At 41.0% G+C, this 144179-nt stretch overlaps 1 protein-coding gene across 9 annotated transcripts; it reads right to left on the bottom strand.

The window, feature by feature from the left end:
• Window positions 1-25583: 25583 nt before the first annotated feature.
• dyrk1aa (dual-specificity tyrosine-(Y)-phosphorylation regulated kinase 1A, a) lies at window positions 25584-140369 on the bottom strand. Of its 9 annotated transcripts, XM_078232725.1 has the most exons (13): window positions 140047-140369; window positions 131085-131228; window positions 101350-101423; window positions 67063-67262; window positions 63228-63347; window positions 54256-54444; window positions 51058-51205; window positions 48550-48836; window positions 41570-41716; window positions 40064-40243; window positions 32207-32513; window positions 30344-30468; window positions 25584-29493 (listed from the first exon to the last, which is right to left on the bottom strand). In XM_078232725.1, the coding sequence occupies exons 3-13, from the start codon at window positions 101357-101359 to the stop codon at window positions 28882-28884; spliced, it is 2325 nt and encodes a 774-aa protein (XP_078088851.1). In that variant the 5' UTR covers window positions 101360-101423; window positions 131085-131228; window positions 140047-140369; the 3' UTR covers window positions 25584-28881. The 9 variants fall into 9 exon arrangements, with proteins under 9 accessions (XP_078088851.1, XP_078088846.1, XP_078088847.1 ...); XM_078232720.1 differs by lacking the exon at window positions 131085-131228 and having other exon boundaries at window positions 139698-140369; XM_078232721.1 differs by lacking the exon at window positions 131085-131228.
• Window positions 140370-144179: the final 3810 nt, after the last annotated feature.

The following is a 144179-nucleotide window of genomic DNA, read 5'->3' as shown; positions in this document are numbered from 1 at the left end:
CTCCGCCCAAGTCTCCAACCGATCTATATCCTGCTGTATCCTCTGATGGTTCTCATCGCTGTCCGCAAATCCACCAACCTTTGTGTCGTCCGCAAACTTACTAATCAATCCAGTTACATTTTCCTCCAAATCATTTACATATATTACAAACAGCACTGATCCCTGAGGAACACCACTTGTCACAGCCCTCCATTCAGAAACACACCCTTCCACTGTCTTCTTTGACCGAGCCAGTTTTGTATCCACCTTGCCAGCTCACCTCTGATCCCATGCGATTTCACCTTCTGCACCAGTCTGCCATGAGGGACCTTGTCAAAGGCCTTACTGAAGTCCACGTAGACAAGATCCACTGCCCTACCCTCATCAATCATCTTCGTCACTTCCTCGAAAAACTCGATCAAGTTTGTGAGACACGACCTCCCCTTCACAAAACCATGTTGCCTCTCACTAATACGTCCACTTATTTCCAAGTGGGAATATAGCCTGTCTCGAAGAATCCTCTCCAACCATTTCCCTACCACTGATGTAAGGCTCACCGGCCTGTAATTACCTGGATTATTCTTGCTACCTTTCTTAAACAAAGGAACAACATTGGCTATTCTCCAATCCTCTGGGACCTCCCCTGTGATGTGGAGATGCCGGCGTTGGACTGGGGTAATCACAGTAAGAAGTCTCACAACACCAGGTTAAAGTCCAACAGGTTTATTTGGCAGCAAAAATCAATAGTTTTCGGAGCGCTGCTCCTTCGTCAGATAAGTGGGAGTTCTGTTCACAAACAAGGCATATAAAGACACAAACTCAATTTACAAAATAATGGTTGGAAATAGTTGGATAATGGTTGGAAATGGTTGAATAATGGTTGTTTACCCCAGTCTAATGCCGGCATCTCCACTCCTTTGACCGAGCCAGTTTTGTATCCACCTTGCTAGCTCACCTCTGATCCCATGCGACTTCACCTTCTGCACCAGTCTGCCATGAGGGACCTTGTCAAAGGCCTTACTGAAATCCATGTAGACAACATCTACTGCCCTACCCTCATCAATCATCTTCGTCAATTCCTCGAAAAACTCGATCAAGTTCGTGAGACACGACCTCCCCTTCACAAAACCATGTTGCCTCTCACTAATACGTCCACTTATTTCCAAGTGGGAATACATCACTGTCACAATAATGTTGTAGGTAAGCGTGGGTTTAAGTTTCATATGCAAACTGATGAGGCCCAGCTGTACCTCTCCATTACTATCCTGACATCAGGTTCTGAATGAGCCAGTGTTTTTGTTGTTATTGGAACTAAACAGCTGAGGGCATTTGGACACTCCAGCTCAATGAATGACACACACAGTAAGACAAAAATAAAATGTGGAAATCCAATTCCCACTGGCTATGAATTTACCAAGTGATTAGTTTTAATTTGCATAGACCATTTGATAAAACATTTTTTCCTTTTATACTTAAAAAAGTCATACATCAAACATATCTTTATGAAATCCAGAACATGTATTTAATATATAACTACAGAATTATATTGGCTTGATTTAATTTACATATAAATAGAACTCAAACTGGAGGTTTTATTTATGCAGCTATTAAAGGACGTAATAACGATTTGTGCTAATTAGCCCAATTTACATAATCATGTCTAAAGGCTTGGCATACAGGCAAACTCCCAAGGTGGAACAATGTCTTAGAGAATTTATCTTAAGGATGCTTACTAATAATTGGACATGTGTCTGTCAGAAAAATCTGTTATGAACTCACTAAATGGTAAATGTTATGAATGTTTATTCCTCATATGTAATCATGGGGCCACTATCTATCCCAGTAAAATGTGGTGATTATTCAACATGAATATACCAGGACCATGTATTCAAGAAATTTATTCTTATTACAGGATCTCTTAAAAGTGATGTTTGGAATCTTGATAAGAACTTCTTTATATTTGAGATGAACCTTTGTATCCACAATCAATCAGCTGCTCGTAAAACTGAAGATTAGGCACAGATCGCCAGCGTTCCCGCTATCCATGCCTTGAGTCACAGTTGGATCGTCTGATTACCTTTATAGTTACAGGGGGGGGGCAGCAGCACAGTAGAATTATCACTGGACTAGCAATTCAGAGACCCAGTTAATGCTCTGGGGACTCGGGTTCAAATCCCACCATTGGAGGTGGTGAAATTTGAATTCAATAAATTCAATAAAAATCAGGAATTGAAAATGTAACGATGATCATGAAACCGTTGTCGATTGTCGTAAAAATCCATCTGGTTCACTAATGCTCTTTAGGGAAGGAAATCTGCCATCCTTACCTGGTCTGGCCTACATGTGAGTCCAGACCCACAGCAATGTGGTTGACTCTCAACTGCCCTCTGAAATGGAAGGCAGTTAGGGAGGGTAAATAAATGTTGGCCTAGCCAGTGACACCCACATCCCATGAATTAAAAGAGAAACATTTCCTTCATTGGCTGTTAGTGGCATTAGGTCTCAACTTGTTTTATGTTATCAATGACAGTCCAAAAGTACATCCGCTGGATCTGCAAGGATTGGTGACTGGGAAAAGCTGGCAACATAATAAAGGTCTTGGCCCTGACACTAGACCAGTAGGTTTACCTTGGAACTTGCTGCCATCTACTCAAGTGTTGATGTGATGATACACTGCCAATCATATATAAAAATAGCTTTACATGCCCAGGACGTGCGGGCGGCACGGTAGCACAGTGGTTAGCACTGCTGCTTCACAGCTCCAGGGTCCCGGGTTCGATTCCCGGCTCGGGTCACTGTCTGTGTGGAGTTTGCACATTCTCCTCGTGTCTGCGTGGGTTTCCTCCGGGTGCTCCGGTTTCCTCCCACAGTCCAAAGATGTGCGGGTTAGGTTGATTGGCCAGGTTAAAAATTGCCCCTTAGAGTCCTGAGATGAGTAGGTTAGAGGGATTAGCGGGTAAAATATGTGGGGGTAGGGCCTGGGTGGGATTGTGGTTGGTGCAGACTCGATGGGCCGAATGGCCTCCTTCTGCACTGTAGGGTTTCTAATATCAAATGCCTTACTGGGGCTTAAGTGTGCACGATCTACAGGACGCATTGCAACAGTTAACAAATCTTATTCAACAAGTACGTTCCTGCTCTATGACCTCCAGCACCTAGATCAGGCACGACAATATCAGGACGCCACCATCAATTTCTCCTCCAGGCAACACACCATCGTGACTTGACGTCTGAATCCTTTATTCGAAACTGGGCCAAAATCATGAAGTTCCCTATCGAACACAATCGTGGGAGTGTCATCGATTGGACGATGGCAGTAGTTTATGGAAAAGGTCCACTCCCTTTTTCTAGGGAAACAAGTAGCGGGCAATAAAGGAAGTGGTTTCCACTTCCCAAGGGCAAATAAAAAAATACCATTTGGTGACAAAAACAGAAAAAGTTGGAAGATCTCAGCAGGTCTGACAACATCTGTGGAGAAAGAATAGAGTCAACGCTTGAAGTCAGAATGACTCTTCATCAGATTCCAGCATCCACAGTGTTTTGCTTTGATCTTAATCTCATTTTGCGATTATGTTGTGTGCATAACTGATCTCTACAGAATTCATTCGAGACACTAACTCAGCTTTGTAAACAAAAAAACAGCCAGTGCATCCAGAACCACTGCAAATGGCCATTTGCATTTGTTAGCACCACTCCAATGATGTACGGGCTAGGTTGATTTGCCATGCTAAATTGACCCTAGTGTCAGGGGGATTAGCAGGGTAAATGTATGGAGTTACGGGAATAGGGCCTGGGTGGGATTGTGGTTGGTACAGACTCAATGGGCCAAATAGCCTCCTTCTGTTTTGTAGGGATTCTATGATTCTATATTTAGTCTCCACAGACTATGGAATAATACAAAGAACAACAAAGAACAAAGAATAGTACAGCCCAGGAACAGGCCCTTCAGCCCTGCAAGCTACGCAGATCACATTTACCGATCTAACCAATCGCTTATATCCCTCTATTCCCCGTTTATTCATATGCCTATCAAGATAAGCCTTAAATGTGGCTAACTTAACTGCCTCAACCACCTCACTTGGCAGTGCATTCCAGGCCTCCACCACCCTCTGTGTAAAAAACCTTCCCTGCACATCTCCACTGAACCTTTCCCTCCTTATCTTGAACTTGTGCCCCTTGTAATTGTCATTTCTGTCCTAGGAAAAAGCTTCCAACTGTTCACTCTACCTATACCTCTCATAATTTTATAAACGTCTATCAGGTCGCCCTTCAGCCTTCGTCTTTCCAGGGAGAACAATCCCAGTTTATACAATCTCTCCTCATAGCTAATACCAGGCAACATTCTGGTAAATCTTTTCTGCACTCTCTCCAAAGCTTCCATGTCCTTCTGGTAGTGTGGTGACCAGAATTGGACACAGTATTCCAAATGTGGCCTAACCAACATTTTATACAACTGTAACATAATTTGCCAACATTTGTACTCGATGCCACATCCGATGAAGGCAAGCATGCCATATGCTTTCTTAACCACCTTTTCCACCTGTGCTGCCACTTTTAAGGATCTGTGGACCCGTACTCCCAGATCTCTCTGTGTGTCTATGCTCCTGATTGTTCTGCCATTTATTTTATAGCTCCCACCTGAACTGGATCTACCAAAATGCATCACCTCACATTTGTCCAGATTAAATTCCATCTGCCATTTCTCTGCCCAAATTTCCAGTCTATCTATATCCTGCTGTATTCTCTGACAATCTTCATCACTATCCGCAACTCTGCCAATCTTAGTATCATCCGCAAACTTGTTAATCAGACCAGCTACATTTTCTTCCAAGTCATTTATATACATTACAAACAGCAGAGGTCCCAGCACTGATCGCTGTGGAACACCACTAGTTACAGACCTCCATTCAGAAAAACTGGATGTTTTAATTCTTTTTTGTTTATTTATTAGTGTCACAAGTAGGCTTACATTAACATTGCAATGAAGTTACTGTGAAAATCCCCTAGTCGCACACTCTGGCGCCTGTTCAGGTACCCTGAGGGAAAGTTTAACATGGCCAATGCCCCTGACCAGCACGTCTTTCAGACTATGGGAGGAAACCGGAGCACCCGAAGGAAACGGGGAGAACGTGCAGACTCCGCAGTGACCCAAGCCGGGAATCGAACCCGGGTCCCTGGCCTTGACGGGCAGCAATGCTAACCACTGTGCCACCCAGCGATACTACTTCCAAAGGCAGGGCGGTAATATAAATGGAAAGGGCTGCTAAAAGGAAAATTCTGTGATAGGATTAGTTCTTATTGTTAGAATATAAACCTAACATGATGTCCATTGATGATAAGGCCACAGAACAACATGATTTCACTAGAGAGACAGTTACTGTAGTATTTACAGCAGAGAAACAGGTCATTTAACTTAACTGTGCCATTTTTTATGCCCCACACAACCCTCCTCTCTCATTTAATCTTACCCTAGCAGTACAGCCTGATTTTCTTTCTCCTTCACATTATATATCACTCTCCGGGCAAAGAGATTTTTCAACAAATTCCTCACTGAACTTACCAGTAATTATCCCATATATTTGATTTAATTTGATTCATTATCGTCACATGACTTGGGATACATTGAAAAGTATTGTTTCTTGTGTGCTGGACAGACAAAACATACCATTCATAGAGCACATAGGGAAGAAGGAAAGGAGGGGGTGCAGAATATAGTGTTAAAGTCATAGCTAGGGTGTGGAGAAAGATCAATTTAATATAAGGTAGGTCCATTCAAAAGTCTGATGGCAGCAGGGCAGAAGCTGTTCTTGAGTCAGTTGGTACGTGACCTTAGACCTTTGTATCTTTTTCCCAACGGAAGGAGGTGGAAGAGAGTATGTCCGGGATGCGCGTGGTCCTTAATTATGCTGGCTGCTTTTCCGAGGCAGCAGGAAGTGTAGACAGAATCAATGGATGGGAGGTTGGTTTGCGTGATGGACTGGGCTATCTTCACCACCCTTTGTAGTTTCTGTGGTCTTGGACGGAATTTAACACCCGTGGCTTTGAATTCTCCATTCCCCCCAGAAACATTTTCTCTACAAAAATCTCACTAAGCCTCCTTCATAATTTCAAATACTTCAATGAGACCGCCCCTTCCTCTGCAAAAGCTGAAATTTTATCATCTTGTCTGCAGGTACGCCAGGGGGAATCTTGCAAGGTCGAGCTCAAAACAGGAAGATAAGCCACTTTATTGCACAAAATAATCACTGCAAAAAGGGACATTGATTCTCTCCTATATACTCATGTGGAAATAGCTCCTAAAAGGCAAGTTAATCAAAGAATATTTGCAAAATGAAGAAGTCAGGGGAATTTTGGTCTATATGAATATTGGATGGCAAACAATTGATGAATTAATCAATAGCATTAAATAAGAGTACGATTGATTGTTCACCAACATGGAGCAGATATGATCATATTGTATACCTCATTGTAAGTCAGAACAGTGCATTATATCTCCAGAAAAAAATGTAGGTATCATTGGGGGCGACTCTCCAACCCCTCTCTTGCAGGCACTAATCCTGTCATGGCCGGAGACTCTCAGGACAGGGGGTGGGGAGGGTGGAGCGGAGAGTGGGGGGATACGGGGGAGGTCATAACACGATTTGCGCCAGGGAGAACTCATTTTGAGGTTCTCCCTGTCCCTGGTCAGTGACATAATTACCATACTTAAATCTTCATTGGAGCCCCAGGTGATCAGGGTCATTGGCACCCTGGCCGTGCCAAGCAGGTTGGCGTGTGCCGATGCCAAAGGGCAGTGCCAGGTTGGCACTGTCAAGTGGTGGGGCCTGAAGTGGGAGGGGGGGACAGAGCCTGAGGGGGCCTGAGAGAGGTCTTTGATGCTCACTCGAAGGGGGGATTGGTACCGACAATTGGGAGTAGCCTGAAGCTGGCGATGGGGGGAGGGGAGGGCATATTTGCCAGCGAGTGGGAGGGGGGGTCTGTCGGGTCATTTTGAGAACAGTGCACCCTTTTAAAAAGGTGCCCCGATTTCTGCGAAGCCAGCCTTGCCAGTGTCTTTAGATCCCACATAACGTTTACTGCACCAAGCACCCCAACCTCCAACCAAATGTCTAAATGTGGGTGGATCGCGGTCAGAATCACGCCGGCCCACACTTAGAGAATTGCGTCCATTTTGTTGGGTGAAGAGGTTTACATAACATACCCACTATGAAGGTCACTTTTGAAAATGTTAGCAGGATGTTGTTCCTTATGCATTTATTCTTAAAGCAAGGTAGCAGTAAGTTACTCAGTCCACAGCAGCGAGCTTCCTCACTGTATGAGTTCAGACTCTAATACCAAAGCTCCACGTCTGAAATAAGCACTTTTTGATCAGCTTACCAAATAAATATCCAGCTACGTTCCGAAAAGTATCCTGAACACGCTCCCAATGAACATCATTGCGTGCTGTCCACCATTTTAACTTGCTGAATTCTTATGCATCAACTCAGGAAATTCACAACACAAAATCAATAACTTAATCAAAAACGCCCCGGAAAAGCTGACAGCTCAAAAATGCCCCTATGACATTAAGAACAAGTAGCTACATGAGCTTTGTAACTTAAGTTGCAAATACTTTCAACATCCTTTCATTTGCATTGATGTGGGTGAGGTGATTGCAGTTATGTAAAAGTCTGAAGAGGGAAACACAGAGACTGAAGCAATAACATTGGCGACACATTGGGTTTTAACTGGAATCGCACTTTTGTTTATGTTTGGTGGACTTTTAATGTAAAATGAGGAGGAACAGCAACTTGATGTTTGGACCAAAATCCATCACTTCCATAAAAATTGCCTTAACAACCTCTTACCTACATCCCAACCACCAACCCAAGTCCTTGCTGGACCCAGAGTTTATACCCAATCCAAATCTCTTTCATAGAGACGCACTCATCTCCTCCATTCCCCCAATTCATACTAACATTTTTCACTTTATCCTCCCTCAACTCAACCCAACAGCCAGCAACCCCATTCAAACTGGCACTCTTACCACACACCCCAGTTCTTGCTGTCTCACCTCAAGTGGATACTCTACTCCCCGAGTGTATTTAATCACACTTTCCTTCCTCAGCCGAGCTTCTTTTTCCACCTCAGTGTCTGTGCCCTCTTTCACCCTCCCTTTTCCCCTTCACCACCATCCATTTCACCCCTATCCTTCCCTCCAGACTTGCTTGAGTCTAGCTCTGAAGGTGAAGAATTCTAGCTCGTACAAGCTGCAGGCAAGAGATCTTGTTCTTGCAGGAATCCCAGCTTGTAGTAGAGAGTCCTAGAATCCCTATAGTGCAGAAAGAGGCCATTCGGCCCATTGAGTCTGCACTGTCACCACGTCCCACCTCGGCCCTATCCCCGTAACCCCAAGTATTTACCCTGCTAATCTCCCTGACATTACCGGGCAATTTAACATGGCCAATTCACCTAACCTGCACATCTTTGGAGTGTGGGAGGAAACCAGAGCACCTGGAGGAAACCCAAGCAGACACAGGGAGAATGTGCAAACTCCACATTCAGTCACCCAAGGCCGGAATCAAACTTGGGTCCCTGGAGCTGTGAATCATGTCCACAATACTCGTAAAAATACTTCTTAGTGGAGGGAGGAGAGAGAACCAAAAATGCTTTTGTCAGCCAACTCCAGGCATACTGGCCAGGCTCACAAAGTGATGACTAAGTGTATGAGCTATATCATAATATGTACACATTAATTAATAAGTGTTTACTCTGCACTTGTATTAAATGTGAACTACAAATGGGAAACACCACTGTTGTGTGCATCACTTCAGAGCAATTAGATTTCCCACTGAGGATCGCTGTCTGTTGACAATAAAGATCAAACACAATGACAAATACATTTTCACAAGGCAGCTACTCATTCAGTATTTCTGTGCCAGGGCTATCGTGGAAGCATCATTTAACTTCATAATAAAATGACGCCTGCTATTTTTAATCTCCATATCCTAACATACTAATGACTTATGAAGACACCAGAAAAGTCAGGCTAAAAATACCAGCTGCTCCATCGAGTCTGTCCCAGTAAATTCTGATGCAATGAGGAAGTATGAGGATCCCAGGTATTCCCTACCCACCGACAGTCATGTAATAACCTCCTTGGAGAGGGATAACATGTTCAAAAGAAAAAATTCTTTCAGCCAATATAAAAGTATTTTGGGAAATTTATTTCTGATCCTTCAAAGCAATTAAAATCAGGTTCTAGTTACCATGAGCCACATCACTCAATGTCCCAGTTATAGCAACCACCTTCAGCAACTTCCACCACTCTCCAAGACAGTGAGTTCCAGGTCATCACATCTACCAATCCCCCTGCCCTTGCATCTCTTTCCGACAACCTTAAATCCTTGTCCCCTTGTCTTTGTAACAGCAGCTAATCAGAACAATTTCACTTTGTCTACCTTGTCTATGGTATAATTCTGTACACCTCTACTAGATCTCCACTCAACCGCCTCTGCTTCAAGGAGAACAAATCCAGCTTCTCCAACCTAACCTTATAGATAAACTCCCTCATCCTTGGCCATTCCTCGAACCATTCTGACACATAGAAATCATAGAAACCCTACAGTACAGAAAGAGGCCATTCGGCCCATCGAGTCTGCACCGACCACAATCCCACCCAGGCCCTACCCCCACATCCCTACATATTTACCCACTAATCCCTCGAACCTACGCATCTCAGGACACTAAGGGCAATTTTTAGCATGACCAATCAACCTAACCCGCACATCTTTGGACTGTGGGAGGAAACTGGAGCACCCGGAGGAAACCCACGCAGACACGAGGAGAATGTGCAGACTCCACACAGACAGTGACCCAAGCCAGGAATCGAACCCAGGTCCCTGGAGCTGTGAAACAGTAGTGCTAGCCACTGTGCTACCGTGCCACCCGTACATCTTCTCTGTACTCTCTCAAGGACTTTCGCATCCTTCCTAAAATGTGCTAACCAGAACTGGATGCACTACTTTAGAAGTGGCCTAACCAGAACCTTATACAAGTTCAGTATAGCGTGTCTGGTTTTATACTCTTTTATACTGCAAATTACTCTCTCAATATGTTCTGCCACCTTCAAAGTTCTGTATATAACAATCTCTAGGTCCCTCTGCATGTTCTTTAGAGCTTTGCCGCTAAGTCTGTTTAGCCTCTCTTTCTCTTATACCCAAATGTATCATGTCACAATTGTCTGTCCATTCCACTAGCTTACATCTTGGCATATGACATATGTGAATCTATATTACAGTCAATTGGCAAGTATCCCACTTTCCGCCACACCTCTCCCCCCCCACCCCACCCCCAGTTTGGTATTATTGACAAACATTGTAATGTTACTTTCTGAAAAGAGAGAGACATATTGTGGAAGCTTTCTGTCGTGCTCACATCAGGACAAACAAAAATGCCAAATTACAAAGGTTCACAACAATTTATACTACAGGAGAGAAGGATGCTGACTAGCTGGCAAGTCAATTCTGATTGGCCAAAGTGTTGCCATGGGAAACCATAGTCTCTTTAAACTCCTGTGTAATTCAGAAAAAGATGCAAGACCTGTACAAGTTCCTTTTGTGTGCAGAGCACGGGGCCCTGTGTATGAATGTATGTCACTTTGAATAAGAGTAAATGAGCCACTTTGTGAGTGACTTTTAAATGTGTGGTTAGTGTAGCCAATAGTGCATTTTGGGCAGCACTTGCTGAACAATCCTATCATGGAATTACCTCTAACAGTGGGCATTTTGTTTGAGGTTTTGTCAGTGGGAGTACAGTGTGTTATTACAGACAAAACAATCACTGTTAGATGTGATTCAGGAGGCCCCAGCCAATGACAGAGGGAAATGATGATGTCGCCTGTGAGCCAGCCTGCATCACCATAACAACCAGTGGCTACAGCAGCATGGCAACAGGTGCCAACACCGGAAATAACTTCTTATGCAGCACCTCTTGCAGAGCCTACAGATTGGTCTCTTCAGCCATCAGCAGAAGTAGGACATAGGAAGCTACCCCATCCCTAAAGGATTTGATAAGCTGCATGTCTACCATCTTATGTGGAAAGAAGGATGCTGATGACAGCAATACTGGCTCTCCTTAATTAACACAAAGCTCTCCAAAATGCCAGTTATCCCTGACTACTGGAAATTCTTCCGAGTTGATTTTCAGCCCCCGATTACTGTTTTGAAAACCTTACCTAGCACTGTGTTAAGATGTTTGTGTGGATGGAATTTACACATTCCTGCCCATCCTTACCCTTCCTCTAACATTAATCATCTAATTATCGATTGGGATAATGTCTCCGATTTGCTTCTGTATCTTGTTCTGTCTATTTGGAGGTCAATAGAATCACCTTTTTTCTTAGGCAGCCCCTCAGAATTGAGGATGATTTGTTTCCATCAGTTCAATGAGTTCCGAGACAACTGATGAAGATGCAGGGCTGGTGGACCTGGAAGAATTGCAGAGATAGATTGTTTGGAAGTTTGTGTGCTCTCTCTGATGCCTTGACTTTACCTCTGCATGTTCCCAATGAACATGTTCAGTGCCTTCCTGAATAAGCCTTCTCTATTTTGGTCAGTCACAAGCCAGGGATTTGATTTATTATTGTCACATGTATTAGCATACAATGAAAAGTATTGTTTCTTGCATGCTATACAAAACAAACCATTCTTAGTGAAGGAAAGAAGATTGCAGAATGCAGTGTTACAGTCATAAGTAGGATGTAGAGAAAGATCAACTTAGTGAGCATCGTTAGAGAGTTCAAAAGAGTTAGAATGAAGTTTTAGAAGCATAGATCAAGAGTAAAAGATAGAATTAGAAGGTATGCTGGGCACAGCTTGCAAGAAGTCACCTCACTCTGGCACCATTTTGAGACTTCGATGAATTGAGGTTTGACCTTTGAGGAGATCCCTAGGGTGTTACCACTGTCCTCCTGAGAGTCGCCTGTCATGACCAAGTTCCAAGTGGAGCAATTGCTTCAAGAGTCTGGTGTCAGGCATACCAACAGCATGTCTCACAATGGTTGAGTGATCGATCAGTGTCTTGATGCTCAGCACATTGGTTTGGGAGAGGGCACTGCTGTTGGACTGCTTTTCTTGCTAATGGATTTAAAAGATCTTGTGAAGACACCAGTAGTGGTACTTCTCTAGTGCTTTGAAGTGCCCGTTGGTTGTCCAACTTGGTTGTCCAAGTCCCCAAAATATATAGGAGTATGGGGATCACTGCTGCCGAATAAACCATGACCTTAGTCCCAGATTTGAAACCATGGTTCTCAAAGACTCTTTTCCTCAGTCAGCCAAATGTTGAGCTGACATACTGGAGTCAATGATGAATTTAATTGCCTATGTCTGCCTTATTGAGAAGAAGCTCCATGTATACCCCCAGTGGTGCAAGTGTACCTTTTTTGCTTCACAGCTCTAACCAAATGAACTGTCTTTCTTCCCTCAAGGAGATCCTCTCTTACCAATATTACAATGATTCCTGTAATCAGTACTGCCACCCCACTTTCCTTTTCCTTCCCCATCTTTTCTAAACACATGGCACTTAAACATTAAGTGCCGAATCCGCACCATTTATAAATTATGTTTTCGTTATTACCATAAGCATTGAATTCCCACATGGTTATTTGCGCTTATTCTAATTTCCTTATGTAACTCAGTAGCAAATTTTGTTCCATAATGTTACTGTAACGCATTTTGGGATGTTTTATTAAAGGTGCTATATAAATGCGGGATGATTTGATTGTTGGTGTCCTGGCCAATATTTATCCTTCAACAACCATCACCAAAACAGGTAATCTGGTTATTTTCACGTTGTGGGAGTTAACAGTGTGCAAATTGACTGGTGTTTCCTACACAACAACAGTAACTATACTTCAAAAGTCATTAATAAACTGTAAATTGCTTTGGGTGCCATGTGGCCATGCAAGGTGCTATATACGGGCAAGTCTTTCTGTCCTTTGAATATTTGCAGTAAATTTGCACCCTTGGGTCATATTACTTGATGATTCTGTTTGTTTTCCAATCACTTTAATGTTCTATAATTGTATAGCTGCAGGACATAGCTTCCCACATGCTGACAGCAAATGCAATTAAGAGTATGAGGCATGTAAAAGATAACACTGAGATATGAAAATGACCCTCAGCATCTGGACTTTGTTATCAAGGGAGCTGGTGAATAATAAGGAACATAGTTGAGAAGAAATACCCTGACAGAAGTTTGGAATAAAAGACACATTTCACTTGAATTCCTTCCATTGTCTCGTTTTCTGATCTGAAACAGGATAACAGTGAGATAGTGCTTACTAACTGCACTCGCAATCTTGGATGAAAGAGATCAGCCAGCTCATTCATTGGTCTCTAATGGTCTTTGCTGGAAAGTGAAATTGACCAAACAGGTCTCTGTGGATAGGTTCTAGTTTCCAGTGCAGTCTCTCAAACAAAGAACAGTACAGCACAGGAACAGGCCCTTCGGCCCACCAAGTCTGTGCCGACAAAGATGCCTCTCTAATCTAACATTTTCTTGCCCCTATATGGTCTATATCCCTTTATTCACTGCCTATTCGTGTATCTATCCAGATGCCTCTTGAACGTTGTAATAGAATCTGCTTCCACCACCTCCTCTTGGACAGCGTGTTCCGGGCATTCACCATTTTCTGTGTGAAAAACCTGCCCCTTACATCTCTTTTAAACTTTCCCCCTCTCACTTTCAAAAATAGGTTTATTGGGAAGGTAGAGTTGAGATTACAATCAGATCAGCCACTACTGAAAGGCAGAGCAATCTCGAGGGGCTAAGTGGTCTACTCCTGCTCATAATGTTTGCATGTATGAATATAATTCAGTATCAGCAATCAGAGGAGAGCAAACTGGCCAACAATGAATCATAGAATCACAGAATTCCTACAGGGCAGGAGGAGGCCATTCAGCCCATCATGTCTGCACCAACTCTCCAAAAGAGCATCTTATAGGCCTACCCCACAGCCCATAAACCTGCCCATTTATCATGGCTATTCCACCTCCCTACGTACATTTGGACACTAAGGGGCAATTTAGCACAGCCAATCCACCTAACCCGCACACCTTTGGACTGTGGGAGGAAAACCACACAGACATGGAGAGATGATGCAAATTCCACACAGTCACCCGAGCTGGAATCAAACCTGGGTCTCTGGCACTATGAGGCAGTTGTGCTAATCACCGTGCCACCGGCCAAGAGAAGACATAAAAACAAAATGCTATGAACGTTGGGAGATCTGAAACTTGAAACAGAAAAGTACTGGGAAAACTCGGCAAGTGCGGCAGCATCTGGGGCAAGAGGAACCAAGTTAATGTTTTTTAAAATTAAGCCAGCATTTATTGCCCATCCCTGATTGTCCTTGAGGTGGTGATGGTGAGCTGCTTCTTGAATCACTGCTGTACATGTGGTGCAGGTACACCCACATGCTGTACACGTGGTGTAGATAGATCCCTGGGAGGGAGTTCCAGGAATTTGACCCAGCAAGTCAGGATGGTGAGTGACTTAGAGGGCAACATCCAGGTGGTGGTGTTCCCAGATGCCAGCTGCTCTTGACCTTCTAGATGGTAGTGTCCCTGGTTTTGGAAGGTGCTGTCTAAGGAACTTTGGTGAGGTCCTGCAGTGCACTTTGTAGATGGTAGGCAGTGGTGAAAGGACTGGATATTTGTGGATGTGCCAATCAAGCGGGGCTTCTTAGATGATGTTGAGCTTCTTGAGCGTTATTGGAGCTGCACCCATCCAGACATGGAGAATATTTCATCACACTCGTGACTTGTGCCTTGTAGATGGTGGATAGGCTACGGGGAGTCAGGAGGTGAGTTACTCACTGCAGGAGCCCTAGCCTCTGACCTGCTTTTGTAACACAGTAAGTTTTAACAACACCAGATTAAAGTCCAACAGGTTTATTTGGTAGCAAATACCATAGCTTTCGGAGCGCTGCTCCTTCGTCAGATGGAGTGGAAATGTGCTCTCAAACAGTGCACAGAGACACAAAATCAAGTTACAGAATACTGATTAGAATGCGAATCCCTACAGCCAGCCAGGTCTTAAAGATACAATGTGGGTGGAGGGAACATTAAGCACATGTTAAAGAGATGTGTATTGTCTCCAGACAGGACAGCCTGCAAGTCCAGGAGGCAAGCTGTGGGGGTTACTGATAATGTGACATAAATCCAACATCCCGGTTTAGGCCGTCCTCATGTGTGCGGAACTTGGCTATCAGTTTCTGCTCAGTGACTCTGCGCTGTCGTGTGTCGTGAAGGCCGCCTTGGAGAACGCTTACCTGAAGATCAGAGGCCGAATGCCCGTGACTGCTGAAGTGCTCCCCCACAGGAAGAGAACAGTCTTGCCTGGTGATTGTCGAGCGGTGTTCATTCATCCGTTGTCGTAGCGTCTGCATGGTTTCCCCAATGTACCATGCCTCGGGACATCCTTTCCTGCAGCGTATCAGGTAGACAACGTTGGCCGAGTGGCAAGAGTAGGTACCGTGTACCTGGTAGATGGTGTTCTCACGTGAGATGATGGCATCCGTGTCGATGATCCGCACGTCTTGCAGAGGTTGCTGTGGCAGGGTTGTGTGGTGTCATGGTCACTGTTCTACGCTGCAGGAAAGGATGTCCCGAGGTATGGTACATTGGGGAAACCATGCAGACGCTACGACAACGGATGAATGAACACCACTCGACAATCACCAGGCAAGATTGCTCTCTTCCTGTGGGGGAGCACTTCAGCAGTCACGGGCATTCAGCCTCTGATCTTCAGGTAAGCATTCTCCAAGGTGGCCTTCACGACACACGACAGCGCAGAGTCACTGAGCAGAAACTGATAGCCAAGTTCCGCATACATGAGGACGGCCTAAACCGGGATGTTGGATTTATGTCACATTATCAGTAACCCCCACAGCTTGCCTCCTGGACTTGCAGGCTGTCCTGTCTGGAGACAATACACATCTCTTTAACCTGTGCTTAATACTCCCTCCACCCACATTGTCTTAATCTTTAAGACCTGGCTGGCTGTAGGGATTCACATTCTAATCAGTATTCTGTAACTTGATTTTGTGTCTCTGTGCACTGTTTGAGAGCACATTTCCACTCCATCTGACGAAGGAGCAGCGCTCCGAAAGGTTATGGTATTTGCTACCAAATAAACCTGTTGGACTTTAACCTGGTGTTGTTAAAACTCTTACTGTGTTCACCCCAGTCCAACGCCGGCATCTCCACATCATGACTGCTTTTGTAACGATGTGGAGATGCTGGCGTTGGACTGGGGTAAACACAGTAAGTAGTTTAACACCACCAGGTTAAAGTCCAACAGGTTTATTTGGTAGCAAAAGCCACACAAGCTTTCGGAGCTCCAAGCCCCTTCTTCAGGTGAGTGGGAATTCTGTTCACAAACAGGGCATATAAAGACACAGACTCAATTTACATGAATAATGGTTGGAATGCGAATACTTACAGCTAATCAAGTTTGTTGTTTCTAATTTTAGTTCGTTGTTTGTATCTTAAAGACTTGATTAGCTGTAAGTATTCGCATTCCAACCATTATTCATGTAAATTGAGTCTGTGTCTTTATATGCCCTGTTTGTGAACAGAATTCCCACTCACCTGAAGAAGGGGCTTGGAGCTCCGAAAGCTTGTGTGGCTTTTGCTACCAAATAAAACTGTTGGACTTTAACCTGGTGTTGTTAAACTTCTTACTGTGCTTTTGTAACCACAGAGCTATGTGGCTAGTCAAGTTCAGTTTCTAGTCAATGGTTAAAGTTAAGTTAAAGTTTATTTGTCACAAGGCTTACATTAACACTGCAATGAAGCTACTGTGAAATTCCCCAAGTAAATTCCCCTCGTAATAATAAAATTCCCCCGGTAAGCCCCAGAATGTTGATTGTGGGGGATTTAGTGACAGTAATGTCATTTGAATGTTAAGGGGTGAATGTTTTAAGCCCAATATCATCGGAACTGAGATGAAGACATATCTTACCTGATTTTTAAAAAAGTAAATGAATAAAATTAGAAACAATTGCAGAATATTCACTATTCAAGCAGACTGAAACTTTTAAACATACTATTGGGAAACTCTACCCTCTGCTAGCTCATGTTATACATCACCTTGGACAATGTCACTCTCACCAAACACAAAAAAGTATTTTAATTTCCAGCATCACTTTCCTCAATGAGAACAAGGACAGTGGCAAAAATACACAATGTAAAAAAACTGCAGGAACAGATTAAAATATATCTGGATTTTAGTAATATACAATAAACAGGCCACTGAGAACTTTGCTGGTCTTTATAGTCCACTTCACTCTCCTCCTAATCTTTCTGCCTAATCTCAGCCATTCCATTTTTCTAACCCCCTTTCTCTCATGTACTTGTCTAATTTTCTTTTGAATATATTTAAGCTATTTGCCTGAACCAGAAACTGTGGTAGTAAATTTTACATCCTAACCACTCTGAGTGAAGAAATTTCTCCTCCCTTCCTATTCAGATTTGATAGTAACTATCTTTGAACAGAACAGTGGCACAGCGGTTAGCCCTGCTACCTCACAGCGCCAGGGACCCAGGTTCAATTCTGGCCTCGGGTCACTGCCTGTGTGGAGTTTGCACATTCGCCCCGTGTCTGCATGGGTTTCCTCCCACAGTCCAAAGATGTGGGGGTTAGGTTGATTGGCTATGCTAAATTGAACCAAGTGTAAGGGGGATTAGCAGGTAAATATGTGGGGTTACAGGAATAGGGCCTGGGTGGGATTGCGGTTGGGTGCAGACTTGATGGGCCAATTGGCTTCCTTCTGCACTGTAGGGATTCTATGATCTCCTTTCTATGGCCTCTAGCTTTGAATTTTCCAGCAAGTGGAAATATTCTCTCCACATCCCCCTTGTTCAAGCCATTCAAAATTTCGAAGACCTCCATCAGATCCGTTCTCAATCTTGTTGCTTCTAAAGAAAAAAAAGCCCCATCTTTGCTGAAATCTGTCAGTTGAGTACCAATCTTCCAAACCTGTTTTGCACTTTATTCAGTGTTTCTATGTCTTCTTTACAGTCTCAAGGATGGTGCACACAACTGTGTGGCCTGATCAAATCCTATGAGTTTAATATCGCTTTGCAAGTTTTGAATTCTGTACCCTGAGAAATAAATCCAAGTATTTTTAATTACTTTTCTGCGCTGTGATGTTAGTTTTTAATGATTTGTTCACCTGTATTTCAATATCCCTTTGCTCATTTACATACTCTATTCAATTTTCCCCTAGCTGGGGACTGTTGTGAGCACTGCTGCCTCACAGTACCAGGGACCCGGGTTCAATTCTGGTCTTGGGTGACTGTGGAATTTGCACATTCTCCCCATGGCTGAGAAGCTTGTTTGGATGAGAATGGATGAGCTGACTGATCCTGACACTGTGGTACAGGATACCATTCAAGTTAGGGAAGCATAAAAGAACGTAGTGTTAGTAAGGACAGTTAAAATGAGGGATTGACGCTATTCTGTGTAGCAAGAGTGAGAATCCAGACAGCTATGTTACCTACCAGAGTTCAGAACACCTGCTCAGGGCTGGAGAGGAACTGGCTATGGTTAGGGGAGGATCCAGTGGTTCTGGTCCACATCAGTACCAATACATAGGCAGGAACTAGGCACCAAATTAAGCAGAGCCTCAAAAAGGTAATAATTTCTGGATTATTACCTGAGCCACATGCAAATTGACACAAGGCAAATAAGATTAGATAAATGAAATGCATGGTGCAAAGACCGGTGTGGGAGGAGTTAGTTCTGGTTTGTGAAGCACTGGCACCAGTACTGGGGAAAGTGCAACCTGTACCGTTGAGCTGGTCTACACCTCAACTATGCTAGTGCTGATGTTCTAGCATAACTGGGGAAGTGGAGTTTTAAACTAAGTATTGGGAGCAAGGGATCAAATTTGGAAAGATGTGGTAAACCAAAATGTAGAGTCATGGCAAGAAAGATGGGAAATGATAAACAGACCCTGACAGGAAGAGACAGAGGGTACAAATCTAAGAGTAAATCAGCAGATAAGGCTGGGTGCTACAAAAACGTTAAAAGGCCAAAACTTAAGGCTATTTATCTGAATGCATGTAGCATTCAAAACGAAACAGATGAACTGCTAGCGCAAAGAGAACATTTTTAAAAAGTAAAGTTTACAAGTAGGCTTACATTAACACCACAATGAACTTACTGTGAAAATCCCCTAGTCGTCGCACTCCGACGCCTATTCGGCTACACCAAGGGAGAATTTAACACGGCCAATGCACCGAACCAGCACAACTTTTGGACTGTAGGAGGAAACTGGAGCACCCGGGAGGAAACCCATGCAGCCACGGGGAGAACGTGCAGACTCCGCACAAACAGTGACCCAAGCGGGAATCAAACCCAGGTCCCTAGTGCTGTCAGGCAGCAGTGCTAACCACTGTGCCACCGTGCTGCCCAAATGCAAGTATGGTCTGATAGCTATTAAAGAGGCATGGCTACAGGATGACATATGCTTCACTATTCAGGTCCCAATGTATGTGACATTTAGGAAGGATACGAAGTTAAGAACAGGGGAAGGGGTGGCTCTGTTAATGATGGTGTTAGTACATTAGAGAAGGATGACCCAAGTTCAGGAAACCAGGATGTAGTAGTAGGTTGGGTTGAGATGAGAAATTATAAAGGCAAGAAAGTCACTGGGAATTGTGTACATGCCCCCCTAATCATAACTGGTACGACAGAGTACAAAAGACATAACAGGAGCTTGTCATAGGGGATTTTAATCTACATGTAGATTGGAATAATCAGATGGACAAACGTAACATGGATGAAAACAGCACACTGGAGCCAACCAGAGGGCAAGCTATACTAGACATGGTATTGTGCAACAGGATAGGATTAATGATAACCCCATAGTGAATTTTTTTTTGTCACATGTATTAGCATACAGTGAAAAGCATTGTTTCTTGTGCACTATACACAGAGCATACCATTCGTAGATAAGAAAACGAGGGAATGCAGAATGTGTTACAGTCATAGCTCGGGTGTAGAGATCAACTTAATGCAAGGTAAGTTCATTCAATAGTCTGACATCAGCAGGGAAGAAGCTGTTCTTGAGTCGGTTGATAAGTGACCTCAGACTACCATATCTTTTGTACCCCTAGGTAGCAGCGATCATATGATTGAAATTTACACTCAGTTTGAGGGGGAGAAGAGTTAACGGAAGGTTCATACTTTAAACTTAAATAAGGGCTATTTTGAGGGCATGAAAGCAAGCTAGCTAAAGTGAACTGGCAAAAATGTATAAGGGATAGATCAATAGATGTTCAGTGGCAGACATTTAAAGGGGTATTTTAGAAAACGCAGAATAGACACATTCCAATGAGAAAGAAAAATTCCAAGTGGATGGCCCATCGTCTGTAGTTGATCAAAAAGTTAGACAGCATTAATCTTAAACAAAAAGCATATATTTGCACAAGTGGCAGGTCAGAAGATTGAAAATAATATAAACAAAGAATAACCAGATTGATAAGGAGAAAACTAGTGTGTAAAAGAGAAAGCTAGCCAGTAATATAAAGGCGGACAGATATTTAAATAATAGTTAGCAAAGTGAGCATTGGCCCTGTAGAAAATGTGCCTGGGGAATTAGTCATTGAAAGTAGGAATATGGCAGATGAAATAAACAGGTATTTTACATCCGTCTTTACTATAGAGGACAAATAACATCCCAAAAGTAACTGTTAATCAGGAAACAGAAAGACGAACTCAGGAAAATTATAACCGGCATGGCGGCATAATGGTTAGCACTTCTGCACCACACCAGGGAGCTGGATTTATTTCTGGCCTTGGATGACTGTCAAGTTTGCATGTTCTCCCCATATCTGCGTGGGTTTCCTCCGGGTGCTCCTGTTTCTCCCCTCAGTCCAAAGATGTGCAGGTTAGGTTGATTGGCTATGCTAAATTGCCCCTTAGTCGGGGGGTTTAGCAGGATAAATACATGGGGTTACAGGGATAGGGCCTGGGTGGGAGTCGGTGTAGGCTTGATGGGCCAAATGGTCTCCTTCTGCACTGTAGGGATTCTATGAATAATCACCAGGGAAGTGGCACTGGGCAAATTGTTGGGTCTGCAAGCTGACAAATCCCCTGGTGCAGATGGACTTCACACAAAGGTCTTGAAAGAAGTGGCTAGGGTGATTGTTGATGCATTGATTCTAATTTCCAAACTTCCTAGATTCAGGGAAGGTTCCATTAGATTGGAAGGTGGCAAATGTAATTTCTTTATTCAAAAAGGGAGACAAACAGCAGGAAACTATAGGCCAATTAGCCTAACATGTGTCGTAGGGAGAATGTTAGAAGCTATTATTAAAAACGTTACAGCAGGACAACTGGAAAAATTCAAAACAACCAGGCAGAGTCAATATGGTTTTGTGAAAAGGAAATCATGTTTAACCAATTTATTGATTCTTTGAAGGAATCACGTGCTGAGGATAAAGGGGAAACCAATGGATGTACTATACTTAGATTTCCAGAAGGTATTTAATAAGTTGCCACAACAAAGGTTATTGCATAAAATAAAAGTTATGGTGTCATTTCGAGACAGTGTGAAGATTGGCTAGCCAACAGGAAACAGAGTTAGCATAAATGAGCATTTTTCTGGTTGACAGGATGGGATGAGTGGTGTGCCACAGGGATCAGTATCTGGGCATCAACTTTTTATAAAAAAATAACGAGCAACATGGATAAAGGGTAACTTGTAGATGTGGTGCACTTGGATTTCCTAAAGATATTTGACAAATTGCCATATCAAAGGCTGCTTCCGAAATAAGAGCTCAGTGTAGGAGGGTAACATGGAATGAGGATTTCTTAACCAATAGGAAACAGAATAGGCAGAAATGGGTCATTTGCGGGTTGGCCATGGACTTAAATCGGGGTAGGAGCTAGAAGTCCGGGCGGTCCCTCCAGAGCATCTTTGTTGCTAATTAATTGTCCTCCCATCACCAGGCTGTGGGGAGTGAAGTGCTACAGGGATCCGTGCTGAGACACCAGCTATTTAAAATTTATATCAATGACTCGGATGACATGACTAAAGTATGGTTGTTAAATTTGCTGATGACACGAAGGTTGGTAAGAAAGTAAATTGTGAAGAGGATATAAGGCTACAAAGGGACATAGGTAGGCTAAGTGAATGGGCAAAAATCTGGAAAATGGAATATAATGTTGGCAAATGTGAAATTGTCCATTTTGGCAGGAAGAATAAAAAAGCTTTTTATCCAAAAGGAGAGCGCTTGCGGAGTTCTGAAGGTCTTGGTCTCCTGATGCATGGATCACAAAAGACTCGTATACCAGTACAGCAAGTAATTAGGAAAGCTAATAAAATGTTTTCATTTATTATGAGGGGAATTGATGACGGAAGTGGAGAGGTTATTCTTCAGTTGGAGAGTATTAGTGAGATCATACGTGGAACATTGTTTACAGTATTAATCTCCTTATTTAAGATGTGAATGTGTTAGAAACAGTTCAGGGACAGTTTACTGGACTAATATCAGGGATGGGGGAGTTGTCTCATGAGGAAAGATTGGAAAGGTTAGGTTTGTGTTCACTAGTTTATAAAAGTAAAAGGAAACTTAATCAAAACCTTTAGGACCCAGAGGGGTATTGATGGTGAATGTGGGGAGAATCATAGAATGCCTACAATGCAGAAAGAGGCCATTCTGCCCATCAACACTACACCAACAACAATCCCACCCAGGGCCTATGCCTGTAACCCCATGTATTCACACTGCTAAATCTCCTTGAATACTAAGGAGCAATTCAGCATTGCCAATCAACCTAACCCACACATCTTTGGACTGGGAGGAAACCGGAGCAGACACGGGGAGAATGGTGGAATTTGCAGTCACCCGAAGCCAGGAATCGAACCTGGGTCCCTGGTGCTGTGAGGCAGCAGTGCTAACCACGGTGCCACCATGCTGCCCTAGAATGTTTCCTCCTGTTGGAGAATCTGGAACTAGAGATCGCTGCTTAAAAATAAGGGGTCGCTAATTTAAGATGGAGATGTGGAGAAATTTTTTCTGAGGGTCACAAGTCTCCGGAACGGTCTTCCTCAAAAGGCAGTGGCAGGAAAGGTTTTGAATACATTTAAGGCAGAGTTGATTAACAAGGGGCTGAAAGGTTATTGGTGGTAGGCAGGAATGTGGCGTTGAGATTACAATCAGATCAGCCATTATCTTACTGAATGGTGGAACAAACTCGAGGGACCAAGAAGCTTACTCCTAATTCATCTGTCTATCCGGGCTGTGATTGGGTATATATAATAAACCCAGAATGCTACATATAAAATGCAACCCACCTGCCACTCAGTGGGTTACATATAACCACCTCAACAAGATATTACAAATCATTTCAGCCTGTAATGCAGGGAAGATTCAGAGATTGCCATGGCAACCTGAAGTGAAATCCTGAAATTTTGTTTGAGAAAAGCAGGCAGAAATCTCTCTCCCTTTATTCAATTGAGAATCAGAAACATCAATGGTAAACACGATACAAGTGCATTATTCCTGTGTCATTTAACTAGTGAAGCTGACTACTTTTTGAATTCTGACACAAGCAGGCAGAGGAGTCAAGTTATAGCTCTCTCCTGGATGCAACCGATGGCACTTTGCGATCTGGGCTGAAGCTCACTCACATAGGCTCTTGAACACTTTTAAGGTACTTTCACAGAAGATTCCCAAGGTAATTGGACAAGTCATACGCTAATGCACATCTTAAGTAAAATTCCAAAGTGAGGTCAGTAAATTAACAGAGGTGGACTGATCTAATCTTACTCTGCGCCTATGACATATTTCCTTTTCTCAACCAAAGACCTTCCTCAACAGTATCTTTACGCTGTTTCCTTAGATTTCCTTTTATTAAACTTCACAGAAAAAAATGTATGCAAATAGGAAGATCTGTATTAAAAGTTTCCCTGGGATGATAAATGAAATGGTCTGTAAACTGATGACAATATATGTTTACCAGTGAGAATGCAAAAAGTACCATCTAGTTGTATAGCCAATTTTGAGTCAGGTCACTGGTGGGAAAAGTTAGCTCCATCCTCAATTTACTAAGCAGCATTGGCAGAGGACTGCAGTAGGGCTCAGCAAGGGAATGGGGTACAGCACCATGAGTAGACACTTGTTTTGATAAATAACGGTTTAATTTTAACGTTAACTTTTTTTTCGTCAACCAGTAGCTACTATTAATTTATCGTAATTACACAAGCAAAAATATAAACTATTTCACTTTTTAATAATAAATAGCATTTGAAAAGGTTGTAAAATCCAAAAGGGTTATAAACTTGAGGCCTTAAATCAGGAATTGTAAACCTGTAAACATTAAGAAACCATATACAACTCTGCATGGAATTTGCTTTAAAAAAAACCAAGATCAACTATTGTGAAAATGCAAAATATGCTTCAGTGTCACCGAGATGGAGTATCCATGAAAGATAAGTCCTTCGCTGTCATTTTTAATTTGCTGATAACCTCATTTCATCTCAAATGAATGAAAATCACCACCTTACTTCAAGCAACCATGAACTCAAAAGTCATTACTTATCAGTAAAAACCCTTGATATATTTGGTATTTTTTACATAATTACTGAATTTATGCATTAAGACCACTGGCCAAGCAGCAATGAAACAGCAATAAGATGAAAGCTATGGCACAAGCACTGATACCGGGTCTAAATTGTAGGTTTCCGAGACATTTACTTGAGCTTTGAATGGATTAGCTAATATAAGTAAAACGAGTGACTTGAGAACCAAATGAAAACACTCCATGATGTATTGATCCTCAAGGAAAACCTTTGCAATGGTCATAAAACTTTTGAAGGAAGAATCAACCATACAAGAGTATTAACAACCAATCTCTTCGTGGTGGAACAGTGACAAATAAATTGAGTTGCACTATTTTTAAGCAATAAATAATCAAAACATTTTGTGAATAACATGCAATTTTGTTCTGATTTATGAAAGGGGATTTAGTAGCTTTTTCTTCTAGTGCTTACTCCAGTGTGAAATAAACACTTGCTTTGATTTATTATTGGGAAAATGAGTGACGTTTCAGTGACTAGTGAAAGTCACTAATTAAATCTGTATAATGTATTTGTTATGATGCACCACTTTTACAAAAGGGAATGCAAAGCTGGATGCTTTATTATACATTCTCAGTTTTTTGGACCATCTGGTAGAAATAATGGCAAACAGAAGACACATAAACTAGAGGGATCTATCCATTCCATCTTCAACAGCTATCTTTAAGGTACCACTTGGGACCAAGAGGAGAAAATGGCTGTTAATCCAAGGAGATAAAGGAAGCAAAATCAAGAAAAAAAAGATTTCACATCAAGGATGAATCATTTGTGCATTCTCTTTCTGCTAATTTAACAATACACTGTCCCGATATCAACTTTAATGGATCCTTACCATGTTTTGTTTGTTAAGTGTGTTTTTGGTAGTGTTTTAATCAAAGAAATTAGGTTGAAACATTTGTTTTGTGAGCTCTCCAGACTTTTGAAATCTTAGAAATAAAACACACACAAAAAGGACAGTATGAGGACCAATTGTTCAATTATTTATCATACATAAGACTGCATGACTATAATACAAAGGGCTTGTCTTTTGTCATTTAACATATTACAATATACACAGCAAGTCTTGACTAGGTCTTACAATCTCTGGACACAGGTACTTAACCTTTTTCCATGCTGTTTATGGTTTACAATGCACAGTCAGAAGTCCTGTAACCAAACTGTGTAGTCAAGCAAACAAAACTGGACTGTAAATTGAGGCGAAACAGGGGAGAAAAGGAGAGACGCGAGCAAGAGCACATGCTGAGATGAGAGTGCCTAGAGCAAGGCAGTGCCAAGACACGAATGAAACATACGCAGACACAAGACAAGAGGCACACACACAAGGAAAAGAAGTGTGTATATTAAGTGACTGGTTGTAATACAGATGTTAACTGTTAAGATTCAGATACAAATCTGACTAGTTTTCATTTAGAAACAAATCTCACATAATAGCTATTTGTATTTGGCATTTATTAGATTAATAGCTGATGATACTGTGTTAAGCACTCATCCTAACTTAGGTATAGAGTGTGTCAGTATTGATCATTGCTATTTAACATCCTGGATCCTAACTAAGATCCAACATTGCATCCACGACAGTACTTCTCTGGCCTTGGTGTTCAAATATAGAGAGACTTTGATCTCTGGGGTTTGTGCCAATGGAGATTCAAGCATCTTAACAGGCCAGCAGCAAGTATTTGCCATCAACACTCCCTCCAAAAAATTAAATAGCAGCCCTGTTGAAGGCTGAATTCAACGTCCCATCACTCTGGACTCCACTTCCCAACATTCAAAGGATAGATCGACAACCACAGCAGTGAGTGAATAAGAATTGTGCTACATCACTTAGATTCTTACACCATGCTGCAGTTTTATAATATCTGGAATAAAATGCTGTACCATTAAAGTTGATTTGAGTGAAATCATACCATATATGGACATCCAGAAAAATATCTACAGTCAATGATCAACTGACACTGAAGTCAAAGCCACTGACTGGGTTCCTCTGAACGACAATCACTGGGCACAGGCCAGCTATTAGTGCTTGGCAATTGGTGAAAATGGATTCAAATTTCATAGCCTACCAACGCTACTGCAGACTGAAAGTGGACTGCTTTTCCCCATCTGGTACTGATCCAGTTGATTCAGATTGTATGGCCATTGATCCATTTATTAATTACAGAGATCCATTTCAGATTACAGACCAACAGGAAAGTTATCAGCTTATAAGGACCAGTTGCAGAGACCAATAATCAATCTGTTAAATTCTGATGGCAGGTCTTATAATCACTGCTTATATACATTAAAACAAACCCCAAGTTAGGCTAGCCTTATTAATAACATTGTGTCTTCAAGTTTTATTAAGAGGTTGCATTTATCAGAGTTGCAATTGTTGTACTGCAATTTCTGTCCACAGATTTATGTGCCCTTTTAAATTAAAAAATGGCTTATTTTGGCTCAGGTGAGTTTGTACCATCTACACGTTTTTTACAGATGAGTCTCTTATTTAGCATGCGCAATACACAGAATGGTCCATTAAAATATATGGGTATTAGCACAAAACTAGATTGATCGTTCTGCACCAACTGCATTGTGAATGGTTGGTCCTTCCCACCTATGTACGTGAAATAGACCTCATCTAATGAGCTGGTCTGCATCGATGGATACTTGAGGTCTCAAGACCTGCCAAACAAACATCTAATAACTGGACTTGCATAAAATCAGAAACTATTCCTCAGGTTTAAAAGAATCCCTTTTGGGGTAAAAAAGACAGTAAAATGAGATTACAACATATTTAGATTGTGAAAGTACTGCATAAAGCTATCAGTTCCAGTTTTGTTAAGCAATAGGTATAGCCATAATTATAATTAACATTTAAAAAGAAAAAATGATCTAAATATACCTTGTCAAAAGTGCAGAACTGCTACATTATTGGTTACAGACATCTATGTGCTATAAAAACAGCTTTGGTACAATAAATTATCAAAAAAGGAAAATAAATTCTTGTAAAATTCACAGCATAATCGTGAGGCGAGAGCAGTCACATAAAATTCTGCATTTTAAAAATGTTCACAATGAACAGGAGTTGTCTTTGCGCAGAAGTAGTTGTCGTGCTGAAGGAAAAGCAATTTTAGGGTGGGGTGGGTGAGGGAGGGAAAAAAAAAGTCCAAGAAAGGACAGTTAATAGTTATTCCAGCAAATTGAGATTGCTACTTCTGTGACCTATAACAGAGGAAGTAACCTTTATGACACACATGACCTCTTCAATCCCTGCAACTGGTGGGGTGGGGAGGGGAAGAAGAGCGAAGAGAGAAAAGGTGGGACAGGGTCAGTTTTATTCTCCAACAAAGGCCTCATCAATTACCCATGCTTGCTTTTTCAAAAATTAAGGACTATCTGAAAGTTCAATGACCTCTGCACAATGGCATGTTAAATGATAAGCCTCTTTTAAAACGATTTTTCAGTCAATGTCCAAAATCGAAAGGCCAAGGATATCCGACGGCCACTCAGAAAAATGTAAGCAGTAGGCCAAGAATGACCAGATGATTGCCACTTACTGCATCTCAATGACTGGACCAAAATGAACATTCAATCACTACTCAGAGCCTTTGAATGATTCAACCGATGAGGGCCAAAAAAAAACTCCAAAGTTCCTGTTTGATTAGAACAAGGTTGTTTTACTAACCACCACTCAGCATGCCAGATGTGCTTTTGAAATTTCATTTACAGTGTCCTCTCAGTTCATACACTGCTCTGATGGCAGCAAGCTCCACTTCATCAAGCTCTCCTGTTCTGCAGCACATCACAGGACTGTGTTAGGATGTTCCGGTACTTGGGGACTTTTTTTTTTAAGAAAGCTGACACAAAATAGGTCAGAAAAGACTGAAGAGTGTTGATCATTCATAAAAACAATCTGCAGTTCCATTTCTTTTTTTTCCCAGGTGGCTTTAGAACTAACGCTGCTACTTCACCCATGCCAAGGTGTGCTAACACAGGTGGCAGGATGCTGTGAAAGAGAATTGGAGCATAAGGTGAGGCTACACTTCAGAGTGACCCATAACAAGAAGTGTAAGGTGGTTTCTGGGCATGAATCCAGTCTTAAGCACTTTCACTCCACAGTCCATTAGCAAATTCCTTTTCAATTTAAAAATATAATTAGCTCTGCGCTCTTGACCTGTCCATCCTGTTTCCTTTGTTCCAAAGCAGCACTGTTCTCAATGCACTTTTTTTGTTAAAACCCCCACCTTGAAGACACACAAACAAAAACAAACCCCATCTCAATGTAGTCACGAGCTTGCGACGGGACTCTGCTGAACGCAAACACCTACCATCGGAGACTCCTCCCTATCCATTCCTTGCCGCGTTGACAAATGCCCTTCTGTCATGTAATGGGGAGGACCTGCTGTTGCTGAGAATTGGTACACTTGTGGGCCGGACACTCCCGTCTCTTGGCGGGGATTGGTGTACGTACCCAAATTAATGTCCACGGTGCCATTCTGAGCAAAGTCCAAAGTATTGGCAACAACAGGCCGGTTGTGATAAGCTTGAGAGCCAGAAACAGATGAAGAAGAGGTGGATGAAGAGGAGTTTGAGGAAGACAAGGACGTCATGGAGTGGTGGCTATGTCCCACTTCCATCGAGTCCTGGGCAGCAGAGCCATTTGTTGGGGAGTTATAAGCTCGTGGCCTGTTCCGGGTGCTCATGGTCTGTCCATGGTGATGGTGGTGATGATGATGGAGGTGGTGATGGGAGCTGTTAGAGTGGTGGTGGTGTAATGCACTCTGCTGTTGGGGAACAATGTGGAACGTTGTTTCTTGAACTGGATGAGTTTCAACCGAGATCTGTGTTGTGGCATCACCAGGTGTCCATCCCAAGGCCACAGGATACTGCTGTCGAACCTATTTTAAAAATGCATAGGAAGAAGTTAATTATTTCACATTATATCAAAATTATATACGAACAATTACAACCAGTAGGTACCTCAAACATAAACAAGTTTTAAATAAAGTTAGCATTTCATTCTGAAACTAATGCTACTATTAGTACCCATGTGATAACAGTACAATACATACCTGTAAAACTATAAACCTCAATATGGATTTGACAAAATCAGATTTTAAAAACAAAGTATTTACCAGCCACAGAAATACAAACAACATGGACAGGTTGCTGTTAATTGCAAAATTAAATAGTATTTCGTGTAATGATGTATTGCAGAGTAGCTTAAGAAAACTTTGGAGTAAGAATATATAACTGTAAAAAAAAAGCATGCACAAATGGGTAAAATGTCTTTGAAACAGTAAGGAAAAAGCCAAAAGTTCAAAATCACATTCCTTTACACACAAGAATAAATGAAATGAGAGACTGCAGACAATTTCCCCCAAAGTGTTTCCACCCCTATACAATGCCACCATACCCCACCCACCTCACTTGAAGTCTACTTGCTTCTACAAATACTTCTTTGGTTTAGAAGCTGTGGTTGCAAGCTTTTCCAAGGCCACTTTTGCTAATGTCACTGCGCAAGTTGATGGAAGGCACATTTACTCCGGATGAAGCAGATATTAATTTTATTTCTCATTGAAATTTAGAATGTTGCTGGTCTGGAAAATTCCCAAACAACATGTAAGGACTGATAATCCAATCACATATGTGGCTGACAGAATTAAGTGTCAGACATTGTTGAACTCAAAGCTGCAACCACAGGGATGTGAAGGGAGCACTGGAGACTTTTTCAAACACAGAGCTCACCTGTGGGCTGTGTGTCTCGCAGTCCATGGCCTGGACAGCTCCGCTGTAATGCCCACCACTATGCCGATGCTGATGCGTTGGGTCTGACCTTGCCCTTCCACTATTACTTGTCCCAGAGGAGCCACCTGTTAAATATGAGCATTAGTATGTGTTTCATAAAAAATAGAACACAAAAACAAAGTATCACTTGTGTGGTGTGTGGGATAGGGTTGAAGGGCAGGACTGGAGAAGAGTGGAGGAGGACAGGGAGATAGCAGGAAATAAAAGGGGGAAATCATGTCAGTGTATTGGAATGTCAAATCAACTGAAATTGTGTATATCCTTGAAACATACAGCAACATTAGGCAAAACAATGCAAGCTTTCCATTAAAGTACTGTTAATATATTAGCTTTAGAGTTGCATCCAGAAGTGTCTAGTGCCAGACAAAATGCTGAGTCAGCAGAAGCATTTATTATTTTAGCATGTCACGTGTTCACAGATTAAACACAGGACAATGCACAATTTGCAATGAGTTACAAAGCAGTAACACTGAAAGAGACATACTTTACGTCATTAACCAAAAGAATGATGCTCAGTTTGTTCATTCTCATCTCTACACCAAAATATGTCACTGGTTTGGAATAGATTCAAGAGAGTGCATGACCATGTTTAATATACAAACAAGTTTAAAGGCGAATGCAAGTCCCTGTGGAAGTTAGACTACTCCAAACATTCTCCCATATGGAGAACACTGAGACCAGGTTTATAAGATTTCCTGTAGATCAGAAAACTTGTGTTTAGAGAACAAAAATGAAAACTCAAAATGTATCCATATGCATTTGATACAGTGTGAAGGAACATCAAACAAAGCAGCACTCGCGCTTTTCCAGATTTGCATTCTGAGGATTTCTTTTTGCCTCCTTCCATCTGGGTATGGTATGGTTTAGTGACAGAGATGGATTAAAGTAGTAATACTGGAAATTTAAATTTAGTAATGATGGAGAATATTGTAGCTTATACTTCTTGGAATATTTCCATTAGAGCAGAGATCCTGTCATTTCTCAGTCTTGAAACATAGACAATTTCGAAACGGCACTAGCAAATTAATGTTTTTGCTCTTTGGAAAAATATTTTCTGATAAAATTCATATCATGATATTGTCTTCATACATCTGAAAAATTTCCCATTCGTATTACAGAGGTAATACTGTGTTTTGGGCTATTTACCCCCATTTGTTGAAATTTGGCATTGTGAACTGGTGCACGTGGAAAATGAAACTTCATACATGTACCTTCATACATAATCTTACCAATTAGGCTGGAATTAGGTTTAATCTTGGATTTGTCATCTGCGCAAGTTGTATGCATTTGTTCTCATCATCTTTTACAAAATGTCAAGTAACCATACAGAACCCATTTCTTGAATTAGAAAAACAGTCCACATTCATTTTGGAAACAGGGTACAATGCTATACAAACTTGAAACATTTCCTCTTTCTGCATTAGGATTAGCAGATCAAAGCTCAAAGGTGGCTTGTGCAACCTGTACAAAAAGTCTCCATCTAACAAACTGACAAGTTCACTGAAAAGATGGTCTGGGAATTGCACACAAGATTTAATCTAAAAAAATTCCACACTGTTTAGGCAACATTAAAAAAATTGTTATATGGATAATCTTCTGAACTGAGCAATCTACACTTTATATCGGACTGCTTCCACATTCAATAGCGGATCCCAAAAAATGAGACGAAAGTATCCATTCTTCAGCACAAATGGTCCTCACCTTAAAAATTCACATATGATCTTTCTTTCAAGCAATTTAGATTGTCTGTAACGAAAACACTGAAGTATTTTGGAGTTTATAATATTTTTTGTAGACGTATACCTGAGCTCGAAGATGTGCTAGAAGAGGTGCCTGTAGACTGTGACTGTTCCATGGCAGGACTTGTTGATACACTATTACTTGTGTTTGTCCCTTCATCTGCTGTCTTTTTGAAAAAGCTGTGTTGCAGTGCATAATAGGGAGCTATCCGTGTCTTAGGATCATAGTCCAGCATCCTCAGAATCAGATCCTTAAACTTCAGATAATCCGCTACAGTGTGGCCAGATTCTCCAGCTCGGCGTCCCCCAGGACCACCGGTTTCTACTCCGAGGATGTTGTGAAGTTTCCGGCTTCCAGGAGGTTTATATTCCTATAAAAGGTATTGAATGTGATAAATACTTCTTCACTAATTGAAATGTTGCATTCAGACAGATACTTTATCATTCACACCTGTATAATCAATAGAAGCTGAATTCTGAAAGGTTTCAGCAAGTCATCAGCACCTCAATCAGGATTAAACTTAATTATGGACCATACAACAAACTTGGTGCTCCAAATTTGAAGGATGAACTTATCTATAACTATGCACGTGACTAAGATTTGTACCATGTTTTTAGCAGGGAAGCAACAAACAAACATTAAAGAATTGTCAATAGAGGAAGGAGGATTTTTAAAAAGTCTTAATCTGCTTGTCAAGCTGAATCTCTATACAGTCGTACTGGCCCTCGTGGATTGGGCAGGAAGGCTAAAAGTAGGACAGTTGATAAGCTGTGATAGTTCTTTCAGGAGATATTCAATTCTTCACAACTAAAATATATTCCAGAGAGGAAGAAAGATTGTAAGGAGGAAAAAACATCTATGGCTAAGCAAGGAAGTTAAAGACAACATAAAGACAAAAACTAAGGCATACCATATTGCAAAGACCAGTGACAGGCTGGAAGATTGGGAAACTTTTAAAGATAACAGGGTTACTAAAAACGTAATAAAAAGAGCAACTGTAAATTATGAAAGAAAACTATCATAAAAAGATAGCAAAAGCTACTATAAGTACATAAAGGGAAATGAGTAGCCAAAGTGAATGTTGGTCGCTTGGAGGATGAGACTGGGAAATTAATAGTGGGAACACAGAAATGAGAGAGAGATGCTAAATCAATACTTTTCCTCAGTTTTCAGAGTGGAGGACATTAGTACCATCCCAATAGTAACAGGTAATGCAGAGGTAATAGAAAGGGAGAAACTGAGATCATCATCATTAGGGAAATAGTACACAAACTACTGGGACTGACCATAAGTCATAGGAGTAGAATTAGGCCACTCGGCCCATCAAGTCTGCTCCGCCATTCAATCATAGCTGATTTTTTTTCTCATCCCCATTCTCCTGCCTTTTCCCCATAACTCCTGATCCCCTTATTAATCAAGAACTTATCTCTGTCTTAAAGACCTGGCCTCCACAGCCTTCTGTGGCAAAGAGTTCCAGATTTACCACTCTCTGGCTGAAGAAATTCCTCCTTATCTCTGTTTTAAAGAGTTGTCCCTTTAGCCTGAGGTTGTGCCCTCTGGTTCTAGTTTTCCCTACTAGTGAAAACATCCTCTCCACGTCCACTCTATCCAGCCTCGCAGTATCCTGTAACTTTCAATAAGATCCTCCCTCATCCTTCTAAACTCCAACGAATACAGACCCAGAGTCCTCAACCATTCCTCATACAACAAGCTCTTCATTCCAGGGATCATTCTTGTGAACCTCCTCTGGACCCTTTCCAAGGCCTGCACATCCTTCCTTAGATATGGGGCCCAAATCTGCTCACAGTACTCCAAATGGGGTCTGACCAGAGCCTTATACAGCCTCAGAAGTACATCCCTGCTCTTGTATTCTAGCCCTCTCAACATGAATGCTAACATTGCATTTGCCTTCCTAACTGCCCACTGAACCTGCACGTTAACCTTAAGGGAATCTTGAACAATGACTCCCAAGTCCCTTTGAGTTTCTGATTTCCTAAGCATTTTCCTATTTAGAGAATAGTCTATGCCTTTATTCCTCCTTCCAAAGTACATAACCTCACACTTTTCCACGTTGTATTCCATCTGCCACTTCTTTGCCCACTCTCCTAACCTGTCCAAGTCCTTCTGCAGCCCCCCTGCTTCCTCAATACTACCTGTCCCTCTACATATCTTTGTATCATCTGCAAACTTAGCAACAGTGCCTTCAGTTCCTTCCTCCAAATCTTTAATGTATATTGTGAAAAGTTGTGGTCCCAGCACTGACCCCTGAGACACACCACTAGTCACTGGCTGCCATTCCTGAGAAAGATCCTTTTACCCCCACTCTCTGCCTTCTCCCAGTCAGCAAATCCTCTATCCATGCCAGGATCTTACCCTGAACACCATGGGCACTTAACTTATTTAACAGTCTCCTATCTCCCATTACAGAAACGTGGCTGAAAGGTGACCAGGACTGGGAGATGAATATCCAGGGGTATCAGGCGTTTAGGAAGAATAGACAGGAAGGAAAAGGTGGTGGGGTCGCGCTATTAATAAGAGATAATATCAGGGTAGTACTGAGGGATGACATAGGCTCTGAGGAACAAAACGTGGAATCATTATGGGTAGAGATGAGGAATAGTAGAGGGAGAAAGACACTAGTAGGTGTGGTATATAGGCCCCCAAATAATAATGTTGAGGTAGGGAGGGCTATAAACAAGCAGATAAGGGATGCGTGTAAAAACGGAACGGCAATAATCATGGGGGACTTCAACATGCACATTGACTGGCAGACTCAAGTCGGTAAGGGTGGAATGGAGGAAGAGTTCTTAGAATGCTGTCGGGATAGTTTCCTTGAACAGCATGTTACGGAACCGACGAGGGAACAAGCTATTTTGGATCTGGTATTGTGTAACGAGGTAGGTAGAATTAAGGATCTTATTGTGAAGGACCCTCTTGGGTCTAGTGACCACAATATGGTCGAATTTCTGATTCAGATGGAAGAGGAGAAAGTTTGGTCCCAAACCAGTGTCCTCTGTTTGAACAGAGGGAAATATGATAGGATGAGGGATGAATTGGCTAAGGTAGGCTGGGAGAGCAGGCTGGCAGGTAGGATAGCTGAGGAACAGTGGAGGATTTTTAAGGAGATCCTTTTCAGTTCTCAGCAAAAATATATTCCAGCAAAAAACAAGGATTGTAAGAAAAGAGAGAACCAGCCGTGGATAACGAAGGAAATAAAGGAGAGTATTAAAATAAAAACAGCTGCGTACAGAGTGGCCAAAAATAGTGGAGAAACAAGTGATTGGGAAAAATTTAAGAAACAACAAAGAGAGACTAAGAAAGCGATAAAGAAAGGAAGGATAGACTATGAAGCTAGGCTAGCAATTAATATAAAAAATGATAGTAAAAGTTTTTATAAATATATAAAAAGGAATAGAGTGGCTAGAGTGAATGTTGGACCCTTGGAGGACGAGAGGGGGGAGTTAATAGTGGGAAATGAGGATATGGCTGAGTCTTTAAATAAGTTTTTTGTGTCGGTCTTCACAGTGGAGGACACAAATAGTTTGCCAAATATTAACGATAGAGGGTTGGCAGCAGGAGAAATACTTAATACAATTAATGTTACCAGAGAGGCAGTGCTGGGTAGACTAATGGGACTGAAGGTGGATAAGTCCCCGGGTCCGGATGGAATGCATCCCAGGGTATTGAAAGAAATGTCAGAGGTAATAGTGGATGTGTTAGTGATTATTTATCAAAACTCGTTGCATTCTGGGGTAGTGCCGGTTGATTGGAAAACGGCTAATGTTACGCCGCTGTTTAAAAAAGGAAGGAGACAAAAGGCGGGTAACTATAGGCCGGTCAGCTTAACGTCTGTAGTAGGGAAAATGCTGGAATCCATTATTAAAGAGGAGATAGCAGGGCATCTGGATAGAAATGGTTCGATCAATCAGACGCAGCATGGATTCATGAGGGGAAAGTCGTGCTTGACGAACATGTTGGATTTTTATGAAGATGTGACTAGGGCGGTTGATGGAGGAGAACCGGTGGATGCGGTGTTTTTGGATTTCCAAAAGGCGTTTGATAAGGTGCCCCATAAAAGGCTACTGAAGAAGATTAGGGCACACGGAGTTGGGGGTAGTGTGTTAAAGTGGATTGGGGACTGGCTATCCGACAGGAAGCAAAGAGTCGGAATAAATGGGTGTTTTTCCGGTTGGAGGAAGGTAACTAGTGGCGTGCCGCAGGGATCGGTACTCGGGCCGCAACTATTTACCATTTATATAGATGATCTGGAGGAGGGGACGGAGTGTAGGGTAACGAAGTTTGCAGACGACACAAAGATAAGTGGAAAAGTGAATCGTGTGGAGGACGGAGAAGATCTGCAGAGAGATTTGGACAGGCTGAGTGAGTGGGCGAGGATATGGCAAATGGAGTATAACGTTGAGAAATGCGAGGTTATACACTTTGGAGGAAATAATAACAAATGGGATTATTATCTCAATGGAAACAAATTAAAACATGCTACCGTGCAAAGGGACCTGGGGGTCCTTGTGCATGAGACGCAAAAGCCCAGTCTGCAGGTACAACAGGTGATCAAGAAGGCAAATGGGATGTTGGCCTATATTGCGAAGGGGATAGAATATAAAAGCAGGGATGTCTTGATGCACCTGTACAGGGCATTGGTGAGGCCGCAGCTGGAATACTGTGTGCAGTATTGGTCCCCTTATATGAGGAAGGATATATTGGCATTGGAGGGAATGCAGAGAAGGTTCACCAGGATGATACCTGAGATGAGGGGTTTGGATTATGAGGAGAGGCTGAGGAGATTGGGTTTGTACTCGTTGGAGTTTAGAAGGATGAGGGGGGATCTTATGGAGACTTATAAGATAATGCGGGGGCTGGATAGGGTGGAGGCGGAGAGATTCTTTCCACTTAGTAAGGAAGTTAAAACTAGAGGACACAGCCTCAAAATAAAGGGGGGTCGGTTTAAGACAGAGTTGAGGAGGAACTTCTTCTCCCAGAGGGTGGTGAATCTCTGGAATTCTCTGCCCACTGAGGTGGTGGAGGCTACCTCGCTGAATATGTTTAAAGCGCGGATGGATGGATTCCTGATCGGTAAGGGAATTAAGGGTTATGGGGATCAGGCGGGTAAGTGGTACTGATCCACGTCAGATCAGCCATGATCTTATTGAATGGCGGGGCAGGCTCGAGGGGCTAGATGGCCTACTCCTGCTCCTATTTCTTATGTTCTTATGTTCTTATGTGGCACCTTGTCAAAGGCCTTCTGGAAATCTAAATAAATCACATCCACTGGGTTCTCCTTTATCTAACTTCCTTGTTACCTCCTCAAAGAATTCTAACAGATTTGTCAGACATGACCTCCCCTTGACAAAGCCGTGCTGACTCAGTCCTACTTTATCATGCACTTCCAAGTATTCTGCAATCTCATCTTTAATATAATGGACTCTAAAATCTTGCCAATGACCAAAGTCAGCCTAACCGGCCTATAATTTACCGTCTGCTGCCTCCCTCCCTTCTTAAACATTCACTACTTTCCAGTCCTCTGGTACCCTCCCTGCCTCCAGTGATTCCTGAAAGATCACCACCAATGCCTCCACAATTTCCTCAGCTATCGCTTTTAGAACCCTGGGGTGTAGTCCATCCAGTCCAGGTGATTTATCCACCTTCAGACCTTTCAGTTTCCCTAGAACCTTCTCCTTAGTGATGGCCACTATACTCACCTGTGCCCCCTGACTCTCCTGGAGCTCCGGCATCCCACTAGTGTCTTCCACCGTGAAGACTGATGCAAAGTAACTATTTAGTTCCTCTGCCATTGCTTTGTTTCCTATTAGTACTTCTCCAGCCTCATTTCCCAGTGGTCCAATGGTTATTTTTGCCTCTCTCTTACCTTTTATATATTGAAAAAAACTCTTCCTGCCTTCTTTTATATTACTAGCTAGCTTACACTCAGTTATGAGTGTAAGGGCAGACAAGTCCCCATAGCCTGATGGCCTACATCCGAGGGTATTAGAGGAAGTGGCACCTTTATTCAAAAAGGCGAGGCAAAAAGTAGGGAACTACGCACCAGTTAGTTTAACATCTATTGTTGGGAAATTGTTAAAATCCATTAAGGAAGTAATAATAGGACATTTGGAAAATCAAAACGTAATCCATCAGGGTCAGCATGGTTTTATGAAGGGTAAATCATGTTTGATGAATTTGCTAGAGCTCTTTGAAGATGTAATAAGCCAAGTAGAAATTGGGGATCCTATAGATGTAGTATATCTGGACTTCAGGAAGGTGTTTGATAAGGTGCCCCACAGAAGGTTAATACACAAGTTATAGGGTGATTTATTACCTTGGATAGAAGACTGACTAACTGACAGAAGGCAGAGTGTCAGGATAAATGGGTCTTTTTCTGGTTGGCAATAGGTAACTAGTGGGGTGCCACAGAGTTCGGTCCTTGGACCCAAACTATTTACAATCCAAATTAATGGCTTGGAAACAGGAATGTAAGGCACTATAGCCAAATTTGCAGATGACACTAAAATAGGCGGGATACTAAGTTATAATGAGAAATAAGAAATTTACAAAAGGATATAGATAGGTTAGGTGAGTGGGCTAAAAAGTCGCAGATGGAGTTTAACATGGATAAAATGTGAGGTTATCCATTTTGGTTGGAAAAATGGAAAGGCAATTATCTAAATGGAGAGAGACTTCATAGTGCTTCAGTGCAGAGGGATTTGGTATGCAGGTACAGCAGGTAAAAAGGAAAGCAAATGGCATTTTGGCATTTGTGGCCAAAGGAATGTGAGTATAAAAGTAAGGAAGTGTTGCTACAACTATACAAGGCATTGGTGAGACGACACCTGGAGTACTGTGTACAGTTTCCGTCCCCTTATTTGAGGAAGAATGCAGAGCATTAGAGGCAGTTCAAAGGAGGTTCACTGGATTGATTCCAGAGATGAGGGGTTTGTCTTATGAAGAGAGATTGGAGTAGTTTAGGCTTCTGGTCTCTGGAATTTAGAAGAATGAGAGGAGATCTAATTGAGGTATATAAAATGATGAAAGGTATTGACAAAGTAGACGTAGAGCAGATACTTCCTCTTGTCGGGCAATCTAGAATAAAAGGTCATAGTTTTAGGATAAGGGGTAGCAGATTTGAAACAGAGATTAGGAGAAACTACTTCTCTCAAAGGGTCGTGAATCTGTGGAATTCACTACCCCAGAGTGCGGTGGATGCTGGGACATTGAATTACATTTCAGGAAATAGACAGATTGTTAATTAGTAATGGGTTGAAGGATTGTGGAGAATGAGCTGGAAAGTGGAGTTGAGGCTGAAACTAGACCAGCCATGATCATATTGAATGGCGGAGAAGGCCCGAGGGGCTGAATTGCTTACTGCTGCCCCTAGTTCTTCTTTTAAAAGTGAGAAAAATTAGACATACAATTTTTAATAGATCTCTAAAATTTTGCAACAAAAACATGCATTTTAATCTACTGCCAGAATAATACCTAATTCCATCAGGAATGTAATCTTTAGTATACAGTTCAACATCTAATATTAAAAAAAACTGTGGTTGTGGCTGAAGCTGGGGGTTAGTTAATTAGTGTTGAAGTATTATATAAAATATCTTTGCTGCTAATCAATTTCACCATCAGTGTGCAAGTTAGCAAACCTGCCAGGAAACAAGAATGCTCATTTTGCTGTAATATATTTAGAAACCACTAGTTAAATACTAACATGCACATAACTTGCGTGATAAATTTTTGAATCTTTTGTTAAACCAGTTCTGGAAGTGTGAATGGTGATCAAGATAACAATTCAGATTACTATACTCTCCTCTTGCAAGGATACAGGCATCATATAGAAAAAAATAAAAACTCCAGTAATTACTGCATATGACTATAAATTGTATTTCAAAGAAGTTCAAGTCTCCTTACTGTGTTTCCAATTTTTTTTATGTTACTCTTGATATTCACCCTCTTGCCATCTTTGGTCTTCTTCACTGTCCATGAGGCATCAGGCAACTTCTCAAAGAATTTCCTTGCTTTAGGAGCCTGATCTAAAATGTGAGATGGGGGGATTCCCAGAACTTCTACAATTTTATTCATCTGGTCCACCTAAGGAATAATTGTCAAAAATAAGGATGGCAAATCAAGAAAAACAAATCAAGTCAAATATGGATAAGCAACCAAGATCTTCTAATCACAAACTTAACTTTTCTTTAGTGGATTTAGTCAAGACAACGTGTCTTCACTTGACCAGGAGAAGATAAATTATGATCCTCGGTGGAAAGTGCATAATGCTGTGTGAACACGGCAGTGCTAATGCTAAATTAATCTCTGGGACCTTGTCTTCAGTTCTAAATATTAAGCTGAAGTGGAATTACAAAAGTGTAATCCAGTCAACATTTTGCCAAAACAAACTAAATACACATTTATCAAGTCCCCAACAGTGAGCATATATATTCACAACCTTTTAACTAGATATTGAGCTTTCTCTCAAAGGTTTATTTGTAAAGGAATGCCTGGGCAAACCTTTCAATGTATACTGAGGTAAAGTCATAAATGAAAAAAACTAAAATCCTACAAAATGAGGATAAAAGGTCTATATTGCCTATTTACAATAATAATCAGGTATACCAAAGCAAGAAATGTAATTTCAACCCCACCCAATGTCCAATTCTCCAACACTTTAACAACTATAGTGAACAAATATTTTAAGTCCCACTAAAAAATTAAGGGCAATTTATTGACAGTTCATAATATTTTCTTTTGTATTTGCACAAAATTACTATATATATTTGGGGGGTTTTGTCCTTCCAGTCACAATTACCAAAGAACTCATTCATCATGAAAAGTCAGGTTTCCAAAACACATCAAGAGTGACAGTGATTACCTACTATTTCAGCATTCCAAGTCAAGGGTTTTGACTTTCAAGTACTTATGAAATACCCAAGATGAAAAGTACTCTAAGTAAATCTTTTAGCAATGGGATGAATTATTTCAAAAGGAAATTGGATGGGCACTCAAGGGAAATAAACTTGCAAGGTTTCACGGACAGAGCAAGGGAACGGGATTGACTGGATTGCTCTACAGAAAGCCTGCATGGACTCTATGAGTCAACGCCCTTCTTTTATGCCGTTATGACTTTATGGGTCTTATCACCTCTACTGACCATGCCTCAGCAATCATGTAGGTTTATGGTAGATTGGAAGATCACTATACAGCTCATTAGCAGAAAGGAAGGAACAGTCTTTTGTGCAACTATCAAAGAATTATACTTATAAGCAAAATCCATTGCATTTTACAGATATCGATTGAAAAGCAAACAGTGAAAATGGATTTTCTGAACATTTCACACCACAGAACACACGGTATCTGCATTTCCAGCAGGACTATTTGTTCCAAACAACAGTCCAAACTTGTTCTAAAACATTCACCTACCTCATTAGCTCCACTGAAGAGTGGCTCTCCAGTGTGCATCTCCACCAAAATACAACCTAGTGACCACATGTCAATAGCCAGGTCATAGGGCATTCCCAGCAGCACCTCTGGTGAGCGATAAAAACGACTCTGAATGTACTGGTATATCTATAATATAAATGTACCAGTTAATACTGGAGCTACTGAAAGTCATTACCTGTTACCTGTCAAAACTGTGTACAGTGTCTAGTTCAAAATTGAGCATCATTTAAAATTAAGTCATCTTTATTTCACTGATCACAAAATTAGTTCTTTATATCTATTCAAAAGGTGAATGAGGGGAAAATTGGCAGAACAAAGGGTTTAATTTTGCAAAAGTTAAAAACAAATTCATAATTTGCAGTGTTAAATTTTGTTAGTGATTTGCGTTCAAAATTGAACCTAAAAGCAAAATTAAGTTTCATTTTATGCAATAAACTTCAATAAATGCAAGGTTCTTAGAGACATTTAAACTGACATTTCAACCTTCTTCGCTGTACAAAATCATTCCAAGTCTCTCTACATGGACTGATGTGTCAACAACATTTGCTCTAATACTTCTGAACATTTAAGACAACAATACAGCAGGGTGGCTAGGAAATAAGTATTTCCTCAGACTTGAAGATTTTTATAGAGGAAATATCTCTTACTGACTAAAATACAAATACAGGACAGGTATCTTTTTCAATTGTTTGTCCTGATCATGACATAAAATTTATATTCCTAGCGAAGGATATAATTTATAGTCAATAATCAAGGCCATCCAGTAACAACTACCATCCAATTGCACCCATATCCCCAGCTATATTAAACTAAATATATCTCCTCACAGCATTATTCGCTCCCATCTTCTAAGCTCACCAAGTTCCGTCACTCACACAATACATATCTGATGTCAGGTTTTGACCAAGCAACCACGGCCATCTCCGACCTAGCATTTCCACTGGCCACTGCCATTAATCCGCTTGAAACCTATTTTAAACTCTCCTGATCATTGCTGCATAGCAAACATTTCCTTCTTCTCCAGTCATTTAACATATTCCTTGTAATTAAGCCTGTACCTGTTCCTCTGCTCCCGAGTCTTACCCTTTCAATTTGCCCGTTGTACCCACAGGGTTATGACTGCTCTAGTAATAATCACAAACATCTCATGACTCGAACCATGACTCCCTGTCTCATTGGATCCTCGTGGATCTCTGATCACATTCGACAGCTGACCACCCTTACCCTCCTTCAATGTTGATCTGCTAAAAGCCAGTCCAGGGCACTGCTCTTGTTCGTGGTTTCATTTACAACTGAATCAAAGCAGATACTATTTTGATGGCTTCTCTTCTGATAATGCTGGACACTACTGATCCATCGCTGGCTCCTATACTTTTCATTGTCCACATGATTTTAAGACCATAAGACCATAAGACATAGGAGCGGAAGTAAGGCCATTCGGCCCATCGAGTCCACTCCACCATTCAATCATGGTTGATTTCAACTCCATTTACCCGCTCTCTCCCCATAGCCCTTAATTCCTCGAGAAATCAAGAATTTATCAATTTCTGTCTTGAAGACGCTCAACGTCTCGGCCTCCACAGCCCTCTGTGGCAATGAATTCCACAGACCCACCACTCTCTGGCTGAAGAAATTTCTCCTCATCTCTGTTCTAAAGTGACTCCCTTTTATTCTAAGGCTGTGCCCCCGCGTCCTAGTCTCCCCTGTTAATGGAAACAACTTCCCTACGTCCATCCTATCTAAGCCGTTCATTATCTTGTAAGTTTCTATCAGATCTCCCCTCAACCTCCTAAACTCCAATGAATATAATCCCACGATCCTCAGACGTTCATCGTATGTCAGGCCTACCATTCCTGGGATCATCCGTGTGAATCTCCGCTGGACCCGCTCCAGTGCCAGTATGTCCTTCCTGAGGTGTGGGGCCCAAAATTGCTCACAGTACTCCAAATGGCGCCTAACCAGTGCTTTATAAAGCCTCAGAAGTACATCCCTGCTTTTGTATTCCAAGCCTCTTGAGATAAATGACAACATTACATTTGCTTTCCTAATTACGGACTCAACCTGCAAGTTTACCTTTAGAGAATCCTGGACTAGGACTCCCAAGTCCCTTTGCACTTTAGCATTATGAATTTTGTCACCGTTTAGAAAATAGTCCATGTCTCTATTCTTTTTTCCAAAGTGTACGACCTCGCACTTGCCCACGTTGAATTTCATCAGCCACTTCTTGGACCACTCTCCTAAACTGTCTAAATCTTTCTGCAGCCTCCCCACCTCCTCAATACTACCTGCCCCTCCACCTATCTTTGTATCATCGGCAAACTTGGCCAGAATGCTCCCAGTCCCGTCATCTAGATCGTTAATATATAAAGAGAACAGCTGTGGCCCCAACACTGAACCCTGCGGGACACCACTTGTCACCGGTTGCCATTCTGAGAAAGAACCTTTTATCCCAACTCTCTGCCTTCTGACAGCCAATCGTCAATCCATGTTAGTACCTTGCCTCGAATACCATGGGCCCTTATTTTACTCAGCAGTCTCCCGTGAGGCACCTTGTCAAAGGCCTTTTGGAAGTCAAGATAGATAACATCCATTGGCTCTCCTTGGTCTAACCTATTTGTTATCTCTTCAAAGAACTCTAACAGGTTTGTCAGGCACGACCTCCCCTTACTAAATCCATGCTGACTTGTCTTAATCCGACCCTGCACTTCCAAGAATTTAGAAATCTCATCCTTAACGATGGATTCTAGAATTTTGCCAACAACTGAGGTTAGGCTAATTGGCCTATAATTTTCCATCTTTTTTCTTGTTCCCTTCTTGAACAGTGGGGTTACAACAGCGATTTTCCAATCCTCTGGGACTTTCCCTGACTCCAGTGACTTTTGAAAGATCATAACTAACGCCTCCACTATTTCTTCAGCTATCTCCTTTAGAACTCTAGGATGTAGCCCATCTGGGCCCGGAGATTTATCAATTTTCAGACCTTTTAGTTTCTCTAGCACTTTCTCCTTTGTGATGGCAACCATATTCAACTCTGCCCCCTGACTTTCCTGAATTGTTGGGATATTACTCATGTCTTCTACTGTGAAGACTGACGCAAAGTACTTATTAAGTTCCTCAGCTATTTCCTTGTCTCCCATCACTAGATTACCAGCGTCATTTTGGAGCGGCCCAATGTCTACTTTTGCCTCCCGTTTGTTTTTAATGTATTTAAAGAAACTTTTACTATCATTCCTAATGTTACTGGCTAGCCTACCTTCATATTTGATCCTCTCCTTCCTTATTTCTCTCTTTGTTATCCTCTGTTTGTTTTTATAGCCTTCCCAATCTTCTGACTTCCCACTACTCTTTGCCACATTATAGGCTCTCTCTTTTGCCTTGATGCATTCCCTGACTTCCTTTGTCAGCCATGGCTGCCTAATCCCCCCTCTGATAACCTTTCTTTTGTTTGGGATGAACCTCTGCACTGTGTCCTCAATTACTCCCAGAAACTCCTGCCATTGCTGTTCTACTGTCTTTCCCACTAGGCTCTGCTTCCAGTCGATTTTTGTCAGTTCCTCCCTCATGCGCCTGTAATTACCTTTATTTAACTGTAGAACCTTCACATCTGATTCTGCCTTCCTTCTTTCAAATTGCAGACTGAATTCTACCATATTATGATCACTGCTTCCTAAGTGTTCCCTTACTTTAAGATCTTTTATCACGTCTGGCTCATTACATAACACTAAGTCCAGAATAGCCTGTTCCCTCGTGGGCTCCATCACAAGCTGTTCCAAAAAGCCGTCCTGTAAACATTCAATGAATTCCCTTTCTTTGGGTCCACTGGCAACATTATTTACCCAGTCCACCTGCATATTGAAATCCCCCATGATCACTGTGACCTTGCCTTTCTGACATGCCCTTTCTATTTCGTGGTGCATTTTGTGCCCCTGGTCCTGACCACTGTCAGGAGGCCTGTACATAACTCCCATTATGGTTTTTTTGCCTTTGTGGTTCCTCAACTCTACCCACACAGACTCCACATCGTCTGACCCTATGTCGTTTAGTGCTATTGATTTAATTTCATTTCTAATTAACAAGGCAACCCCGCCCCCTCTACCCACCCCTCTGTCTTTTCGATAGGTTGTGAATCCCTGGATGTTTAACTGCCAGTCCTGAACCCCCTGCAACCACGTCTCTGTGATGCCTACCACATCATACCTGCCAGTCACAATCTGGGCCACAAGCTCATCTATCTTGTTCCGGACACTGCGGGCATTTAAATATAGCACCTTTAATTCCCTATTGACCGTCCCTTTTTGTTTTCGTAGTGTGGTGGACCTTGGTTTACTGAGCCTTTCCAGACACTGTGTCATATTTTGTGAGATGGGGACTATCGTAACCTCTCCTGAGTGCTGTCTTTTCGTGATTTTTTGTAATCCTAAGCAGCTACGCTTCCCACTGATTCCTTCACCTCTTGGTTCCCTGACTTTCCCTTCCCCCCCAATCTCTAGTTTAAAGTCCTATTGACCACCCCATTTACTCTCTTCGCCAGAACACTGATCCCAGCTCGGTCCAGGTGGAGACCATCCCAACGGTATAGGTCCCCCCTGCCCCAAAACTGATGCCAGTGTCCCATGAAAAAGAACCCTTCTTTCCCACACCACTCTTTCAGCCACGTGTTAACTTCCCTTATTCTTGCCTCCCTATGCCAATTTGCACGTGGCTCGGGCAGTAATCCGGAGATTATGACCCTTGAGGACCTGTTTTTTAATTTGAATCCTAGCTCTTTATAATCTCTAAACAGGTCCTCTTTCCTAGACTTGCCTATGTTGTTGGTACCAACATGGACCACAACAACTGGATCCTCCCCCTCCCTCTCCAGTATCCTTTCAAGCCGGTCAGAGATGTCCCGCACCCTAGCACCGGGCAGGCAACATACCATGCGGGACACTCTATCCTGCTCACAAAGGATCCTATCTATCCCCCTGATAATAGAATCCCCTACAACTACAACTTGCCTATTTACTTCCTCCCCTTGAATGGCCTGCTGAACCATGGTGCCTTGGTCAGCTGACTCATCCTTCCTGCAGCCCTGTTTGCCATCCACACAGGGAGCAAGTGCCTCGTACCTGTTGGACAGGGTCAAGGGCTGAGGCTCCTGAGTTCCTGACTGCTGGTTCCCTTTACCTGCCTGACTTGCAGTCACACCCTGCTGTCCCTGGCCACTGGCAGGATTTAAACTATTTACTCTGACAGGTGTGACTGCCTCCTGAAACACAGTGTCCAGGTAAGTCTCCCCCTCCCGGATGTGCCTCAGTGTTTGAAGCTCAGACTCCAGCTCATCAACTCTGAGCCGGAGTTTTTCAAGCAGCCAACACTTACTGCAGATGTGGTCGCTGTAGCTCGCAATGGGATCTGCCAGCTCCCACATCAAGCAGCTCAAGCACATCACCTGACCAGCCATATTTTCCTATGACAATATCACCTGGAAGTAAAGCCAGTTCCCACATTTATGAGGACCACTTCTAATTCTATTTTTCTTCCTCCCCCATTGATACAAATTGCCTCACTGATATCAAGACATGGGTGAACCAGAATTTCCTCCAGCTGAAAAGCAGAAAATGTGAAACCATGTTCTATGGTCTCGAGGTGCTGAGATACTGACATGAGCCATCAACCACTCCAGCTGCCACCTCAAACAGTTAGGAAGCACAGTACCATGACATCCTGCACAAAGTTTAGCTTCCTCCCCTACACTTGTACTATAAAAATTATTTTCACCTCCATAACCTCATTTCATCTCTGTTCCATCTCTTCTGCTTTATCATTAAAAGCAGTCACATCAAGGCTCAACTTCTACATCCTTCTACTTCCATAAGCTTTCACTGATCCAACAGACAAGCTAACATATTCATCCACAATAACTGCACTTTATATCCATTCTTTCCAAGTTAGACTCCCTTTCAGCAATTCACCTTCCTTTTTTAAAACTACTCGTAGCCTTTCACCTTGCCTTTACATACTTGTGCGTGCTTCAATCCTCTATCAGACTAAGTTCACTTTTTCAGCTCCATAAATGGCAGCCACCATGTACTTGCCCTCCGCCCTCACTTTCAAAAACTTCCTCAACATTCCTGACCATAGCCTTGGTTTCCAGTCATAAGTTCTCTGTCCCTATGTTGGTGACAACTATCTCCTTTCCAGCAACTGTTAAGTAAAGGGGCTCGAGATTTATAAATTCATAAAATCCCTAGAGTGCAGAAGGAGGCCGTTCGGCCCATCGAATCTGCACCGACAACAATCCCACCCAGGTCCTATCCCTGTAAGCCCACATATTTACTCTGCTAATCCCTCTAACCTATGCAACCCGGGACACCAAGGGGCAATTTCACTCGGCAAATTTACTTAACCTGCACATTTTGGACTGTGGGAGGAAATCGGAGCACCTGGAGGAAACCCACACAGACACGGAACGAACATGCCACGCAGACAGTGGCCCAAGCCAGGAACCAAACCCAGGTCCCCGGAGCTGTGGGGCAATGGTGCTAACCACTGTGCCACCATGCTACTCCCTCATACATGATGTGCACAAGTGTTTGACTTTGAAGATTGTAAAAACATCATTTTTATATCTAGTGTTTCAAATAAAATGAAATCACATTCTTTGGCCCAAAGGAACACTGAACTATTACCTTACACAACTTATGTAAGAGCACAAAATAGTAATGGCAACTCGCACAAATATACAATTACTTCCAAAAAAAGCAAGTTATGTCTTAACATATTTTCCAAGCTTTTTTGGAAATAAAAGCAGCATCATCTGAAAAGAGATCAAATCTCGATTAGGGTCCAAATAAATCAGTTTCCTCAGAGTACTATGATATTTATATATACTTTTCAAATTCTGACAACGCTCATTTCTATAAAATGCAAGCTTCCTAAAATTTAACGGCCATACAAAACTCCATGGTAATACATACCCTCTGTCCAAGTTGGCAGGAGCTGCCGAAGTCAACTATTTTGATAGCACTCCTTTTGGGATTACACAGCAATATATTTTCAGGTTTCAGGTCACAATGGATAATGCTGAGCTCGGGTGTAGCAAGGAAGAGCAGAGCAGTGCACATCTGCTGTGCAAATTTCCGTGTGAGGTTCAAGGACACGCCACGAAAGTTGGTGTTGCGCAGCAAGTCATACAGGTTGTAGGACAGCATCTCAAAGACAAGGCAGAGGTGGTTTCGAAACATAAAGTGTCGCTTCAGATGAACTGTAGAGGAGAAAATAAAGTGTCTATTTAAGTGTATTGCTGATGTAACCATTCCAAAACAATGTATTCGCCAATTATTGACCATCTGTAGTTATTACATGCATATTTAATACACTTGTGCATTTGGGAGAATTTATACAATACTTTATTCAAGTTAACAAATGAACTATTTCTCCTAATGAAAGGTCACTGTTTCCATCTCAACAGATGCTGAGCACTTCTAATATTTTCTACTCTTAATCTCATTAACTCCCCATGTTTCCAATGAAGTAATGCAATGAGTTACTGTGAAGATCAAAAACTTTACATTTGATAATAGTGTTTAAAGTTTTATTTTCAATTTTGCCCCTATATGCAGAAAAGTTAATTATCTAGACAAGTTCATTATAAAGTTATACGCAACAACAAAGTTAGAAAAAGCAGTCACAAAATATTTTCTAGAAGAAAGCATGCCAACTCAGACAGCTTTGAAAGGCATTAAAAAGTCACAAATGCAATGTGTGGATTGAACATTTAATTACATTTCACTAAAATTAAAAAGAAACGTTACCAAAATATCCAGGTTCAAAGCACTAGTCAGAACAATTGTGTGCAAGTTCAATGAAACCCTGCATTTGCCAACCTTCAAAAGGTACACTATGCAAAGATCAGGTTTGAAAAGAGACTTCAAAAAAATGATTTCTATTACCCTGAGGGGAGGGTTTCTCCACACATTCAGATCAAAAATGTGTTTTTGTGCAATATATTTTCATGGAGACATGATTTGTTTTGAGGAAATATTTCCTAACATGCCTTTTTTCAACATGTCAGTCTAATGAAACAAGGTCACCAATTAAATTTGGTAGAAAAGGTTAAGCTCTGGCATCTTATTTCTAAAAGGTTGGGTTTGAGAAACTGTTTTCCTGACAGTATGCCAAGGCTACACAAACAGATATCTCGATATAAATTCAGTTTTAATCCAACACAGTTGCAGGTCAACCATTAAAAAAAATGTTCTCACACTGAAGTAAATAATATTGTAATAAAATTACTGATACAGTTTAATATATTGCCACAAACTTACACAAAATATTTCTCCTCTGCCCAATTATTCCTTTAACCCTAATTTTTTCGTAGCTTATCTCAATTATTTGCATCTTACTCAATTTAACTAAATCTACCAAAGTCTGCCAAAATGGACACATTCGCTTATTTCCTCTGACTCCTGCCATAAATCTTAGGTGGAAGCAGCATCCAAAAAGTTGTTTCCAAATGGCTGATGTCTTTGAAGCGGTTTCTAGCTTGTCAAATGCCAAAAGTGAAAACAATTGTGACCATGTAAAGAATGGCCGCAAAAGCAACTCAGAATGGAAAGGGATTGTCGTTTTAGAGGAACATCCAAAAGGGGAAGCTATTAACTTTGCATTTGTTAAAATGGAGTAATTTGTTCAAATTTGCCTTTAGAATTTGTATTGGCTTTTGACTACTGGCAAAATTGGGAGTAAGAGACCGGTCAGACAAACTTCCAGAAAGCTACATGATTGAAGTCTGAATCTGAAATTTGGAAAGATTAAGCTAGGGATTTATTGGAAACTAAAGCTTGAGCCATTTTAATCTGTATTCGATAAACCAGTCTTATTATTCTCATTCTAGTAAGTGCAAGATTTCTTCACATTAATTGGAAAGTAGATCAGGATGAGCCAAGTAAAAAGGCACTAACTCTAAAACGGACGATTAAATCCAGGCAGCACAGTGGTTAGCTCTGCTGCCTCACAGCGCCAGGGACCCGGGTTCGATTCCCAGCTTGGGTCACTGTGTGTGTGGAGTTTGCACATTCCCCCGTGTCTGCGTGGGTTTCCTCCAGGTGCTCCGGTTTCCTCCCACAGTCTGAAAGACGTGGTTAGTTGCATTAATCCGAACAGGCGCCGGAGTGTGGCGACTAGGGGAATTTCACAGTAACTTCATTGCAGTGTTAATGTAAACCAACTTGTGATTAATAAATGAACTTTAAACAAAATGGAATACAGATTTAAAAAACATGCTATAATATCAAGGCAACTAAATCTAGAAATCATTTTAAAATTTAACTTTCAACTGACTCTGGGATTCATAATTGAACTCAGAGTTGCTGCAAACGCTGCAGAGTAACACAAGCAGAGTGAATTAAAATTTTGAATTGCAGTTATCCATGCAGTATACAACAGAATAACTGCCAATAAATTTAAAGCAAAACAGTTAATACCTATATAGTACTTCATCTCAGTATCATGTTTGTTCATCAGCTCAAGCAGTCGAACCTCAATCTGTGCCTGATTTAGGAACGCCTTCTTGTTTTTAATAATCTTTATTGCTACCCACTCCTGTTCCACACGATCATATGCTTTGACAACCTATAAGCAAGAGAGAAGGGTTAACAAACTTTCTAGAGAGGTATGTTTGTAGACAATATTGGTTTCACATTAATGATCTGACTAAACACAAGACAATTCCAAATGAAACAAAACTCAATCTATCTAATACCTGCCTCATTGACAAGACTCGGTCTTGCACATAACATTTGACTTCATATTGCAGTGGATTATTTCTGAAATATGCTTTCCTCCCTACAACTTTTCTTGGCCATAAAAATTAAGAATAATCTGTTATTTTCCAAACAGTGATGCTGGTTGCAGCAATCCCAGATAAGTTGTATTCATTTTGGAAATTTGCAGATACCTACCAAATGACTACTATCTGAAGAATATTCAAATAGGTATTATTGACTTGCCACCTCAAACATATTTGTTCAAATAAGAGCCTGTAGTTTCAAAGTTATTGTAACACTGCAAAGTAGTGAAAAAGGGAGCTCCTCATAATTTGCCAAAATATGTAATCAAAATCTGTTGATAGTCACAAAGCAGTCAAATTTATAACTCAAAAGAGCTAACAGAATTTCATTCAGAAGCGTAACAGAGAATAGAGCTGATGATATGGTGAACTTGCAAAACCTACATAACTCAGCTGTCAACAATTGTCTGAAGAAATTTGTCCTAATTCCTGCTCTATTATTTGCTAATTATTTCAAATCTATAACCGACCCAATTACCAGTGGAAACAGTTTCTCCCCATTTGCACTATTGAAATTCTGCATTATTTTGAATAGTTCAATTAATTTCCCTTAACTTACTCTGCTCCAAGAACATATCCAGTTTTTCTAATTTCGTCATTTTCAAAATCCTGGATATAAAACTGGTAAAATAAATCCTTTGTACCCTCACCAGGGCCATGGCATCCTTTCTAAAACACTGTGCTCATAACTGTAGACAATACTTCAATTGAGGCCTATTCCGAGATGTGCAAATATTCAATATGATTTAATTTTGTATCATTGCCCCAACTACAAAGGCAAGGACCTCACATACTTTAACTGCCCTATCAACTTACTACCTTCAAGGATTTATGCATGCGCACCTTGTGAAGTGTGTTCACTCAAGTGATACCTTGATGTGAACAAATAACTAAATTTAACAAGGTCTGATTGACAAGAAGTGTTCAACATCCAACAAAATCTTGATATGAGGGAAATCAGATCCAGGTGGGAAAGCTCAACCCTCTTCCTCACGCCTGTGGGTGCATGCTGGATGTTGAATTGGAAGTAAAAAAATAGGGTGGAAAAAGGCACCCACGTTCAGGTCGAGTTTGCCCCCTTTCCTTGTGGTTCGTGACCCACATTTGAAATAGCATTTGTCTAAAGCACACAGATCACCAAAGAGTAACTGAATCCACACTAATGATGAGTTTGAATTGTTAACCTTAATGGTATGAAAACATTTTATATTTACCATACTAAGGGGAGAAGAGTGTATCACAATCAATTTTAAACTGGGATCCAGACTTAAAGGACCACAGGCCACTGGCATAGGAAGCTTCCAGTGGAGGATTAAGATGATTTTTTTTTCCAACTTATTTTCAGTTACTTAGTTTTCAATCTTCATTGTAGAGAGTGTTGCAACAGCCTGATGCAATAACAGATATCGCATGTAGAAATTATGTACAAAGTTTGCAATCTGATTGGGGTCATTACCATTTCAACTAATATTCCTACATTTTCATTTCAGATGCCACATGAGCAACAAGGAACAATGGGAGTTCAGACATAGCCTAATCACCATTGTGACTTAAATAGGAGACTGGTGAGATGGAAAATTATTCCCACTAGTAATCTTGACAAAGATTAGTACAAAAAATTGCACCCATCAGGAACAGGACAATTAACTGTGTGAAGAGGTTAACGTATGCCTCGTGGATCCAATTTATAACCTTCTAGTTAGTTGAACATGGCATCAAGTGTCTCGAGCAAAACTGAAATCAATGGGAATCGGAAGGGAAACGCTCCAATTGCTGGAGTCACAAAGGAAAGTCAGTTGTGGGTTGTTGAAGGTCCATCATCTGAGTCCCAATACAACGCTGTAGGAGTTCCGCAGGCTCTAGGCTATTTCATCAATGACCCTTCCTCATCATTAGGTTAGAAGCGGCAATGTTCGTAGATTATTGCACTACGTTCAGCATCATTCATAACTCCTTGGATACTGAAGCAGTATGCAGCGAGACCTGGACAATATTGAAGTTTGGGCTGATAAGTGCCAAGTAACATTGGTGCTATGCAAATAGCAGGCAATGCCCATCTCCAACAAGAGAGAACTTACCCACTGAAACCCCCATAATCAACATTGTGGCAGGGGAGGGGGTTTACCATTGGCCAGAAACTGAATTGGATCGGCCATATAAGCAATGGCTACAAGAGCAGGTCAGAGGCTGGGAATTCTGCAGAAAGTAACTCACCTCCTGACTCTCCAAAGCCTGTCCATCTACAAGGCACAAATCAGGAGCATGGTGGAATATTCTCCACTTGCCTGGATGGGTGCAGCCCCAGCAACAGCCGAGAAGCTCGACACAATCCAAGAAAAAGCAGCCGACTTGATTGGCACCTCATCCCCCACCTTAAACATTTACTCCCTTCACCACCAACACAGTGACAGCAGAATGTACCATCTACAAGTTGCACTGCAGCAATTCACCAAGGATCTTAGATGGCACCTTCCAAACCTGCAATCTGTATCACTTAAAAGAACAAGGACAGTGGATGCATGGGAACATCACCTGCAAGTTCCCATTCAAGACTCACACCTTCCAGTCTTGAAACTACACTGATATTCCTTCACTATCACTGGGTCAAAATCCTGGAACTGCCTCCTAACAGCACTGTGGGTGTTCCTATAACACAGATACAGCAGATTAAGACGGCAGCATACCACCACCTCTCAAAGTCAACTAGGAATGGGCACTAAATTAAATGTCAATGATACTCAAATCCTATGACTGAATGTAAATAAAACATGTAAAACTATTTTCTTGCTATGGAAACTCGAACTGAACAGCAACCGAGAAAAAAAATGCTCACCTGTCCAAAGGATCCTTTTCCAATTAAAGAGTCAATTTCATAACGGTCCATCCACTTCTCTCCATTTTTTACAATGTAGTCATAGTTGTCATCATCATAACCATCATTATACACTTTTCTTTCCTTCTTATGACTTGAATCATCTCCTTGGCCTTGTTGGTGCCGCCTTTTCTTTTTTGCATAGTACACCTGAAATACACAAAATAAAGATTACTTGATAGAATAGCATTTAGAGCATTGGTATCCAAATCTGACTAATTGGTTCAATGAACAGAAACATCCAACAATGACCAACAGCAAGCTGGGTAGACGTTGCTAACATATTTGATACACTGGTCAATTATTTTGAGACAAAACTGTCAGCAATATAATTTGTGTCAAGTCACTGAGCAAACAAATTGTGGGATTAATTTCAAGAAAATATTGAATTCAAAGTGTTCAGGTGAAATTATAAACTGATGACATCTGAACGATCAGATGTTCATCGTACAACAGAAATGAGGATCTGTGCCATTTCCAATTATAAAATATTTGTTATGCTTTTACAGTTTTACAGGCAGCACGGTGGCACAGTGGTTAGCACTGCTGCTTCACAGCTCCAGGGACCTGGGTTCAATTCCCGGCTTGGGTCACTGTCTGTGTGGAGTTTGCACGTTCTCCTCATGTCTGCGTGGGTTTCCTCCGGGTGCTCTGGTTTCCTCCCACAGTCCAAAGATGTGCGGGTTAGGTTGATTGGCCATGCTAAAATTGCCCCTTAGTGTCCTGCGATGTGTAGGTTAAAGGGATTAGTGGGTAAAATATGTAGGGATATGGGGGTAGGGCCTGGGTGGGATTGTGGTCGGTGCAGACTCGATGGGCCGAATGGCCTCCTTCTGCACTGTAGGGTTTAAGACCATAAGACATAGGAGCGGAAGTAAGGCCATTCGGCCCATCGAGTCCACTCCACCATTCAATCATGGTTGATTTCAACTCCATTTACCCGCTCTCTCCCCATAGCCCTTAATTCCTCGAGAAATCAAGAATTTATCAATTTCTGTCTTGAAGACGCTCAACGTCTCGGCCTCCACAGCCCTCTGTGGCAATGAATTCCACAGACCCACCACTCTCTGGCTGAAGAAATTTCTATGATTTCTATGAAATTCAGAGGTGATCGGGGATTTTTAAAATGTAAATTCTGCCTGGTATTTCTGTTTTTAGGTTCAAACCGCTGCGAAGATGTCACATGTTGACAAATTTAAGCTGGTGTCTGTTAACTGCTTTCTGAAGGGGTTTTATTGTCTTCGAGTTTTGTGCATGCATGGATGAACATACAGAAATTGTCAGAAGCATGGATCAAAGTTACAAAGGATGGATACGCTCTACGATATCAAGGGCCAAATGCTGACAAACTCGGATCAGGACAAAATTAGCTTGATTCCTCAGACAGTGTATGCAAGTTTGCATTATGAGATGGGAACAAGAAATTTTCTGAAAGGCATCCCATTGTGATATCACATTGTCTCAAATGAAACACCAAATATGAACAGTAGTTCCTTTGTGTATTTCTAGAAGATGCCGCCACATAAAAAGGTTACTGCACAAGAAAAGAGGTCATCATACTGTGGGTAATGTATTAGGATTGGCTAACTAGCAGGAAGCAGAATTGGAATAAATGGGTCATTTTTTAGATTAGCAAACTGTCACTAGCAGGATGCCAAAGGGATTAATACCGGGGGCTCAACTACTTACAATCTATATCAATGACTTGGATAAAGGGACTGAGTACATTGGTTGCCAAATTTGCTGATGATACAAAGATGGGTAGGAAAGCGCAATGTGAGGAGGATACAAAGAGTTTGCAGATGTTAAGTGAATGGGCAGAAATTTGCTCGTTGGATGGGGTATAATGTGAGAAAAGTGAACTTGTTCACTTTAACCGAAAGAACAGAAAAGCAGAATTAAATGGAGAGACACAACAGAAATCTGTGGTACAGAGGTATCTGGGTGTCCTCATGCATGAATCTTTAAATGTTAGCATGCAGATATGACAAATAATTAGGAAAGCATGTGGAATATTAGCCTTTATTGCAAGGAGGATGGAATATAAAAGTAAAGAAGTCTTGCTACAATTGTGCAGGTATTAGTGAGACCACACCTGTTGTGCTGTGTACAGTTTTGACCCTCCTTTACTTAAAAATAATCAGATCAGCCAGGATCTTATCAAATAGTACAGCAGGCTCAAGAGGCTGAATGGTGACTCCTGTTCCTATTTCTTATGTTAGGAATAACCCCAACTCCTACTTGTCATAATTGACATTAGTGTTTAAGCAATTCCATCGGGCGGCACGGTAGCACAGTGGTTAGCACTGCTGCTTCACAGCTCCAGGGTCCCAGGTTCGATTCCCGGCTTGGGTCACTGTCTGTGTGGAGTTTGTACATTCTCCTCGTGTCTGCGTGGGTTTCCTCCGGGTGCTCCGGTTTCCTCCCACAGTCCAAAGATGTGCGGGTTAGGTTGATTGGCCAGGTTAAAAATTGCCCCTTAGAGTCCTGGGATGCATAGGTTAGAGGTATTAGTGGGGGTAGGGCCTGGGTGGGATTGTGGTCGGTGCAGACTCGATGGGCCGAATGGCCTCCTTCTGCACTGTAGGGTTTCTATGTTTCATCATGAAAGAACAATTTATCTCCTAATAAACTGAAAACACATGCTTATAACCTTTTTATGTTAGACCAAACACATTTTCATAGAACTGTACGACTATTGTAACATGCCAAAGTTTTTTTCACTCTCAAACTAACGTATTCCTCTTTCCAGACTTTGCGTCGTCCTCACAACTTGTTTCCCATCTATTTTTATATCAGCAGCAAAATTGGCTACGGTACACAGCTATGTGTTCCTTCATCCAATTAATAAGGGTTCTAAATAGCTGAAGCTCTAGCATTGATCTTTGTGACAGTCTACTAGCTAGTTTGCTAATGTTGTCATTTATGCAATCAACTTTATTTTTTAAAAATGTGGTCTCTGAAATATTTTCAGAGCCAAAAACAAACTATTTCTCCTGGTCACTGAGGAATGATCAAAGCCACACAATGAACATGTGGCTGTGCAGCATTAAAGATCAAATAAAATATTAACAGCACAAAGGTTTACTACTGAAGCAAAATTTACTTTATTCTTATGACTGATAGAATGCAACACAGCTTTGTGACCAGATTACAGGACATAGAAATTGATTTTTTTTAAGTAAATCAAATCAGCATCAATTTGGCCATTTGAAAGAAAAGGTTCTGAGATGTTCAAATAATCAACTTAATGTTGAATACACTGAAACAACAGTCGTCCATTTAGCCCCCTTCCAGCCTGTTCCGACATTCAATTAGATCATGGCTGATTTTTGGCCTAACTCCAGACACCTGGCTTTGCACCATATCCCCTAACATCTTTAATTTTAAAAACCTATCAATATCGGATTTAAAAATAATTGACTCAATTTCACAAAAGACAGAAACGCTCCAAAGTTCTACCACCTCTTGCACGTTGAAGCATTTTCTAGCTTCACTCTTCAAAAGCCTGGCTCTAATTTTTTGGCTATGTCCCCCTTGTCCTAGATTCCCCAACCAGAGTTTCTCCCTTCAGTATCTTGAAACTTCTATCAAATCACCTCAATCTTCAAAATTACAGGGAATACACCACCAGTTTGTGTAATCACTCCTCAATTGAACATTTAAGAATGTCAATTATCAATTGAGTAAATATAAGGTATATATCATTCCCAAGGTGTGGTGAGCAGAACCATAGAAAATTACAGCTCAGAAACAGGCCTTTTGGCCCTTCTTGTCTGTGCCGAACCATTTTATGCCTAGTCCCACTGACCTGCACTTGGACCATATCCCTCCACACCCCTCTCATCCATGAACCCGTCCAAGTTTTTCTTAAATGTTAAAAGTGACCCTGCATTTACCACTTTATCCGGCAGCTCATTCCACACTCCCACCACTCTCTGTGTGAAGAAGCCCCCCCTAATATTCCCTTTAAACTTTTCTCCTTTCACCCTTAATCCATGCCCTCCGGTTTTTTTCTCCCCTAGCCTCAGCGGAAAAAGCCTGCTTGCATTCACTCTATCTATACCCATCAAAATCTTATACACCTCTATCAAATCTCCCCTCAATCTTCTACGCTCCAGGGAATAAAGTCCCAACCTATTCAATCTCTCTCTGTAACTCAGCTTCTCAAGTCCCTGCAACATCCTTGTGAACCTTCTCTGCACTCTTTCAATCTTATTTACATCCCTCCTGTAACTAGGTGACCAAAACTGTACACAATACTCCAAATTCGGCCTCACCAATGCCTTATATAACCTTACCATAACACTCCAACTTTTATACTCGATACTCCGATTTATAAAGGCCAATGTACCAAAGGCACTCTTTACGACCCTATCCACCTGTGACGTCACTTTTAGGGAACTCTGTACCTGTATTCCCAGATCCCTCTGTTCAACTGCACTCTTCAGAGTCCTACCATTTACCCTGTACGTTCTTCTTTGGTTTGTCCTTCCAAAGTGCAATATCTCACACTTGTCCGTTAAATTCCATTTGCCATTTTTCAGCCCATTTTTCTAGTTGGTCCAAATCCCTCTGCAAGCTTTGAAAACCTTCCTCACTGTCCACTACACCTCCAATCTTTGTATCATCAGCAAACTTGCTGATCCAATTTACCACATTATCATCCAGATCATTGATATAGATGACAAACAACAATGGACCCAACACCGATCCCTGCGGCACACCACTAGTCACAGGCCTCCACTCAGAGAAGCAATCCTCCACAACCACTCTCTGGCTTCTTCCATTGAGCCAGTGTCTTATCCAATTTACTACCTCCCCATGTATACCCAGCGACCGAACCTTCCTAACTAACCTCCCATGAGGGACCTTGTCAAAGGCCTTGCTGAAATCCAGGTAGACAACATCCACCGCCTTCCCTTCATCCACTTTCCTGGTAACCTCCTCGAAAAACTCTAATAGATTGGTCAAACATGACCTACCACGCACAAAGCCATGTTGACTCTCCCTAATAAGTCCCTGTCTATCCAAATATTTGTAGATCCTATCCCTTATCACACCTTCCAATAACTTGCCCACCACCGACGTCAAACTTACTGGCCTATAATTTCCCGGATTTCTTTTGGAACCTTTTTTAAACAACGGAACAACATGAGCCACCCTCCAATCATCCGGCACCTCCCCCGTGAATACTGACATTTTAAATATGCCTGCCAGGGCCCCTGCAAGTTCAACACTAGCTTCCCTCAAGGTCTGTGGGAATACCCTGTCCAGTCCTGGGGATTTATCCACTCTGATTTGCCTCAAGACAGCGAGCACCTCCTCCCCTTTAATCTGTAAAGGTTCCATGGCCTCCCTACCAGTTTGCCCTATTTCCGTAGACTCCATGCCCGTTTCCTCAGTAAATACGGATGCAAAAAAACCATTTAGTATCTCCCCCATCTCTTTTGGTTCCATACACAGTGTACCACTCTGGTCTTCAAGAGGACCAATTTTATCCCTCACTATCCTTTTGCTCCTAACATACCTATAGAAGCTCTTTGGATTTTCCTTCACTCTGTCTGCCAAAGCAACCTCATGTCTTCTTTTAGCCCTCCTGATTTCCCTCTTAAGTAGCTTCTTGCACTTTTTATACTCCTCGAGCATCTGATGTGTTCCTTGCTGCCTGTACATTTCATACAACTCTCTCTTCCTCTTAATCAGTGTGACAATCTCCCTCGAGAACCAAGGTTCCTTATTCCTATTTACTTTGCCTTTAATCCTGACAGGAACATACAAACTCTGCACTCTCAAAATTTCTCCTTTGAAGGCCTCTCACTTTCCATTTACATCCTTACCAGAGAACAGCCTGTGCCAATCCACACTTCCCAGATCCCTTTTCATTTCATCAAATTTGGCCTTTTTCCAGTTCAGAACTTCAACCCAAGGACCAGATCTATCCTTATCCACGATCAGGTTGAAACTAATGGCATTATGATCACTGGATCCAAAGTGTTCCCTCACACTCACATCCATCACCTGTCCTAACTCTATTCCCAATAGGAGATCCAATATCGCATCCTCTCTAGTTGGCACCTCTATATACTGATGTAGAAAATTCTCCTGAACACATTTTACAAACTCTACCCCGTCTAAACCTTTAACAGTATGCGAGTCCCAATCTATATGTGGAAAATTAAAATCCCCTACTATCACAACTTTGTGTTTCTTGCAGTTGTCAGCTATCTCTCCGCTGATTTGCTCCTCCAGTTCTCGCTGACTATTGGGTGGTCTATAATACAAGCCCATTAACGTGGTCATACCTTTCCTGTTTCTCAGCTCCACCCATAGGGCCTCTGTAGACAAGCTCCCTAATCTATCCTGCCTGAGTACCGCTGTAACATTTTCCCTGACCAACAATGCCACCCCCCCCACCTTTTATCCCTCTGCCTCTATCCCGCCTGAAACATTGGAACCCTGGAACATTGAGCTGCCAGTCATAGAACATAGAACATAGAACATTACAGCGCAGAACAGGCCCTTCGGCCCACGATGTTGCACCGACCAGTTAAAAAAAAAACTGTGACCCTCCAACCTAAACCAATTTCTTTTCGTCCATGAACCTATCTACGGATCTCTTAAACGCCCCCAAACTAGGCGCATTTACAACTGATGCTGGCAGGGCATTCCAATCCCTCACCACCCTCTGGGTAAAGAACCTACCCCTGACATCGGTTCTATAACTACCCCCCCTCAATTTAAAGCCATGCCCCCTCGTGCTGGATTTCTCCATCAGAGGAAAAAGGCTATCACTATCCACCCTATCTAAACCTCTAATCATCTTATATGTTTCAATAAGATCCCCTCTTAGCCGCCGCCTTTCCAGCGAAAACAATCCCAAATCCCTCAGCCTCTCCTCATAGGATCTCCCCTCCATACCAGGCAACATCCTGGTAAACCTCCTCTGCACCCTCTCCAAAGCCTCCACATCCTTCCTGTAATGTGGGGACCAGAACTGCACACAGTACTCCAAGTGCGGCCGCACCAGAGTTGTGTACAGTTGCAACATAACGCTACGACTCCTAAATTCAATCCCCCTACCAATAAACGCCAAGACACCATAGTCCTGCCCCTCCTGTAGCCAAGTTTCACTAATGGCTATAATGTCATATTTCCACGTGTCTATCCACGCCTTCAGCTCATCTGCCTTCCCTACAATACTCCTGGCATTGAAATAGACACACCTCAAAAAATTATTTCCACCACACTCTACCCTTCCATTTGTGATTTTGCTTGAACTAACCTGTCTTTTTACCCCTGCTCCACTATCTGCTCTGGCACTCTGGTTCCCACCCCCCTGCAAATCTAGTTTAAACACTCCCCAATAAGACTAGCAAATCTCCCTGCAAGTATATTGGTCCCCTTGTAGTTTAGGTGTAACCCGTCTCTCTTGTACAGGTCCCACCTGCAGAAGAAAGACAGTAGTCCAGGAATGGTTTCATCAGGGCTTTGTATAGCTGCAGCATAACTTGTTCTAAGCTTTTATATTCAGGTCCTCTCCATATAAAGACCAGTACAATATTTCATTGGCCTTTTTGATCATTTTCTGTATTTGTCCAAGATGAGCTAATGATCTAAACGGATCCTCACTGCTTCGAGCTTTGCACTATTTATAGATGACTCTGATCTCTCCTTTGTAGCTTCACAATAATGATCTCTCACTTAAATATATAGAAATCCATTTGCCATAGTTTGTACATTCACTTAAGTAATTGATACCTCTCTAATATTATGCTTAAATCTATACTAGGCATTTTCAACCTTTTTGCTTCTGTGGACCTCTCCTGTGTCCCAAAAACTCCACAGAATCCCATAACAAATTTTTGTATAAAAATTCTCCCATTGCTACCCCACTCACCGTGTTACTGCTGCTGCTTTCCTGGTACTGCAGAAAATACTAGTCCCCACACCCAGTCCATTTACTGTTTCCCTCTTCATAAGCCTGACCCCAAAGAAGTCTCCTTTTCTCTTCAATCCCTAGACTACCTCACCCAATTTGCTCCTCTGTTTGATTGTCAAACAGTGCTTTCCACTCATCTCTGGTACTTTTATAACTAAAATAAGGAAGCGTACAAATAAAAGAAAGGTTTGCAAGGCATATATGATTCCTCCCTCCACACCGCCCCCCTCCCCCCCCCTCCTCCCCCGAATTGCTCTCAGCAATGTCCAGGAAGAACTAGGAGGCAAACTACGGATCATAATATTTCAATAAGATTGGGGATTGTTTCAGTTTTGCTGAAGTGTCAATCTTTGCAGTTTAATGCAGACATATATTGCTCTTCAACCTCCACAAAGACTGCAATTCACCTCATATGATCCTAACAGTGACATTACTCCTTTCAACCTCCATCTGTTTTCTTGCTCCTGGATTGACAATCTTGATTGTGCAAACAAAATCAGACAAAAACTGAAATCTGAAATAGAGCTACAAACACAGCACGTGGAACCACCTTTAGCCAGTTTCAATTGGTCAGGAATTGCCTGTGATGCTGTACAGCAGAGTGAGAATTCAAAGAGCGAGGGGTGAAAGTAAATGCATCACTGGTCCAGTTAGACCAAAGAAGAAACAATAAACCACAGAACATGTATTAGGATAAATGAGGGGGATAATGTGGAAAGAAATATACAGTGGGGCCCAGCAAAAAGAGGCCGCAAGATGTTGAGCTCAAACTGCGAGATCTGCACACAGCGATCACCATCTTGCTCCCTTCTTAGCTAGCAATGGATGAAAATAAACTTGTAAATCCCTTCAAAATTTGAAAATTGTTATTTATGGATAGCTTGAAATCACAGGAGAAATTACCTCAAACAAATCACTGAAAATTGCAAAATCTTCCAGCAATTATAGAAAATTGATCAAATCATTCAAAAGTAGAACTCATTAAAATTACCTCATTAATGTGTTTGTACGTTTTGATCAAATCTACAGAGAGTTTCCTCAGCGGAGCAGTGACAGGATCGCGGAACGTTTGGGGCATTCGCCGCTGCAACATGACAACATCAGGCATTACCTGAAATAAAGAGGGCAGTTTTATTATTTCAAGAAACATTTGTTCAGAGGACACAAGACATGATGCATATTGACAAACCTGGTTGGAAAACCAATGCATCATAACCATGAAAAGATATTTACCACACTTGACATACTAATAAATCAGCATTTCTGTGTGTGTGTGTGTGTGTATGTGTGTGTTTCCCTTAGATGCATTTCACTGTTACACGGTTTGTGATGGGTCTGAACTATATACACATTTGAACAATCAAATAAAATAAACTAAAATTCCAAACTATTTTGTGAAACAGAAATTTCTCTTGAAAGCTTAGATTAAAAAGTGCATCAATGGCAATGAGCACGGTAGCACAGTGGTTAGCACTGCTGCTTCACAGCTCCAGGGTCCCGGGTTCGATTCCCGGCTCGGGTCACTGTCTGTGTGGAGTTTGCACATTCTCCTCGTGTCTGCGTGGGTTTCCTCCGGGTGCTCCGGTTTCCTCCCACAGTCCAAAGATGTGCGGGTTAGGTTGATTGGCCATGCTAAAAATTGTCCCTTAGAGTCCTGGGATGCATAGGTTAGAGGGATTAGCGGGTAAAATATGTGGGGGTAGGGCCTGGGTGGGATTGTGGTCGGTGCAGACTCGATGGGCCGAATGGCCTCCTTCTGCACTGTAGGGTTTCTATGATTCTATGATTCTATGATTCAATACTTATAATAGCCAGAGCCAACTCCAAATATTCCTGGATCATAAGAGATGACAAAGGGAGAGTGCAAAAATCGCATGAACTATCTGACAGTCTTCTTCATTCCTTTAATTGAAGCATATCTGAAACAGTGCGGGTCTAAACCTGATCATAGCTAAGATCAAGCTGGAAAACATGGGACACCTTTAGCCCATGTTAGTCTAGCTTTTAAATAGCATAGCAAATGTTAAGAATAGCCTCCACTCTGTTTGGAGTAGAAGAAAGATGGCCAGAAAATACAACATTCCAAGTGTAGCTTCGAATGTAGACAATCTTTCTGATGGGAAGAATGAACATACACAGCAGGTAATTTTTTCTCTCATTCTATGCATCCTCCACATACCACAGGTTCACTTGTTGGAAGTAGTAACTTTGCTCTAGTCTAGGGATTGAAGAGAAAAGGAGACTTCTTTGGGGTCAGGCTTATGAAGAGGGAAACAGTAAATGGACTGGGTGTGGGGACTAGTATTTTCTGCAGTACCAGGAAAGCAGCAGCAGTAACACGGTGAGTGGGGTAGCAATGGGAGAATTTTTATACAAAAATTTGTTACGGGATTCTGTGGAGTTTTTGGGACACAGGAGAGGTCCACAGAAGCAAAAAGGTTGAAAATGCCTAGTATAGATTTAAGCATAATATTAGAGAGGTATCAATTACTTAAGTGAATGCACAAAACTATGGCAAATGGATTTCTATATATTTAAGTGAGAGATCATTACACTACAAATCACAAACTCTAAATTAGCTTCTCCACAAATGCATGAGACGAAACCATCTTCCCAGTTTCACCCAAACAGCTAAAGAACTAATGCAATAACCAGAATATAAAACAACAAAGAATGCATCCTAAAGCCCACTGAGTCATTATGGTATGACCTACCCCAAGTGCCTAGGTCACAGTCTAAAAATAACTCTGATTCTTATAAAACAATTTGGAGTGATATATATAAAAAATTAAACTAAAAGAGAAATTATGAATTCCTGTTTGAAATGGAACAGTGGTACCACGAAAAATTAGTGCAAGGCAACTGAGGAGCACATACAGAATGGCTTGACAGCCTGTGTCTGCACATCACTAGTTGAGATACATGAAAGGGCAGTGTCACGAATCGGAGGTTCCATGAACTGAGAGAAATGGCTCGACTCAAACATTCTCAATTTAAGCAAAAGGATAATCCTGCAAAGTATGTTCGATAAGGTCATAAACTTTAAAATTTTTAATTCAAAACCAGAATTTGATATTTCAAATATTTATGACAAAAAGATGAATAGCATCTTATCTTAAAGTTTATTCATTTTTGTCACAAGTAGGCTTACATTAAATCTGCAATGAAGTTACTGTGAAAATCCCCTATCTTCATAACTAAATAACTTCTGTACACACTCGTGTCCAAAGCTAGCACAAAAATCTGAATTCTGTGGAATTCAACATCAGTCCAGTGATGTCCAAGCTAAAGCCTAGCCCATTCAACCCTGAGCATTACTGCACATAAAATCCAAAATCATGAATGCCACAACCCTTGCAGTGAAATCTGTCTGCATGCAAAGCTCAAAAGCATACATCATGAATTGAGGGCAACATTTTTCACCCTAATTTCCTTCTTCCTGGCCGATTGTCTCTCGCCCTCCTGATTGCTGAAGTCCTTCTTGCTCATTGAGGAGGTGTCTTTGCTCATTCAGCATTAGTGTAAGTGTCTTCCCTTTGCTCAATGATCAGCAACAATGAGAAAATAACCAGCCTCAAACTGCTGCACAACACCACTCTTCGAAAATCACCTACACCATCTCATTCAAGTGAAATATACAAATATAGAAGTCATAGTAATGCACTCAGCCGCTGTGTATATATCCCTTAAATTAAATTTTCTATTTTACAATGACAATGAAATATAACCAACTCATCCTCTAATTAAATGACAGACCTCCCTGGGAATTTATAATCAACTTCAAACAACCATTTTTGTTAAGACAACCTGCATCAGCCTTATACAATAGTAATATTCACCAAATATTCAAAGCTGAAAATTTGAGATCAATTTTTAGACTTAATATTTCTAAAAGGACAATGCCAACCCACTCAAAAAACTAGAGTATCTGTCACCTTTAATAGCCTATGGAAAAGTCATGTGTCTAACTTTAACCACAAAAAAGGCAGGAGAACCCTTCATACATTCTACTTTTCTCTGCCTGATTTTTAAAATAAACCTGAAAATGTTAGTTCATTAGTAAATCTCAAGGATTGTGATTATGCAATACTACAAAAAATGGTATTGTCAACATCAACGGGGATGAAGTAGAAAGGGTTGAGAGCTTCAGGTTTTCAGGTGTCCAGATCACCAACAACCTGTCCTGGTCCCCCCCATGCCGACTCTTTGGTTAAGAAAGCCCACCAACGCCTGCCTCTACTTTCTCAGAAGACTAAGGAAATTTGGCAAGTCAGCTATAATTCTCACCAACTTTTACAGATGCACCATAGAAAGCATTCTTTTTGGCTGTATCACAGCTTGGTCTGGCTCCTGCTCTGCTCAAGACCACAAGAAACTACAAAAGATCATGAATGTAGCCCAATCCATCACGCAAACCAGCCTCCCATCCATTGACTCTGTCTACACTTCCTGCTGCCTCGGCAAAGCAACCAGCATAATTAAGGGCCCCACGCACCCTGGACATTCTCTCTTCCACCTTCTTCTGTCGGGAAAAAGACACACAAGTCTGAGGCCACGTACCAACCGACTCAAGAACAGCTTCTTCCCTGCTGCCATCAAACTTTTGAATGGACCTACCTTGCATTAAGTTGATCTTCCTCCACACCCTAGCTATAACTGTAACACTACATTCGGCACTCTCTCGTTTCCTTCTCTATGAATGGTATGCTTTATCGGTATAGCATGCAAGAAACAATACTTTTCACTGTATGCCAATACATGTGACAATAATAAGCCAAATCAAATAATCAGATCTGTTGCGCATGATCTCAAACTGGGATCCATACCTGATTAGTTACAGTTGGCTGAAGCTGGTCAGTGTAGGATAATGCGGGTACCTGCTGGTCATTTATAGTTTGTTGGTGACGGTCACTGTATTGCTGGTGAGAATGAGGCACCTGCGTAGCCATTTGAAGGCCAGCAGCATGAAATGAAAATGAAGGTGCAAGCCGAACGGTCGAAGGTTTGCATGCTGAGGTCTCTCCGCCTGAAGGGAAAAAATGAAAAGCCATGAGATTAATCAGAAAATCATTCCGTTTCTCAGTCTTAGTTTCAATAGCTAAGTTTCCCCCCCCCCCCCAGTCTCCAGTGTGGCAGCCAAAACAATGAAGCCCAATACAATTTTCATCCAACCATCTGCACAAATTAACTTTCACAGGAATCACAACCCTGACCAATTACTCCTTGCCCTCTCCCTGGTCCAGAAATGCCAAGGCTATTTATTGAGTTGCTGCTCCTGAGATTATTCGGCTAATACAGTAGATAACAGGAACCTTCAGATTCGTACAGCTATAGGGCAGTGCCTTTACTTACGAGGTAAACTGTGGAAAAACCAATGACCACATTTTCAAAAAGCTTCCCTGAAATAAAAGAAATGAAAACCTTGACATTAAAAAGTAATTTTCATGGAAGACTTTAAGACTAAGCTGTGGGTGAAAAATGTTGTCCTCAATTCATGATGTATGCTTTTGAGCTTTGCATGCAGACAGATTTCACTGCAAGGGTTGTGGCATTCATGATTTTGGATTTTATGTGCAGTAATGCTCAGGGTTGAATGGACTAGGCTTTAGCTTGGACATCACTGGACTGATGTTGAATTCCACAGAATTCAGATTTTTGTGCTAGCTTTGGACACTGGTATCATTTAGGTGAATATTGATACACATACCATAGAGTTACAACAATTGCCATCTTCTTTGCTTGGACCCGGAGAACAAAATTAATAAGTGGTGGGAGATTTCATAAAGTCAGAGTTTTACAGCATGGAAAGAGGCCCATGTCCACACTGGCCATCAAGTACCTATCTAATCCCATTTTCCTGCATTTGGCCCATCATCTTGTATGCTATGGCATTTCAAGTGCTCATCTAAATAATTTTTAGATGTTGTGAGGGTTCCCCTCACCACCCTCTAGTGAAGAAGCTTTTCCTCACATCTCCTGTAAACCTCCTGCCCCTTATTTTAAATTTACGCCCACTGGTTATTAACCCCTCTGCTGAGGGGAAGTTCCTTCCTATCCACTCAATCTATGCCCCTCATGATTTTATACACCTCAATCAGGTGTCCCCTCAGCTATCATAGAATCATAGAAACCCTACAGTGCAGAAGGAGGCCATTCGGCCCATCGAGTCTGCACCGACCACAATCCCACCCAGGTCCCACCCCCACACACCAATCCCACTAACCTACGCATCACAGGACTCTAAGGGGCAATTTTTAATCTGGCCAATCAACCTAACCCGCACATCTTTGGACTGTGGGAGGAAACCGGAGCACCCGGAGGAAACCCACGCAGACACGAGGAGAATGTGCAAACTCCACACAGACAGTGACCCGAGCCGGGAATCGAACCCAGGACCCTGGAGCTGTGAAGCAGCAGTGCTAACCACTGTGCTACCGTGCCGCCCCTATCTCAGCTATCTCTGCTCCAAAGGAAAATAAGCACAGCCTATTCAGTCTCTCTCGAAAGCTGAAGTGCTCCAGCCCAGGCAGCATCTGGTGAATTTCCTCTACACGCCCTCCAGTGCAATCACTTCCTTCCAAAAGTGTGGCGACCAGAATTGCACACAGTACTCTAGCTCTGGCCTAGCCAGTGTTTTATACAGCTCTGTCATAACCTCCCTGCTCTTATGTTCAGTGCTTTGGTTAATAAGGGCAAGTATCCCATATGTCGACTTAACTACCTTATCTACCTGTCCTGCTGTCTCCAAATATCTATAGACATGCACACCAAGGTTCCTCTGATCATCTGTATTTTCTGAGGTCCAACCATTCACTGTACATCGCCTTGCCTTGTAAATCCTCCCAAAATGCATCACCTCACACTTTTCAGGGTTAGATTCCATTTGCCACTGTTCTGCCCATCTAACTAGCCCGCCGATATTGTCCTGTTATCTAGGACTTTGCTCCTCACTGTTTACCACACCACCAATTTTGATTTGATGTATTATTGGCACATGTACTGGTATACAGTAAAAAGTATTGTTTCTTGCGCACTATACAAAGTATACTGTACATAGTGAAGAAAAGGAGAGAGTGCAAAATGGAGTGTTATGGTCATAGCTAGGGTATTAGAGAGAGATCAACTTAATGCGAGATAGGTCCACTCAAAAGTCTGATAGCAGCAAGGAATCTGTTCTTGAATCAGTTAGTACATGTCCTCAGACTTTTGTATCTTTTTCCCGACAGAAGCTGCTGGAAGAGAGAATGTCCAGGGTGCGTGGGGTCCTTAATTATGCTGGCTGCTTTGCCAAGGCAGCGGGAAGTGTGGACAGAGTCAATGGATGGGACCGTTTGTAGTTTCTTGCGGTGTTGGGCAAAGCAGGAGCCATACCAAGCTGATACAACCAGAAAGAATGCTTTCTAAGGTGCATCTGTAAAAGTTGGAGAGTGTTGTAGCAGACATGCCAAATTTCCTTAGTCTTCTGAGAAAGTAGAGGCGATGGTGGGCTTTCTTAACTATAGCGCAGTATGGAGGGACCACAGGTGCAAAGTACTCATTTAAAACCACCCAAGTCTTTGGGCTCCACACAGAAAAGTACCACATTAGTCCCTAATGGACCCTACTCTTTTCCTGGTCATCCTCCTGCCCTTGACACACTTATTTGGATTTTCCTTTATTTTACCCATCAGTGTTTTTTCATGTCTCCTCTTCGCTTCCCTAATTTCTTCTTTAAGCCCCTGCACTTTCTATACAGGTATAGAACTTAGAGATTTATTCTATTGAAACAAATACTCAAATGTCTGACTGCCAGATCAATTTGTCAAGTGCTTTGAATGGCACTTCAGGTAAAGTTACCTGACTTAACTAGCTAATGCAACGCAAGTAGCAATTATCAAGTAATTAACCCATTGTTCCATGCATTTATTTTGGAGCAAACCTATTACAAAACTGACTAATTCAGTTTTATCTAAACTCAAAATGACACACTGAATATACCAATATTGTCGTGGACTTGCTGAATACATTGATGCTAATATATTGTATATTTTTAAAAATTAAGCCAATGCGGTGCTGCCTGTGATACTCTTCGGTTAACCCCTCAAATCACTGCTATCACCATAATTGATGCATCTTGACCATCACATTTAGCTCAAAATGTTCTGTCCAGGCTTTTTAATGTGTGGGAATAAAATCTCTACCTGTACGATTGGATGATCAGAGTTTAAGTGAGCACTATACAAGAATTGCGCAAGCTTACCATTACACTTCACCGGGATTCCAGTGACAATACTTCAAAACCAATTAACCTACACGAGATGGGTTGTATTTTACATTTCCATGCACTACCTGATAGACTGTTTCCTTAACATTCAAAGATGCCTGAGGAGATACGCTGAGCCAGTGGTTCCCAAATGCTGTTCCGCAGCACACTTGCAAGTGTGTGTCGCGGCCTGGAGCAGATGGTGCAACACAGGAGCCTGAGAAAGATCAAGAAAAAACCCAGGACTGGGACCAATTTCCTCCACACAAACCAGCAATACCATGTTTAGAGTCATTTAAAAAAGATATGGTTGTGAGACTGTTGACTTCACTCCTTGAACAGGAGCTTAATAAAGAGCCTGCAGCCAGGGCGGATTTCTGCCTGTGTCAGGGCTGCCTCCAGTATTTCTAAGGACGTGCTGCCAGATCCATATCCCAGAACGTCAGAATGCAGCAGCAAAAAAAAAAAGAGGGTGGAAGATTATGAGCCATATCTTGACAAACCAGTTACAGCAAGAATAAGATCTGTGGTACACCTGGGTGAGCCTGAGCAGCAATGAAACTGGGGTGAACTGATACAATGGGATTTTTGGTATTGGTAAAAGTCCTGCTGGGCTGTTGGTCACGGAGATGTAAAATTGTAAACATTACGAAATGAATTTGAGATGAATTCCTTGGATGTGCTGATCGTGCCAATTGCTGCAAGAGGGAAACCATGTGTGAGGTTGATCATATGAATGAAGTGACAGAACATGAACAGTCCTCACAGTTTACCCAGAGGTGAGGTTGGCCTGATGAACAGGTGGTGATTTCAAGGCAATGTTTAAAAGTGGACTCCTGTTCACTGAAAAATGGTCATTTGACATACGCATTAGAAATTGTGCGGCACTGAACTCTACATTTCCTTATGTGGCTTAAAATCATGTTTTGACTGCTAACACTTTTATCAATCTCCTTGGGACCTAGTTAAATTAAAGATGTTACATAAATTTAATTTATTTCATTAGTCAATAGATCTGGGATTAAGTAATTACCCCCAAACTCCTTTCAACAGCAGCCCGCCCCCCGCCCCCCCCGCTGAAATTCTCCAATCCTGCACCCCTTCCTCCTCATCTCACCCACTCCCCCTCCACAATCTCTCCCTCCACTCTCGCAAAACCCAACAAAAAAATGTAGCAGGCACCATTGTTCCATCACCATGAAGACGGGACACTGGGTGGCCCCATCCCTTCTATGTGGTTGGCCAGCGTCGGTTCACTATTACAGACCACAATCAGCAAGGATAGGCAGCAACACTACCTCCACAATCATCCTCAACACCAGTGTCCCGCAAGGCTGAGTCCTCAGCCCCTTACTATACGCCCTATACACCAATAGATAACTGTGGGGCCAAATTCTGCTCCAACTCCATTTTCAAGTTTGCTGATGACACCACCGTAGTGGGACAGGTCTCAAACAATGATGAGTTGGAATACAGGAAACTTCAAGTTTCTAGGTGTCCAAATCACCAACAACCCGCCCTGGTCCCTCCATGCTGACGCTATAGTTAAGAAAGCCCACTAATGCCTCTACTTTCTCAGGAGGCTAAAGAAATCTGGCATGTCCACTACGGCTCTCACCAATTTTTACAGACACACCATAGAAAGCATCCTTTCTGCATGTATCACAGTTTGGTATGGCTCCTGCTCTGACCAAGACCGCAAGAAACTACAAAGGGTTGTGAATGGAGCTCTGTACATCATGCAAACCAGCCTCCCATCCATTGACTCCGTCTACACTTCCCACTGCTTCAAAAAAGCAGCCAACATAATTAAAGACTCCATACACCCCGAACATGCTCTCCTCCACCTTCTTCCATCGGGAAAAAGATGCAAAAGTCTGAGAACACGTACCAACCGGCTCAAGAACAGCTTCTTCCCTGCTGCCATCAGACTTTTGAATGGACCCACCATATATTAAGCTGATCTTTATCGACATTATCTGTAACTGAAACACGATATTCTGCACCCGCTCTTGCCATCCCATGTACTCTATGAACAGTATGTTTTGTCTGCATAGCACGCAAGAAACAATACATTTTACTGTATATTAATACATGTGACAATAAATCAAATCAAAACATTGTGGGGCATTTGAGCAGATGGTTCAGCTGGATAACAATGGGTGTGCTGTGGACTTTTTTGCCTAATTTGAAGCATGCCAGGTTACTGAAAATGTTAGGAACCACTGCTCCAAGCAACTTGGTTATAGGTCTCTAATGCCACTATATGAAAGTTAAAAATTCAGAAATCATCCTTACTGTCTGTTTTTTGTCTTAGCGAACTTAGGCCACTCCCACGCCCTTCAGTTGTCCAACTCTGGCCACTCTCAAAACCAATTATAACCATCTTTTTCCAAAGTTCCTTCCATAGGCTGGTGTCCATTCAATTGATTTTCCCTACTTGAATCTCAGTCAGTACTGCAAGATGTTTTCGATATAAATGAAAGTATTTGTTGAGATACAATTTGAAAAAAAAACCTGAAGCTCAACAAGAGGGAAAGCATAGCAAATATTAAAAGCTCACAAAAAAGTTGGTCTTTCATTATAATGTTCTGGAATATTAAAGCTGTGAGCAGTTTCATGCGCAGAAGTTTTCTGATCACAATGAAAGACCATTTTACATTTTCTATTCTTTCCCTCTGATCTGATTTTGTGTCATGCAGCAGTGTAAATCACTGCCACTGAAAGTGCAGGATCAAAAGAGCATCTGGCACTTGAATTTTCACGACAAAAGTACTGAAGTCAGTATTGAGGTACAGTGAAACTTGCAAATTATGACCAGCTTAGGGACTAAAAACTGACGATTTTTCTTTGCAGCTGTCCTTACTTTAAATTGGCCACAACATACTAGATACAAATTTCCAACAAAATTCATAAACATAATGAAATTATCAGCACGAGAATAGTTGCAAGAATGTAAAATAGACCCTGCCCACAGGCCTAAGTCAAATTCTGTTCACTCAATTTGTAGCCCAAATTCCCATTTCATTTGAAACCACTTTCATTTTAACCAGAGTGGAACTTTAGTAATGAACCGATTCAAGTTAGGGTAGTCACAGAACAAAACAAAAGGCTGTGCCAGCACAATAATGCCACAGGGCGGCACAGTGGTTAGCACTGCTGCCTCTCAGCGCCAGGGACCGAGGTTCAATTCTGGCCTAGGGTCAGTGTCTGCGTGGAGTTTGCACATTCTCCCCGTGTCTGCATGGGTTTCCTCCGGGCGTTCTGGTTTCTTCCCACAGTCCAAAGATATGCGGGCTAGGTTGATTGGCCATGCTAAACTGACCCTAGTGTCAGGGGAATAAGCAGGATAAATATGTGGGGTTAGGGTCTGGGTGGGATTGTGGTTAGTGCACACTCAAGGGCTGAACGGCCTCCTTCTACAATGTAGGTATTCTATGATTCTAAGCATCCGAAGGCAAATTATTGAACAAACTGGGAACATTTGGGAGAGAAACATTGTGTGCTGCATGTGCAGTGGAACAGCAATTTTCTGATTGAGACTACAGGAAGGCTTATTTTAAAATTCTCACCCTTGTTTTCCAATCCCTCCGCAGCCTTGTCCCCCCCTTTGGCCTTACAAGCCTCCCAGATAATCAACACCGGTCCCAATTCTGACCCCTGACACAACCATAATTTTAATCACTCCATAATCAATAGTTTTGCCTTCAGCTGCTGAGATCCTAAGGTCTGCAAGTTTCTTCCAATAACTCATTTTCCTTCCATTTAAAGCTATATCAATAACCTGGATGCAAGGATAGTTAGGTACTATAGCCAAATTTGCAGATTAACTAAAATAGATGGGAAACTAAGTCACAATAATGAAAAAAGAAATGTACAAATCAATATGGACAGTTTAAGTGAATGGGCCAAAATTTGGCAGATGGAGTTTAATATGGATGTGTGAGAGGTTATCCATTTTTGGAGAAAAAATACAAAGGCAAATTATCTAAATGGAGAGAAACTTTGCGGTGCTTCAATGCAGAGGGATCTGGGTATCCCTGTGCATGAAAACGCAGCAAACTAGTACGCAGGTAATAAGGAAGTCAAATGGAATCTTATCATTTATCGTTAAAGGAACCAAATATTAGTGAAGTGCTGCTGCTACTGTACAAAGCATTAGTGAGATTGCACTTCAAATATTCAAACAGAGTTTTGGTCCCTTTACTTAAGGAGGGATGTAGTTATATTGGAGGCGGTTCAGAGGAGGTTCACTAGATTGATTCCAGAAATGAGGGGTTTGTCTTATGAAGACAGATTAGGCATTTTAGGCCTATAGTCCATGGAGTTTAGGAGAATGAGAGGAGATCTAACTGAGGTGATGTGATTTGATTTATTATTGTCACATGTATTGGCATGCATTGAAAAGTATTGTTGCTTGTGCATGATACAGACAAAACATACCGTTTATAGAGTATATAGGGGAGAAGGAAAGGAGAGGGGTGCAGATGTTAAGGGGGATTGACAAAGTAGACAGAGAGGATGTCTCCTCTTGCAGGGCAATCTAGACAAGAGGTCATAGTTTTAGGATAAAGGGTGGCAGATTTAAAACAGATAAGAAATTATTTCTCTCAAAGGGTCGTTGAGTCTGTGGAATTCACTACCCCAGAGTGTGGTGGACGCCAGGGACATTGAATAAATTTAAGGAAGAGGTGGGCAGATTTTTAATGAGTAATAGTTTGAAAGGTTATGGTGAATGGGCAGGAAAGTGGACTTGAGGCAGACAGGAGATCAGCCATGATCATATTAAATGGCAGAGCAGACTAAACTGCCTGCTCCTAGTGCTTATGTTTAAGACAATCCTTAAAACCTCACTTGTCCTAACTGCTTGTCACCTGTGGCTAAGTTGCTAACACTGTCAACCTCTGAGTCATGAGGTTCCAAGTTCAAGTCCCATTCCAGGCTCTGGAGTACAAAACCAAGATTGTCAGTGCAGCACTGTCTTTCAGATGAGATACTACACTGAGGCTCCATCTGTGAGATTAGGTGAATGCAAGAGATCCTATGGCAATATCTTAAAAGCTGGGCATTATATCCACTGTCGTGGCCAATATTTACCCCTGCCAACGACACCCCCCCCCCCCCCCCCCCCCGACCTCCCACCCACACACACATACACGACGCTGTAGTGATATTTTTTTAAACAAGCGGCTTTTATCAAAGGCAAGTTTTTTACGCAATACAGAAATTGCTTTATTCCTGGGATATGGTCATGTATTCAAATTCAATTGTACAGACAGAATGGTTTCTCTGTCATGATGAATGCTGGGTAAAGAACTTTCCATTCAACAAAAGCCATTACTTTCACGAAGTCAACATGAGACTGCTACTCATGCTGACCTTCAAAAATTGACCTCAACAAGATGACAGGTCGAAGAGAATTTGGGGACACAAAGGAAGGCAGCTGAAAGAGGAAGCACCAGTGATCCTGACCCTCCCAGATACTGCAACAATGCAACCGCCTCTGTCCCTTGTTTTAAGATATAAAATGGCTTGATGTGTTGAAGGACATCCCTAGTTTAGAATCAGCAAATCTGTGGATTCAGAGAACATCTTGGATATTTTAGCATGTAAATTTATTTGTTAGTTTAAATAGGATACACTGTAAAATTCTTAATTTTTAGCCTAACATTAGCTTGCCAGAAATATACAGTGTATTTATGTACTCTATTATTCAAAAGTGCTATATACAAACATACAGATCAGGAGTAGGCCACTCAGCCCTTCAAGCCTGCTCTGCCATTTAATAAGATCATGGCTGATCTGATTATAACATTAACTCCTCAGTCCTGTCAACCCCTGATAACCTTTGATCTCTTACTTCTCAACCTTTCTACCTCTGCCTTAGAAATATTCAAAGGCTCTGCTTAAAGTTAAAGTTTATTTATTAGTCACAAGGCAGGCTAACGTAAACACTGCAATGAAGTTACTGTGAAATTCCCTAAGTCGCCACAGTCCGGCGCCTGTTCGGGTCAATGCACCTAACCAGCATGTCTTTCAGAATGAGGGGGGAAACCGGAACACCCAGAGGAAAGCCACACAAACACGGGGAGAACGTGCAATCTCCACACAGACAGTGACCCAAGCCGGAATCGAACCCGGGTCCCTGGCGCTGTGAAGCAGTAGTGCTAACCACTGTGCCGCCCCACTTCCACTGCCTTTTGAGAAAGAGTTCCAAATTCTCAGAAAAAAATCTCCTAATCTTGGTCTTAAATGGGCAACATTTTATTTTTAAAGTGACCCCTAGTACTAGATTCCCCCACAACAGGAAACATCCTTCCAAATTTTCGGATTGGAGGCAGGTTGCTAGCGGAGTGCCGCAGGGATCAGTGCTTGGTCCTCTGCTCTTTGTGATTTTTATTAATGACTTAGAGGAGGGGGCTGAAGGGTGGATCAGTAAATTTGCTGATGACACCAAGATTGGTGGAGTAGTGGATGAGGTGGAGGGCTGTTGTAGGCTGCAAAGAGACATAGATAGGATGCAAAGCTGGGCTGAAAAATGGCAAATGGAGTTTAACCCCGATAAATGTGAGGTGATTCATTTTGGTAGGACTAATTTAAATGTGGATTACAGGGTCAAAGGTAGGATTCTGAAGACTGTGGAGGAACAGAGAGATCTTGGGGTCCATATCCACAGATCTCTAAAGGTTGCCACTCAAGTGGATAGAGCTGTGAAGAAGGCCTATAGTGTGTTAGCTTTTATTAACAGGGGGTTGGAGTTTAAGAGCCGTGGGGTTATGCTGCAACTGTACAGGACCTTGGTGAGACCACATTTGGAATATTGTGTGCAGTTCTGGTCAGCTCACTATAAGAAGGATGGGGAAGCGCTGGAAAGAGTGCAGAGGAGATTTACCAGGATGCTGCCTGGTTTGGAGGGTGGGTCTTATGAGGAAAGGTTGAGGGAGCTAGGGCTGTTCTCTCTGGAGCGGAGGAGGCTGAGGGGAGACTTAATAGAGGTTTATAAAATGATGAAGGGGATAGATAGAGTGAACGTTCAAAGACTATTTCCTCAGGTGGATGAAGCTATTACAAGGGGGCATAACTATAGGGTTCGTGGTGGGAGATACAGGAAGGATATCAGAGGTAGGTTCTTTACGCAGAGAGTGGTTGGGGTGTGGAATGGACTGCCTGCAGTGATAGTGGAGTCAGACACTTTAGGAACATTTAAGCGGTTATTGGATAGGCACATGGAGCACACCAGGATGATAGGGAGTGGGATAGCTTGATCTTGGTTTCAGATAAAGCTCGGCACAACATCGTGGGCCGAAGGGCCTGTTCTGTGCTGTACTGTTCTAAATCAACTGTCAAGATCCTTCAGGATCTTGTATGTTTTAATCAATTCACCTTAGTCTTCTAAACTCCAGTGGATACAAAGCTAATCTGCCCAATCATTCCTCATAAGACAACCCACCCAATCCAGATATCAGTCTGGTAAACCTTCTTTGAACTACTTCCAACACATTTACATTCTTTCTTAAATAAGGCGACCAATACTGTACACAGTACACCAGATGTGATCTCACCAATGTCCTGTACAACTGAAGGATACCCTCCTATTGTATTCAATACCCCTTTGGAATAAATGATAATATTCTGTTAGCTTTCTGATTACTTGCTGTACCTCCTAGCCTTTTGTGATTCATGCTCTAGGACTCCCTAGACTCTTTAGCATCTCAATAGTGAGAGATTCTGTAATCTCTCACTATTGAAATAAAATACTTTTGAATTTTTCCTTGCCAAAGTGGATGATTTCCCACTTTCCCACATTATATTCCATTTGCGAGGTCGTTGCCCATTCAATTAACCCGCATTTCCCCATGAAACCTCCTTTTGGTCTCTTCACATCTTACTGTCCTCCCTAACTTTACCTCATTAGCAAATTTAGCAACCATACCTATGCAATAACTAAATGTTTCAACGGTCACCCTTCTATTCATTTAATATGGAATTATAGATGGCTTTCACTATGTAAATAGTTAACTAATTAAGTAAATTTGCTACGACAGCAGGCGATTTGAGTTTCACTGACCTTCTGTTGGAATAGAGGAAAGCTACAGCAAATGCTTGAATTAGAAACTGAGGCATTAAAAGTAAACTCAATGCATGTGCTGGCTTTGTTTATTCAGTTAGTAGCGCAAATCTGAAACTCAATTCATACTTCATCCAGGCCAATTGCTTTTTGTAACTAACATAGAATGATTACTTTTTAAAAGTACAATTAAACCTGAAAATGGCTTTATCGCATCGCAGTATGCCCCATTGGTAGTTCATAGGCTCAATGCAAATTTACAGTTCCAATTTTATCAATAAATATGTTAGTCTGAATGAAAGCCTGGTCAATTGCCAATTTCCTCCGGGTGCTCCGATTTCCTTCCACACTCCACAAAGATGTGCGGGTTAGGTTAATTGGCCATGTTAAATTATCCCTTAGTGTCAGGGGCATTTGCAGGGTAAATAGCTGGGGTTTAATAGCTGGAGGTCGGTCACCAGTGGTGTGCCCCAGGGATCTGTTCTGGGACCCTTGCTGTTTGTCATTTTCATAAATGACCGGGATGAGGAAGCGGAGGGATGGGTTGGTAAGTTTGCCGACGACACGAAGGTTGGTGGGGTTGTGGATAGTCTGGAGGGATGTCAGAAGTTACAGAGGGACATAGATAGGATGCAAGACTGGGCGGACAAGTGGCAGATGGACTTCAACCCAGATAAATGCGTCGTGGTCCATTTTGGTAGGTCAAATGGGATGAAGGAGTACAATATAAAGGGAAAGACTCTTAGTACTATAGAGGATCAGAAGGACCTTGGGGTCCGGGTCCATAGGACTCTGAAATCGGCCCTGCAGGTGGAGGAGGTGGTTAAGAAGGCGTATGGTGTGCTGGCCTTTATCAGTCGAGGGATTGAGTTTAGGAGTCCGGGGATAATGATGCAGCTATATAAGACCCTCGTCAGACCCCACTTGGAGTACTGTGCTCAGTTCTGGTCGCCTCACTATAGGAAGGATGTGGAAAAGATTGAAAGGGTGCAGACGAGATTTACAAGGATGTTGCCTGGATTGAGTGGCATGCCTTATGAGGATAGGCTGAGGGAGCTCGGTCTTTTCTCCTTGGAGAGCCGAAGGATGAGAGGAGACCTAATAGAGGTGTATAAGATGTTGAGAGGCATAGATCGGGTGGACTCTCAGAGGCTTTTTCCCAGGGTGGAAATGTCTGCTACGAGAGGACACAGGTTTAGGGTGCTGGGGGGGTAGGTACAGGGGAGATGTTAGGGGTAAGTTTTTCACACAGAGGGTGGTGGGCGAGTAGAATCGGCTGCCATCAGTGGTGGTGGAGGCGAACTCAATAGGGTCTTTTAAGAGACTCCTGGATGAGTACATGGAGCGTAATAGGATGGAGGGTTATAGGTAGGTCGAGAAGGTAGGGATGTGTTCGGCACAACTTGTGGGCCGAAGGGCCTGTTTGTGCTGTAGTGTTTCTATGTTATCAGGATAGGACCTGGGTGGGATTGTTGTCAGTGCAGGCTCGATAGGCTGAATGGCCCCCTTCGGCACTGTAGGATCCTATAATTCTGAAATCTATGAATAGGTTATAATCTGTGGAGTAGAGATCACGGGACAAACTAGTTTCTGCCGCTGTAGTGCTGAGATCAAGATGACTCAGTAGAACAACAATAATAATTTATATAGCCCCTTTAAATGAAACATCCCAAGGCATTTCACAGAATTATGACACTGAGCCATTCAAGGAGATAAGTGAGATGTCCTAAAGGTTGGTCAAAGAGTTTTTAAATAGTCTCTTAGAAGAGGAAAGCAAAGTACAGAAGTGGAGAGTAGTATGAATTCTATTAAGTAAAAAATACAAAAGACTTGGTTGAAATACTGGAAAAAAATTATGCTTTTAGCACATTCTTCCACGCTGTCTGGGAATACCAAGCCTAATGCAAGCAGAAATCTAGATACTAACTAAAATTATTTTGGCAAACAAAAGTATTCATTTAAGACAGAAACATATCATTAACAAAATGGCAGGTTCTATTACAAAGGTGATCTCAGTTTTGTCAGCAATGAAGCTTTCATATTCATCATTTGTCAGTCATAGAGTCATAGTCAAAGGTTTAGAACATAGAACATTACAGCGCAGTACAGGCCCTTCGGCCCTCGATGTTGCGCCGACCTGTGAAACCAATCTAAAGCCCATCTAACCTACACTATTCCAGTATCATCCATATGTTTATCCAATGACCATTTAAATGCCCTTAATGTTGGCGAGTCCACTACTGTTGCAGGCAAGGCATTCCACGCCCTTACTACTCTCTGAGTAAAGAACCTACCTTTGACATCTGTCCTATATCTATCACCCCTCAATTTAAAGCAATGCCCCCTCGTGCTAGCCATCACCATCCGAGGAAAAAGGCTCCCACTGTCCACCCTATCTAATCCTCTGATCATCTTGAATGCCTCTATTAAGTCACCTCTTAACCTTCTCTCTAGCGAAAACAGCCTCAAGTCCCTCAGCCTTTCCTCATAAGACATTCACAGCATGGAAACAGGCCCTTCGGCCCAACTTGCCCATGCCGCCCCATTTTATAACCCCTAAGCCAGTCCCAATTGCCCACGTTTGGTCCATATCTCTCGATACCCATCTTACCAATGTAACTGTCTAACCGCTTTTTAAAAGACAGTCAACACACTTCAGTCATACAAACATAATAAATATAGGAGTAGATCATATGGCTCTGCTATTCAATGAGACCATGGCTGATCTTCAGTCTCAACTTCACTTCCTTGCCAACTCCCATATCCTGCAATATTCTGACAGACCAAAGCTTTGCCTGCCTCAACTTTAAATATACTTAACAATAAAGCATCCGCAACCCTCTGGCATGGAGAATGCCAAAGCTTCCTCTGAATGGAGGACTTTTTCCACACTGCAGACCTAAATGATCAACCTCTCTGTCCTGAGACAGTGCCCTTGTGTTCCATTTTCCCCAGCCAAAGGAAACATTGTGTGTCCACTCTGTCGCGCCTCTTCAGAATCTTATATGTTTCAACAATATCATCTCTCTCCCAAACTTCAGAGTGTATAGTCATTTGATTCTTATCTCTAATGCTCTGAATCATCACGCCAAAAGTGTCAAGGTATGATCTGAACAAATTCTTCCCGTGAACTCAGTTTTACATTTTTGATTCAAAAGTTATCAACCGAAAGGTTAAGATTCTCTCCAGATACTACCTGATGTGCTCACTGTTGAGCATTTTCTGTTCTTAGCTTTATCATTTACTACTTTCTCAATAATTTCATTGCTAAAAGTTTGTTTGCAAGTCAAAACGGAATCAAAAACAAAACTAATATGTCAAGTACTTCGGTTTAGGGTCCAGCAAGCTTTTAAAACATCAGACTGGTATCTTCCTTAAAAGAAATTGTCCAGCACAATTCTACAGACACTTTCTTCATGACTACTTCACAACTTGTTAGGGGTATGGAACAGAGAAGGGTTTGCTAAGGCACTGCTTCATAAAGGAACTATGGACTGCCTCTGTCCTCCAGGACAATTCAAGAATTGGATCAAAGAGAATGAGGCACAGTTAAGCTTAATGTGATTCATACAAATATGGTGATACTATTCGGTCAGTTGTATACCATTTGCACTTGAGCTTGAAGTCCTCATACTGAAAGGGGAACAATAGGTGGGGAAGACCATTATTGTTTCAGTGGTGAGAGAAACATAGAACAGAGGCAAAGCAATTAAAGGCCGACAGCATTAAAAAGAGCCACAGGATGAGAATCACAGAACAGTTGTGGCAAACGGGGTCCATTCTGTCTCCAAATGAGCATCATGACTTAGTACCATTCTCCTGCCTTTTCTCCCATACCCTGCACAAAACATCTAATGCCCTCCCAAAGGCCTCCATTAAACCTGCCTCCACCTCACTCCCAGGCAGTGCATTCCAGACTTGAACCACTGTGAAAAAGTTTTTTCTCACATCACATTTGCTCCTTTTGCAAATCACTTTAAATCTGTGCCCTCATGCTCTTGATCCTTTTACAAAGGGGAGCAGTATCTCCCCATCTACTCTGTCCGACCCCCCTCATGATTTTCAATATCTCTATCAAATCTCCTCAGCCTTCTTCTCACCAAGTGAACAGTCCCAACATCTCTGGTCTGGGGATAACTGAAGTTTCTCATCCCTGGAACAATTCTTGCAAACCTCTTCTGCACTCTTTCCAATGTGTCAGAAGTTGGAAGGACTTGGAAGTTGAAGGATAAACGTGTAAAGAGGCTGTGGATTTCCTCTTTCATGGAAAAATGTGTTAAGATAGAGTTATGAGTGGTAAAAGAAGCATGCAGATGTTAGTGGGAGATAGTGGTTTGTGAACAAGCTCTCAGAAGCAGAGACGGCATGAGATGACAAGATTAAAGGAGTGGCCGTGGGTTCAAGAATTTGTGTCAAGGGTACACTGTAGGGACAAGAGGGCAAAGAAGTCAGCAGAGAATGGGACTGAGGAGTTTTGATCAAAATGACTGGATGAAAAGTTACAAAGTATGAAGTAAGAAAGTGACAGAAGACTATGAGAAGTAGAATGAGCTGTGCTAAGAGATATTGTCAGCAGATAAGAGTTAGAGCCTGTCCATAACAGTTATATCACCACAGTAGTTTTGATGAAGTAATGCAATATGAATGCATGTATAGAAGACTTGGAGAGAGAAATCAGTTGGGGTCAATTTATTTTGGTGAATAAATTAACGCAAAGGATAACAAGATGATTTGCAGGTAGAAAAGATGAAGTGGGGAGATTTTGGAATAACAGTGAATGGATGTGACAGTTCGTGGAACGGTGGTGCAGTGGTTAGCACTGCTGCCTCTCAGTGCCAGGGACCCGGGTTCGATTCCCGGCTTGGGCCACTGCTTGCGTGGAGTCTACACGTTCTCCCCATGTCTGCATTGGTTTCCTCCGGGTGCTCTGGTTTCCTCCCACAGTCCAAAAGACGTGCTGGTTAGATGCATTGGCCATGCTAAATCCTCCCTCAGTGTACCCAAACAGACACCGTAGCGAGGCGACTAGGGGAATTTCACAGTAACTTCATTGCAGTGTTAATGTAAGCCTTACTTGTGACTAATAAATAAATTTTAACATTAAGTATAACATGAGAGAATGTGTTCTTAAGAGGAGACATACGAACTCAAAACATCAACTCTTTCTCCACAGATATTGAGATTTTTCGGCCTTTTGTTTTTATTTCAGAGTTCATAGATCTGCACAGTATTTTTGTTAGAGAATGTATGGTGAGGTATGGTGGAAGATTTCAACGAAGAGACAGAGGGAGATTGGAAAGGCATTCTAAAGCACTGGAGTCTGGAACTGTCAGCAGGAGTCAAGGTTGACGGTGAAGTGATGCTAACTTTGGAGATTAAGAATCTCATGATACTGAAAAGATGAGGATGCAGAAGGGGCAGGGATGGTGAAATGGAAGTAGTCAACAAAGCAAGTGAGGACCCAAAGTTCAGAGTGGTAACCAAGTTGCAGATATAACTGGATTGGATCAGGCTTTGCGATATCTCATGGTAAAATGGCCTGCCATCACTAACTTTTAAAGGATAGCCACTTGGGTACAGTACTCCAGATTCCTGTGAAAAATACTTCAGCAAGAATTAGCACATTCTGGAGAAGCAGCAGAAATGGAGAAATGCTTCTTTGTGTGAGGAAAAAAATTGCAGCAAAAATTAATTTTTTTTTAACATAAGGTTTTATTTTGTTATGACAAATTGGGGTTTGAAAATTCTGTAACAAAAAATTTGAGTCAACAACAAATGTATTATATAAGCACCAGAGATGATTCAGCAAATTTCCTACTGCCAACATGGTGGTGGATAGTGCAAGTCAACAAAGGCATGAATTCAATCCCCAATTTGTGACATTAGCTCATCTCAGACACTCAAATTGGCCTAGGCATAATTGGTATTTGGCCCAGGGGCAGAAGAGGGGTTAGAAATCTCCACTTGTCGTTGGTAAATCAGGACTCTGGAATACTTTGGCTTTTCCTTGCTATTGTATCACACCAGTGGTTCTGACATACTTGGTGCCACTGTGGATATGGCATCTTGGATTCAACTTGATCACACTGTTTATTTCCTCCCTATTAACAACATCGCCAGATTACTATCGAGTAAGCCCTCCTAAAACATTTACATGGGATGCTTAGATTAGCATACATCAAAATGCAACTGAACAGCCTATTGGAACATAATTAGAAAACCTCTACATGATAAATGGTTGCTTGGTGAATGAAGCTGTTGGCACCCACGAGATTTAGCACGAGAGATTGTCAGTCAGCAATTTGAGAAAAGATGGGGCAGGAGAGGTGATTGGTAAAGCAAAAAAATCCAACAATGCAGAGATCAGATCACTCAAATATGTAAACACTGGATGGCTATACTTCTCAGCTTTTCTTTTTATAATTATTTGCACATAAAGTAGTATTTGGATCATGTTTCTGAAGATATATTTCAGGGGAAAACAAAGATTTCATTTTAAAAACCAACTTGAACAAAAATGAAATAATACCTATCTTCCCACCTTTAAGATTGTAAGACCTTTTCATTTATTTTCTGTTGTACTTTGCACCTCAACTCTACCCTACTTTTTGACCATTTGGTCTTTATTGCTTTCCTTTTGTTACTAGTTCATCATCTTGGCCAAAGAGTCATTTATCCTTTCAACCCCTTATTTCATCATCTTTAGCATCTATTATTTTTCTTCTTGCCTCTGAGATAGTTGGCGCCATGTGCTAGAAGAGGAAAGAAAACCTACCTGACTTTAAATAATTAGAACTAGCAGGATATATTAATGTAAAATCTAAACCAGTACACAACACCTGGTGAGCCAAAATAGCAGAAGAGTTGTTGGGAGGCCAAGTAAAGGGGCTGCAAGATTAGACATGCTTAGGTTTCATGTGCACATGGGAAAAATACAGGATTAATACTGAAGATACTAAACAATAGCTAAGTCACAATGAATTGTGAACACAAACAGTTGTCAAATTGTTTTATTGTTGAGCATTTATTCAAACATATTTAGTATTTTCAGACAAAAATGACTGTGCTCCATCTTCATATCGTGAAACTTTCAGGCCTCAAAATCCACTCTGCTCCGTTTTAAAGTCTTCATTCTGGATCATAATCATATACAAAAAGCGAACAACAAATCTTGCAAACAAGCATGCTTTTCCTAAAATTATTCTGCCAAGTGGTCAGATTATTTGTTGATGACAGAACTGATTTGATTTGCCAAAATGTACTGTTACAAGCAAGCAAGCCTTTAATTTTAAATTATACATGCAATTCAGAGTTTCATATAATTCTTAGTTGCTAAGCAGTTGAACACCACACAACATCTACATATTAGACTGCAGAGTACATTAACAGTTGCTTGTTATTTTAGGATTTAAAAGAACATGAGGGACACTTGCATACTGTGACATGACCCAATAATGTGAAAATGAGAAATTATACTGTCCTTTTAAAATCAAAATAATTCAACATCTTGTGAATTTTTCTTCAAAATGTCAAGTCTTTCCAGAAAGACTATTGCTTGGTTGCAAGATTTTTAGAATCACTATAACTTCACTGTGAATGATTTCAATAAAGATTTGACAATATTGATGAGATAGAAGTATTTATATTCAAACCTTTCCCTGCAAAATCCAAAACATCTATTTGATTCATTGGGCTACTGGTCAATAGTTATCTTTTTTCTTTAATTAAGTCAATATGACTGTTTATTGCAGTATTTTGGCAATTCTAAAAGAGCACCAAAAAGTGGACTTCCACTCTGGCACAGAGCTGTGCTATAAGCAAGTAACTCAACAACAGCTTCTTTTCAGAGACATGTATGATTGATTCGGTCAATGTTGCCCAGTTGTCTGCACCGTTACAGAACAGTTTAAGTGAAGTATAAGGCTTGGATTCAGGAAGTGGTGGTGTTCATACTCTGATCAAACCTGATTAACAGCAGTATAAAATCAGAGACTATACTTAGGATACATAAAAGTAATAGTAAAGTCTCCAGTAAATTAGAAGTAAGAGGGTTGTAAAATTAAAAGTTCAAAAATTGTGTATTAAGAACCATCTAAAATTGTACTTGGGGACATTGAACTCAAAATATCCTTTATATTACATGGAGAGAACACATGCTAATAGCAAAATAAATAGTTTGCTTCTAATCGCATAACTTAAAAGTGTGAAATGGCTATCCATCAACAGTTTTTTTTTTAAAAAGTCACCAGTCCTCTCCATATATTCTATGAACACAATGTGCTTAATAGATTAGTTACACGCTAATTTCGGACAGATTTACCATTACACATTCAGCAAAAAAAATCACAAAATGGGCCAAAATGAAGCAGAAAACCAATCCGACTTCCAATTAAGAGCTCATCATTAAAGCATTTAATTGCATGCATCAGGAGTGGACTGTATATGAAAATCATTTTTCAACTATTCAAACCAAAGCTTAACTGAAACAAAAATCACTGCAAACCACACTAATTTTACTTGCATTACATCACTCCATTTTCATTTTTGTGAAAGACAGCTGGCAACACACAAATATTGATAAATAAAATTATTCAAAATTCACCAACCCAGAACAAATTACTGACTTAGATTTGAACAGATGATAGATTAAAGGTGTACAAAACTCCCATGTTCTCAATTCCTAAAGCAGTTGACTTCTCTTCTAAACAAATAATTTCATCTGTTGTCTCAAATCATTAAAAGGTTTTTGCCTCCACTACACAAAGTAGTGGCCCATTTAAACTTTTACCGATGAGAGGAATAGTTAAATGTTTTGAGTCCTTTGACACTTTGTCAGGACTGAAAGGGAGGGTGAATGAATTAGAGCTGTAGAAATTGCAACTAAAAGTAACAACTTTAAGAACAAAAAAACAGATGGCCTTTTTGGGGTAGGAGGGGCATTAAGGCATTACATGCTGAGACCACATTTGGAATATTGTGTGCAGTTCTGGTCACCTCACTATAAGAAGGATGTGGAAGCGCTGGAAAGAGTGCAGAGGAGATTTACCGGGATGCTGCCTGGTTTGGAGGGTAGGTCTTATGAGGAAAGGTTGAGGGAGCTAGGGCTGTTCTCTCTGGAGCGGAGGAGGCTGAGGGGAGACTTAATAGAGGTTTATAAAATGATGATGGGGATAGATAGAGTGAACGTTCAAAGACTATTTCCTCGGGTGGATGGAGCTATTACAAGGGGGCATAACTATAGGGTTCATGGTGGGAGATATAGGAAGGATGTCCGAGGTAGGGTCTTTACTCAGAGAGTGGTTGGGGTGTGGAATGGACTGCCTGCAGTGATAGTGGAGTCAGACACTTTAGGAACATTTAAGCAGTTATTGGATAGGCACATGGAGCACACCAGGATGATAGGGAGTGGGATAGCTTGATCTTGGTTTCAGATAAAGCTCAGCACAACATCGTGGGCCGAAGGGCCTGTTCTGTGCTGTACTGTTCTATTTCAAATATTTATCCCTGCTTGCATGCAAGATCTTCCTGATGTTAATCTGGAGTTTCCCTTTCACCACTTGGAACTTTTGGTCTTTCTTCTACTATCAACAGTTTATCTTGACATTGTGTGCTCATTTAATTTGCCTGTACTCAGTCAGGTCTTTTCAAGACTTTAAGTATACAAATTTATTTGAGTATTGCCTCAAAACAGAATTTTCCAAAATCAGAAATTCAGCTTGCAGCTCTTTTCAGTCATGCCTCCAGAGATAAATGTTTCCCATGTATTCATTGGAAAAAAAGGGCAAAACACTCAAGGTGAGGTTTCAAAGCAGTACTGTAGAGTTTCTGCATAGAATCATACAATAGTTCTAGCACAAGAGACAACCATTTGGTCCATCGTTCCTATGCAAACACTCTGAAGGAGCCACTTTTTCTCATTAGCTCCGCACATACTTCATTGTCACATAGCAATCCAATTCACTTTGAATGCCTCAATTGAACCTGTCTCCACCACACACTCAAGGCAGTGCATTTCAGATCCTAACAATTCACTGTTGAAATGATTTTTTCCTGAGGTGTCCATTGCTTCTTTTGCTAATTACTTTCAATCTGCACCCTTCAGTTCTCAATCCTTCCATCAATAGGAATATATAATGTAAAATAATGTCAGTGTCCTCTAACATTTTGGGTATTCTCACTGCAATTCTCTGTATTATATTGTTTATTGAGTAAAACACCATGGAAAAGTACAGCCTATAGAGTTAATCAGAATTAGAATTACAGGTTATGTGGGAGAAGTTGCAAGCTCAAATAGGTGGAGCTGGCTGAAAGGTACACTGAAATGTAACAAGGCAGATGGAGTGGAAGGTTCAAGAGTGAGAAGTCAACTGCTTTAGGAATTGAGCAAAAGGGAGTTTCATACATCCTTAATCTATCATCCGGTTAAAAAGGTGTCTTGTTCAAATCTAGGGCTCTGTTTGGTTGAGACAATGGTTTTGGAATATGTGTTCAGACACAGGGCCCAGTTTGTTTATTAAAGTATTGCATGTTCAGAATCGGGGAACTGATTTGTTTTTTCATATATTGCACAGATTCAGCAATAGAGTTGAGCATTCCACACACTTTATTGATCATTGCAATGATTCCAACACCGCAGAGGACGTGATCTATTCTTTCTTCCGACATGTATCATTGCAATGATTCCAACACCGCAGAGGACGCGATCTATTCTTTCTTCCGACATGTAATATCTTATACTCTTTCATATTCACCTACCACTAATCCATCTGTTTAAGATCTTATCTGATTTAAAAGTACTATTTCCCCCATCCAAAGCCAGAAAGCCCTACCCTAAATAAGTACCCATTCTGTGTCTTCAAGCAATTTCTAATACTTTTCTAAATTTTATCATCACTCTACATGTACATAGAACCATGCCTGTAAAACCTAAGAATTTTGGAATTCTGGTGACTTCACATTCAGTTGCTTTCCAAACTTACTTCTCCCATCACCAACGTCCAGTGACTTATTATATTTATGTAACAGCTTCAATGCAAGTAGATGATAAAAATAAAAGCCCACAGGATCCAGGGGTATGCAGCAAGCTGAATACAAAATTGACTCAATGGCAGGAAACAAAGGGTTATTGTTGGTGGGTACTTTAGCAACTGAAAGGTTGGTTCCAATGGGGCTCAGGACCCAATTTTTTGTGGTACTTATTAACAATTTGAACTGAAATGTAGAGCGCATGATCAAGAAGTTTGCAGACAACACTAAAATTGGCCGCATGTTGGACAGTGAGGAGGGACAGAGGGAAGATGGACGGACTGAGAAGGGAGTCTGCAGAGTGCAGCAAGGTATCAATGGACTGGTCAGGTGGGCAGAAAAGTGGCAAATGGAATTCAACCCAGAGAAGTGTACAGTCAAACAAGACAAAGGGCTACACAATAAATAGGAGGAATTGGAATGGTGTAGAGAAAGTGAGGGACTATGGAGTGAAGATCCACAGATTCTTGATGGGGCAGAGCAGGTCAATAAGGTGGTTACGGCAGCTTTAATGAGCCAAGATACGGAATATAAAAGCAGGCAAGTTATGCTGGAGCTATCACCTTATTACAGAAAGCAATTAAAATGGAGGATGCTCAAGATGGTTGCGGGGTTGGAGTAAAATGCAGAGATCGGGAGGAATAAGGCCATTGAGGGGTTTGAACATGGGGATGAGAAATGTAAAGTAGATGAGAACTAGGAGAAAACAAAGGCAGTTCAGCAAGATTTGGAGAACACCAGGATAGCAAGTGTGGGAGCAGGAAGAGAAACATTCGTAATGATTTAATGGCTACGATTTAGTTAAGAATGGAATCAGGTGAAAGCAGTCCTATACAGCTGAGAACTGTGAAAGGGCATTGAAGGCAGAAGATGCGATCAGTTATGCCAATGTTTGCAGACAGGTCAAAAAGGGCAAGGGGGAAAGTTTATCTTTGTCACAAAATTTGCTGTTTGTGCTAGGCATCGTATGGTCCTTTTAAGCCTCCCCCGGTACCACAGTAGAAAACAGTACCACTGCAGGGAAGTCCATTGTCAACTTGTCCGACTACACACTTCAACCAGAAACACCATAGACTACTCTCCGGAATCGGTTGCATTCTTGGACACGCGCATCTCCATTAAGGACGGTCACCTCAGCACCTCACTGTACCGCAAGCCCACGGATAACCTCACGATGCTCCACTTCTCCAGCTTCCACCCTAAACACGTTAAAGAAGCCATCCCCTACGGACAAGCCCTCCGTATACACAGGATCTGCTCGGATGAGGAGGATCGCAACAGACACCTCCAGACGCTGAAAGATGCCCTCATAAGAACAGGATATGGCGCTAGACTCATTGATCAACAGTTCCAACGCGCCACAGCGAAAAACCGGACCGACCTCCTCAGAAGACAAACACGGGACACAGTGGACAGAGTACCCTTCGTTGTCCAGTACTTCCCCGGAGCGGAGAAGCTACGGCATCTCCTTCAGAGCCTTCAACATGTCATTGATGAAGACGAACATCTCGCCAAGGCCATCCCCACACCCCCACTTCTTGCCTTCAAACAACCGCACAACCTCAAACAGACCATTGTCCGCAGCAAACTACCCAGCCTTCAGGAGAACAGTGACCAAGACACCACACAACCCTGCCACAGCAACCTCTGCAAGACGTGCCGGATCATCGACACAGATGCCATCATCTCACGTGAGAACACCATCCACCAGGTACACGGTACATACTCTTGCAACTCAGCCAACGTTGTCTACCTGATACGCTGCAAGAAAGGATGTCCCGAGGCATGGTACATTGGGGAAACTATGCAGACGCTGCGACAACGGATGAATGAACACCGCTCGACAATCACCAGGCAAGACTGTTCTCTTCCTGTTGGGGAGCACTTCAGCGGTCACGGGTATTCGGCCTCTGATATTCGGGTAAGCGTTCTCCAAGGCGGCCTTCGCGACACACGACAGCGCAGAGTCGCTGAGCAGAAACTGATAGCCAAGTTCCGCACACACGAGGACGGCCTCAACCGGGATATTGGGTTCATGTCACACTATTTGTAACTCCCACAGTTGCGTGGACCTGCAGAGTTTCACTGGCTGTCTTGTCTGGAGACAATACACATCTTTTTAGCCTGTCTTGATGCTCTCTCCACTCCCATTGTTTTGTTTCTTAAAGACTTGATTAGTTGTAAGTATTCGCATTCCAACCATTATTCATGTAAATTGAGTCTGTGTCTTTATAAGCTGTGTTTGTGAACAGAATTCCCTCTCACCTGAAGAAGGGGCTTAGAGCTTCGAAAGCTTGTGTGGCTTTTGCTACCAAATAAACCTGTTGGACTTTAACCTGGTGTTGTTCAACTTCTTACCCCCTTTTAAGACTGACATGCAACCGTGTATGCAGGTAACTTAAAAGGGAGCGTTACTTGTGCCCAGCCTGGCAGTGCACTTGCACAGCTCAGAGGGAGCATTGGTAATGACCACACCCAAAAAGAAGTTCAATGGCTGTGGAAGTACTTGGGGTATCCTGAATTTGTGAAAGGTGATATCAAAATGGATGTTCACTTTCTTTTTAACTCAAATATGTACATGCATGTTTGAGGCACCACATCTTCCAGCTCAGAACACAGCTTTAACAAAAAAATAAGCAGATAAAGATTAAGGGGGAAACAAAGTTTGCAGCATAAATTAAGAAATCCATGATAGTAATCATTAACAAAAATCATGAACATATTTTCAATCAGAAAGCACTTTCTGATCCTGAAAAGATTTTGTGTGTACAGTTGGCTAAAACTTGCTAGTTAAATTTAGTCTTTGAAAAATAAACTTGAAATGTTTTCACTTTCCTCCCCTATACAGAAATAAATGTTTGCTCAAACTTTCAATACAGTTATTCGGAAGCTTGGCCATGGTCTATAAACAGAGCTTCTAAAAACATTTGCCCTGCAGTTAGATCTTCACAATCCTACTTTTAAATCTCCGCCTGCTTGCAGAAAGCAGGAACGTTGCAGATTATTAACTACTCATTTATCAACGTCTGCCAGGCAGCACAATGCAGCAGAACTGCACAAAGTATCCACCCTGATCCCAGCAACAGCATCTAATTAGCATAGCCTACCACAGCAACAGCACCAGATGATTGGCTGCCTTTCAAACTTGTTGGTCAAATCACAGTGAGATATGTTAATAACATACCTCTGTTGCTAGGGTACAGCCACTTACTTGTGTCCAATAGGAAAACAAGAGGTAAACAAGTGAAAATTATGCTTTGTCATAATTCCAAGCTGCTTTTAACCCCTGAGGTAACCAGCATGGAGCCAGCTAAAATAGAAAAGCAGAATATCCACATTTTTTACTCGAATAAACTATGTACACTGTACACATACATGGAATCCCAGTTACAGATTGCAAACGACTAGTAAAATGTTAAACTCACTACAATATTGTGCAAATCAAAATTAATGTTTGGAGTCATGATCCTCACACCTTTCTCAGCAAGCCGTATAAAAAGCTTGATAAGCATTTGTATACATTTTCCTGATTAGGGTTACACAATCACATTAGATATTTCAAAATTTATTACTTTTGGAGCTTCGCTCCCTGCCTAAGGGAAAGCATGCCATAAATAAAATGTTTACTGATGCCATACAAACTGTACTCATTAATCCAGAAGTCTTAATTTTTAAAAATCCAATACTGTAACTGCAATGATAGAAAATATTCGTATCAAAATGCCCATACAAGTATAGAGACTGCAAACTGGTTTTGGAATAGCAGAACTACCACTGCAGGTTTACGATGATAACACTATATTCCAAGGCAAATGAGTTTACATTTGGCATTAAATGGTGCAGCATCTTTGAAAATCATTATAAACCTGGCAGAAGCAGTATGCCTTCACCTAACCTCTGGACAGTGTTACCGAGTATGCAATCTGCACACAAGCATAATATCTTAATGTGTTAAGCACATCCCTGTAAATTCCTATTTGTCAACAGATTGCAGTAATGCATTCCCACAGAATAGCAGACTCTGTGCAAATGTTAATGCTGCTCATTAAGAAAACAAAACAATACAATAAAGATACTCAGTATTCTGCAGCAACTACCTTGTCAGTTATTCCAGCAAACCCAGAGGTAGGCAGAATCAACTAAGGGGCTCACTTAACAAAATAGGAACCAAAATGAAAATGACAATATATTTATCACCTTCCTTCTCTTGTACTTCCACCCCACTCTCCCCAGGTCACAAGGTGCGACTTAACTTGCATTTATCAACACTAACAAGCTGGTTAATGTCAAGACCCTGAGTCACTATTTAAAATGGCCAAAGCTTTTCGGAGGCATTGCTCAAAAAAATTGCTCAATAAATTGCTAGATCTTGCTAAACAACACCATGAAAAAAAAGACTACTTGGTTACTCAATCCCTGCTTTGTTTTTAGGTTGCATGTATAAATTGCTACATTTGCTTTTGTGACAATGAAAACAATTTGTTGCGTGGCTTGGTCAAGGATATGGAGAATTTCCTGATCTTCAAATATTGCCAGAGGATCTTTTACTCCAACCTGAGAAGTCACCTCAGGTTAGCATCTGGTCTGAAAGCTGGTACCTCCAACGATACAGGTTATTATTACTGCAATACACTGCACCCTAGATTCTGTCCTCAAGTCTCTGAAGTTGGACTTGACCCACTTCCTTTTGATTAATAGGATTAGGTTACTGCTGAACCAAGGCTAGCACCTAAAATTTTTCTTTTACTTTTAATTCTTTGCAATATTGCTGAAATCCATGTCCCTGATAGCATAACAGTAATCTGGAGAGGCCATAGAAGACAGGTAATCTCTGATCTGCACAGACTTAGCAGAATTGAACATATACAGTTGGTTTTAGAATTTCTGAACTAAGGAGGGGAGAAATAAATGGCTGGACTTACTTCTACTGATTGCTTTTAACGTGTATATATTGATAATCACATCAGTTCTGCCTGTGATTTATGTTATGTTTTTCAAACAATAAAAACCCTAAAACATTTATTCACCTGTGCCCATTATATTTAGTTAAAAGATATCACCACTCTTGCAACCAATACTGCCTTCACCAGAAAAATCACGAAGGGAAATTTATTAAAAGAAAAATACTTCAAATGTTGCAACGAAACACGGAAAATCAGCAATTTGTTCAGAAAGTACATGGCATAAAAATTCAACATCAACTTCCAATCTGATTAAACAAAAGGTTGTGAATATAGCCCAATCCATCACGCAAAACAGCCTCCCATCCATTGACTCTGTCTACACTTCCCGCTGCCTCGGCAAAGCAGCCAGCATAATTAAGGACCCCATGCACCCTGGACATTCTCTCTTCCACCTTCTTCCGTCAGGAAAAGATACAAAAGTCTGAAGTCATGTACCAACCGACACAATAAAGGCTTCTTCCCTAATGCCTTCAGACTTTGGAATGGACCTACCTTGCATTAAGTTGATCTTTCACTACGTCCTAGCTATAGCTGTAACACTACATTCTGCACTCATTTCCTTCTCTATGAACGGTATGCTTTGTCTGTATAGTGTGCAAGAAATAATACTTTTCACTGTATACTAATACATGTGATAATAAATCAAATCAAAAAACAAGGGCAGTTCCTCGCCTTCCAATCAGAAAAATCAACTCGTTGGATATTAGTGCAAACAATGAATTTAGAAAATAAATACAATTTTAGTTTGAGAAACAACAATTTCTCTGCTTTCTGTTGAAGTACACTTGTGCAGGCATTAGCGTGCTCCATTGGGAATTCTTCCTATATAAGCCATGTACGTGTCTTCATGAAAATCGGGAGAAAATCGGACCTCTCAGGGACAAAGGAGGGGAATTATGCTTAGAACCCAAGGGAATAGGGGAGATCCTAAATGAATACTTTGCATCGGTATTCACGAAGGAGAGGGGCGTGTTAACCGGGAGTGGCTCGGAGGGAGGTGTTGACCCGTTACAGAAAATCTCCATTACAAGAGAGGAAGTGTTAGGTTTTTTAGGGAACATTAAAACTGACAAAGCCCCAGGGCCTGATGGCATCTATCCTCGACTGCTCAGGGAGACGAGAGATGAAATTGCTGGGCCTCTGACGGAAATCTTTGTCGCTTCTTTGGACACGGGTGAGGTCCCTGAGGATTGGAGGATAGCGAATGTGGTCCCGTTGTTTAAGAAGGGTAGCAGGGATAACCCAGGAAATTATAGGCCGGTGAGCTTGACGTCCGTGGTAGGGAAGTTGTTGGAGAGGATTCTTAGAGACAGGATGTATGTGCATTTAGAACGGAACAATCTCATTAGTGACAGACAGCATGGTTTTGTAAGAGGGAGGTCGTGCCTTACAAATTTGGTGGAGTTTTTTGAGGAAGTGACAAAAACGGTCGATGAAGGAAGGGCCGTGGATGTCGTCTATATGGATTTCAGTAAGGCATTTGACAAAGTCCCACATGGCAGGTTGGTTAAGAAGGTTAAGGCTCATGGGATACAAGGAGAAGTGGCTAGATGGGTGGAGAACTGGCTTGGCCATAGGAGACAGAGGGTAGTGGTCGAAGGGTCTTTTTCCGGCTGGAGGTCTGTGACCAGTGGTGTTCCGCAGGGCTCTGTACTGGGACCTCTGCTATTTGTGATATATATATATATATATATAAATGATTTGGAAGAAGGTGTAACTGGTGTAATCAGCAAGTTTGCGGATGACACGAAGATGGCTGGAATTGCGGATAGCGAAGAGCATTGTCGGGCAATACAGCAGGATATAGATAGGCTGGAAAATTGGGCGGAGAGGTGGCAGATGGAGTTTAATCCGGATAAATGCGAAGTGATGCATTTTGGAAGAAATAATGTAGGGAGGAGTTATACAATAAATGGCAGAGTCATCAGGAGTATAGAAACACAGAGGGACCTAGGTGTGCAAGTCCACAAATCCTTGAAGGTGGCAACACAGGTGGAGAAGGTGGTGAAGAAGGCATATGGTATGCTTGCCTTTATAGGACGGGGTATAGAGTATAAAAGCTGGAGTCTGATGATGCAGCTGTATAGAACGCTGGTTAGGCCACATTTGGAGTACTGCGTCCAGTTCTGGTCGCCGCACTACCAGAAGGACGTGGAGGCATTGGAGAGAGTGCAGAGAAGGTTTACCAGGATGTTGCCTGGTATGGAGGGTCTTAGCTATGAGGAGAGATTGGGTAGACTGGGGTTGTTCTCCTTGGAAAGACGGAGAATGAGGGGAGATCTAATAGAGGTATACAAGACTATGAAGGGTATAGATAGGGTGAACAGTGGGAAGCTTTTTCCCAGGTCGGAGGTGACGATCACGAGGGGTCACGGGCTCAAGCTGAGAGGGGCGAAGTATAACTCAGATATCAGAGGGACGATTTTTACACAGAGGGTGGTGGGGGCCTGGAATGCCCTGCCAAGTAGGGTGGTGGAGGCAGGCACGCTGACATCGTTTAAGACTTACCTGGATAGTCACATGAGCAGCCTGGGAATGGAGGGATACAAACGATCGGTCTAGTTGGACCAAGGAGTGGCACAGGCTTGGAGGGCCGAAGGGCCTGTTTCCTGTGCTGTACTGTTCTTTGTTCTTTGTTCTATGACAAACTTGCAATCTTACATGGGATTTCGTATTTTCCACTTGTTCCATTATGAGAATAATGAATTCAAAGAAAGTATTTAAAATTGATTCTTGATCTAAAAGATTACAGTGGTTAGCACCATCCCTCTCAGTGCCAGGGACCTGGGTTCAATTCCCAGTTAGGGTCTCTGTCTGTATGGAGTCTGCCCATTTTCCCCGTTTCTGCGTGGGTTTTCTCTCAGTCCGAAAAGTAAAGTTCATTTATTAGTCACAAGTAAGGCTTACATTAACACTGCAATGAAGTTACTGTGAAATTCCCCTAGTTGCCACACTCCGGTGTCTCTTAGGGTCAATGTACCTAACCAGCATGTTTTTCAGACTGTGGGAGGAAACCCACGCAGACACGGGGAGAACGTGCAAACTCCACACAGTGACCCAAGCCGGGAATCGAACCCGGGTCCCCGGCGCTGAGAGGCAGCAGTGTAAACCACTGGGCCAGCGCAGAAGATGTGCTGGTTAGGTGCATTGACTATGCTAAACTCTCCCTCAGTGTACCCAAACAGGCACCGGAATGTGGCGACTAGGGGATTTTTCACAGTAACTTCATTGTAGTGTTAATGTAAGCCTACTTATGACACTAATAAATAAACTTTTTTTTAAAAACTTTAAAACATAATGGATTCCGTTAACCTGAACTTTTTCCTCAATGCTCACAAATTCACTACATAATATTTTAACTTCTCAGACATTTATATTACAAAGTACATGACAGGTATCCCACTGACTCATATCCACAAATATTATCAGTGGTGAGTGATGCAGAGAGCAAGACCAACTCTTAACAGTTAATTGTAGAAAAGTGAGAAAGCAACAATCATATTCAGGGTTTACCAATGTAATATTTTAACACCAAAGAACATATATGTGTAGCATAAAAACACTCATTGGCAGAGGAGGGACAACACAGATTATTCTTATTCCTCTACAGTTATTGTGCAATCTTTATTGATGTAAAATCAAAGCCCACTGTTCAACTGGACATTCTATAAAGTGACGATGGGTGAGCTCAACCACAGTAGAAGTAGACCGTTCACATTGTTTTCAACAAACAATTACATAACTTCTGGCTATATTGAGATTTTGTAACTTCTGTCATAAAGGCCATAAATTTTATGTCATCAATAAATTTGCAGCTTAACCTGGAACTCTATTTCCAATCACAACATCTCCAATAATGAAACAGTCGGTCAGCCTACAGCAGGACCTGGATAACACACAGGCTGTGACAGGTAACATTTGTTCAACATATAGGCTAGGTAACAATAATTTTGATTAGAAAGCACAACCATCTTCAAAACCTTCAACATTTTGAGGGTCACCAGCGACCAAACGTTTAACTAGATCAGACATACAAATTCTGACTGCAAAGATAGAGGAGGTTGAATCCGTGGCTTATGTCCTGACCTCGCAAAGCCTATCTTCTTCGACCAAGATTCAGGTAGATGCTGGGGTGTTACCACTCCCCTGGTTGGATGTAGTTGCAACACTCAAGAACCTTGACACTATTATCGGGATCAATATCCATCGCCTCCGCCACTACAGTACAATGGCTGCGAAATGCATGATATACTAGATGTAGTGCAGCAGATCGCCGATGTTATTCCAATAGCTACGACTTCCTATGCAGCCTCTACCATCACAAGTAGCAGTGTTGTGGTAACACCATGATCTCATTCCAAGTCACACATCATCATCTTTCCTAGACATACATCATCACTGTTTCATAATCAATAGGGAATTCTAAAAGAATATGGAGTAACATTGCGTGACCCCTATCACCAACACCTTTCCAAACGGCAAACATGTGTGTCAACAAATGTAGTTAAGTCAGTGTCCTATGTCAAAAGAGAATTCTATAAGGACCTGAAGGGGGGCAAAAAATGCAGGGCTCAGGGTGAAAAGGCAGGAATGGAACTGGTTGAGTAGCTCTTGCGTAGACTCAGGATGCATAGGATGAACTAAATGGTTCCAGCATGGGAGGCAACCATTCTTGATTCTGATCTTTAAGCTATTTTCACTCTAATTGGAAGTTTCAAGTTATACTTTGAAGTAAAGAATCTCAAACTTCAGAAACATTCAGGAGATATTTAATGGATATCAATATGGAGGAAATAAATATATCGTGTACACCATTTGAAAACTCACCACCTTTGGAAAGTTCTAGGTAAAACTCTTGAGACTAAAAAGTAGTGTTCCACTCAGTGCCATGGACAAGATCGGTATTCAACTGGTATGTTATGCAAACATAGCAGAATAAATTTGTTTAACAACAAAAAAAGCTTGGATATGGTTCTAAATTGTTTTGTACAGATGCATAATAATATGGTTGAGGAAAAGCAAATGGCACAATTTGTGGGTTTTTGCCATTTCACTACGCTCTTACCATTCAAAATTAATGCATTTAAAGCATTCTGAAAAATAAGCAGCTGTTGTATTTGTTCCTATAAATTGATTTTTTGTTAAAGTATTTTTAGCACGTTACGTCTGCACATTGAACCCACAGTTCCCTCCTCTAAAAAACAGCAATTGTGTTTCATTGCAGTTGAGACTATTTTTATTGGACTAAAAAAATGGGTCAGGTACGGTTTAATTGTTAAACAAAACATTTAGATTCCTCTGCAGCAGGTAAAATAAGCCCTGCATATTTAAGTGTGTTACTAATTGGCTTGGGTTAGTAATACCAATAACCTTGTTAACATCTTCGTCAGGATAATTTACAAATAAAGCATTCAAAAGGTGCAGTGTGGGAAACATTAGTAACGTACTGCACACTGCAAATCATATTTTCTTCACCCCTTCAGGTCAGAATATTCTCCCTCCACCAAATAAAGTGGCCCATAGACATAACATGACTTAACCCGTTCAATGTCCAAAAACATTAGAGACGTACAAACAAATTTCCAAACATCAAAGCTGCGTTCTATGCAGCCAATCCTTTTCTCCAACATCTTCCATGCTTCAGGTACCTCCTGAATAGAACAATTTTGTGCAATTGCACTGACATTCTTCTCACAGCTGCATGTTTCTTCAATCTAGGTCTCAGACAGCAATGATTCCATTAGATTTCTGGCAGGGTCAGCAATACGCATTAGACCCAACACCTCAAACTACCCAGTCGCTTTGTTCCCCAAATGAAGCTCATTCTATAATTTCACTTACACAGCTCCATCAGCAAGTCACATTGTGCTGCACTTGTATTTTAACACAAAAGTACCACTAGCAGTATATCAATGTTCTAGCCCTGATTGCAACCAGTAGAGTTAATTCATATTACTTGATTGTTAAGCTCAGTTGCAGCTTTAAATTCATACAATACTGTAGCCCAATATGCTTCAACTTATTTTTGCTTGAAGCCTTTTTAAAGGACTTACTAAACTTGTTAAAAAAGAACAGATTCCCAATTAAGCTTTGGTTTGTTCCACAATTATTCTAGTATGGCACAATACTGTACAGTAAAAATGACAAGAAAGGATTGACTAAGACAGCCAATAACATCCTGAACTAAGAATGAATCAGAGCACAGAAGCAGCCATTAAGTTGCTTGTGCCTGTGCCAATTCTTTTGAAAGAGTTATCCAATAGTTACTCTCGCCTCCTCTTTCACCATTTGAAAGTTACTTTTCGACCTGCTTCTGTCACTCTTCAAGGCAATGCATTTCAGATCATATTTCGGTACAGAAATATCCTCATGTCTGGCTTTGACTATTTTACTAACCAACTTAAATCTGGGTCCACTCATTACCTATCCCCATCATCAGAAACACTTTTGCCTTATTTTCTCAAGTAAAATCCTTGATATGTTGAACATCCGTTAAACTTCCCCTTAAGTTTCCCTCCTTTGAGAAGAGCAGATTTTTCACTCTCCCCACATAACCTAAGTCCAGGACGTAATTTCAGCAAATCTCATATTAAGCCTCGCCAATGCCTTTCATCCATTCAGTAAAATGAATCTATATTTTTCCATAAGTACAAAATTTAGTTGATATATGAACTCTGATTTGACTGAGCCAAGTCCATTTGATGTTAAAAATGAAATTTAACGAACAGAGAAACAAGAGATGTTGCAGATTCAAGTTGCTTCCTGGTACTTGCCTTGGCATCAAAATCCCAGAATAACTTAAAAATGAAAATACCTGTGTGCATTGTCTTCTTCTGTCGAGTCTCATATCATTCTTTGTGGAGTATCTAGCTGCAAAATCACAGCGCTCTACAAAAACAAAAGAAATGCAGAAATTATTTTAAAATGTCAGAATATGAAAAATATTGATTAGCTGCTTCTTAGTTATTGCCACATCGGGCTGACATTAAAAAGGACAAGGTCACAGTGAACTACAATTTTGTGAAGTGTTTCATCAAACTCTTAAGTTTGAAGGAGAGAAATGGATGTCCACAATTTTAAAACTTGGACCCATTAATATAGCACTGCTTGGAGCACACCAAAATGTTTTAAGTTACCAATCACCAGCAAAATTCAAAAATAAGACTAATAAGCAGATTTGTTCTGATTCAGCTTTGCGATTGAAACAAATCGGGAAAGTCTGCATATTTCGAACACAAATATAACTCAATTCGAAGACTGTTTCTATATTCATTCCCATGTGAATGTACTTTATTTTGTTATATTTTCCTAAGTTTAATACTTTCACATCTCTGCAGTCAGAAACTGGTTGATGCAAACATTATGTTGTAATAAGTTTACTCCCACTTCTAGTTTTGAAATTATCAAAGGTTATTGGGGGTAGGTGAAATGTGGTGTTGAGGCTACCTACAATCAGATCAGCCATGATCTTATTGAATGACAGAGCAGGTTCAAGGGACTGAATGGCCCTCTCCTGCTCCAAATGCATATGCTCCTGTGTTCATAAGATAGATCAGGGATCAATATATTCAATGTCAGAAATGAAACTTTTGAAAAAGAGCAACATGATGCCTGAAACACAGACTTGTACTACATACTGAAATGTTCTACTACGTTCTTTTCATCAACTGCCTTCATGACATGCATGCATTAGCCAATTTAAAACATAAGCCATTGGAGCAGGGAGTAGGTCATTCAGCCCATCATCTGCTCCGCCATTCAATTTACTAACTGATCTGATATAATTCTCAATTCCATTTTCCCGCCTTTTCCCCATAGCCCTTGATTCCCTTACTGATTAAAATAGAGGATTGGTGCAATTTGCACATAAGTAATCTGAAGAACAAGTTGCCACGATCCTCAATGTTAATCTGATTGCAGCAAATCTCAAAATTTGTTAAATATACTTGAAACTGTGCTAGTACAACAGGGATCCACCAGAGGAAGCCACAACATCATTGGCAGATATGTGATTGCAAGTTACTCAGGGAATCAGTGCATAGTTCAGTCCTGGTTTTACCTCCCTGTGCAACATCATAAATTAAAATTAGGGCCTGAGAGCCCACAAATGTTAATTTTGAGGGGCAGCTACCAATATTGCCAAAACTGAAAATTTCCCAAATGGAGTCATTCAGTAAAAGCTGCAATACACATTTAAATGTCCCCCAAAACTGGCCCTAGGAGATAATTGGACACCCTTGCAATAGTGTTGAAATCTCAGAACATGAAAAAAAACTAGAAAACTCCTTTTAATTTTGAATAAGTTGAATGGCCTTTAGTTCCTTGATCAATTTTCGCACAACTCCAGACATAGGTCTGGGCTCGCGATTCCATCCTTCTCCCAGGCTAAGTCCGAGATTAAAACAGTGTGATCTCAAGCATGGCGTCATACTTGATTGCAAGATGAGCTTCTGACCACATATTCGCACCATCAGCCAGATCACCTATTTAAACCTCCCTAGTTTTATCTTGGCTTCACCCACCTCAGCCCATCTGTTGCAGAAACCCTCATCCATGCATGTACTATTCCTGGACTCAACTATTCCAACATATTCCTGGCTGGTCTTCCCAATTCTACCCGCCAGATACTTGAGGTCATCCAAAACTCTGCTACCCAAGTCTCAACTTCAACCAATTTGCATTCATCTATTCCTTGTGTTTAAGAACTTACACTGGCTCCCAGTCAAGCAACAGCACCATTTTAAAATCTCAAATGCCTCCAAAGCCTTGTCCCTCCCTATCTCTAATTTCTTTCCACTGGTCAATTCCCAGAATCAGAATCCCTACAGTGCAGGAGGCCATTCGGCCTATTCAGTCTGCACCGACACTGCAAAAGATCATCTTCCCCAGGCCCACCCCCGCTCTATCCCCATAACCCCACACATTTATCCCACCAATTTGATTTATTATTCCCACATAGACAATCACCCACGGCTGGAATCAAACCCTGGTCTCTAATCACTGTGCCACCATGCCGCCCAGAAAATCCAAGCTCCTCTAATTCTGGCCTCGAGTGCCCCCATTTTAAATTGCTCTATCACTGATGCCAAAGCCTTAAGCTATCTAGGCCCTAAGCTCTGGAATGCCCTCCCTACAACTCTTCAGCGTTCTACCTCACTTTCCGCCTTTCAGTCACTCCTTAAAAGTAACCTTGTGACCAACTTCTGGTCATTTTACTGGATATTTCCTTCTGTAGTTTGTTATCAAAAACCTATTAAAACACAGTCTTGCAAATGTCAACTGACCCAGCAACCAGCCTTTTGGTGTGAGAGAATCGGAGACATTCACGAGCGTTTTCTGAAAAGGCGTTTCCTCATTTCGTTTCTGAATCACCTCGCTGTAATTTGAAGGCTGATGTTCTGGATACTTTTCCATTTTAAACAGTTCAATTTGAACACCCCTCTCCTTCTAAACTACAAGCTGTTCCCAATCCCTTTATCCTTGGTATTATTTTATTTCGTCAACCAATTCAGGTACCTCTTTTTAATTATTTTAATCAATATTAAAGTTCTCTAATGATGCCCAATTAAAAGTATGGCAAATTCTGTGGAAGATTATATATGGCAGATATGCTTCAATGCAGATAAATATGAAGTAGCACGTTTGCAAAATAATGAAAAGCAATGCAAGATTCTTGAGAGAAACAAGAAAAATCAAAAGGTATAAATATATTGATTCTCAAAGACAAAAATGTGTTCTATACAGAGGACTTCAATATAAAACATAGAAATAATATTGAATTTGCAAGATGGTCTGGTCACGATTTAAACAGCATAGTTCCTGTAAATCAGCAAAGTGAGGGAAAGCATCATGATTCTCAAGAACAATATCAGAAAAGAAAAGTTACAGTTGTGCAGAGACTTGAAATAATGCCCCCATGCCAGTGGAGCAGATAAACAAAGAAAATAAATGAAAGATTGTCAGAGTAAGCAATGCAATCATTTCAATTGGATGGCAAATTGGTAACAAGGATGCAATTGACTGAGATCTATCATAAAAAGATCAAAACTTAAAATAATCCCAGAGAACAAAAGGGAACTCTTCGCCAGAAGTGGATTTTAATGAAGATTTTTTTATGAGCATCTCGGGTCTCTTTAGTATCCACCAAATATTTTAACCTGATCCACATCAATGTTCCCCTACAGCCCCCAGATAATTCACCCTCTTACCTCACATTCTATATCCAGTCCATTACTTTATTATTCCATTTTGTTGCCTACTTAGCGTATGTGTTTTGTTGAAAATTTTCACAAAAATCCAAGATAAATACAAGTGACCACCATCCCCAGTGCCTTCACTACATAATTTGGATGGTCACTCACAAGTAAATGTCAAGGTAAAATTACCCAGAGTAGGTATCATAATATAACGACTTTCTGACAACATTTGCTGATACCGGTTCTCCCTCACTTTCACTTGGACACTGATTTAATTGAAATCGCTCATTATTACATACGTCATCTGTACACATGCTTGTGAACTTACTCGTAATTTGTGAAATGGTCTCTGTGCAGCATAATGGTATTTTAAGCTGCTAACCCACACTGCCCTGTCTAAAGCCGAATGCCACGTTTGGGAATCAGTATTTTTTATTAACTTTTCCTAAAATAGCTGAACCCTCTTGTTAACCTTGCCTTATATTTGCTTGTTAATTTGAGACAAATTACTTTGTTTTTCATGTTATGTTGATTCAACGTAGTCTGCTTCAACTTTTGCTGACAATTGAAAGCTTCCTACTTTCAACTCAACCATCTTTTCCATCACTCTCCAAAGAAATTGTATCCCTTCTAAAGGCATCTTCTTTACCTTTTGGGGGAAACCAAGTATTTTGGATTCATGTCACAATTCCCACAGTGCAGTTAGGAAAGGAGTTCTAGGATTTGGATCCAGCAACAGTTCAAAGAACTGCATCATAGTACTAAATCAGGTACTTAGTGGGGAACTTTCAGATGGTGCTGTTCCCGTGCAACTCCTGCCTTTGTTCTTCTAGGTAGTAGTGGCCACGGTTTTGCAAAGTCCTATCAAAGGAGGCTTGGCAAGTTTCTGCAGTGCATTTTATAGATGATACAAAAATCTGCATCTGTGCCATTAGTGGAGTAAGTTTATGTTTAAGGTTTTACACTGGGCAGCAAGCAAGCTTTCTACAGATGGTGTCAAACTTCTTCAGTGTTGTTGGAGCTGCACTCATCCAAGCAAGTGGAGAATATTACACCACAGTCCTAACTGGCTCGTCCAGTTAGATTTCTAGTCAATAATAATACCACGCAACCTCATCGCTTACCAGACCAAGCTCGAATGTTGTCAAAATCTTGCTGCATATGGGCACGAATAGCTTCAGCTTCTGGGAAGTTGAGAATGGTGTTAAACACTGCACAATAATGAGTGAATATTTATAAATCTGGCCATATGATGGTGAGGAGGGTAGTGATGAAGTAGCTGAAGCTGGTTGGACCATCTGCCTTTGTACAAGATGCGACTCAAATCAGTGGAGCACTTTTCTCCAATTGCCACCGATTCCAATTTTGCTCGTGATCGTTGATGGCAAACCCAGCCAAATGCTGCTGCATGCAAGATCAGACATGTCACCTCACATCCTGAATTCAGCTTCGTTATCCACATTTGGACTAAGGCTTTAATGAGCTCGGAAATGGAGTAGCCCTGGCAATGTCACTTGATATAACTTTTGATGACATCGTCCCATCACTTTGCTGATAACTGAGTGTAGACTCATGAACTGGCAGGGTTGGATTTGTCCTACTTTTGTGGACGGGACACAGCTCAGTAATTTTCCATTATGTTAAGAAGGTTCCAGTGTTGGAGGGGCAATAACTCCAGAATGCACTAAGACCAAGACAAACTGCACACCAATTGAGCTTGGCAGTCTGTGGAATATAACTCCACTGCAGTGAGAAGCCAGATTCAATAATGATCAGGCTGCTCGTTGGACCTTCAAGGCAATTTATAAAGATACTGGATAGTATCAGACTCTTCCAAGTGCAGTCTACTAACATTAAAAGATAAATCCTATGCATTCACTTTGCTAGATGCTGGCTGTCCATAACTGAAGCTCTAAAGTTGCTATAAAGGCAGCCATAGAGTGAAGTCATTATGGTACAGGCTTAACAATGAAGTCAGCATATTTGATTTATCACATGTATTAGTATATAGTGAAAAGTATTGTTTCCGCACTCTACAGGCACAGCATACCAGATAGAAAGGAAAAGAAAGTGCAGTGACAAGAGAACATCTTATAGATGCAGTGACAAGAGAACATCTTCACAGATAGTTACAGCCACCAATTTTAATCCTCTCAAATTTCAAGGAAAAAACTTAATTTACCATAAAACTATAGATTATAGTTTATCAAAAGCTATTTACATGGTTATCCCGACAGCTAAAACACTTACAGGAATTTAAGCGTTTGTTAGAAACACATTTATCATTGCTAGCATAAAAAATGTGCAACCTTTGAAAAAACACCTGTCATTCACTAAATTCCATGTTATTTTACTAAACAAAGTAAAAATCTAAAAAGGCTAAAGACACAGGACCATCAGCAAATATAGGCAGTACAAATAAAAAATTATGATTCCCACTTTTTGTTCCAAATTTCTAGCATATTGCATTGCTTATTTCTTTTTCCAAATCAAAAGTTGTTCACCCGCATAACTTCTATCTTCACCACATCTCCCTCCCGAAAGGCCATAAAACTTCATTCATTGAAGCTTCCAGATCACTTTGTCTGTTTTGATAGTGATCAACTTTGAAATCAACTTGAGATTTTATGGAGAATCAAATAAACCAAGGTATTCAAATGATCAGTTCAATAACTTTGAAATTTGCTTCAATTCTGTGAAAAGCATGGCTTCTCGCACTCGATTAAAAATTATTCTGATAAAATACTGCAGATTACATTAGTACATTAGCAAATGTGAAACCAAAATATTGTCTAGAGAAAGAGCAGGTACTGCAAAATCAATTTAACCAGATGTCTGCTGAAAAACTAGTGCTAAGACAAATTGATTAGAAAAATGTAATTTCAGATAAGAAAAGTATTACAACAGTGAAATTTCAGTTAGTTAGCCCAGTCAATCCAAACATTTTGCATAGTGAAAAATCAAGAACTATGGCTAAAGACAATTTATGTTAACATAAGTTTTGTTGGCCTAATAGCTGAAATCTTAAGCCAGGAAATGTTCTTGCCTAATATGAAATTTGATTCAGCTACAGGAAAAGTTTATACTTCAATGCTGAATATAAATTGCAATCTTTGAGAATTCAAAATTTAGACAGACCTAACAAGGGTCTCACATTTCAGCGCCTTAAAGTATTCACTAAATTAATAGAAGTCACACTATCACTTCTGCACCGGTGTCCACTCAAGGCCCTTTGCACTGATGCAAAAGTTGTAATCTTATATCTGTCATGTAGCAGCATGGTCTATCAAATGTTTTACACCAGTGTCTGCAAACAACAACATGCATGAATATCCCAAGTGGTTAACAAATTGGGAAAGGAAATCGGACACTAGGCTAGATGAAACCATTCAATGATAGAAGGGTGAGCCAAAAGCTTGGTCAGGGGAGCGTTGCAGAAAGATGAGGAAAATGAAGGGCTGAGGGGAAGTTGGATAGTGGGGTGAAGGGGTGATGCAAATTAAAGCCAGAGCTAGAAAAATTGAATATCTAAAGTCATATAACAAAAAGTAAGATCGACGCGCATACTAAAAGGAAAAAAAGGGCTTTGCTGACAAGGCGAGTTGAGGATAGACAAGAGGCGGCTCCATTGGAGCATAACCACTGGCATGAACTAGTTAGGTTGAATGGCCGTTTCTATGCAATATTTCTATATAATCCTACGTAATATACAAAAAACATTCAGGACAAAATACAGGATTGGAAGGGATTGCAGAAATAGTTGGAGCAGACCCATTTAGAAATATTCATGGACGAATAGGATTTAATGCTTAATGGGAAGGGGAGCTAGTGAGGTCAGCGAGGGCAAGGGTGAAGGACAAGCTGTACTTTGTGCAGGACAAAAATACATACAGCTGGAATTTATGGATGACTGAAAGTCAAGCAAGATCATTGAAGTAGTTGAGTCTGAAGGTGACAAAAGTATGCAATGTTTGTTTCAGTGGTGGAAGGTTCAGTTTGGAACAGTAGAAGGCAAAATTGAGTGGAAGCAGGCTTACATAGTGATGGAAATGATAGGACGCTAAACATTCAGCCTACCAGCTTTTGGTTTCAACATGAGCATGCTCAAAGAGCAGAATGGCAGCAATGTCAAAAGGGGAATGAGCTCTTCAATTCTGCATTTTTGTAGCTTCTAGGAAGAGAGGCAACAGCTACTTTTATACCCTGCTAACTAGTGTGCTATGGCTGCCAACTTCCATTACATGATTCTCACAGCTGTCAGCAACTCCAGAGCACATCTGTCAGATTCTCTTCGGGTTATTGCCAGAAAGGCCTGATAAAAACTCTGTCATTGTTGGTGGCTGAGCAAAACCTGCGCATCAGAAGCCAACTGCCTAAGGACTCAAATAAATACAATATAAAAAGTCAAAATTAAACTGCATTTATTCAGGGAGTGTAAATGAATGTCGATTCTTCAACGGTTTATTTATTCAAAGTTAGCTTCTGTGGCTGCCAGAGGCTGAATTAAGGCAAGTGTTTACAATCAGTTCAAGGAAAATACAAAAATACCAAAAATAATAGAAAGAGCAGAGCCAAACAACATATTAAACTAAAACAAACAAATTATTTATTCTTAAAAATAGCATCACAAAGCAAAAAAAGACTTGTAGGTAAAAATTCACCAGCAGGGTCGCAGCCAACAGTGCCACAAAGTGACCGAGCTGAGCAGGGTGCATCACATTCTCTTTGGGAATCGAATGAGTGGCCCAACAGAGGGTTAAAAGTGATTGTCCTTTTGACAAAGGCAGTACTGGTTTTGGTGTCAGCCATGGGAGTTGGGTCAGGGGAGGTTAGTGGTGGAGTGGAGCAGTATCACTGCAGGAAAATACATCGCCTCTTCAAGAGATCTTATTTCTGATGACTCCCTCAGCATCTACAGTTTTCTGATACCTTTCCCCAACATTTTCTGGCCGCTTACAAGTCAAGGGTTACTAAATCACAGCAGGTTAACCAACCACTTGTGGGAATGGGGGTGGTGGTGGTTTAATCAAAGCCAGCTCCAACTCCCAATCATCTCCTCAACCAACACAAGCATATTCACCAGGGATTACTGGACAGAAACCAGCAACAAAATTTTTTATTGTATTTCTCTCCTTCGTGCAAGTTAACATTGAAACATAGAAAGCAGAAACATGAGTAAGCCATTTGGCCATTTGAGCCTTGTCCGCCAGTCATTTTGATCATGGCTGATCAAATTCAATATCCTGATTTCCCCCCCTTCCCCTCATATCCCTTGATCCCTTTAGTCCCAACAGCTATATCTAATTTCTTCTTGAAATCGCACAACATTTTGACCTCAACTACTTTCTGTGGTAGTGAATTCCACACATTCACCACTCTGGGTAAAGAATTTCTCCTCACCTCAGTCCTAAAAGGTTTTACCCCTTATCTTCAAACTATGACCCCTCGTTCTGGACTACCCATAATAAGGAACATGCTTTCTGAATCGACCGTATCTAATTCTATTGGAATTTTCTATAAAATCCCCTCTTACTCTTCTGAACTCCAGTGAATATAATCCGAACCGACTTATTCTCTCCTCCTAGGACAGACTTGCCATCCCAGGAATCAGCCTGGTAAACCTTCGCAATACTCCCTTTGTATTAAGGACATCCTTCCTCAGGTAAGGACACCAAAACTGCACACAAGACTGCAGGTGTGGCCTCACCAACGCCCTGTACAATTGCAGTAAAACATCCCTATTCCTTTACTCAAATTCTCTCACTATGGAGGCCAAAGATCAAGCTAGAAACAAATGACCAGTAAGTCATCCAAAAGTGGGCCATAATATTTTATATTCACAACAAGATAACATATTCATCCACTGTGAGTATGGCACCATGCAGTCATAATTCCTAAAAGGTTTTTTGAGACTGTTTGTTCTTTTTTAATCTACAAAGCTCCCACTCCTAAAATGGACAGTAAAAGCAAGCAGGTTTAGAATTTTGGGAAATAAGGCCCCTAAAAATCCAATTTAAAGGTGAACTTTAAATTAAAACATAAACACAACTGGAAGAATGATAAATAATGGCATGGACCCTGATTAGCTGCTTCTGTGTTTGCAAAAATGAGAAAATAACTAAAATTAATGATTCCAAATCAATCTGAGGTTCAGTATGGAAACTCAGTATCAGCAATAAACATTCTTTCATGTTAAAAACGTGAGACACCTCAAGATTTGTTTGATTCTTTATATATCAAAATGCTACTGACAATGCTTGAGACATCCAAGGACCTATGAAAGTACTGAAGTTAAATGAACTGTTGGCAAGCTCACTCAGTACCAGACACTTCCTCCCTGCAACAAGGTTATCAGCACTCAAGTGGAAAACAAATGCATAAAGGACAAATATCTTTAAGCTTTCAGAAAAATCATACTGAAAATGGCACTCTTCGTACAAGCAACATTTTAAAAAATGGATAATGCAATTGTCAGATGGCTTTAGATTTAAGAAACAATGGCATTTTTCCTATTTTAAAGACTGATAGTAGGTGCAATGAGATAACAAACCTCAAAGCAAGGATTTGTTTAGGTCAAACAATCCAGGTCACAATAAACCAGACAGACAGACAGCAATTTGCATATCATACGACAGCAAAATATTCTAATTCCCTAAAAATACTTGGTCTGGTATCCCACTAAAAGGGTTACTTCTAACCAAAGCAAGTAGTCTCCAGCATACTTTTTTTAAATAAAGCTAAAATACAGATCCTTTTTGTTAAAATAATCGATACATCACACAGCCTATCATGTAATATTTCAACTTTCAGAGTGAATAATGCTGCTCAAGTACCAATGATATGGAGCATAGAAGATCAGAAATCAAGATTTATAATTAAAATATGCCATCATGCTTATGATTCTGAATTAAATATTTCTAAATTTAAAAAATACAAATTTTAAAGCCAGATGTATCGAACACAACTTGAACTTTTAATGACCTGCAAATACGCAGATTCATCTCATATAGTGAAACAACTCTTGTTGGGTAGGTGCACTGGATATGCAAGTAGCATGTTACTATGACATTTAAAGCTTGGCTTCATTTCTGAAGCATTTTAGTATGGTTTGTCCAAGCTTGTGGCTGCCTTGCTGAAAGAAGCATTATGTAGTACCATGCTAAAATCCCGCGAATATTTTTCCTGAAAAAAAGATCTAATCAATCTTTGATTAGGGGCGGCATGGTGGCACAGTGGTTAGCACTGCTGCCTCACAGCGCCAGGGACCCGGGTTCGATTCCCACCTCGGGTCACTGTCTGTGTGGAGTTCGCACATGTTCCCCGTGTCTGCGTGTGTTTCATCCGGGTGCTTCAGTTTCCTCCCACACTCCAAAGATGTGCGGGTTAAGTTGATTGGCCATACTAAATTGTCCCTTAGTGTCAGGTGAACTAGCTAGTAGGGTAAATACATGGAGTTGTGGGGATAGGGACTGGGTGGGATTGTGGTCAGTGCAGACTCGATGAACCGAATGGCCTCCTTCTGCACTGTAGGATTCTATGACTACTGAAATCAAACATCAAGCAATTCCCAATCATTCCAATTTCTTACTCTCAACTCTGCAGAAAAGAAATGGTTTTCCTAATTTGTGTGCCTTCGCTCCAACTGGAAATCCTCCAGTTCACTGTAACACTTTGAAAATAGATATCAACTTGGCTGCTTGAGCATTATAAGAAAATCATGCAATTGTGTATTATATCAAAATAGGGAATGTTTCAAGAATCAGTTCCAAAACTCTACAACTTTAAAATTATACACTACTTCAAATCAGCTTCGCGCAGTTGGTAACACTCCTGCTTTAATTTTGGGGCAGCATGGTGGTATATTGGTTAGCAGTGCTGCCTCACAGCGCCAGGGACCTGGGTTCAAATACAGCCTAGGGTCACAGTTTATGCGGAGTCTGCACATTCTCCGTGTCTGTGTGGATTTCCTCCAGGTCCTCTCATAGTCCAAAGGTGCGCAGGTTAGGTTGAATGACCATGCTAAATTGCCCCTTAGTGTCAGGGGGATTAGCAGGGTAAGTTCATGGGGTTGCATGTTGGGGCCTGGGTGGGATTATTGTCGGTGCAGGCTCGATGGACCAAATGGCCTCCTCCTGCACTGTAGGGATTCTATGATAATAGGGTCATAAATTCAAGTTCCTTTAAAATCTGCCTTCATCACTCTTCTCTTCAAAACATAACCCTTCATCCCTCCATCTGAGTAAATTACTGCCCCATCTCCAACCACCTCTCTTCTCCCAAGTTGCTCGAATGGATTGCTAAATCCCAAATCTGTACCCAAATTTCCTAGAATATCACACTTGAATCTCTCCAATTATATTTCCACCCTGATCACCATACCAAAACTGCTCTCAAAGTCACAAATATCTTATGTGACTGTAACAAAGGTAAACCATCTTTCCTCATCCTTCATGATCTTTCTGTAGCCTTTGACATGGTTGACCTCCAACCTCTTCCTGCTGTTGTTCACCTGGGCAGATAGACTCCATTCAGCTGATCACATTTTATTTAACCTGTAATGGATTTTCTTCCCACACTTATTTCTGGTCTCTCCCAAGGATCATTCCTATTTCTCATCTACAGGCGGCTCTTCAGCAACATTATCTGAAAACACAGGATAGTTTCCACTATTACCCCAACATCCAGCTCCACCTTATTGCTTCTCATGACTACTGCGCTGTCTCCAAATTGCCAGACTGTTATCAAAAACCCAGTACTAGATGAGCAGCAATTCCATCTAATATTAGGAAGACCAAAGCCATCATTATCTTTACCACAAAGTCTATTCCCTAGCCGACAACTCCAAGATTGATGTAGACAGTTTGCAACTAGGGTGGCATATCTGGCCCCAAGATGAATTTTCCTCCATATATCCATGTGGTCACTAAAATTATCTATTTCCACCTTCATTACCTTACTTCTGAAACCCTTATCCATGTCTGTGTTACCTCTCGACTTGAATACTCAAACGTAATCCTGGCCGGTTTCCCACATTATACTTGCTGGAAACTCGAGGCCATCAAATCTCTGCTGCCTGTACTGTTTCATATCCAATGATACTTACTCATCCATCAAACCTGAGTTCACTGACCCATACTGGCTCCCAATTAAGCAACGTCTCGATTTTAAAATCCAGAGTTTTCAAATGTCTCCCTGTTCTAACCTAATCTGCTTCAGCCCTCCAGGATATCAGCACTTCTTTAACTTGAGCGCACTCAGCATCTCAGATTTTAGTTAATCCATTACTGACAGCTGCCAAAACTCTGGAATTGTTTCACTAAATCTCACCATTTCTTTCCTTCCTCAAGATACTCCTTGAAAACTCTCTCTTTAACCAAGATTTTTTTCCTTGGTTAGCTGCACAATTTTGTTTGATAACAATCCTATGAAGCATCATTACAAGTAGGTGCTGTAACCCACTTCAAGGAATGCTGCATGTCAAAGATACTATTTTTCAGAAAAGATATTCAAAGGAGGCATCATATGCCTGCTTAGATAAATGTAAAAAGATCTTTGCACTACCTGAAGGGTGTCACAAGTCTCTAGATATTCCAGCCAACATTCCTCTCCATCAACAGCACCACTTAATGGGTCATTTAACTCATTTGTGCTTAGGGCCTTATACTGTGTTTGCATATATTACTGCAAGTCACACTTTGGAGATTTTACAACAATTGTACAGGCTAAAGCACTTGCTTACCCATTTACATTACTTAAATTTATAAAACCATTTATAAAACCAAGGATTAATTCCTTTCACTTCGTAGACTCCCTTACATTGCTACCCAGACTGATTTTAGTAGTCTCAAGCCAGGGTCCAGCTATTTACAGCAGTGCAAACATGGAAGTATTTTCTGATCAATGTTGCTATCATACGAATATGAAGTTATTCCCCAAGCATTGAACTTCCATGTTGACATAGGGGATTCAAATTAAAGTGGATAGTCACAAAACATAAACAGAGCAATCATGGTCTAGTTATTTACTTTGGATGGGGATGTCAACAGAAAGAACAAACCAACACACACAGCCCAAGTATAGGTGATCCTTACTTTCAACTGTGATAGGCCAGAATTAAGCTTTAATTCTAACCTGATTCATACAGTCTTGCAAATCTTTAAAAATCAGGCAACGCACACCAGAGTTAGTAAGCAGGTTAATTATGACAAGAATGAGGGAGAAAGGATGTGGCAAAGCTGAACAACACTAGTCATTATTACATCCTACTGTTTGGGGTGTATTTATTCCCATCCTAACAGGTGCACCACATCAATTTGTGATTGTTATTTACAAAAGGACTCCTCGTGAAGTTCACAGCTGTCACCAAAACCAATTAAAATAAATTAATAGTTATTAGAGCTTATGCACAAACGTGATGGTCAACCACACCATCACAATTAACAGAGGTAACACGATCATATAGATCTCATTAGATCTCATTTGGCCAGCAACTTTCTGCTGTTATGAGAATTAAATAACTCATGCTTTATTGCTCAGTATTCAAATACAGGTCAAGCAGAGCGATCAATACTAAAATAAGGGTCAAAGAGAATGATTCTGATAACATAGGTCACACGATTCACTTCTCCTGGTTTCACAGGAATCCCCATCAAGTTTAAAAATAAGTCATGAACTTTTTATTTGGCAAAAGGTATTGCTGAAACAACATGTTAAAGTAAACTTAGAATCATAGTTTCCCCACAATGCAGGATGCATCTCACTCACTAACGTCTTGGCTAATATCTGACTTAGCATTGTACCAAAATGTTTCACACTAGTTGTTGCTGTTGCTACTTTCATCTGAAATATTTGCTCACAGTCAATTAAGGTGCCTTCTGATTTTTGGTGACTCGTTTGTGTTACGCAGTCCAAGAGCAAGGAATGCATATTTCCCATCGGATTTTCCTAGATGTTACTGGTCTAAAAAGAGCTAATAAATAGAATGCAGGTTTCATTAATGGGCATGACAAAATATATCTACAATCTGCATACAGGCATTAATTACGATGTTAATTTTCTGCATGTGTACATTTGCCAAAACATCATGATACTGTAAGCCTTGGCCACCAATTGTGACAGTAGATTTAGCAGTGATATTCTTAATCTCTCAAGAACTGGAAAAGACACTTTTGTCTCCATATCACCTAAACAAGTCAGTTGGAGACAGTGGTGGCTTTTCTTGGTCTAGGAAAACCTATTTGGTAAAATAAACTATTTATTAGATTAAAATTCTATTAAATACAGCAGTCCAAAGAAACCTTTTTCATCAATTTCACACATTAAAAAAAAACTAATCAAAATACAGGATCTGTATTTCAAGACAAACCCATTTGCAACGTTAAACCCATAATGGCTTCCTCAAATTCAAACAGAGTCACAGAGGTATACAGCACAGAAAAAGGTCCTTCAACGCATCTCATCTGTGTCAGTCAAAGAGAAACCACCTAACTATTTGTCATGCATAGCTAAACTACAATGACAATGTTTGGCAGGGTGATTTTTCTTTTCTTCGTTTTGACAACTGGCAAGTGATAAATACCAGGGTACGTTTGAGAGAAAAGTTAACCATAGAAATTTTACTCAAAAACAAATCCAAGTGTCCTTTAGTAACCATTAGATAGATCATCACATCATTAAGTCACACATTTCAATGTGAAATTTAAAATCTTGTATAACATAGCTATGGGAAGGCATTGTCTACCACTAATACAGTCAACATTTCACAGCTGGTACTATGCTATAAAAGGGCTAAAACAAACAGATGGACATAAAGTCTCAAGCTAAAATTTCCAATTTCTGGCACCAAGCCATACAGACCAAAAAGTCTGAAGTTTAATCCTTAAACTCGTGTGTGGACATGACAGATAAGGCAGGATCAGGCTCGATGATGGCCCCAACAGTTACTAATGTTTACAATAAGGCATAATTGAAAAATCCTGTCTTAAGTCATCTTCTGTGCCCAAAGCCCAGCACCTCAAAATGAAGCAATCACTTTCAGGAGAAAAGCTGATAAAGGAACAAAAAAATTGGGTAAGGAAATAAATCCTCCTTTTGCATATATTTAGGTACTTGGAACATCTGTATTGATTCCTCATGCCCAAGAATAATTTGTACACACATTACTAGACCAAGTCAATACCAGCCACATTAAAATCTAATCACCATAGACAAACACAATATCACTAATTGCTATGACAACTGCACTAGGAAACAATTAACTTTTTGTATCATACACTGCATCACCAATCAAATTAAATATGAAAAATTTTAGTATTAACTGTTCATTTACATATGTTCCCTAGTACTTAAAGCTGGATTATCAATTCATAAAGATACATCCACTGAAACCATTTGGCTTCTCCCTGCCAATAACCTTACACCATTAACCTGTTGCTTGCATATTTCTTTCCTCTTTAAATCACCAACTAATGAAACACCATTCATGATGTGAAAAAGGCTACTTTACATCCTTCGTTACATCTCTCAACTAGCTCCAAAAAAGGCAAAGTGACAAGTTTGAATAACATACACCATTGCATACAATCCCACAACAAATGTAATTAAACCGTACAATAATCAAAGCAGATTGGAAAGTTTTCTGTGAAAATGTAGGATAGAGTGCACTTCGTAATGCCACTGCTGACCATGCCCAAATAGATGCAAGTCAATGCAATATCATCATTTTTTTCCTACAACAGAAAATAAAAAGAGTTGCACATATATAGCGCATGTAGTGCCTTTCACGATCACAAGACATGCCAAAGCACTTTGCAGCCAATGAAGTATTTACAGTTTAGAATACTCCAGAAGCCAACCAATAATTAGGCAGCAACCATACTACTGATAATTGAGTACAGCATGTTTATCTCTCAAGATTAACATTCAACTCTAAATGTTACTGATAAGCAATACAATATTGTACTTTTACATGATTGATTATCCTTCATAAAAGTCTGTACTTACCTCCAGAAAAGGCAGTAGACCACTAATGTCTCTCTACACAGCCATCATATGCCCAAGGGAAAGTTGAAACAGCACAAATCAAAGGCAAAGTTCAGTGCTGATCCAGGCGCATGGTTAAAAAAAAAATTCCAGATAAGACACTGACATATCAAATGAATAGCTGAGAAGTACAAGCAATTCCAAGTAAAGTCGTGTTCACAAATTTTCTACCAATAGCAATCTAAATACATTTCACTCCAAATCTAAAATCATGGAAAATTGAATCAATTACACGCAAATTAATGCAAGATACAACTATCTCCAAGTGATGACAAATTATGTCATTTGTATGAGAAAACTTGCCATTAAATTTCACATGGAAGGCATTTGACTCCACATGAAACTTGATAAAAAGTACATAATTTCTACCAACTCTATTGGCCTACTGGAAAAATTAGTTACGTGCAGATTTGAGTTATTATCGGGTGCATTTACTTCCTAAACACAGGAATATCCTCGTTCTGAATTCAATGATATAATGGCTGATATCAAATATTGCGAAGGTTAATTAGTGGACTGAAATTTGAAATCAATTTTAAGCAAGTGCTTCAATCATTAAATCAATATAGGCTGAGGAGGAACAACTGATGGCAAGATAAGAGTGAGCAAAGGCAAGCAGTAAATTGGAAAATGAAGGCAAGGATACAAGAGAAATTGAGGTCTTAAGATGAACTTTGTTTAAATATTGCTATTATTGATCTAAATCAAAGACATGATTTTCTTGTGTTAATGCATTGCCTAATATTCCATAACAAACATACTGACTCAATAAAATTTTAACGAGGTTACATTGACAAAGTATATCAGCTCAGTGCAACATAATGTAAGTTGGGTTGACACAATTAAAGCAACCTAAGCAAACTCTTCATCTGACTGCTCTTTATTTTTCATGCCCACAACCACATTCTGATCTAAAACCCTTCTTCTATGCCTAACATATGTCCTCTTTTGTTTCTATTTGATACACCCTCTGTTACACACAGCACCCCACAAGAATAAATTATATGGGAAACAGTATAACTTCTAGTCCAGGCAGCTTTATTTAGTTCTGGCAGTAGCTAATGAAAACGTACTTGGAAAAAGCTGTTGGACTGTCAGCTCCACTGCCACACAAAGAAATACCTTAATTCAAATGGTCATTAGTTTTCTCAAAATTTGAGTTAAGTTTCAGAACCACAGAATTCCTATCTGCCCAAATGCAAAACTAGCCTATGAAATATATACCTTTTATGACTGTCATAACAAAAATGCTATTGTCTTTTGAAGATTTTTTTTGCTTTTCTATTATGACATGCTTGCCAATCACTACTTGCCATGGCCACCACCATCACATAGGCAACTAGAATTTGTGAATTATACAGGTGCATTGATGCACAAGCTGGCTGTAATAAAGCTTTGTCATTTCAATAACAATGCAAAAATATTGCTCTGCTTGAAGTAGAACTACAACAAGGCTTCATTACAGCATAGTTTAATATGTTTTCAGACCCTGTGAAGGTATATGAACCCTACTTAAAATAATTGAGGAATGAAGTATAAATCTCTTGAGAATGCTTTTTCACTTTTATGCTGATGACACCCAGCTCTACCTCACCACCATCTCTCTCGATCCCTCCATTGTTGCTATTCTATCTTAAGAGTGCTTATCCAATATCCAGTCATGGAAGAGCAGAACTTTCCTCCAATTAAATACTGGAAAGGTTGAAGCCATCATTTTCATTCCCTGCTTCAAAGCTGACTGACTCCATTCGTTTCTGTGGCAACAGGCCAAGATTAGCCACGTTCGCTCACCACCATGGTGTCACATTTGACCTAAAGATGAGCTTCCAACTACATATTCCTGCCATCGCTAAAACAGCCTATTTTCACCTCAGTAAATTCAACCGAGCCTTAGTTCATCTGCTGCTGAAACCTTCAATAATGTATTTGTTACCTTTAGACTTGACAATTCCAAAGAAATCTGATATTCCCCCCTCTGTAAACATGAATTACACCAAAACCCTACTGTCAATGTGTTAACTGGTACCAATTCCTGTTCAACTTCCACCCCAGTGCTTGTTGAGCTATATCAATTTTAAAATTCTCATCCTGGTTTTCAAATCCCAATCTCTAATCTCCTCAGGCCACATAACCCTCAAATATCTGCACTCTTCTAAATCAGGCCTCTTGATTTTTAAGTGCTCCACCATTGGTGGCAATGCTCTTAGTTGCCGAGGCCCCAAAAGGTTTTCCTCCGATAGGCAGATGGTCTATCGGGGGAAAACAACAGCAGCAGCCAGTGCAGTGGCACCACGGCTGGCTCTGTGTCCAGGATGTCACTGAACGGCTTAGGGCATCCTGAAGCTGGAAGGTGACAAGGCAGAGGTCATGGTACATGTTGTTACCAATGACATAGATAGAAAGAGGGATGAGGTTTTGCTTCAAGAATTCAGGGAGTTAGGCAATAGACTAAGGAGCAGGACCTCTCGGGTTGTAATCTCTGGATTATTCCCAGTGCCACGAGCTAGTGAGTACAGAACAAAGAAAATTACAGCACAGGAACAGGCCCTTTTGCACTCCAAGCTTGCACCGACCATGCTGCCCAACTGAACTAAAGCCCCCTACCCTTCCGGGGACCATATCCCTCCGTTCCCATCCTATTCATGTATTTGTCAAGACGCCCCTTAAAAGTCACTGCCGTATCCACTTCCACTACCTCCCCCGGAAACGAGTTCCAGACACCAACCACTCTGTGTAAAAAATCTGCCTCATATATCTCCTTTAAACCTTGCCCCTTAAACCTATGCTCCCTGGTAATTGACTCTTCCACCCTGGGAACAAACTTCTTACTATCCACTCTGTCCATGCCTCTCATAATCTTGTAGACTTCTATCAGGTCGCCCCTCAACCTCCGTCGTTCCAGTGAGAACAAATCAAATTTCTTCAACCTCTCCTCATAGCTAATGTCCTCCATACCAGGCCACATCCTGGTATATCTTTTCTGTACCCTCTCCAAAGCCTCCACATCCTTCTGGTAGTGTGGCGACCAGAATTGAACATTATATTCCAAGTGCGGCCTAACTAAGGTTCTATAAAGCTGCAACACGACTTGCCAATTTTTAAACTCAATGCCCCGGCCGATGAAGGCAAGCATGCCGTATGCCTTCTTGACTACCTTCTCCACTTGCATTGCCACTTTGTCACTTGTGTACCTGTACACCCAGATCCCTTTGCCTATCAATACTCTTAAGGGCTCTGCCATTTACTGTATATTTCCTATCTGTATTACACCTTCCAAAATGCATTACCTCACATTTGTCTGGATTAAACTCCATCTGCCATCTCTCTGCCCAAGTCTCCAACTGATCTATATCCTGCTATATCCTCTGATAGTCCTCATCGATATCCGCAAATCCACCAACCTTTGTGTTGTCCACAAACTTACCAATCAAACCATTACATTTTCCTCCAAATCATTTATATATATTACGAACTGCAAATGTCCCTGCACTGATCCCTGAGGAACGCCACTTGTCACAGCCCTCCATTCAGAAACACACCCTTCCACCGTTAGCCTCTGTCTTCTTTGACCGAGCCAGTTTTGTATCCACCTTGCCAGCACACCTCTGATCCCATGCAACTTCACCTTCTGCACCAGTCTGCCATGAGGGACCTTGTCAAAGGCCTTACTGAAGTCCATGTAGACAACATCCACTGCCCTATCCTCAACCATTTTCATCACTTCCTCGAAAAACTCGATCAAGTTAGTGAGACACGACCTCCCCTTCACAAAACCATGTTGCCTCTCACTAATATGCCCACTTATTTCCAAATGGGAATAAATTCTGTTTCGAAGAATCCTCTCCAATAATTTCCCTACCACTGATGTAAGGCTCACCAGCCTGTAATTACCTGGATTATTCTTGCTACCCTTCTTAAACAAAAGAACAACATTGGCTATTCTCCAATCCTCTGGGACCTCCCCTGTAGCCAGTGAGGATAGAACGATTTCTCTCAAGGCCCCAGCAATTTCCTCCCTTGCCTCTCTCAGTATTCTGAGGTATATCCCATCAGGTCCTGGGGACTTGTCTACCTTAATGTTTCTCAAGAACCCCAATACCCCCTCCTTTTTGATCGTAACATGACTCAAACTATCTACACACCCTTTCCCAGACTCATCATCCACCAAATCCTTCTCTTTGGTGAATACTGATGCAAAATACTCATTTAATATCTCGCCCATTTCCTCTGGCTCCATGCACAGATTCCCTCCCTTGTCCTTGAGTGGGCCAACCCTCTCGCTCTTTATACATGTATATAAAGCCTTGGGATTTTTCTTAATCCTACTGGACAATGCTTTTTCGTGACCTCTTTTAGCCCTCCTTACTCCTTGCTCGAGTTTCTTTCTACTTTCTTTGTATTCCACACTTGCTTCGTGTGTTCCCAGCCTCTTAGCTTTGACAAGTGCTTCCTTTTTCTCTTTAACTAGGCTCACAATATCTCCCGTTATTCAAGGTTCCCAAAACTTGCCATACTTATCCTTCATCCTTACAGGAATGTGCCAGTCCTGAATCCCTATCAACTTGCACTTGAAAGCTTCTCACATGACATATGTTGATTTGCCCTCAAACATCTGTCCCAATCTACATTCTTTAAATTCTGTCTAATATTGTTATAATTAGCCTTCCCCCAATTTAGCACCTTAACTTGAGGACTACACTTATCTTTATCCATTAGTACCTTAAAGCTTACTGAATTGTGGTCACTGTTCCCCCACTGAAACATCGACCACCTGGCCAGGCTCATTCCCCAATACCAGGTCCAGTATGGCCCCTTTCCTAGTTGGACGATCTACATATTGTTTCAAGAAGCCCTCTTGGATGCTCTTTACAAATTCTCCCCCATCCACGCCTTTAGCACTAAGTGAGTCCCCGTCAATATAGGGGAAGTTAAAATCTCCCACCACAACAACCCTATTACTTTTACACCTTGCCAAAATCTGCCTACATATCTGTTTCTCTATGTCCTGTTGACAGTTGGGTGGCCTATAGTAAACCCCCAACATTGTGACTACACCCTTCCTATTCCTGAGCTCCAGCCATATTGCCTCGCTGTATGAGCCCCCGAGGTGTCCTCCCGCAGTACAGCTATGATATTCTCCTTAACCAGTAGTGCAACTCCCCCACCCTTTTTACATCCCTCTCTATCCCGCCTGAAACATCTGTATTCTGGAATGTTAAGCTGCCAATCCTGTCCTTCCCTTAACCAAGTCTCTGTAATGGCAACAACATCATAGTTCCTAGTACCAATCCAAGCTCTAAGTTCATCTGCCTTACCTGTTACACTTCTCACATTGAAACAAATGCACTTCAGTCCACCAGACCCTCTGATTAGCAACCTCACCCTGCCTGCTGTTTCTCTGAGTCTTACTGGCCCTATTCTCTGGTTCCCTTTCAGCTAATTCACCTTTGCTTTGGTTCCCACCACCCGAAATAGGAGAATAGCACAGAAGAATGCGTGGCTTAAGAGTTGGCGTCGGAGGGAGGGTTTTAGATTCCTGGACCACTCGGACCGTTTTTGGGGAAGGTGGGACCTGTACAAGCGGGATGGTCACATCTGAACCAGAGTGGGACTAACATCCTTGCTAGCGGGTTTGCTGGTGCTGTTGGGAAAAGTTTAAACTAGTTTGGCAGGGGGAGGGGACCCAGACTGTTAGCAAAATAGGGACACAGTATCACATAGAGAAGTAATCAGGTCAGAGGGAATGCGGCGGTAGTAGGTTTCAAGGCTGGAGGGTAGCTAATTTAATGCCAGGAGTATTAACGGTCATGTGGATGAGTTAAGAGCAAGGATTGACGTGTGTAATTATGATATAATAGTCATCACAGAGATGTGGTTGAGTGAGGGACAGGATTGGCAGTTCAACATCGCGGGATAAAGAATCTTCAGGCAAGACAGAGAGGGGGGGTAAAAGAGGAGGCATTGCATTATTAGTTAAGGCGGCAGTTACTGCAGTAAGGAAAGATAATATCTTGGCAAGGGCATCAAATGAAGCTTTGTGGGTAGAGCTTAGGAATAAAAAAGGGACAGATTTGAATATAGACCCCCAGACAGCAGGAAATTGAAGAGCAAATATGTGCGCAATTCGCGGTGGGATGTAAAAATAATGAGGGTAATTATATTAGGTGATTTAAACTTTCCCAACATTAACTGGGATAGCCATCATGTTAAGGACTTAGATGGAGTAGAGTTCTTAAAATGTAAACAGGAAAATGTTTTAGGTCAATATGTAGAGGATCCAAGAAAGGATAATGCAGTGCTGGATCTAATTCTGGGGTATGAAGCCGGACAGGTGGTTGATGTGTTGGTGGGGGAACATTTTGGTGATAGTGTCCACAACATGGTTCAATTCAAATGTGTTATGGACAAAGAAATTGACAAGTTGCAGAAAAAGGTTTTGGATTGGGGGAAGAGTAGATTTAAAATAAATAAGGTAGGATCTGGCCAAGATAGACTGGAGCAAGTTACTTATGGGGAAATCTACAGAGGAGCAGTTACAGGCCCAACATGTTCCCTCTTGGGTAACAGGAAGGTGTAACAAACCCAGAGAACCATGGATGACCAGAGACATCTGGATACAATGACGAGGAAAAGAGAGGATTTTAACAAGTATAAGGGGAGTAAGTCTGCAGAGGCATTAGTGGAGGACAGAAAGTACAGGATGGAGCTTCAGAAATCAATTAGGAGAGCAGAGGAGATATGAGAAAACTCTGGCTGGTAAAAGTAGGGAAAATCCTAAGATATTTTACAAGTCTGTTAATGGGAAGAGGATAATCAGGGAAAGAGTAAGGCTCATGGGGGAAATCTGTGGGTGGAGGCAGAGGACATCAGTAGGGTGTTAAATGAATATTTCACATCTGTCTTTACCCACAAGAATGAGGAGGTAGTTATGGAACTCAGGGAGAGACTGTGAGGTTCTTGAGAAAATTGTCATAGGGAATGACAAGATATTGGAGGTATTAGTGGGCTTAAAAGTGAACAAATCTCCAGGTCCGGATGAATTATGTCCCAGGCTGTTGTGGGAAGCGAGGGAGGAAATTGCAGGGACTCTGACCTCCAGGGAGGTGCCAGAGGACTGGAGATCAACTAATGTGGTTCCACTATTTAAGAAAGGTTGTAGAGACAAGCCAGGGAACTACAGACCAGTGAATCTCAGACTAGTGAATCTCACGTCTGCAATTGGGAAACTACTGGAGAAGATTCTGAAGGAGAGAATCTATCTCTATTTGGAGAGGCAAGGTTTGATCAGGGATAGTCAACATGGTTTTGTCAGAGGGAGGTCATGCCAAACAAAGTTGATTGAATTTTCTGAGCATGTAACCAAGTGTGTAGATGAGGGTAGTGTAGTTTACATGGATTTCAGCAAAGCCTTTGACAAAGTCGCACATGGGAGAAGGCATGCACATGGGATGCAGGGTGATATGATAAGGTAGATTCATAATTGGCTTAGCAGTAGGAGACAAAGGGTGATGACAGAAGACTGCTTTAGTGACTGAAGGCCAGTGGCGTACCACAGGGATCCGTGCTGGGCCCCTATTGTTCGTCATTTATATAAATGACATAGATGACTATGTGGGGGCTAAGATCAGTAAGTTTGCCAACGACAGAAAGATTGGCCGAGTGGTTAACAGTGAGGGTGAATGCCTTGGGTTACAGGAAAATATAGACGGGATGGTCAAATTGGACGGATAAGTGGCAGATGGAATTTAACCCTGAAAAGTGTGAGGTGATGCACTTTGGAAGGAGTAATTTGACAAGGATGTATACTATCAAAGGTCTGATACTGGGAAGTTCCGAAGAACAAAGGGACCTTGACATGTTTGTCCATAGATCTCTGAAGGCAGAAAAGCAGTTAAATAGGGTGGTGAAAAAGGTATATGGCATACTCGTCTTTATCAATCGGGGTATAGATTACAAAAGCAGAGAGGTCATGATGGAGTTGTATAGAACTTTGGTGAGGCCACAGCTGGAGTACTGTGTGCAGTTCTGGTCGCCACATTATAGGAAGAGGTGGCAGTGCAATGGGGGGGCGGGGGGGGAAAGAGAGAGAGAGAGAGGAGATTCACCAGGATCTTGCCTGGGATGGAACATGTAAGTTGGTTGGATAGGCTTGGGTTGTTTTCTCTGCAGCAGAGAAGACTGAGGGGCGCCCTGATTGAGGTGCTTAAGATTATGAGGAGCATGAACAGGGTGGATAGGGAACAGCTGTCCCCTTTAGTTGAAGGTTCAGTTATGAGGATACACAAGTTGAGGGATGCCTCGCAACCTTTAAAAAGTACTTGGATGAGTACTTGGCACACCATAACATTCAAGGCTAGGGCCAAGTGCTGACAAGTGGGATTAGATGGGCAGGTCAGGGTCTTTCATGTGTCAGTGCAGACTCAATGGGCCAAAGGGCCTCTTATGCACTGTAGCTTTCTGTGATTCCGAAATAAATTAAGGCAAGAGCACTTTAAGAAATAACCCATTACTGCCTATAAAGCATAGCTAAATTAGTATCAAAGAAAACTTTTTTTTAAACCAAATGTTGGAACAATTTGTCTAATATTGTGTGATTGGACACTATTTCAGAGAAGTAAATCCAAATTTAAAAAAAGAGAGCCAAAAACAAAATTATACACAAACTTGTAATTGATTTTTCAATAGATTGGAAAAGGAAATTGCATTATTTGACAATTACATATAACTTGGAATTAATCTACTATTTGAGTTTTTAAATAATCTTTAAACATTATGTGCATTTCAGAGCAGTGAAAATATTAGATTTTCTGTGAGCCTGAGCGTAAACCAGTAGATGCTCAAATGTTCTTAAAATAAAAGACAACATTAATAAACTTGCAGATAGGTTCATAATTGTGAAATAAATTTCAATGTAGCCAAGTGAGAGGTAGCGCAGCCTTCAAAAATTGGGCAGAATGAGCAAAGGGACCTACCTACCTAGGGTTCAGAAACACAGATCAATGAGGTTTTGATGCAAGCAAATAAGGGAGCAATGAAAACAAAGCACTGGGTCCACTTGTGGAAGGATAGAATTGAAACGAAACCTGAAATTTGCAGGGAACTCAGGTTAGACCATACAGAGTACTGAGCTGCTTTGGTCTACATATTATAAAAATAGATATGGAGCCATTGGAGAAGGTGCCAAAACAAACACAGAATTCATTCAAGAACTGAGATGATAATTTTCAGGGAAAATTGAAAGAGACTTTTTTCTCAACAACAAAATGTTAAGGAGTGATCTGAAAGAGATCCTTGAAGATTCTGAGTGTGCTTAATAGGCAGGCACAATGATGATATTTCCACGAGCATGGCAGACTACCAAAGAGCCATAAAAATATAAAATAGTCATTTCCCAACAGAATTCAGGAGAAAGATCTTTATCCAGAGAATGGTTAGACGGCAGAATTTGCTACATAAGGAACACTCTAGGTAAAAACGCCAGATGCATTTAAGAGTTAGCTAGATGAGTGCAGGGTAGACCATAACATTTGATGCAGAGGGTTGGAAGCAGGTTCTTTTGGAGCAGCAAGTCCAGTGTCCCAGTGTTACAGGAACATAATAAATATCAACTTACTTATGGTTCACATTTTAGCAAAAAGTCAATAATCAAAAAAAATCAAACAAACTAAGTGCTTAATACTATCCACAACTAGCTGTTCGATTTTGAAAGTTACCAAACCAGTTAATATTAAATGCACACAAACATCACAGAAATAATACTACTGTTCCTAAAGTGTAACAGCTGATGATACTAAGAAAATTAAATCACTGGGCTAATTTCAAATTTTTAAATGACTAAGAAAAGATACAACAGAATATTCTCTAAAAAAGTGGAAAGGTACAAACAGTGGAGATAATAGATCATTAATATGTCATGAACATGTACAAATTTTTTCTCACTCAAGGGGCCGGTGAACAAATTTCAGCAAGCTAATGTTTGGCACATCATTAAACATGAATTTCAAAAACAAAACTGGGGTATGAAAAGAAGCAACTTGCTGAGTTTTAAACAAATTAAAAATAGAAAAAGATGAAAATTAGAGTATGATAGACCAAGGGCGTGCACTCTTCACCCTCTGTGTGTGTGGAAGTGCATGTTGGTGTGTGGGGTGAGGGTGGATGAGAACCCAAAGACTGGGAGTGAGCCAGATTTAAGCACTCTTCCCCCTCATGAACAACCCCCATTCGCAAGCCCCTCCCTCACTCTCTTCAACCCTCACATTCTCTCAATCTCCACTCACTCAGACCCCGCTCTCCTGAAGCTTAACAGTTCAGCAATTTGCAATATTTTTCAACTACAAGTTCAAAATGTTTGGCGGACCAGACAAGCTTGATTTACCCAATTGAGACCTCGTCTCCCAAAGAAAATGACACGGGCCAATTACGCACATTAGAGGAAAACCCCTGGTATTTAGATGACAATGGCAGATTTAATTCAAGAAATTAAGGGAATAGATCAGACAGAAATTATTTATACTAACTGGGGAGACACTAACGGGGCAGACTATGATTCAGGGACAGAAAAAAATGAAGAGCCAGACCTTTCAGGAGCGAAATTAGAATATTATGGAATGGGTACAGTACAGGAGGCCATTTGGCCCTTTGTACACATGCCAGTTTTCTACAAAAGCATCTCAGTTAGTCCACTCCCTGACACGTTCCTCGTAGCGTTGCTATTTTCTCTTCTGACAATTATCAAAACCACAATTATATCTGACGTCCACCTTTCAGGGAGCGCATTCCAGATTTTAATCACTCAAAAGTTTTTCCTCATGCTGTCTTAGGTGTTTTTGCAATTCGCTTTAAATCAGTGTCCTCTACTTCTTGACCTTTCCACAGTGGGAACAGTTTCTCTCTATATAGTCTTTCCGGATCATGATTTTGAGCATCTCTATCATTTCTCTCTCAATCATTTTTTTTTTCTTAAGGAGAACAGACCCAACTTCTTCAATCTATCCACATAACTGAAGTTTCTCATCCTGAAACCATTCTCTTGAACCTTTTATGCATCTTCTCCAATGCCCACACTTCCTTCCAAAAGTGTGCTTCCAAAAGAACTAAACACAATACTGCAATTGAGGCCACACCAATGTTTTCTAAAGGTTCAACCTAACTTATTTTTGTACTCAATGCTTCTTAGGCCCAAGCACATGCTTCATTAACCACTCTCAAACTGCCCTGCCACATTCAATGTTTTGTACAGGCATGCCCCCAGGTTCTTACACCTTTTTAATAATTCAATCCTTTATTTCAGAGTTTTTTGGGTTGCAACACCGTATAGGGTTGGAAGGATCACATTTGGGGTTGCAAACTATCCTTCCTCCGAAGAAGCAATCATGACTGTGGAGAGAAGTCTGCCAGTTTGGAGGTTCAATAGGACACCCTTGGACCCACTCAATCAATGCCGACAAGCAGCAAGTGGACGGAGCACAAAGCAGCCTTGAGTATCAGAGACTACGTTTAGCAACGGGTTCGGGCCCAAAGTACCCTTGAGTATTGGAGACCACATTTTGTGGCAAGTTCAGGTGGGCCACCTTGGAACAGACAGGGGCCAGCAAGTGTACCTCAGTCACTGACTGAGTGCAAGAAAAACCAGGAGGTCAAGCATTTTGAGCCTGAAACAGTGGCGTTTCTGCTCCTTACCCAGGATAGTGATGCTTCGCATACACCAGCAACTCGATCAAAAGGGTGGAAGGGAAGAGGGGCTGATAAGTGTGTGCACATGTGAAGAGGAGGGGGTTTAGGAAGAGGAACTGATGTGTGCGTGTGTGTAGTAGGAAAGAGGGTGTTGGTGAGATGGAAGGGTGAGGGTCAGGGACCTGAGTCTGCTGTCACTGGGGAATTGGCTGAAATCTACATGAGGGCATAAAAATTATGAGCTGCTTTTAAACCTCAGATTTTAATATTTAAATGTATTATAAAATGTCAATCATACACAAACTTTAAGAATTTATATCGAATGATACTATACTGCTTTATTGTTGCTGTTATGCTGCTGCCTGGGGTCATGTTAACTTGCAAGTGTTTAAATGGGATCACAATCAAAAATAATTTGGGAAAGTGTTATTTTATATTGCTTCTCATTCTAACCAAAGTGAATTTCACACCTCTATGCATTAAATTTCATCTGTGGTTTGTCCACCACCCATTTCACCAGCCTGTGAAGAAGTATATCAAAATCTTCCTCTCAATTCACAATATTTCCAAGTTTGGTGCCATTAGCAAAGTTTGAAATTGTGCCCTGCACACTTAAATCTAGGTCATTACTAGGACTATTGCTTTATTTGATCTACACTATCGGCCCTTGGGGACCCACCCCATTGTATTTTTTATTTTTTTCTTGGGATGTGAGCATTGCTGACAAAGCCAGCATTTGTTGCCCATCTTCAACTGCCCTTAAGTGATGGGCAACAAATATGTATTTTCCAGCGACACCCACATCCCATCAAAGCTTAAAAAAGTGGGATCCTCCCTACCCTGCTCCAATTTGAAAAAACTATTAGAATCATAGAATCCCCACAGTACAGAAGGAGCCCATTTGGCCCATCGAGTCACACCGATCACAATCTCACCCAGGCTCCATTCCCGCAACCCCACGCATTTTACCCCGCTAATCCCCCTGACACTAATGGACAATCAACCTAATCTGCACATCTTTGGACTGTGGGAGGAAATCAGAGGACCAGGAGGAAACCCACACAGACATGGGGAGAATGTGCAAACTCCACACAGACAGTGACCCGAAGCCGGAATTGAACCCGAGACCCTGGCACTGTGAGGCAGCAGTGCTAACCACTGTGCCACCATGCAGCCACACTTTACCAGTTCAGAATCACTCAGCCAACTTGAAATCTATGCTATCACTGTCCCTTTTATTCCATCAGCTTTAACTTTGTTTCAAGTCGGTTACATAGCACTTCGTCAAACGAGTTTTAGAAGCCCATGTATGCTCCTTCAACCACATTCCCTCACCAGCACTCTATCACCTCATCAAAAAACTCAAAACAAATTAGCAAAACACAAATTGCTCTTAAATCCGTGCTGGCTTTCGTTAACTAATTGATGTTTGTCAAAGTGACTTAATTTTGTCCCGGTATTGTTTATAAAACCTTTCCCACTTCTGAGGTTAAACTGGCTGGTCTGTAGTTCTGGGTTTATCATTACACCCCTTTTTTGAAGGGGTGTAACATTTACAATTCTTTAGTCCTTTGCCAGCACCCTGTATCTAAGCAGTACAAGATTATTTCCAGCGCTTTGATTATTTCTACCTTACTTCTGGTATCCTCAGATGCATCTCTTCCAGGGTGTCTTTGCAACTTTCAAGTAGTCAGTCTAATACTTCCGTTTTATCAACTTTTAGCCAATCCAATGTCTCAAGTACCTCCTTTTTTACCACAACTTGGACAGTATCTTCTTCCTTGGTAAAAACAGATGCATAGTTTCATTTGGTACCTCAATCATGCCATCTACCACCATGCACAAATCCCCTTTTTGCTCCCTACAAGGGGAGTTGGAGTCAATTATTACCCTTTTGCTATTTGTATGTCTATACAAGACTTCTGGATTCTTCTTTATGTTCACTGCTAATCGATCTTAGCCCCTTATTTCTCTTCACACTTCCCCCTGAACTCGCTAGTCAGCCTGGTTTTCACTTGGCATCTCGTATGCCCCCCCTTCTTCTGCTTCATATTACTCTCCCATCGTTTTTGGCATCCAGAGCTCTCTAGCTTTGTTTGTCTTTCCTTTTCATTCTCATGGAAATGTACCTTGACTATATCTGAACCATATTCTCTTTAAGGGCATCCCATTTTTTTGGTTACGTATTATCCGTCTTTCTTTTTTTCCAATTCACTTGTACCAGATCCGTTCATGTCTCTCAGAAATTAGTCTTCCATCAATTCGCTATTTTTTACTCTGGATTGCTCCTGTCTTTTTCCATAGCTAATCTAAACCTTATGATATTGTTATCATATAACCGTATCACTATATCCCCAATTTAAACCTTATTGCATTCCCTTACTCTGATCACACATGATCCCTTATTATTCCTTACTCTCGTGCTATCTATCGCTCCCAATCCTTTGTACACATTGTTTCTCTTTTCTAATGTTACATCCTGGTGTCCATTCCATTAAGTTTGTTTAGATCCAACTACACTTGCACGCAAACAGCGATACAGGTCTGGAACTCTCTTCTGCAAATGGTAAATGCTAGATCAATTCTTAAATCACAAAACTGAGTTTAAGAGATTGAGATAGATCAGCCATGACCTCTCTGAATATGGGACAAGCTTGAGGTTAAAAAGAAATATCTACTCCTATGTTCCTTCTTAATTGAAAAGGTATAACATATCAAAAAATAAAAATTTACGTTTATGTAGCAGGTTAAGATGAAAGTATATACTTAATGTGTAGCTTTATTTTATACATTTATACTATTGGTATAATTGCAACTTCATTCAAGTTTCAGTATAAATCTGGTGCCAAACAGTAGTCAAAATAAAACTACACCAATTTCTCCCTATTTTCCTCCCAAAAACAGGTTCATGTGCTTTGTCAGATTCTATCAGATCTAAAACAGCTCAAAACTATTAAATATCCCATGTCAACCTTGCTCCTCGTACAAGTCAGAATGCCTCGAGGATCAAACTGGTACCAGCAATATTAATATGTGCACGACAAAAAGCAAATTAATGCTCTGGTTTATTCCAATAAGGCTGAACATTCTTTGCTTGAGGATGTATATTGGCCCTGCAAGCTTCAAACTAAGCTAAAAGGGCATTAAATGTAGCATGTCAGATTTAAATCTGGCATTGCAATTTCAATGATTCAAATGCCACCTCATGAAATAATACTGGATTATGAGCATTATAGCGAGACATCCCATAAAATCAGGTGAAATGCTGGAAATGGAAATAATACTGTGGAAGATTTTTGGACATCAGAGTACAATGCAAACCGCAGGTATTTCATATTATATACCAGTACAAAGAATAACATGGGATAATGAATGAACTTTTTAAAAGAAAGTCAAAACATAGCATTGTGAATGAACCCTTGCAAATCTCCTGGCATCTTAAGGAAGATTTATATGGTGTCTATAACATAAAAGTGTCCCAAGGTGCTTTGCAGGGACATTATAAAACAAAATAGGGCGAGCATGCAAGTAGAAAGTTGCAATTATCAGCCGCCTATTCTCAATACAATACATCCCATCCAACCAACAACTGTTATGTACTCCTCCAGATGCAAGTCTCCTTATAATAATGGCAGAATACTATACTGTTACATAAACCTAACAAGAGCCAATAACGGTTGGGTTAACACTGCACGGTTTGTAAGTTAGAATAACAATTTTTAATGTGTTAAGTTTTAGGAAACAGATCTTGCATCTTATACCACAGTATAGATACCAACTGATGACATATTTCTTTTCTCATTTACAGATGTGAATTTTATCGTATTGCTGTGAATATAGTTGCTTGGCTGGTGGAACTCTTCTAACTCAGATGGTTGTGGATTCACACATCCCCCTCCCACCCCACAGAGATTTGTGCAAAAAATTCAAACTGATATTGAAGCACTGCTGAGTTTGCTGCACTGTGGGAGGTGCTACCTTTCAGATGAAACTTAAAACTAAGGTCCTGTCTACCCTCTCAGGTGGATATAAAATATTTCATTTATTTAAACCTATATTAATCTGATTTGCTGTCTACATGACTGTGTGCAAATTGGTCATTGTGCTCGTCTATGTAGCAGTATGCACTTCAAAAATAATTCACTGATTGGGAAACACTTTGGGAAATCCTAAAGGCATAAAAGGTGCCACATAAATTTGTAATTTAATATACTTTTTTCAAGGGTCATTGTGGTGTGTATGTGTATGTGTGTGTGTGTGTGGGTGGGTGGGTGGGTGGGGGAAGAGATAACAAGGGCATTTCAGTTGCGCAATATACTTCATACAATAACTCTCACCACTGTTGTATCATTAAGTTTTAGTGACGTCCTACTCTCAAACATCATTACATCACAAGATAAAGGTTAAAGATTAATAATTAATCTTGCAGCAACAAGCTATTTACTGGAGTAACCCAAAAACCCAAATTGGCCTTATTGTTTTGTGCAGCAGCTAAATGCCTCACCTGCATTAATCTATAATTATAGTAAATTCTTAAAAACTAAGTCAACAAAGGGGCATCACCCCAGTTTTAGGCAGTAACATTTGTAATAAACTGACTGTGAATAAACAATGCACAAAAGGTTTTGTTTTAGTCAGATACTTTTGATATGGGGATAGGATTAAAAAGATAAATATTAAAAGAAATGATCTTATCTAGTACAAGTCCATCAGTTCTCCAAACATTGAGGCAATTGGCTAATATTACAGATCAACATCAACTTTTAGTCAGCTGTTACTCAAAGCATGATGTAGTGAAATCTGACAGATAATCATTATACCATAAATGGCTGGAGAAATAAATCGCAAGATAGTCATATAACATGAGGATTAAGGATGGCATCTAATTGCCAACAAAATTCTAAACACCACTGAACTCAAGATTAGATTTCAGTTTTAAAGTCCTCCCTGAAACAGTCCGTACCTTTTTTGGATGTATATGTGACTTAGTGAGACCAAGTTGCTGCGTACAAATTTGATGGTTTTTAAAAAAACTTCATTATGCTTCTCTTGGTTGATCAAAAGCACTGGATTACTCAATGTGATTGGCACAACAGCATTTAACTTTCTTTGCAAGAGATTTTTTTTCCACTTTCAAGCACCTTACTATTTGGCAATAGCTTAAGAGCATATTGGTTGCATAAATACTAAGAGGAATCTGTGATGCAAGTGCAACTAGTTTTCAGTGAAATGAATATTTGTTCATTGAAAATTATACATGAAATATACATTAAATGCAATTAGCCTGTTACAATCATGAAAGCAAGCAATGAAGTAAAACCTACTTTTGTGGATAGACATTTTATGGCAACTCGTGAGGATATTTTGGTTAGTTTGTGCACTTTACCTACGCATCATGTTCAAAGGCTAAAAATCTCCAAATTGCTCATTTACATATGCATTACAAAATGAATGATCTATATAAGAATGAAGTCGCCCAAAGATGCAGTGGATGAGAAACAGTGGTTACTAAAAATTGAAATGCTATCAGTAGCCCCTTACTAATATTAGATGTTGAATTTGGGCATTTTGCTTACTAAAGTAAAGCACACAACATTTTGCAATTCAAGTGGATGACAACTGTTAGGAAGTGGTATTTCCACTGTTTATACTTTAAATCAATTCCAAAGTTGTATATTGACTTGTTTGCTAATGCTTGAAAAAAAGCATAGCTCAACTGAATGTGCATAAATTTGTTTCATGCTACACAATTTCATACAACATACAAGACCTGTAAAATCCTGGCAACCATAATTAAGTCCAAAACTGTCCCAAAACTTGGTGTGGAGATGCCAAAACTTGGTGCGGAGATGCAAGTGGTGCCAGTGCTCACCATTAAACTTACTGAAACAAACTCAAAAACAATTCACAACCTTTTGACTGAAAAAAACTTCTCCTAACCTCAATCCCAAATGGCTAATCCTTTGAGACTGCGATTCCGAGATCCAGATTCCCTAGCCAAAGGAAACATACTCAGAGCATCTATCCTGTCAAGTTCCTTGTTACCATTAAATTTTACACCTCATCCTTCTACGTTCCAGAGTACATAGATCCAGTGTGCCAAATTTCTCCTTTCAGTCTCATGAAGCTTCCTTGCACTCTCTCCAGATTATTCTTCCTTTCATATGGATGCCAGAGCTGTCCACAGTACTCAAGGTGTGGCCTCAGTAGGCCCTATAATCGATTGCAGCAAGACTTCTTTATTGCTCTATGCCAATCTCTTGATATTAACTTCTTGCATGCCTCTTGCTTTTCTAATTGCTTGCTGTACACATGCACATTAATTTTGAGATTCATCTACAAGGACACCCAGCCCAGTCTCGTACCATTTTAAAAATTGTGCTTTTTCATGTTTTCTACCAAACTGGGTAATTTCACATTTCCCATACTTTATATCCATACATGTTTTGTGGCATAAAATTTAGAAATAATTCCTTGTAAAAAAAAAATGAAGCTGGGTTAAATCATCTTTGATGAAATGGGTAAGAAATTGAAACTTCTAATTTGTAACAATGTTGATGGTGGAATAAAAATTAACAATTTAACACTGCCACATTACTAAATGAGGCTGTTCCTCAGAAGAAGCAACAAGAAAATTAGAGAAGCAAAATATTTAAAGGGATAAATATTTTCAGAGTTGGCAGGATCTAGAAAGCTCTACCCAAAAGGTTGGGGAAGCGGAGTCCATAAATAGTTTTAAAAGGGAGTTGGACAGTTACTTGAGGATGAAGAACTTAGAGTTGCAGGCAAAAAAGGAGGGGTATGGAGCTAAGCACAACTGCTCTTTTGAAGAGCCAATGTAGGTATGATGAGCCAAATGCCCTCCTTCTGACCTAAAAGATTCAAAGGTGAAAAAAAACAAAAAAAACTTAACCGTGATCAGGTCAAACAAATTCACATCAACGTGTCTCACTCATATCCCCCTCTCACGTCATATCTTTATGACATAACCAGCTCTGCCGGCTCACTTAAGGACGATAAGAACATGACAGTCCAGAATATCCAGGTGTCAGCTTTTCTATGACAGATGACATTTTAGTACAATGATGTACGTGTACATCATTCTAACATTGCATCTTAGCACTTCATATAGCTTTATTGTATAAAACAAATTTTTGTACTGAACACAGACTTTACTCAGAGATTGAATTGCCCCAGATGAAAAGCAGTAATATTTTTATTGAAAAGTGAGCACTGTATCTAACTGCTTTATAGATGTACCATCTTTTCAATGTGTCCAGAGACCACAAGAGGAATTTTACTCCTTGAAATTTTATGAACATTTTTATATTTCAAGTGCTTAGTTCAGCTCATAGATTTGTAATTTAATTTATTGCAATAGCTTTAACAGGAAAAAGTAACTGCAGCAATACTATATTTTCTTTTCAAGATCGTAGACCACTAAAAACTTACAAATAGGAAATATGACTTACCCAGTCCATTTTATTTCTTAAAAATATATATACACAAATTGAACAAACTAATATGCTGACATTGTTCTGAAAACAGTATTACAGTCAATTTTGCTGTTAAAAGGACCGTTTTTTGGAGGTCTGCCAAATAATAAGCATATTTCTCTTGTGAGAGATATATGCACAAGTACTTTTGCAATTTGGCAGCCACACAATTACTTTGAAAGTAGTATATTCTACACATGGAGATTCATTAACAAATCACGACAGTACTACTGTAAAAGAATAATTTACTTCTCCTGAAGACAGAACATTGTAAGAATACTTTTTCAACTACTTATGCTGATTCTGGACTAAACTTCACCAATAGTCCACCATGCTGCAGCGCAGGATTAGCACAACTGCATATGAAAATAACAGACAGCAAGAAATGGGGATGAAGATCAAAGAGGTTTTGAGGGTGGAGGTAGGAAAGGTAGCAGGGTGTAACAATAGTGTTTCAGATCGTGGAGCCAAAATAGCTGTAGGTATTGCATCAAACTTAAGAAATGGGGGAAGATACAAGGTCAGAACTGGATTTACAGAGGATGAGAACTGAATGAGGTGGTTGGGTTGGGAAGGAGCATGCTCATGGTGGGATTTGACTCAAGAAAAGATTTTTGAAATGCATGTGCAGATGAAAAGGGAGGCAATAAAGTTTGGCAAGAACATCAATATGGAAGGAGACCATAGAACTCATGGGGTTGTTAAAATTCCATGAACTGGGTATATGCTGCAATCTCGTCTTCACACTCATCAACCCTTAAAACCAGATGAATGTTACCTGCAGTAGTTTATTCCGAACAAATCCAACAACTTAAAATTAGAATTTTAAGTGCTTGAAAATCAAATTATATTGCGATCTCAATTAGCAGTCCATACTTCAGTTTACAGGCTTAAAGACTTGTTGCAGCCGAGTTTATTGTGGTGTATTTTTATGGACACATCGACAAAGCGTAGAATGTATCAAGACAAACTTGTGCACAAAACAAAACAACTAATTTGACACCTCTTTTCGGTCCTTTCACTAACTCAGGATGTTTCACTTTTTTGAATTGGAATCTGTGCTGATGGGAAACGCAGTAGCCAATTTGCAGAGTAAGATCCCACAATTGACAATTAAATAAATGAAACAATTAAACTTTGCGTGATATTGGTTGACAGATAAACATTGGCCAAGACACAGGGAGAATTCCCCTGCTCTTTTTCGAGTAGTGCCATAGGATCTTTTACATTCATTTGAGAAAATAAATGGGGTTTTGATTTAACGTCTCATCCAAAAGGTAGCACCTTCAACATTGCAGTTGCATAGGACTGTCAGCCTATATATCCGCTTAAGTCTTTGGAGTGGTGTCTTAACCTACAAACTTCTGATTTATAAGAATGTGCTACCACTGACTAATGGCTAGCACAAATATAAAAATAAAAGAGTTAGATAACCAAATTCCATCGTATCTGAACACAATACAGAGAGCTGGGAACGGACTTTTGTTCGACTTATTTTGAGGCTGGATGAAGACTGCAAAAATTTTTTAACAGTCCCTTTTTTGCTAACCAGATGTTGTCACAAAGACAACTTTTTCCTACTATTTCAACTCTACAAGCTTTAAAATCACGTGACTGACAATCCAATTTCAATCACAACAAACCGATACTTTCACTTCAGCACCATAAACTTCAGTTCTGTATAGTACACCTTTTCACCAGAGGTCAACATATAGAAAACAACAATGTTAAGATACTTTTGGAAGACATTACTGAAACCAATTGAAATAGGTTTGAGCTTCTGGCCTGAACCTGCCTTTCGGAGGCCAAAAGTTAATCCCAAAAGGTAATTATGGGCAGTTTACATTTGATTTATTGAAGATGACACTGGCAATACAATCAAAACAAACTTACACATTTCCTTGGTCAAATAAAAACTCAAGTCAACATGGAGACATTTTTGAAAAGCAACCATCCATTTAAAATAATTTTAACAAAATGTTTACTTATGTTAATAGTTTGCTGTTTGCAGATGTACCAGATCTCAACATGACAGTGCATTAGTTTGTAATGTTGAACAATTTGCCATAGGACGTGGCATCAGTACACATCAGGTTAAGTTTAACACCTGTATACTCTACATATTAAAAGACATTTTTAAAAAACCTTTTTCGATATATATATATTAAATGTTTCACTGTTGTGTGCATTACAGCCCAATATTTAAAGTCCATTTTTAGCAGGCATCACAACAAATGAGATTTCTAGAAAAGGACAATCTTCTTTTAAATGGATGTGACTATGGTAAAGGAAATGTTTTTAAATTATAATGCACAACTATATGCTGGGTGTCAATAATGACGAAATGTATATCAACTGTATATATCGGCTAAATAATCCCATACCCCACAAACCAAATGGTTTTGATTAAAATTTCTGCAGGTCACTGAAACAACACAACTGTCATATACATATGAAAATAAACGTGAATATTTCCAATGCCTGCTCGATTGCTGTTGCCCTGTGGCTAACATTGGGGTATACAACACACACTTCCAGTACAGTAACACTGTCAAAGAGTCCATCTTCTCACTCTCTCACTGAGCTAACGTATAAATAAACCATTGCTCTCTATATATATGAGAGATGCCAATCCAACCAAAGGAGAAATGTCTCAAACAACCGTCAGGCCGTAAAACGACAAGGGGAGAGAGGAGGAGGGAATAAAACACAGAATCCAAACAGGCCGAGGAATCAGAATGAAACAGACAAACCTCTCCCTGTTTTCTCTTCTCATCTCTTTCACCCTCCCTCTCTCTCTCTGTCTGTCTGTCTGCCGCCTGGGCCGCTCTGGTTGCTGAGAAGCCGCCGCCGCCTGGGTTTACAGTCCCCTCCTTCCTTCGAGAGAGGGGGTGGTAATTTGGGGGGGGGGGGGGGGGGTGAAGGAAAATAATAAACAAATCTCCAGTGCGGGAATTCAGGATCGTCTCCTACCTTCCCCCTCCCCCCGGTCTTAAGCCGTCTCCCTCCCCCCACACTGGTGGTTATTTGGGTTTAAATTTTACCTTGCCCACTCCCCCCTCTCTCTCTCTTTTATTTCACAAAATGGCGCGCACTACAAACCTGCGCAACAGCAAACACCTCCTCGGCGCCGCCTTTTTTCAAACCCGCTTTACACCTCCTAGCGCCGCTCGCCAACCCGACTTCTCCGGCCGCTCCGACCATTCAACTTTCTCTCTCTCTCTCTCCCCGCTCTCTGGCCTTGGTGTGGAAGAAAATTAAAAAAATAAACACAATTCTCAGAATGGAGGGGGAAAAAAGAAAGGTGGAGTTTTTTTTTCCCAAAAAAAAATATTCCTCCCCCTCAAAGAGAAAAAAAATATTCCGAGGCGGGAAAGCCCTGAAAAAAATTTTTCTCTCTCTCGCTTCTCTCTCCTCCTAACAACAAAATGGCGGCCGACGGAGCGCGTTGCTATGGGGACTGTCAATCACAGCGGATGCCCCGGATGAGGCGCTGACGTCAGCAAAGGTAGAGCGACCACCCTCCCCCCTCGCGCAACCGCAGGAGGAGGACGCTTGTCAACCAGCTTCAGTGGCCCCGGATGCCGCACTGATTAAGAGGGCGGGGCCAGTTGCTCGGAGAAACCGTCAATTAAACCCCGCCCACAGAGGGGGGAAAAAAGCTACAAAAGGCTTGTTGCAAAGGGAGTGGTGGCCAGTGGAACCTGCTGGGCGGTGTTTTCCATTGACCATGGTTGTATTGTAAAATGTTGGAAACGTTTCCTTTACTGTATTGAAGCATCTCAGAAAAGAAACTATATTGTTGCTTTTTGTGATAGTCATTCGAGAATATTTGCAATGTTCTCACAGATTTATAAATAAAGTATATTTTGGGAAAAAAATTGTCAAGGTTACACAACTTCTGTGCACTTCTTTCTCACTCATTGTTCTGAGTCGTCTTCCTTGCCTTTTGCTGGGCAAAGATCGAAGCAAAACTTTTTTTAAAAAGACTTTAAAAGTCTCTATTCCTTCAGCTCACCCACCACCCAAAAAATGAAGCATTAACATTGCATCCGTGAACACTGACCCATGCGGGTGCATTTTCTTTATTTGGACGTAGGCTGAAATCTGTACCAGTGGAGTTCATTTATTATTTTGTTCTCTCCCAAAAATTGCAGGCGCCTGTTTTATTTGGACATCTTCGAAAATGTTTGGAGTGCGGATGACCTACAAACACACTGAAATATAAACGGTGTGACAGAATGGGCTTCCCTCCCATTGAGCACAGTTGTCGAGCTGCAGGCTGAGTTAAACGATGAAGAGTCTTTGAATGATTGAAGTTGAACACTCAAAATGACACTTCTGTAACTGGAGGGGAATCAATTTATCTTACAGATCTCTCCTCTCCCCCCCCCCCCCCCCAAAAAGAAACTGCAATTAATAATCATATCAGAACGTACTTGTTTTAAAGATGTTATCTATATTTATTCTGGCAAGAATAATGAAAAGGTGCTTTCATTCCTCTCGCAGCACTTTTAGTTGCGAAAGAACGATTTTTAATGTGTAATAATGGCAAGAGACCGGTTCTCCACTCCATTCTCATCAGCTGGCGTGACATTCACAGTTTTAATGAGTTATGTGTCTGGCACACACTGTAGGGGGACGGGCTCAAGCTGAAGGTGAGCAGGAATGTAAAGCTTCAGACTTACTGACTGCTGCTTGCATTTTGAATGGTTTCAGTGGCGAGGTAACGCTATTTAATTGTTAATTTCCTCTGCTAGCAATGCAGCATTTATTATACCTTTCTGTCCTGTATTTCAGATGTCTACTCGGTTAAATTATCTTGGGGGTGGAGGTGGAAAAATGTGGGGGGAAAAGGTGGATCGCCCATTTGCAATAAAATCACACCGTGACAGTGCGATGTTTGGTCCAATCCTCAGACTGTAGTGTTGTCCAGCCTCAGCTGGGACAGAAATAAAGTCATTGGAATTATTTTCAGCATCCCTACCTGAACACGGAATAGGGAGAGATTCAGCCCGAATGCTGCTTCTAGCCAAATGGATTATTGCCATCGATACCCACACACGAGGCGACTTGAACAACTCGACATGCCACAGACAAGCAGGCATCTTAGACCTCCCTCAACCTTAGTTTAATGCATGTACACGATGCAACAGATTCATTTATGTTTTGGTAGATAACCAGTCACGCCTCTATCCACCTACATATAGCCAGGATGCTGTGGAATTTGTCACCGCAATGCCCCCTTTCTGCAGAGGGATCTCAGGGGTACTCCTATGAGTTAGCCCCCACTGGTAAGGAGGCATTTGTGGCTTGCTGACCTTGCATGGAACAGTACGCATCTCATCTGCCTGCAACACAGTGCTCCATAGCAGCAAAAAATACGCTCTTGCCGGGGATTTCATTGAATTCAAGCAAACCACTGGATTGTGCACGGAATATATAGTGAAACGCATGCATAGGGATACAGGGCATTATCTGCAGTGCCCACACTATGTATGCTCATGCAATCTCTTTCAAGCACCGGCTATGCCAAGGCGAAGTGGAATGTCTTGCAGCCGAGATAAAAAGAACAAGTTGTTCCTTTCCATAAGCAATAATCCCGCTCAGCTGCTATCAGATTGCAAACTCCCCAATGCATCGACATGGAGAGAGGATTTGGTGCAGAGCATTCCTATCACATTGCTGGAGGTATCCTCACAATCTACTGACTAGCCCACCTGACTTAAATGCTGTCCCCAGGTTAGAGATCATGAGAGAGTATGTAGCCGTGTTATAATTTAGAATGAAGCTCCCGCAAGACTGTTTTCAGGAGTTAAAAACAGTAAAAACCAGAGATGAGAAGAGTCATGTTGGACTTTAACTTCAAGAGTGATATTGAAACGTTAACTCTGTTTCTCTCTCCACAGACGCTGTCAGATTTGCTGATCCCATTTTCCAGCACTTGTCCTATATAGAATCATAGAATCCTACAGTGCAGAATGAGGCCATTCAGCCCATCGACTTTGCACCGACCACAATCCGACCCAGGCCCTATCCCCATAACTCCATGCATTTACCTTAGCTAGTCCCCTGACATGAAGGGGCAATTTAGCATGGCCAATCCACCTAACCTGCACATCTTTGGACTGTGGGAGGAAACCCACACAGACACGGGGAGAATGTGCAAACTCCACACAGACAGTGACCCAAGCCAGGAATTGAATCCGGGTCCCTGGCGCTGTGAGGCAGCAGTGTTAACCACTGTGCCATCATGCCACCTCTTTGAATGCTATGATATTTCAAGTGCTCATCCAAATACTTTTTAAAGGTTGTAAGGTTTTCAGCTTCCACTACCTTCCCACACAGTGCAATCCAGATTGTCACGACCCTCTGAGTGAAATCAAATCAAATCTCCTCTGAAACTCCTTCACCCCACCCTAAAACTCTACCCCTCATGAATCATTAGACTCAGGGATTGTGCCAGAGGACTGAAAAATTGCAAATATTACACCCTTGTTCAATAAAAATTGTTAAGGTAAGCCCAACAACTACCGACCAGTTGATTTTATCTCAATGGTAGGGCAGCTTCTGGAAACAATAATGTGAGACAAAATTAATAGTCACATGGACACATGTGGGTTAATTGAGGAGGTCCAGCTTCGATTATTGAGGGAAATTTGTGTTTAACTAACTTGCTGGAGTTTTTTTGAAGAGTTAATAGCGAGGGTCAATGATGGTAATTCTGTTGATATGGTGTATGCAAACCTCCAAAAGGCATTTGATACAGTGCCACTCAACAGACTTGTGAGTGAAGTTATGGCTCATAGAATAAAAGAGATAGTAGTAACATGGAAACAAAATTGGTTTGTGACACCAAACAGAGTAGTGGTTAATGGATGTTTTCTTTTGGGCTGGAGAAAGGTTTGTAGTGGAGGACCCCAAGGATTAGTGTTGGGATCCTTGCTTTTCCTGACATATGTCAATAACATAGAACTTGTTGCACAAGGCACCATTTCAAAGCTTGTGGATGATGTGAAATTTTGAAGCTTTATGAACTCAAAGGAGGATAGTGTCAGGCATAGACAAGTTCGTGGAATGGGTGGACAAATAACAGCTGGAGTTAAATGTAGAGAAATGTGAAGTAATTCATTTTGGGAGGAAGAACATGGAGAGACAATATAAAATATACAATTCTAAAGGGGTTCAGGAGCAGAGAGATCTGGGTGTATATGTGTCTAAGTCATTCAAGGTTG

The sequence above is a fragment of the Mustelus asterias genome, chromosome 17 (genome assembly GCF_964213995.1).
Source record: "Mustelus asterias chromosome 17, sMusAst1.hap1.1, whole genome shotgun sequence".
In the NCBI taxonomy this organism is placed as follows: Eukaryota; Metazoa; Chordata; class Chondrichthyes; order Carcharhiniformes; family Triakidae; genus Mustelus; species Mustelus asterias.
Note: the sequence above shows the minus strand (reverse complement) of the source record. Positions and strands in the feature narration are given on the sequence as shown.

Bases quoted from the DNA above. Each gene is read 5' to 3' on its own strand.
- dyrk1aa (XM_078232720.1), bottom strand. The intron at 51,206-54,255 runs GTGAGCATTTTT...TCTTGCTTATAG, and splicing joins GAAAAGGATCCTTTGGACAG to GTTGTCAAAGCATATGATCG. The intron at 40,244-41,569 runs GTAGGTGAATGT...ATTATTCCTTAG, and splicing joins TCTTCAGTGGAGCTAATGAG to GTGGACCAGATGAATAAAAT.